The 129,231-nt window shown below is 39.5% G+C and overlaps 8 protein-coding genes, 1 long non-coding RNA gene and 1 pseudogene across 24 annotated transcripts; 6 read left to right on the top strand and 4 right to left on the bottom strand.

Annotated features, from left to right (window-relative positions):
- The first annotated feature begins 24,933 nt into the window (after positions 1-24,933).
- On the top strand, positions 24,934-25,212 carry LOC116204336 (pectinesterase inhibitor 10-like). Its single transcript, XM_031536424.1, has one exon. It carries the CDS (start codon positions 24,934-24,936, stop codon positions 25,210-25,212), a length of 279 nt encoding a protein of 92 aa, XP_031392284.1.
- Positions 25,213-33,390: 8,178 nt separating this feature from the next.
- On the bottom strand, positions 33,391-36,026 carry LOC116204802. Its single transcript, XR_004156405.1, has 2 exons — positions 34,760-36,026; positions 33,391-33,957 (listed from the first exon to the last, which is right to left on the bottom strand). It is a non-coding gene; the product is annotated as an uncharacterized LOC116204802 (long non-coding RNA).
- A 13,051-nt stretch (positions 36,027-49,077) lies between these two features.
- Positions 49,078-52,485, top strand: LOC116204334 (the record flags this gene model as incomplete). Its single annotated transcript, XM_031536423.1, has 1 exon — positions 49,078-52,485. A coding segment is annotated over one exon (3,408 nt), but the record flags the coding sequence as incomplete, so codon positions are not given.
- A 7,937-nt stretch (positions 52,486-60,422) lies between these two features.
- On the top strand, positions 60,423-64,474 carry LOC116205461. The gene is made up of 4 exons (XM_031538078.1): positions 60,423-60,726; positions 60,808-61,023; positions 61,132-61,692; positions 63,836-64,474. Exons 1-4 carry the CDS (start codon positions 60,474-60,476, stop codon positions 64,192-64,194), a joined length of 1,389 nt encoding a protein of 462 aa, XP_031393938.1. The 5' UTR covers positions 60,423-60,473; the 3' UTR covers positions 64,195-64,474.
- A 5,854-nt stretch (positions 64,475-70,328) lies between these two features.
- Positions 70,329-71,062, top strand: LOC116202403. The gene has a single exon (XM_031533947.1). It carries the CDS (start codon positions 70,453-70,455, stop codon positions 70,876-70,878), a length of 426 nt encoding a protein of 141 aa, XP_031389807.1. The 5' UTR covers positions 70,329-70,452; the 3' UTR covers positions 70,879-71,062.
- A 13,571-nt stretch (positions 71,063-84,633) lies between these two features.
- LOC116205921 lies at positions 84,634-85,533 on the bottom strand. Its single transcript, XM_031538621.1, has one exon. It carries the CDS (start codon positions 85,401-85,403, stop codon positions 84,945-84,947), a length of 459 nt encoding a protein of 152 aa, XP_031394481.1. The 5' UTR covers positions 85,404-85,533; the 3' UTR covers positions 84,634-84,944.
- A 1,420-nt stretch (positions 85,534-86,953) lies between these two features.
- Positions 86,954-97,278, top strand: LOC116205022 (pentatricopeptide repeat-containing protein At3g20730-like). 14 transcript variants are annotated; one of them, XM_031537449.1, is made up of 10 exons: positions 86,954-87,615; positions 87,732-89,121; positions 89,243-89,342; positions 89,501-89,585; positions 89,753-89,841; positions 89,995-90,124; positions 90,267-90,359; positions 94,319-94,425; positions 94,551-96,522; positions 96,807-97,278. In XM_031537449.1, exons 1-2 carry the CDS (start codon positions 87,012-87,014, stop codon positions 88,823-88,825), a joined length of 1,698 nt encoding a protein of 565 aa, XP_031393309.1. In that variant the 5' UTR covers positions 86,954-87,011; the 3' UTR covers positions 88,826-89,121; positions 89,243-89,342; positions 89,501-89,585; positions 89,753-89,841; positions 89,995-90,124; positions 90,267-90,359; positions 94,319-94,425; positions 94,551-96,522; positions 96,807-97,278. The 14 variants fall into 14 exon arrangements, with proteins under 14 accessions (XP_031393309.1, XP_031393303.1, XP_031393306.1 ...); XM_031537443.1 differs by having other exon boundaries at positions 89,742-89,841; XM_031537446.1 differs by having other exon boundaries at positions 89,742-89,849.
- LOC116204333 (potassium channel KAT3-like) lies at positions 91,925-95,709 on the bottom strand. The gene is made up of 11 exons (XM_031536422.1): positions 95,534-95,709; positions 95,224-95,439; positions 94,958-95,110; positions 94,791-94,848; positions 94,369-94,686; positions 93,823-94,062; positions 93,549-93,647; positions 93,430-93,462; positions 93,121-93,306; positions 92,302-93,034; positions 91,925-92,107 (listed from the first exon to the last, which is right to left on the bottom strand). The coding sequence occupies exons 1-11, from the start codon at positions 95,707-95,709 to the stop codon at positions 91,965-91,967; spliced, it is 2,355 nt and encodes a 784-aa protein (XP_031392282.1). The 3' UTR covers positions 91,925-91,964.
- Positions 97,279-113,258: 15,980 nt separating the features above from the next.
- Positions 113,259-116,835, top strand: LOC116206351 (annotated as a pseudogene).
- Positions 116,836-117,616: 781 nt separating this feature from the next.
- On the bottom strand, positions 117,617-122,453 carry LOC116202387 (potassium channel KAT3-like). 3 transcript variants are annotated; one of them, XM_031533929.1, is made up of 11 exons: positions 121,726-122,453; positions 121,410-121,625; positions 121,140-121,292; positions 120,978-121,035; positions 120,556-120,873; positions 120,059-120,298; positions 119,784-119,882; positions 119,665-119,697; positions 119,350-119,535; positions 118,531-119,263; positions 117,617-118,336 (listed from the first exon to the last, which is right to left on the bottom strand). In XM_031533929.1, the coding sequence occupies exons 1-11, from the start codon at positions 121,893-121,895 to the stop codon at positions 118,194-118,196; spliced, it is 2,349 nt and encodes a 782-aa protein (XP_031389789.1). In that variant the 5' UTR covers positions 121,896-122,453; the 3' UTR covers positions 117,617-118,193. The 3 variants fall into 3 exon arrangements, with proteins under 3 accessions (XP_031389789.1, XP_031389788.1, XP_031389790.1); XM_031533928.1 differs by having other exon boundaries at positions 121,720-122,450; XM_031533930.1 differs by lacking the exon at positions 121,726-122,453 and having other exon boundaries at positions 121,140-121,240; positions 121,410-121,538.
- Positions 122,454-129,231: the final 6,778 nt, after the last annotated feature.

Genomic DNA, 129,231 nt, shown 5'->3' with positions numbered 1-129,231 from the left:
AAAGCGAAAGTTTTATTTGACATATCGATCGTGGTGGTTAAATCTACCAGTGAATATGTGTACATGCATGCACCTACTCAAGGGAACTATGTAAATCGAATACATTTAAGTGCAAAAATCATATGTGATACACATGAAAATAATCTCATTCTTTGGTAAAATTATGTTATATATAGTAGATAATAATAATTATTGACATAAAAAATTAATGATAGTATGTGGACACGGACCATGGGAAATAGTTAAGCGATGCCTGGACAAGGGACATTTATCATTATCAAAAAGATTATTGAAACAAAAAGAATATAAAATTCATATTTTATACCTCGGTATTAAATGATTATATATTTTTCACACATTTTGTAATTTGAATTTTAAATGAAGAGCAAAATAATTTAGCTATTAATTTATCCTTTGACATCATAATTGACAATGAAGAAAGTTTCAAAGAACAATAGGGATAGATCTCAACAAATATAAGATGATAGAAGGTTTAGAACAAAATGCAAGTGCTTCATGTGATGAGGAAGAATTCAATACATGTAAGGCTGAAAATTCACAAATTAGAGGAAGGCGGGAGCCATAAAATTGGAGCAAATTTAGCATGACAAATAGAAAAGAGGAAGAATCAAAAGGAAATTGAGAAATATTGCACGTTGTTTAAAATAAATGCACGCTTGTATTTTTCTTTAATACTTTAAAAGTCATTATGAATTTTTATATTACAAATGGATGTAATAAATAACATTGAAAATATAATTGATAATGTGTCCAAAAGTAAATTGGAATTTATCTAGATATATCAAAGGGTGTTATAACAAAAATTAATTATAAGAAATTAAAGTAAAGAGACATGTTTTTATATAAATAATGCATATCCCTACCATAACCAACATGTTACGGGTTCGATACTCAATGAGACTAACTATGCCCTTTTATTAGTTATTAGAATTTTTATTTCATTACACTAGACTCATATACCTTCCTTACAATAAAAAAATGCACATCTTTTAATCACTTTTAACTAGTTTGCCACGACAAATAAAGTAAACGATGATTGTATCCAACTAGTTTGCCACAATCTTCTATAAAGATTTTCTTTAATGGGTTTACAAATAATATATTATTTCTGAAGGAACAAATTTTTTAAAAAAGGTACTTGTGAATGGCTACCGATGTGTGAATATGGTCGTCCACTCCTACTATCTGGTTATGATATTCTTCTTTCTTAATTATATTCGTTTTCATGAGTACCAATATTACACAAAAAAATTCCAAAAACAAATCATAGAAAATATGCCCTCAAACTGGAGAAATTTTTATACTTTATTAATGGGTTTTCTCATATGCGTTGACTATTATCTTTGAGCTATGTATTTGCTCCTATGAAGTGATCATCGTCTTCCATTACGGAGACCCATAATTAATCATGAGGTATTATCGTTGTCCAAGAAGCGGAAGTTTGTCGGGATAAATAATACATAAGATGCACAAAAAAATTTGACATAGAATATCTTCAGTTATATATGTATTATCTACAAGACTCATACAGCACATGCTACAAAAATTTGTGATTTTTCGTTACAAAAGGACTTGCGGGGGTCAGAATATTTTTGCATATATACAGTGCAAGCTTAATAGTACTCCATTTTTCATTAATAAGCTCGCTTGAGGGTTTTCCGAGGGAAATTTCTGAGAGAACCCGTTCCCTTGGAAATCGGCCTTCAGAAATACGCAAATATGTTTGGGAGAAACACATTCTGGGTAGTAAGTTAAGAATTTCTTGGTATTCATCTTAATCTTTTTGGTTGAATTGTTATTCATCCTAATTAATTTATGATCCTTGGAACATATATCAGTTTCATAATTCAATTGGACAGGTAGCAAATACATATATGTCGTAGTCCACTTTGCATGATGTTTTATAATGTGTGAAGGTCTCGAGGAGGACTTTGATATATCTAATCTATTTATGTCTGAGAAAAGTGGGACAGAAATTGTTAACTTAAACGTGTGATGGGTTTTCTTTTTGATCGAAGTGATAATAATTAACTTCTTAAAGGGGCATCGTCATGCTAAAAAAAAGCTAGGTTAAATAAATTGAACAGAATCAATATATAATGAACGCAAACAAGAGTAGCACAAGAAATGGCCAGCAATAGAGGAACGCAAATGAGAGCTCAAGAACTTTTTTTTTTCCCCGATAAGTGCGAAATTGTATTACCAAAACTGCATATGTACAAAGTTCGGGTTCAAATCCATATTTACATTAACCGATAAGAATTCGGATATTCTTTATTACTGAATAAAAATTAAGTGTAATCATACGGAATCTCCTCTATCGCCTCTTTTATGATCTCATGTTTTACTAGTCGAACATATCTATCTGGTTTCTATAGTAGTATTTGGTTTCCTACACATCTATATCTCTTTTCTCTGTCTTATTTTTTTCGGTGTGTACTCAGGTATCTGAAAACTCAATTAGGACCCGACTAATCTAGTCGAGCTGGGTCGGCCGACTGAAGAATAAAGGTTTCTCAGCATGAATATTTTCCATTTACAAAACTAGAATCATAGACCTTACTTAAGGGGAATAATTGTTTAACCACTTGAACCAGCTTATGTTGGTCTTTTTTAGTGTCAACTTAGTATCCGGAAGCCCAATTGGACTCCGACTAATCCAGTCGTGTCGGATCGGCCCACTATGGAGTAAAACTCTCATATCGTGGGTTTCCTCCATTCACAAGACTTGAACTCAAGATATTATTTAAGGAAAACAATCACCAAACCGTTTGAACCAACTCACATTGGAGTTGGTCTTTTCTTTGTCTTATTCCTTTCTAGGACAGTGGTTCCTTTCCTTGTCCCGACAAAAATTAATTAAATGATTATATAATTACTTATTTTTTCATGGAGAACGTTATCGTTCTTAAAACATCACAATTATTTCATCCTACCAATATGAGTTGAGTTATACGGTTCAACACTTGTTCCCCTTAAACTAAGTTTCGAGTTCGAGTTTTGTGAATAGAGAAAATTCATATTGAGAAAGTTTTATCCCCTTTGACCTTTCGAGTACCAAAATACATACCCAAGAAAAATTATTTCATCCTCACTGTATGGAGAGTACTCCACTTTTTATACTTTCACATGTCTTTTTATATAAAATTTTTAGCCTTTTTTTTGTTTCTATATATTTTTCAATAACGACCGATATTTGAGTTTCGCTCGACTATTTATCATGAACCTTGTGATCACCTTGCCAACAATGGGACAGATAAGTTCAGCCACACATGACGTGCAAGTGCTCATATAAGGAGTATTATCATGCATGTTTTTCATCAATGCCTTTGAAGATTTTTCCTATACTATTAATTGTTTTTTTTTTAAGTATTCTCTCTCCCTTTCATAATATAGAGGAGAAAATACTCACGCTACAAGCGGGACAATAAAAATGAAACCAAAATTATAGTGTTTTGACTAATAAATTACAATTAATTTATAAAACATATAAAATAGGTCCATCCTATGGTGGTGGAGAGTGGGTGAGTTTCTCCTATTCACAAAATAATTCAAATGTTTTTTTTTAATTTCTTCATTATGTTATACAAAACCTACTTGAATTGATGACTAATTTAAGTAGACTCCTTTTATTTATGTCTTTAGAAATGTCTTAATTTTTTGGTGAAATGTAAGGGTGCAATACTAGTGTATGATTGAGACTAATTCTCGTGATAGTGATTTGGTCATGACTATTAGATACTTTTAATGAGTTTCAAACCCCACCAAAAATCACCACTTCAAATTATTGGGGCCATCTAAAACCCATTATATTACGATAATACTATTCTATTTAGAAATATTGAAAATTCATTTTAAAAGTAGTAGGTAAAAATGTTAGCTTAATACAATATGATATATTAATTAGTATAATCTTTTAGAAAATGTGGAATATAATTAACCAAGCAAACAGAGGTTATAGTTTCTATATTTAAGTAAAACAATAATGATTTCTTTTTTACCCACGTATCGTGCCGGTGTACCCTAGTTATATTTCAAGAGAATAGAAGTGGTGCACCCTATTATTTGTAAATAATTGAAAAGCTCCATAAAAAATAATTGGCAATTAACAGTGGTTTAGTTAGCCTATCAGCAGTGCAATATAAGTCAACTAATCACATGACAACAGTGCAAGTACATGGCTCAAAGCTCCTCTCCATAAAACTAGAAATATATACCCATTTCCCCATAACTGACAACTTGACTCTATTATGTTCTTGATTTCATGGTTATAATAATACTGTTTATAAATATATAGAATGTAATTGCTTTAGTTTATTTTAGTGTAAGTATGTAACCTGTTAATCTGTTTGGAACTACCACCCCTGATCGCAGAAATAAATAATTTTGTGCAAGCTATTGAATTTCTTTTCCCTCCTTTTTTTTTTAATTTGCATCACTTGTTATAAAAAAAACCTAATTAATGGAACTTACTAATCCAAATTCAGGTTGGATAACCCATTTAAAGGTCAAACTTTCCCAATCATGAATTTATTCCATTACAAAATTGTAAGTTGAATTTTTGTTTAAGAAAAAAAGGTGTCGAATCACCCTGTAACCACTCCAATGGAAGGTGTTTTTCTATTAATGGATTGTAATGTTTTGTTATTGTGGCTCTTATTTTGGGGCATGGGTTCTCGGGGCCGGTGCCACAATAAGTTGATCGATTCCTCAAGATTCTTTCACAAAATTTGAGAAAATGTCTATTACAAAACCACGAGTTTCGATATAGTTGATAAATCATATATGTTTTATGTATGTAAATTTTATCTACTGTACGATGTTTATAAAATCCACTGTGAGCACCTCATTCCCATAGTTAAGTCAATGCGCAAACCGAGATGGGTCATATTTTATAAACCGAGATGGGTCATGAGCTCAACGAACAAAAGGAATATGCTATTATGTCAACTGTCGAAGAACAACCATTAATGAGCAACAAAATTTTCAATTATAAATCATTATGTCTGTCTATAATCACTGGCGCCATACATGAATTACTATCTAAAATGAAGTAATATGATCGGCGGATTTGGAATATTCTTCGGTTAACAATAGACCAATATGATTCTACCTTGACACCAACTGACGTGTTGAAGAACAACCATTAATGAGAAACAAAATTTTCAATTATAAATCATTATGTCTGTCTATAATCACTAGCGCCATACATGAATTACTATCTAAAATGAAGTAATATGATAGGGCGGATTTGGAATATTCTTCAGTTAACAATAGGCCGATATGATCCTAACTTGACACTAACTGTCGTGTTGAAGAACAACCATTAATGAACAACAAAATTTTCAATTATAAATCATTATGTCTGTCTATAATCACTAGCGCCATACATGAAATACTATCTAAAATGAAGCAATATGATCGGGGGGATTTGGAATATTCTTCAGTTAACAATAAGCCGATATGATCCTACCTTGACACTAACTGACGTGTCGAAGAACAACCATTAATGAGCAACAAAATTTTCAATTATAAATCATTATGTCTGTCTATAATCACTAGCGCCATACATGAATTACTATCTAAAATGAAGTAATATGATAGGGTGGATTTGGAATATTCTTCAATTAACAATAGGCCGATATGATCCTAAAGGACATGTCGAAGAACAACCATTAATGAGCAACAAGTTTTTCAATTATAAATCATTATGTCCGTCTATAATCACTAGCACCATACATGAATTACTATCTAAAATGAAGTAATATGATCGGGCGGATTTGTAATATTCTTCAGTTAACAATAGGTCGATATGGTCCTACCTTGACACTAACTGACCTGTCGAAGAACAACCAATAATGAGGAACAAAATTTTCAATTATAAATCATTATGTCTGTCTATAATCACTAACGCCATACATGAATTACTATCTAAAATGAAGTAATATGATCGGGCGGATTTGGAATATTCTTCAGTTAACAATAAGCCGATATGATCCTACCTTGACACTAACTGACGTGTCAAAGAACAACCATTAATGAGCAACAAAATTTTCAATTATAAATCATTATGTCTGTCTATAATCACTAGCGCCATACATGAATTACTAGCTAAAATGAAGTAATATGATAGGGCGGACTTGGAATATTCTTTAGTTAACAATAGGCCAATATGACCCTATCTTGACACTAACTGACGTGTCGAAGAACAACCATTAATGAGGAACAAAATTTTCAATTATAAATCATTATGTCTGTCTATAATCACTAGCACCATACATGAATTACTATCTAAAATGAAGTAATATGATAGGGCGGATTTGGAATATTCTTTAGTTAACAATAGGCCGATATGATCCTAAAGGACATGTCAAAGAACAACCAATAATGAGGAACAAAATTTTCAATTATAAATCATTATGTCTGTCTATAATCACTAACGCCATACATGAATTACTATCTAAAATGAAGTAATATGATCGGGTGGATTTGGAATATTCTTATGTTAACAATAGCCGATATGACTCTACCTTGACACTAACTGAAGTTACTTTTGGAATAAGGACGCGGAGAAGAGCCTTTCAGGTTTGCAGGAATTGTAAAAAGAACATTAACAGTTGTTGCGCCTAATATACGATAGTGGAAGACAATATGAACGAAAAACAGAAAGGACACGGGAAATTGATTACCAAGTTTGTCAGAAATTCTGACTACGTCTGTGGACGCTGCTAAGCCAGGTATTCTACTATTTTTGAGTTAAGGTTACAAGAGATATAAGCTGTTACTTATAAAGAACAAACCCTAATTACATCACTAATGGGCTGCTCTCGATCTGGAATCACAGTACTTCAGGCTCCATAACTCAACAACAGTCGCTAGGCATCTCTTTATCTCTCCTTAAAGTAAAAATTTATCTGTCCGTCCAAACATGTCGTTCAGATTCCACGGGAATCACTTATCTCAACATCGCATCGAGATTCGATCCCGAGATAGTTATCAATGCGGAACATGTTCTTTTGATCTTCGGCACTCAAGCCCCTGCTGGATTCAGGTCAAGTAATTTTCAGTTGACAGATCTATATGCCATCTGCAGCTTTATAATGGAGGTTCAAAGATAAAGATGATGAGTTTCATTGAAGCCCCCTTCCCCACTCCCTTCCTTCACTCAAAGCTCGACAGCGAGAGTTCTGTCTGTCGTCCTTCCCCACTTTTCATGACCAGAGCAGAAGCACTGCATTGAACGTGTCGTGGCCCCATGTTTTCCTCAGTTCCCACTTGAATGACAACTGTGTGTTAAACGACAACGACGGGTTGAATGGAATGCATGCATGATGCAAAAGCTTTCTCTAACTGGAAACGTTCACGTTGGTTGGCTGGGACATGCATGCTATCCTGTTGTCATCCCCTTGAATCAGTTCAGTTCGTTTGGTTTCGATTCGAACGATGAATTCCAACAGTACCAGTCCTACGTGTCATCGAGGTTATCATGCGTGTATCGCAACGCACAAAATTGCATCGTAATATGGTATGGCTTCAGCTTAAGTCAACTTTTGCTGACACAAATATGTGCGTCGGCCAAAGTAGTCACTATATGTTGAGAAAAGGCAATTTTATCCCGATAAACATGTGCCAAAAATGCTCTGCAGCTATTGCCGATGCCTGACGAACATGTATTTAAGCATTTGAATGTAATATTATTCCACATTTAATGTTGCTTAACGCAGATTAAGATGTCATTTGCAATGCAGCAATTTGAGACTCAATGGAAGTAACTTGCCCCTGCCCTCATAGTACTAGTTGTAGTACCGACATCATATACATCGAGCATTGGCAAGGTCAACATGATGATCCCTAGGTTCTCCTCCCAGGAAGAACGTTGAAGTCGAAGCTGCAATTAATTTTTGGATCAATTATATGCTCAAGTGCAACTTGTGCTTTCACTTAATGAGAAAGGGATTGGCATGTTGGGGCCAATTGGGCTTTCCCCATTTAATTCAGTTTATACAAGAAATTAATTAAACCATGACGAACGGAAAAAACTAAATAAATAAAAAGCATCCTACAGAAACAAATAATTATAAAGTAAAATTATAAAGAAAAAGTTGCTGTATTGTTATGTCAAATTAATGGCAGTGTCTCGTAGAATTTGCATTCTTGCCTTCTATGACTGAATTAGCTGTATCCACGTAGACACTGTATATTTTTTTTGGTGTAAAATATATTGTATTTTTTTTTCTTTTGGTGAGATGTTATATATCTTTTCAATTATACAAGTCCCACGGATCCAGTAGGGCACTAGAAAAAAAAAAAGGGTATACATGGACCTAAGAAGTCCCACTAGTAAGAAAATCTCTTAACTTCGAGTAAAGGGCAAGCACCATTGTACCAAACCCACGTAGTTAATTCATAGGAACATATATATTTATATTTGTTGGGAGGCCCCTACACACTGCTTTCTTGTGTCAAGTAAAATCAATCTAAAAGGAAATCTGCAAAATCGGTTCTTTCTTGTGGCCAGTTCTTTTCTATGCTTGTTAGATATACACACTTTGCAACTAAAGAAAATAAAAGGCAAGATATATTGAGTTCAGACAAGAATTTACTCGGGGAACCTTTAACCACAAATTCTAGAAATCATATGCGGTCCTTCGACAATCCTTTAACTCTGCGACAAAAGTACACATTTGTAGGAATTGAAGGGTGAGCACGCATAGATATTCTACCTCGTCTACATGAACTCAATTGTAGTCATCTCCACGCTCATCTACAACACGTACACACACTTAAACACGCATAAAAGTTGATCGCTACCATCTTTTCTGCGTACAATTGTTGTCGACATTGGAATAATATCTACTCTTTTTATAATTGGAATAATATCTACTTATGTTCAGATAATTCAGCTCCGAAACTAGTAAGTGTAATGAGTCTTTTTTTTTTTTTCCTTTTCATCGCAAGATAGACGAGGCCCAAACCTAGGCGGAAGCCTAAAGAAAAGAAGCACTAAACGAAGAAAATTTATGAAATACCCAATAATATTACCAAAGAGAAGTTCCATATGTTAGTAGGAGAAAGAGTAAATTCTGATTTAAGGTGTTGATTACGAATCATAATATTGAAAGGATAAAAGTTTGGTACAGTGACATAATATTTTGTTGGGATCAAGAGGTTTTGCATTTGTCCCTCACTGATGAAGTTGGGATCCGAGCTTCAGGTCTTGACGGTCTTCATGATCCGAGCTACACGAACAATCTCTCCACGCTAAACCTGCACAAAGGGAGATTGAGGGTGTTCCTTGATGCTTAAGTAAGCTCAATCTAGGGTTTGTGAGTGAGCCATTTATCGTAAATAACATGCCTGATCATGCTTATACAAGAGGAGGATATTTCCCGAGATACAAGGATTCTACTATATTGTAGAGATATTTACCATATTTACCTCAACTTGATTAAGGAAAATTGGCAATAACCTTTAATTAGGGCAACTTGTCCCACAGATGGGCCCAATTGAGTATTGGGCTTAAAAATTACAGATTTAGCATATGGGCTCGGATCCGGGTTGCTTGGCCTAGAGTCCATCATTTGCCCTTTGTTTGATTCCTGAATTATTCAAGGAGCAAACACTTAGTCGACACGTGGCCTCTGTAGAATGGTTGCTAGGCGAGCGCACGAATTGAAGTGGGGCATGGCTACATGGCATGCTCTCACCCACCGATAAACCCCACATAAAGCACAAGGTTCTTGTCCTTTGTCCATTAGATGCTTCCATCGAATGGCACCTGTCCAGTGACGTCGGCAATTTCTTTATCTTCCCCATTTGCCTTATCCTCATGGGGACTTAGACTTAATTATTATCCTTAGTGTACTTGCACTTTGAATTTCCTACCTTGCTTTGCCCTTCTTGTCCTTCCCAAACCATTTATGTAGATCCAAGCTTTCTCTCTTTAGCATCGATCCCTCTGCGGCTCCACCTTCCTACATTTAGGCATCCAGTCGCCGGCGCAATGATTGAAAGGTCCTCATCATATGCCAAAGGTAAGGGCATTTCTTCATCCCATGCCTTTACTGCAAAAATCTGACTAGAGTGAGTGAGGCTTGTCGCACACGATTAGCTAGTCGCTTTTACTTTTGACTTAGAGTGACTTGCTTAGCAAAGGCTAAGTGACTGAGGTCCTTAGCAAAAGCTAAGCAACTGAGGTCCTTAGCGAAGGCTAAGCAACTTCGATTAGAAATGCAACCTTGCGAAGGCAAGTTGACTTGCTTAGCAATGGCTAAGCAACTGAATTCTTTTACGAAGGCTAAGCGACTTAAATGAAAAGGTGACCTTGTGAAGGCAAGTCGACTTGCTTAGCAAAGGCTAAGCGACTGAAATGAAAAGGCGACCTTGCGAAGGCAAGTTGACTTGCTTAGCAAAGGCTAAGATACTGAAGTCCTTAGCGAAGGCTAAGATACTAAAATGAAAAGGCGACCTTGCGAATGCAAGTTGATTTTCTTAGCGAAGGCTAAGCGACTGAAATGAAAAGGCGACCTTGCGAATGTAAGTTGACTCGCTTAGCAAGGCTAAGCGAGTAAAGCACTTAGCTAAGGTTAAGAGCGCATTCTTGGTAGCGACGACTACTGCTTGTTATAGGGCCTTTGTTAGTGTTGCCCCCTAATGCATGGGGATAAGAACCAACACGAAAAAACAAAACTGATCGATTGAAAATGGAAAAGCTATTCCATCAAATGCAAGAAAATATGAGTTTGTGTAGCCTATTTGGCTCACTTAAATCACAAATTAAATGTCAATAGTCAAACCCATGTGCTAGAAGGGAAACCTAAATTCTAAATGTAAACTTGACCTCGAGCGATTCTTCATCATGAGACCTGGAGCGACCTCTGTGCTTGTGGCTTCTCTCAGGAGATGATGGCTTCAATTCCCAAGTGGGGTTGCTCGGGCTTTTCGACCGCGGTGGGCTAGATGATCGTTTTACAGAATTTCCCTAGAAAAAGTTTTTGAGATGTCCAGCTTAAATTAACCTCTCAATATCTGCTTTGAGGATGTTGTAATCTTATGTATGGTGTCCTCGTGCTCGATGATATTTGCAGCAGTTCTCAGGTTCTTTCCCCAGCTCGCCCCATTTATTTTTAACCTTCGGGTGTCGTGCCAAACCCAATCTTTCGACTTCGTTGAGCACTATCACTCTAGGGACGTTAAGCGGACTATATTTCTCGAACTCCTTTATAGGTCCTTCTTGCTTTTTTAGTTTGAGGGTGCTTGTGTTTGTCATCGGACTTCTCCTTAACCTTACTGAGCTTAGTGAGAGACTCCTCTGCTTGCATGTATTTCTAAGTGATTGCAGTCATCTGTGTGAAGTCTTCGGGGGCAGATGTCAGCAGGGCCTTAATCAAGTCTTCATTACGGAGACCTTTCCAGAAAGCAGATATCATCTCGACTTGCGCCAACCCCTCTATCTAAGTAGCTTCCTTGAGAAAGCGACTATACTAGTCACGAAGGATTTCCTTTTCCTCTTACTCAATGTTAAATATCTCCAACTTACTCTTCCTCACTTTCCTTGTCCCAACGAATCTCTAGAGAAAAAGTTTCTTCAGCTGCTTGAAATTATGTATGCTTCCGGGAGCGAGCGAGTGAAATGAGGTGCTTGCAATCCCTTTTAATGTTGCAGGGAAAAGCAAGCACTTGATCTCATCAGTTGCAATCCTTCCCAAGAGTGAGATGGTGTCATTCCTCACATGTTTCATAGGTTTGGCTTTGTTGTCAAAATGAGTGATATTGGGGACATTAAACTTCCTCGGAATAGATGCCTCCCTTACCGCAGGAGTGAAAGGAGAGTCATTATTCTCGTCCAACGTCGATAATCCTTTACTTTCTCTCGACTGCCTGAAGCGAGCGCATCACTTGTTCTTGCACCATTCTCTCCACATCTTCAGCAGTAATGATGGTCGCTATAGTTGCTCTAGTCGCTTTTCGGTTACCAGTCGCTCCTCGGTTGCTAGTCGCTCCAGTCGCTCCTCAGTTGCTAGTCGCTCCAGTCGCTATCACTTGTAGAGATATTTACCAAATTTGCCTCAACTTGATTAAGGAAAATAGGCGATAAACCTTTAATTAGGGCAACTTGCCCATAGATGGGCCCAATTAATTATCGGGCTTAAGGAATGCATATTTAGCATCTCGGCTTAGATCTGGGTCGTTGGGCCCGGAGTCCATCACTCACCAATTGAACTTCTTGCGCTCTCATATTTCCCTTTTCTCCATCTATCCCTCTTCTATCGATTCTCTTTAATATTACGAGTCTACTTCATAATCCAAAAGGAAAAGTCATAATACTCATTGTCAGATATATGTATATATATATATATATATATGTGTATATATATTTAGCCCATTGTCCGACATGGTTTACCAATTCTTAGCCTATAAATGTGTCGACTCACATTCGTGGGTTTAGACGCTGGAATTAAATATTCAAGCTTAAAAGAGGTGGAAATGACTAATATTGATCAAGAGATTCTAGGTTTTATACCTAATGAGACTATTCGTACATTTTATTAAGTATTGAAATTTATATTTCATTGTATTAGATCCACATGCCTTCTTTGTAACTGGAAAAAAAAAAGTTGATCGAGTTTATCACAAAAGCCAAACATTTTAGATGTAAATGCAAATCATGTGTACTTATTCTTGGCTAATCCATCTCTACATGGTTGCCCATTTTAGACATGGCTTGAATTAGTGTAAATAGCATCAAATGTCACAGTTTTTTTTTTTTGCCTTTTCACCACACGTCATAAAATGAAATAATTTCACCATATATCAATTTTTTATTTTATTTTTTTCATAGTAAGTCATTCCATCAACATTCCGTAAAAAATTGGACGGAATGCTAACGTGGCTCAATTTGGACAAACCTTGCATAGCTGGACGTACAGGTCACTTGAACGGGACCCACATGCCATCACCTTCTTCTATTATCCTATGCCATTCTCCATCATCACGTCACCATCACCATCATCATCACGATCTCTTCTTTCTTCTCTCCATCTTCTTCTTCTTCCCGCTGTCCTTTGGCTCCCCTTACACAGTTTTAGAGAGCACACAAACACACAGTCACAAAGATATTCACGCACATATAAAGACCTTTTCTTCTTCTTCCTCTTTTTCCTACACCATCACCATCTTTCTTTTCTTCCGTTTAAGTCACCAACACCATTGTCTCTTCCTCAACTCCTTCACTCCCTCTTATACCTCCTTTGATGTCGTGAGTGCACCTCTTTAAGCTCTTTCTTTCCCCTTCTCTACCTCCTTCCACCTTCATCAGCTTCATTCATCACTTCCTCTTTGCATCATATATCTCCACCATCATTTCATACCATGACCATCACCCCATGATCATTTTTAGCTCATTCCTCTCAAGCCCATGGCCACTACTCAATCATCATGATCCTTTCATCTTCCTTAGCTCCCTCACTCCCTCTTCCACCTCCTTTGCTGCCATGGCTGCACCCCTTAAGCTCTTTCATTCCCTTTCTCTGCCTTCTTCCACCTTCATTAGCTCTATCCCTTCCTATACCTCATCTCTTCTCTTTTTTTCCTCAATTGTTGCGTGCCCAGCTCCTTCCTTTCCTCCTCCTTACTGAGCTGCTATTGTGTTGTCACTCCTCCTTCCCTATTTGTTGCTGCTCATCCATTGAATTGGTACTGCTTTGCAGTTGCTGCCTTCCCCTGTTTGTTGTCGAGCTGTCGTTCACCTTGGGTTCCTCGAGCTGCCACCGTGGTTGTGTGTTATCTATGGCTATCTAAAGGGAGTCGAGGGAGAGTAGGAGGAGGAAGAAGAAGAAGAAGAAGAAAAAGGAGATAAGAAAGAGGAGATCGTGATGATGATAGTGATGGTAGTGTGAGGATGGAGAATGGCAGATGATGAAAGAAGAGATGATGGAATGTGGGTCTTACTCATGTGACATGTGCGTCCAGCTGTGCAAGGTTTGTCCCAAAATCGAGCCACGTCAATATTCTGTCTAATTTTTGACGGAATATTGACGGAACGACACACGGTGAAAAAGATTAAAAAAAAATTGTGACATCTGATGAAATTATTTCATTTTATGACATGCCGTGAAAAAACAAAAAAAATTGTGACGTATGGTGTTATTTACCCTTTGAATTATTGCTCACATGGCATTAAATTGAGAGAAACGGTAAACAATCATATATATTTCGGTCACAATGAGTCTTATAAATCTAGGTTATGATTATAATGAGAAATAAAAAGATATGAGAAAAGAAAATCTCATGATTGACAAGAAGCAAATTCCAGAAGCTCAGAGTTATAGGTCGATGGTGAGTGATCCTACATTGATAAATTAAACACTATGTTCTCACTCAAATCTTTTTTTCTTTTAGTGTGTGGAAATATGAGATGTCCTTAATTTATCAATTAAAATAATTGTTCCTTTTTCCAGCTCTTTAGCTGGGAAGACGATTCACTCTGAATTTTATTAGTTGTCCTTTCTTGCTGCAAGTTACAAAGAGATGTGTCGAACAAGCTGATCCGGAAGCCTACTACATATGGTGTTTTTTGGTAAAATCTGCTCGAAGAACCTTCGATACTGCATCTGTTATTGCCCCTGGTGCTTCTTATTCAATTGTTTGGCAAGGTTTAACTCCTCCAAAACTTGAGTTCTTTGTGTGGATGGCTTTCCAAAGGAAAATCAACACAAAAGAGGTTTTACTAAAAAAGAAGTTTTACTGAAAAAGGTCTTCTCGCCTTGGATCAGGTTGGTTTCTCCTTTTTTAGTCGCCCTTCTAGAGATGTTAATCATTTATTTCTGTTCTGTGAATTCTCATAGAATATATGGGGTTCGTTGTTGTCTTAGTGGGGGTAGTTCTTGGTGTGTTTCGAGCAATCTCTTGCCTTTCTTTCATCAGTGGTCACTTTTAGTTACAGGGAAGTTTCAAAAGAAATTATGGAATACTTTATTCTTTGCAGTAATTTGCTTAATTTGGTTGACAAGAAATGATTCGATCTTCAGCAGCAATGTGTTATCTAATTGAAGTCATTTTCCTTCGATTATCAACTTGGATGAAGGCCATATGTGAAGACTTTTCGTACTCTGCGGTGGATTTATTTCATTCTTTAGATGTTATTCGTAAATGGACGAATTTGAGAAGATCTAATTAATCTCTTGGGTAGTTCCTCCTTCGGGGAAGCTAAAATGGAACAATGATGGCTCTTCAGTCGAGACGCCGGGACCCTCAGGAATTGGAGATGTACTTCGTGATTCAGCGGGTAACTTTATCTACCTCTTTGCTACTCCATCTGGTATCATAGAGTCCAACCTTGCTAAGTTGCTTGCTTTAAGAAATGCTCTCTAACTAATTGCCTACTATCCAAATTTATTGGTTCCTCTCTAATTATTGAATCTGATTTACTAAATATAATTGGATGGATTAATAAGAGCGTTGGCTTTCCTCAGAAATACAAGGAAATTTTCACGGACATCCATCTCTCAGCTTTACATTTCAGCTCCGTCAGGTATCAATATTATCCTGGAGAGGAATATTTAATCACGAACTGATTTCCTAAATTTGGAATCAGCAGAGCTCAAAAATTTATAGTTTGGATGTAGTTTTCATCTCTTTTCCCTTTTTATTCGGTGTGAACCATGGTATCCAAAAGTTCAATAGATTCTCTACTAATCCAGTCGAGTTGGATCGACTCACTAAGGGGTGAAGCTCTCTCAGCGTAGATTTTCTACATTTACAAGGAGACTAAGAATTATGGAAGACATTGCTTTTACAATATCGGGAATTAAGCATCAAAGGTTACTCCCTTACCAACAAGTGTATCTCTTAGGATTCGAACTAGTGCTCTTTTCCTAGGGTTTAAGGTTGCTTATCACTTCAACCAACAACTTATTAGTCTCTTTTCCCTTTTTTGTTCTATTTATGCTCTTCATATGTTTCTCTATCATCTATTACCTCCTCCGTATGTATCCGCTTGCGAACATTTGACCTCCACGTAGCTCGTGTTCCATTTATTGAAGGAATTCACTTGAGTTATAAAAAAGATATTTATGACTTCTTTTGAGGTGTGGCCCGAAGTCTGTAAGTACAGTTCCAAATGGAAGCGGAACATTGAGATTTTTTTGGCTCAGACATTGAGATATTTGACACTGAAAATGGCAACTCATAGTCTTATCTTCGCAGAGGATTAAGACGTAACACTTAATACATATATATTTTTTTATGAATCAATCAATAAAGCTCTATCAGAGAGTCTCATCACAACCGATAAAGATCAAAAAATCTATTTCATTATATAAAACTCCCATATAATAAAAAAATGACAAGCCCATAATTTCTTCACCCAAAAGAAGAAACCCGCGTGTATATATATATATATATATATATATATATATATATATATATATATATTATAACCGAAAAAATAAAGAAGAAACCCATAGGTTATTAATCATCAACACACACAAAAAAAATAAATAAATAAAGCACACAAAAACATAAATTCAAGTTTTATTTTGGATTAACTCAAATCCCAAAACCACAATAGTGTAGGAAAACCCAGGATATCGACTTAGTTTATGTTCTCATCCTCCACATGCAACTATACTAATACCAAAAGCTCGAACTCGGTGGCTGTACGTACAAATTGTTGTGCCAAGTAGCGATTGCTACCATCGTCCACGTAGCAGCATCTCAGTTTCCATACAAATATCAAAACGAACCCAGAGACAGCGATGCATGGGGGCAGTTGACACGGGCACGATGGAACCCACCTGAGCGGCTCACACATTGCCAGTTCTGGTTGCGCTATTGATACTAATGGCCATCACACATCGTGAGGGGCTCATGGGCACTGTCAGCTCGATCAAATTCTCTCTCTCTCTCTTACTGTGCGTGTGTGTTATCTGTCCGACAGGTTAAGCTTCTACTTCCCGACGAGAAACATGGCATTGATAGGAACCGTACACAACAGCAGCAGCAGCAGCAGAGCAGCATCCTTTCAAACTTTCGAGTTTCAATGTGCTCTGAGCAAAATATAGACACATATACATGGATCATATATTGAGATTGATGCACGCTGAGCTCTCCCCGTGACATCCACTCTAAAGTCGTAGGGTGTCTCGTGAGAGCTTCTGCAACGTGGAAGCTAGACACCCAGTCTTCCCCATTTATAGCAAAAATTTGAGGAATAATTTAATTAAAGAGACTCTTCAGTCTAATATAAAGATGTAAAAATTTAAATAAAAGGATATCGATACTTTAATTTATTAAAATCAAACTTAAAACCTTTTAATTTCTTGATGAGGACACGTGGTAATGTACTACCTTTCCCGTTTCCTTTTTTTATTTTCTTTCTTTTATCACTGAGGTGTATTTTCCGATCCTATGCATGTCTCCGTGTATGTTAATTGGAATTTTTTTTTCCTCTCAAGTACGATCATGTATGTGGATGGCCTCCAAAGCAAACATGAGATAGGTTTATAACCATTAACTGTTAGTTGATCCCAAGGAAAAAAAAAACTTGATTTAATCACTTAGAATGTCTTTGAGAGTTTTTTAGGAGGAGATACCGGTGATAGGAGAATCATCTTCCCTACCTATCTATATTGATCTCTATACATGATATAATTTAGACTCCTCCCATAAAAGTTCATGAGAGCTCTCCATTCGATTAATGAGGAGCTTTCATTCGTAGTCCTCAGTTCTGGACAATCAATCCTTGGCATCCCTATACATTAATATATATAATTAGATTTTTTTCACATTTTCATAATTAATTTTTTGCTGCATTTCCACGACGTATTTATATATTAGATAATTTCAAGGAGATTATTTATTTCAAATTTTTGTTATTATAAAATTCATAAATACTTTAATATCAATATAAAATAAAAACCGTAAAAAAGTTCACACAATGCACGAATTAGATGACTAGTTTTAGAGTATTTAGCAAGAGAGGGAAGAAAAAAAATGGATATGTAACCCAAAAAAGCAAAAGAAAAACAAGAAAATATATTGTAGAAGAGAGTTAATTAGATAGAAAGGAGTGAAAAATTACACATTAGTTTTCTAAAATTATCCAATTCAAAGAACTAAATTTTTCCTTAGGTTCGAGAAGAACTGAAAATTTTCTTATAATGGAGAAAGGGGTATATTATAATATAATTGCTGCAAATTAGAATTTAAAAAATTTGAATTTAATTCTCATCGATAAGATTCTCCTTGAACTACATTAGTCTATTGACGTTGTCTTCTGCTTAGAAGCAGAAGATTCTTTGTGATCTCTCATTTCCCATTTTATGTAAGGAGAAATGAAAAGTCACGGACTTAGAGGGAGAATAGTTCCTTTGCATTTACCTTCATTATGAAGTAATTTACTAATTTGTTTTTCTTTTCCCCTAGTCGATTACGAAGGAGGCGTGTGCAAATTACTTCACAATCAAAGTAAATGCAGAAAGACTATTCTCCCTCCAAATTCCTCCCTCTTCCTCCTATAATGGACAAAATAATTTTTCGCCTCCATCTCCCTCTTCCCAAGACACGTAAGAAACATCGAAAAGGAATTCTTCCTTGGAACTTGGGGACGATGACGAAAGGAGACGTATTCATACATACGTATGCAATTTCATGAAAAACTTTCATGCGACCAAGTGATCAATCAGTCAAATATTACCAATTTTACACGGAATAATAGTGACCGTAAGAGCCTAGTATCTGAAGTTCAAACCCATAATCACCACTGGCAATGATATATACAGTGACTTATGTTGATAATTATGAAGTACGAATTATAATCTCCTCCATGCATTGTTGCCCTTGTATAGCTTCTTCAAAAATATCAATTGCTATTTAGCAATATATATATATTGCTAAAATAATATCATCTCCCTTATTTGATAAATTTTTATACTTAAAATGAGTTGAAAGTGATGGCTCTTTTTAAGGGTCATTAATTTCTAAAAGGCAAAAAAAAAACTCAAGTATTCACTCTTTTCTAAATATAGTCAAAAAATATCTACCGAAAAAAAATGTCAAAAACGAAAATTGTTAGAAATTAAAGTATATACTCTCAAAGTTGTTTTTTTTTATAACCACTTCTAACTTCGTTAATTTTTCCATTAGAAAAATAATTTTTTATTTTAAATAACAAAAAATAATTTTAAAAATGCAAAAATGCAAATTTGAGAAAATTGAAAAGAAAAATAAAAAAAGGAAGATACTTGAAGAGGAACTAGGGGCAGTGGCAGGGCGCTCCTAAGTCTCCTGACAACATCATGCCCTTACTAGCCTAGCCTCTGCTTGCTCTACTTCTGTTATTGTGTATGTTTATCTTTTTATTTTTTTTCTAATGTCATAAATTCTTAATTTTATAAATAATTTAATGGAAAACGGATGAAAACAGGATAAAAAATCGAAAACTTAATGGAATCACGGAAATTTAACGGAAAACACATAGTTGGCAATAAACAAAACCATTTTGAAAGAATGTGCTTTTATTTCTAACAATTTTCAAAAAAGTACAGTATAGACTATTTTCTTTATGAAATTAACCCGTAGTTCCGCATAATCCTTGCTTCGAGTAGCAAATTATCTATTTCCATAATTTCACTTTGATAGCAATCAATTTTGTCACTTTTAAATGTGTTCTTAATTATGCTCTCATAATTTTATATATGACCCATTCGAAAATGTTTCTAAAAACATTTTTCACGTTTTGAAAAAGAAAATAAGTACATAAATAAATGTGCCTGGCAAGATATTCTCAATATTAATTTTTTAAAAAACACATACTAGAAATTGATGCTATGGTTTCTATAAACCATCTATTGTTCAGGGCCATTAAATAAAGCGGGCCTCAATGTCAATTATGAGCGGCACCATCCAAGCTAGCGACAATAAATGGCTGGGGTTAGTCCCTCGCCTATTAAGACCATAAACCCCACCGATATAGATATCACGAGACTGTCGCATCCGCTTTAGCCATATATACATATATATAATGTAAATTCATATATTATTTTTTTCTAAAAGTAATGTGCGTGCGTGTGTGTATATATATATATATATATATATATATATATAGAAAACTGTCTCTTCTAATAGGATTTCGGTTCAAAGGTAGGCGAAAGTGTCTTCTTAAATTAACTCTCAAAATATATCAACAAAATAGAAACGGCAAAGAATATTTATGGGTTATCAATATTCCTCGACTTAATTGCGCCCCGCTGCCCCCCCGGGCTGGGGCAGGCTAGTCTTCCTATGATAGGCGGGCCTTCACCAATATAAATGTCTTATAATCAAACTGGGCCGGGCTTGGGCCAGCTGAATAAAAGGTAATCAAGTCTACCAGTTTGATTGCCACCCGGTAAAAACGGTTGGTAAAGGGCGTACGATAAAAATAAATAAATTGAAGATAACATTTTTTTTCCTTTTCGAGAAAGTAATTGCTCATTGTTTCATTAATCAAATTCACCATCTTCTAGTATAAAAAAAAAAGAGTTTTTTTTTTGGGGTTGTTCAAAGTGGATTAGGCAAAGTGGTTTGATGCATGTTTCGGAAATAAGGTTTCGTATTCAAGATTTTGTGAAGGGAGAAAATCCATGTTTGGAAGAGGTTTATTATTTAGTATGTCGAAGCCACTCAAACTTGGAATAATCGAAGTCAATTATTTGGCGATACTACAGCAGTTGGTACCAAAAAATAATCACTAATGTTATTTCATTCTTGATCATCAGATTTTTTTATTTAAGATCTTAATCGTATACGCGTCTTAAATTCTTTTGGTTTAAAATTAACCCCTCATAGTTTGACTACCTATGTTTTCGGCCTCGTATCTTTTCATCGACTCCCGGTCTCACCCGTGAACAAGCCGAATTCGTTTTCTATTAAATCGAATCAAATTGCAGCGGTTCAAACAAATAAAAAATAATTTAATTACTTTAAAAAAAATAAAGAAACATTGTACATGGTCTTCTATTCCTCTTCTCCAATCAAACAAGAGACGATTAAACCCATCATACATTGTAAATCAAAGAAGCCATTTCTATTCCTCTTCTATTCCTCTTCTCCAATTAAACAAGAGACGATTAAACCCATCGGCTTCTTCGTCTTTTGTTAGGACAGAGGACGCAAAGAAGCCATTTTTATGCCCCTTCTCCCCTCTACTTGTACGGCTAATTTCTCACATTTTTTCTTCTTCTTCTTTTTTTTGGGGTTCTTTTTCCATTACTTTTAAGATTTTCAATTTTTGTGTCATATATATATACATATAGAGATATATATATATATATATATATATATTCCCATGAAACTCATTAAAGTAAATTCTAATCGGAACTGAGCTGAGTATTGCCCGGCTCGATGACTGACACTCAATTTGAACGACTTCTCTGGCAACTACTCAATATCAGATCAAGCAAATTTGAGAGCAACAAAAAGAATTTTAGGGAGTAACAATAACGATAATACTAATGGTGATAATTGGAAAGTGGAGCCACTTGCAATATCGATTTGTCTTCCTAGATCCAAATAACTGGAAAGTTCAATTCAGATGGGCCCTAGGTCGAGCAGGTATCTAGTCGAGAACAAAGTATCTCTAAGGGCACTCACTACTTTTTGAACCTTCGAGAATATTAGAGGGACAACGCAATATATATGTGTGCGCGTACAAGACAATTTCAACTCAAAGCCATAATAGAAAATTGAACCCAACATACGACCTCGAAGATCGTCTTCGAGCTCGAGATCGTCATCGATCGTCTTCTCTTGCTCTTCTCCAATCGAACAAGAGACGATTGAACCCAATAGACAACGTCGAAGACGATCATTACCACCTAGAGATCATCATTGATCGTCTTCGACTTAGAGATTGAATGATGGGGTTCAATTGTCCCTTGTTCAATTGGACAAGAGGAAGAGAAGACAATCTACAATATTTTTTTTTCTAAATTAATTAAATAATTTTTTATTTGATTGAACCGGTGCAATTCGATTCGGTTTAATACAAAACGAATCTGGCTCGTTCACGAACAAGACCGAGAGTCGACAAAAAGATATGTGGCAAAAAAAATGAATAGTCAAATTATAAAGGTTGAATTTTAAACTAAAATAATTTAATACACATGTTCGATCGGAACCTTAAATAAAGAGATCTAAGAACCAAGAATAAAATAACCGTAGCGATTTATTTTGGATACCAACTGCTGTAGCATTACCCGTCTATTATTAGGCTTCTGATTACAAATGGTGCGCATCCAAAACAAATCTCTTGCAATAATATATCTTGCCATGTGTTCCTTACTTTCAATTTCTAATTTCTTCCCCAAATTTTTTTTCCATTTTTTCGTTATCTTTTTAAAGTTGTTATTTTTATACGATTATGATATCTTTCTCTTTTTATACACTACTAAATTACTTTGCTTTTCTTCATCTTTCATCTATAGCCTTCAAAATAATTTCAACGAGATCATACCTTATTTAATTTGTAAAAGAGAAAAGAAGTTAAATTTAACTTTATTTTATTTTATTTTTCCTTAATTAAACAATATAATTATTACTTTTTTTATCTTTTTCTTCAATTTAGTAATACATTCTTTCAAATACTTTTTTCGTATCTATTATTACAATTATTTTTTTAATACTAAATTCCCTCAACTATTCATTACTTTTCCCTCAATTCAACAACACAATCATTACTTTTTTATCTTCTTCTTCAATTTTAATAATAAATTTTTCTCAATTATTTTTATTTTTATCCCGTGAAATCAAAGTAAATTAAATTAAATCAAACTCTATTAGGTTAACAAACACAACATTTATTTTTTTAGATTCATTTTTACTGTTTTATCGACAATATTTTTTGAATAAGGAGCAGAAAAACACTGATTATATTAAGATCAAAGATCAAGAGCAAGGAGCATAGGATGAGAAATTGCTTCAGTTGGTGCATCGGGTAATAAATAACTTAAATTACAAATTCCTCAGTAGAGAATCGTGACTCCCTAAAAATATTCTGAGAGCCTATTGACTTAAACACATCCTGATTGATGTATTAGCTTGCTTTGACCAAGAAATATTTACATTCATTTCAAATCCATATATTGCTGGTAAAACTTGTCCATTAACGATGTAGATATATAGTAGCATAAAAACATAAATCATATATGTATCGGATCTATATAGATCATATTTTTGAGTTGAAAATTATTATGTGACTGATTACTTAAGATCAGTGAACATACTAGATATATTTTTTAATTGTGGCATAATAATTTAGTTAGATCAAAATTGTCATTCTCACTAAATATATTGGCAAAAAAAAATGAAAAAGAAAGGCTACATATTGGCCAAAGAAACTTTTTCGATACGGCACATTTTGCCGCGGGCAACGTTCACACAAGAAAGTGAAATCAGATGGCAAAATCAAATTTATCCTCCTTTTTGCTTAACCTATATTCATCGCTAGAGCTGTAACAGCAAAAGCCTTATATTTACATTTTTTTTTTTTACTGTACTCCAGTCATGTCCATCGAAATCTAGCATCCACCTTACCCCGTGCTGCCCTTCGGCCTGGTCTCCGTCGACTGTCCTCCCACCATGTTGCCCTGCGCTTGTATTTGCCGACGTCCCTACCATCCAAAGACACACACTCGCTGCTGCATCATGCTTTTCGGCCACTCCCAGATGGCACCTATTCCCTTGGTCCTCTCTAAAGCATAAACTGACAAAAGTATGCTCCTTCTCGCTTCCTCTGCTCCTCTCTTCGTCCTCATTTTATTCAATATTCGTGCGCCTTCAAACTGTTAGTGAGAATGGATATTCAGTTAGGCTATGGTCATTCGGCACCCAGTTACCGAAATCGCCGCAAACAGGTACCCCCATTTTCCCTGTGCTTTATTGCTCCTGATGTTACGTGCCATTTCGTCTGCTGTTTGCTACAAAGGGACCTCTTAAGAGGGAAAATGGCATGTTTTCATGAGTCTTTACACATGGAACAGGAAATGGAATGGTTTTTAACTTTATTATGGTCATGCTTTTAAGAAAGGTCAATATGCTATTGAGATTTGATTTACTTCTAGCCATCACACTAAGATTTATAGACATATATGCGATATTCCGATTGAGTTTATATGATGGAATTATAGATCTGATTTGCACTTGACTTGGAAAAGAGTTTCTTTTTTTGATAAGTAAAAGAATGAAAAAGAAACTTATTATATTCATCTATCTACTGGGTGACCTTGTATTTAATTCTTAATATTGATTTCCCATAGATATCCACCATATATATAAGTTTTGTAAAATTTCAAAACCATTGCTGTTACGCCCAAAACGGAAAAAGTTTCAACTGTTTGCATCGTCAACAGAGTACGGATAAATTGATGATTAGTATTTCGTTCAAAATATAGCCCAATAAACCAAAGAGCTAACACAAAAAAAAAACCATGTATATTTTCTTTTCTGGCCATTGTGGCATTGCATTCATTGTTTATAGGGTTGACAATATTTCACACGATACGATAACACGACACGGAGTTAAACGGGTTTGGGTTGGACGTTTTTTATAATAGATCTAAATGGGTCCAACCTATTTAAACACGGTTAATAAGCGTGTCTTACCGGGTTGAACCTGTGTAACCCGATTATACATGATTAAACCTGTTTATTTAGACATGTTTAATCGTGTTACTATAATCGTGTAACCCGTTAATCCGTTTATGTATTTGGATTTATCAAAATATCCTTATGTAACTCTAAGTTCCTAAGTCCCTAACCTAATTTCCTTTCATTTCTTTCACCCAATCAAACACAGTATAACCGCACTTCTACTTCTCTACTACCTTCCCTTAGATCTCATCTGCGATTTGATTTCCTTCTTCTCATCCATCAATGGCGAAATTCTGCTTCTTCGCTCTCATTGTTCTCCTCTATGTGCACATCGCATTGTCCGCAAATCCGCCTCAGATCTCGCCCTCCCTTGCTCCTAAGCTCGCCGCCGACTCCACTCCCACCATCTCCCCTTCGAAGCCTATCGCTTCGCCGGCTCCCGCTCCTGCCAATGCGCCTCACTGCTCGATCTCATCCTCGCCGTCGCTGCCTCCCTGGAATGCGGCTCCCGCCTCTTCCCCATCCACATCCCCCTCCCCTCCATCTCAATCTCCGTGTTAACGTGTAAACATGTTGTGTTAATGTATTCGGGTAAACAAGTTAATCGAATAAACAAGTCGTGTTAATGTGTCCGGGTAACCGGGTTGTTCGGATAAACAAGTCGTGTTAACGTGTTTGGATAACGGTTATAATCGTGTCGTGTATACGTGTACCTATTATAAAACGTTTCGATAAACGGGTTTAAACGTGTCTAAACAGGTTGACATGGATATAAACGTGTCATGTACGGGTTTCCAAAACCTGACCCGTTTAATAATCGTATCGTGTACGAGTTATGACTTCGATGACACGAACCCGTTTAGACACGACACGTATAAATACGACACGACACGAATTGACACCCCTAATTATTTAGTGAACATAGAATAGAATTATTTGAGCGTGAGCCAATATTACCTATTATTCATTTAATCCAAATGTCCTATAATCAATTATAAATATGATTCCTCCTGATTAATTATTGAGTCCACACAAAAAATATCGTATTGCGAGCAATGAAAATTGAAGAAAGAGTTTGTAAAAGCAAAAGAATGCAGAGCCAGATTCTTCAGAAGTGAGCAGATCCTTTATTTTCTTGTGATTATTAGGGAATTTAAAAATCGAGAGGGGGAGTGCATTTCTCATCACCACATCCAATCTGTTTTTTGATTAGCCCGAACTAGATTTGATTTTGGGCTAATCTCATTCATTCTGTATATGTATTGAGAAAAGTAAATAAATTATATAAAGTGAACGTGATGACACGATTGCTTTCCCGTTCTCTTTGTTACTATATCAGGTTTTTCATCTCTTCATTTCTTTATTCTTCCTATATATTTTATATATCACGTGAAGTTGTCAATCGTTATGTTTTTTTTTAGAGAAACACATTGATAACTGGAAGTAGGATTAAAGTTAGGGGTGTGCACCGGTATCGGGTATACCCGGAACCGGTTGGAACCTACCCTAACGGGTAGGGTCCGGATAGCTCGTATTGAAAATAGGGTAGGTTCCAGGTATTAAAATTAGGAACCTGTAAAAATCGGTTCCGGTTCCGGTTCCTGCCTACAGGGTACCCGGAACCGGTTATTTATTAAAAAAAAAAGAGTAAAGAGCCAAGTTACTATATCCTTTAATGAATCAGAACAGACGCACTTTGTTGTGTGAGATTGTATTATTGATGTTCAATTTTGTTGATGGATTGATGAGACATATTATTATTTCATTGTTGTGGATTAATCTAAATTTTGTTGATATTCTATTTGGCGTGATTACTAATTATGTATGTGATATTTTCGATTTTATTTAACGAGAGAAAAAATTTTACAGGTTCCAACAGGGTACCCGGAACCTGTGGTATAATACAGGTTCCGGGTAGGTTCCGGTTCCATGATTCAACAGGGTAGGGTCCGGTTCCAAAATCTTGAAACCTGTCTCTTACAGGGTAGGATCCGGGTATTATGAAAAATACAGGGTACCCGGAACCGATCACCCTTAATTAAAGTGACCAGCCAATCAGTGCTTTAGGCCAAAACACATTGATTTTTTTTTCTTGACAAAAAAAAAAAGTTTTTAGCCCAGCATGATCACTCCCACCCACTTTCTTCATATAGTCGCTCATGATTTGTTCTTCCTCAAAAGTGCGGATTTGAGCTTTGTGGCGATTAGCAAATGTTCTCCTTACACTTATCTGACTCATTCTCCTTTACGGGGCCGTAGAAAGCAAATCATCGTGCCTAATCTTTTATGTGCAAGCCTTTATGATTATTTATGCATGGTCCTACGATCCTATAAATTTCCAATCTGAAATTGTTCTTTATTTAGCCACATTTACGAGGCAGATTCCACGTAGGTTTCCGGGTCCTAAATCATGGAACTGGTATATGTCTAATTCTATCTCTATATCCTATACTTGGAGTAGGTGAAAGTGTTGTGGGTAGAATTCAATTTTGCCATCCTACGCTTCGAGGAAGTGAGACTGGTATATTGTATATTTTATACTAGGATCTTATTTAAACAACGCATTTGATGCAGGCATGAGATATCGAAACAAATGGACGTACTAACGTTTACTCCTCAGGTGTGCTCATTCTTGAGCAATTTATGGAAGGCAAGAGCAAAGAAGTTTTCTTTTTGTTTGGTTTTTGTAGTTATTATTATTTTTGGTGTTCTAATTTACATACCGTCTGGTTCCCTATGGTGCAGAAAGTCTTGCTTGGATGTTAGTTGAGATGATTATATAATATAGGGTAAATTGCACTAGTGGTCCAAAATGTTTTACAAATGTTTCATTATGGTCCAAAAAGTTTTTTTCGCTACATGATGGTACAAAATGTTTCAAAGTTTTTTCATGATGGTACAAACCATCAACTCGAGCTTGAAGCCGTCAAGCCAACGCTGACGTGGCTACTACGTGTCACCTCCTTGCTGACGTGACCGAAAAATTTTAAATAATTCTAAAATTTAAAACTTTTAAAAGTAATTTTAAATTTTAAAAACTTTTAAAAATAATATTAAACTTTTAATTTAAAATTTAAAATAAGTTTTAATAGGAATTTTAAATTTTTATAAAATTATTTAAAATTATTTTTAAAAATAAAAAATTCTTTTTTAAAAATAAAAAAATTATTTTAAAAATTTTTAAGATTTTTAAATTTTAATTTTTTTAAAAATAATTTTTACTCTTTTTTGTATTTTTATTATCTTTTGTATTTAAAAAAAATTAAAATTTTAAAATTTTTTAAATAATAATTTTCAAATTTTCAAAATTTTAAAATATTTTTTTATTTTTTCAAAATTTTACTCTTTTTTGTATTTTTTAATTATTTTTTGTATTTTTTTGGACTTTTTAAAATTGTATTTTTTCTTAAATGACGTGGCGCACTATGATTGGTTTCACACGTAACAAAAGTGACACATAGGACGAGCCACGTCAGCAAAATGTTAACGGCGTTAGGGCCAATTGACGGTTTGTATCATTATGAAACAATTTTGAAATATTTTGTTCCATCATGTAACAAAAAAAACTTTTTGAACCATAATAAAATATTTATAAAATATTTTGGACCACCAGTGCAATTTAGCCTATAATATTTCTATTATGTTTTGTATACTTTTGCCTTTTCTTTACTTTAGAAGTTGTGTTGAAGAAAGATTTCAGAAAAGGATTCCTATGGCAATGCCGTCCATGCCCTTTAAATTATGAGAGTATATCGCCCCGATTCAATTTATATATTGAGGGTAGACTTCTCCAGCAACTGAATGTAGGTGCACTACTTTCTCCAAATTGCTAATCATTAGTTATGTTATATTTCACGAAGGTTATTTCTTACTTTCCCTTGGTGCAAATTGAATTCCTAATAATAATTTGATACTTTACAAATAGGGAAAACAAGTCTATTGCATCTTAAATTGTTGGCCCTTTTTTCTTGCAATAAGAAGAATTGGGGATATTAATTTTATTGTTATTACTCTCTTAATTTTTCTTTTTAAAGAATTTCTAAAATGTCCTTGTCCTTGCTTGTAGTGGACTTGAATTTTTATGTAGGTAACTTTCCTTTATCTGATCAATGTCAATATGTTCATTTCTAATGATGGATTTTTTTTTTTGGGTTTATACCCTGGTATTCTCGACTAATTCAGTCAAGTCGGGTCGTCTGACTCGTTCCATTAAAAGATAAGACTCTGCCAGTGTGAATTTTCTTCATTCATAATACTTGAACTCGAGTACTTATTTAAGAGGAACAACTGTCAAATTGCTTAAACCAATTTACGTTGATAATGCTGAATATAGTTTTGCTTCGTCCTTCGACAACATAAAAAGAAAGGGAAACCATTCATTATGTTTTGATACCCGTTCTGTAGTCCATGCAACACTATCAATCTAGACAATCTGTTTCACTTCGGTTGCAATTTGGTCCCATTCTCATATATCAGTCAGACTGTAAGAGAGGGGAGGGGGGGAAGGGGGATGAAGCTGGGTCGAACACAAGGGGCGGCGATGGTCCCCCTATTCCGGCTACCACCACCATAATCGAGGTCGTGGGCGACGTCAGAGATTACCGGTGACCTCACCTAAGCAGTGGTGACTAGGATCGAGGGCACCGCTGCTCGGGAATCGAGGCTCGACCCCTCTCAAATCGAAGATAGAGACGGGGTATCGAACTTCAATTTTCCGAGTGAGTTGCCCTGATCTCGCCTACCACCGCTCAGGAGAGGTCATCGACGACCTCAATTACGACGGTGGTGGCCGGAATCGAGGGCCACCACTGCCCCTCCCTCAATTCCGATTTTTTTTAATTTTTTAAATTTAATTTTAAAAAAATAAAATAAGATATGGGCAAAAGTGAAAAGAAGTTAAAGTTGTGGATATTTATCTAAATATAATTTCAATCATCTTACTTTTCACCCAACCAAGTACTTTTTACTTAATCAATTAAGTATTTATTCTATTTAGATCCTAAATTTACAGCACTTAAAATTAAGTCCAAACAAACACAAACTCGTTCTGGGATCTCCACTATGTTGTTATATTGCTTTTGATTAAATAATTATTTTCCAATACCACTGGCAATTTCAAAATCTAGCTTAAGATTGATTATTTTCAAAAGAAAAAAAAATTGTGTTGCATATAAAATCAAGCATGTTCTACTAAGAAATGAGGACGCACCTAAGATTCGTTTTTCTATTTACAACCAATATCAATTATATGGTAATTAACTAAACAAAACATTACAAATGCATAGTAAATAAATCATGTATGTATAATGTGCCATACGAAATGTGTAACTTATATTATATTACATGCTTGAATTAATATGAGAATTATATATAATTAATACATGACGTGCAACGCACATGCGGTAACACTAGTTTCTCTAAAAAATGTAAGATTTAGTTGGATTTCATATCGGGCCGAAATCAACAAGATCTAGCTAAAATTCAATTCATTTGGAACTAACAACCTTAATTTATGAATTTTAATCTATTTAAAAATACATTCCAACGATCAAATTGAAATGAACTGAATTGAAAATCATTTATTGGGAGAATTGAGTCCGAATAAGGAATAAAAGAAGATGGCTGAGAGACCAAAAGCGAGAGTGGTTGGTTGAGGCCCTAATTAACGAGGCCGTGTGCCTAATCTTGGGCCAAATTATGAGCCCAGTAAGGTCACCATAGAGCGGAATCTGGCCCAATAACTCGCGATGCCTAGAGAAAGGGGTTCAGATTTTAGAGAGGTGCACTCATTCTTGATTCAAAATCAAGGATCGTAAGTTTAGATTCTCACTAGTCAAATTTCCCTTGTCCCTTTTATAGGCTGATTCGAGGTTAGCTCGATTCGGAACCTCTTCCTGAAACCCGACCACTCTTGACTGCATGAAACTGTGCTGGGAGATAAGGACGATCGAAACTGGATATCTTCCATGACGCCAACATCGTTGCGTATGCAACACCGAGTTTAGTGATTTTACGAACTTTGACAGTTTTCCTGTGGAAGTAGCCCCCTGTTGCTCATTGGGTCCTCTTGAATAAGGAGGGGACATCACGTATTGTTCGGATCTTTGACTAACTCAAGCCTTCTTTTTTCTTTCTGCGGAAGGGGGGATAAAAATTAGATTAGATTAAATATAGTTGGTGGGGGTGTGATGGGGGTGCGCGCGGAATTTCAGCAGTCAGAAGGCTAAAAGTGAAGACATGCTTTATGTGCATTACAAGCTTATATAAATAAATATAAGTAAATATATATCGCACCAACTTTTTTTTTTTAAAACTTAAACGTATATATAAATATACATATACATTTTGCTGAAAGGGTTTAGTCAACGTTTAAGAATCCCAACAAAAACGGATACAAGGAGAAAATGTCTGATTGAAAATTACAAGAGTTGAAATAAACGGTTTATCTGTCGAGCAAATTACAATAGGAAAAAAAATCGGAGAGCTGATACAATTGTAGTTTGCTATTTTGAAACCGTTATCACCTGCCACTATTTGTTAACGGTATTTCATCATGGACCCTTATGATAATCGAGAAGGAGGACATCCTAAACCCACTATAAAATTCTACTCCATAATGAAGCAGGGTAGCTAGGGTGTCCGAGATTGATATTTGAGTGCAAGATCCCACAAACAATCACAGCCATCGAACAAAATCGATCTACCTAATCCTTAACAACCCAATCCCTAAGGCCGCGTTTGAATGTCAGGATAGGATAGGAAATAGAGGGACGAAAAGATAGGATTTTAATCTTAAGGATAACTTTAATCTTAATCTTATATTTGGAGCAAACTAGGATGTCTCAACTGGATATAGCCATACAATGACCGATATGCCCTCAATTTGATTATGCATCATTAAGGATAAAACACACCGAGCAAAAGAAAAAAAATAAAAATAAGGATAATACTTGTGTATGATTTGTCCATGTTTTTATTTTTTTATTTTCTTAAAATATTTTTAGAAAAACTGAAAAAAGAAAAAGGGAAAAATAAAAAGAAAAGAGATGACCGACAAACACGTGTATGATTTGTCCCTAAAACCCAAAATACATGTGTATGATTTGTCCCTATTTTTCTTTTCTTTTTCTTTTAATTTCTCAAAATATTTTTTTGAAAAATTGAAAAAAGAGGGAAAAAAAAGAAAAAAAGAGAGATGGCCGAACCATCGGGATCAGAAGGAGGGAGGTGGGGCTCGAGCCCAGCCACCAAGGCTTCGATTGAGCTCGCTAGCGGTCCCATATACCGCTGATGTGCTCAATGTTAGAGCTGGTAGGCGGAACCAAGCACCAGCTACTATCTCCCAGCAAGCTCTCTATCGCCGGGAGACTCTTGACTATTAGGGCTCTATTTAGACCACCAGCTCTTTGATCGAGCTTGCTGGCGGAACTTGGTGTCGCAAGCGAGCTCAATTGGAGCGCTAGTGGCCAGGCAAAAGCCACACCTCCCTCCCACTAATGGGACTTCCCTCTGACGACAGATTTGGAAAATTGAATCATAGCATTTTTGTCTTTTTACTATAAACACAATTCTAGTTCGGGCCCAACCTACCCCTGCCCCGGCTTTGGGCCTTAAGGAGTAATCTCATTTAATCCTTCCCGATTTCTCATCCTAGATGTCACCAAACACAAGATAAGGATTTAAGAAATCCTATTCGATGTTATTTTCGGTCGTCCAAACACACTATAAGTGATCAAACCAAGGAAGACCAAAGTCTCTATTGTGATAAGATGCATGTAACGCGAGATGACATAATAAAGAAAATAAGATCAGACACTGGATATGCATGGTAAAACCCTTCTCAATGAGAAGGTGAAAACGTCCACGGTGCATAGCAAGAGAATCCACTAGATAGTGAACCAAAGATTACAACCCTCAAATATATGTCTCTTCCCAGCCCACGTTACAAACCTCATATCGAAAAGAGTCTAGCTTGATTTCTCAAACTTTCTCACTCTAATACCCTAGAGTTAAAGAGAAATTTCTCCGAAATAACTCCATAAGGATTCACTATCACTATCCCCGTGATACAAAACTCTCTCAACTAGTCCCCCGAGGGGTTAGGATTTCACAGCAACAAATGCTTATTTTACAAGCCGTATAAGACCCCATTTATAATATCCAAAAGATATATCCTTAAGATATCATAATATCTCCCCAAGGATATTTCCCCTTTTTGAATATATTCTGAGATTACAAGATATCTCGAAATATAGGACATAATATTTCTTCTAATTTCTTCCTCATTTACTAGGTATTCGAAATTGCGGTTTAATGTAAGACATACTCAACAATTCTTTACCTCAACTTGCATTTAGCTAGCATCACAACAACCAATCTTCTCGCTGTTACAACTTTTTCTTTTGTTGGATCTACGAGTCTCCGAGTCTCCACCTTGAACCGTATTCGACTCAGCGCGCTTCAACACATCTATGCGCTTATTGCTCTACTACAACTCCCAAGGGCTCCACCTCATTTGTCATTACTCGTGCCACAGCCGTCGGGGCTTCTCCTCTTAGTGCTCCATCAAGGCCAGACTGCACCAGTAATACCTTCAACTCGTTCTGCACAATCTACTGCCGCTCGATCCGTCAACCTTCTTAACCTCAAATCTCGGAACTAACATCTTCAAGATCTAATTCCAGCACTTGGGCTCTGATACCAATTGTTATAACAAGATGCATGTAACACGAGATGAGATAACAGAGAAAATAAGATCGAACACTGAATATACGTGGTAAAACCCCTTCCAACAAGAAAGAGAAAATGTCCACGACGCAAAGTAAGAGAATTCACTAAATAGTGAACCGGAAATTACTGCCCTGAGAGATAACTCTCATCCCATCTCCCGTTACAAACCTCACACCAAGAAGAGTCTAACTCGATCTTTCAATTCTCTCCAACTTTTTTACTCTAATATCCTAGTATTACATAGAAATTTCCCCGAGAGAACTCCAAGAAGATCCACCCCACTATCCCCATGATACAAGGCTCTTTCAAATGTCCCCTGAGAGGCCGAGGTTTCACAACAATTGAGACTTATTTTACAAGCCGTACAAGACCCTATTTATAATATCTGAAACATATATTCTAAAGATATCATAATATTTCTTCAAAGATATTTATCCTTTTAAACATATTCTGAGGTTACAAAATATCCCGAAATATAGGAAATAATATTTCTCTCGATTTCTTCCTCGTTTACATGGTCTTTGAGATTGTGGCTAATGCAAGACACACCAAACAGTCTCCTTGATCGCTTCAGACCTGTGACCATAGAAGAAGAGCTGAGATCTGCAAAAACCAACAAAAAGGAGCAAAAGCCACAAAAGATCGATTTTTGTATGCGGGAGGTAGAACTATTATTGTCGCGATTAAGTGTCGTGGTGGGTAAGGATACTATCATGGGAAGGAGACGGGGAGGCCGAGATAAGAATCCGTTCCCGGAGGGAATAGGGAAAAAGCCGATCAGTCAGGGAGGTTGGGTCAGAGGAGGTCGTAGCCACTGTGCCATTGTTGCCGCCACCGGTACAGGTTAGTACAATGCAGATCAGGGACGCTGGCCGCCTGTCTGGCCTGATCATGGCCAGTCGGGGTACAAGGTTGCCACCACCATGACTGTCTCACCATTATCCCCATGTGCACCCCACTCACCATCCTAGATCTGAGTGGAAAGGGAGAGGGCGTGACCATCGGAGGGGAAGAGGAGACCACCACCGCACGAACCTTAGCAAAGAAGTAGAAAAGGAAGGGGGGAGGCCCATACGCCCTCTGAGACTCCATCAACACAGTCTCCACCACGGATCGTGGGCGCAGACTTCGAAGATGGCATGGAGGAAATACTCTCAGCCACGAGAACAACCCGATAATGGAGGAGCTTCGGGCCTAACCGGAATAGAGGGAACCACAACGATCTCAGCCCCAAATTCGACCAAAGAGAAGGCGATTTGGTCCCCACAAGTCAGCCGATACGATACCATCGCCATCACTTTCTACTACGCCTCCATACTCTATAGAAGAGGAAAAGGGAGGAGAATAGAAGAGAAGGGAGAGGGAAGAAGGAAATCACCATTGCCAGGAGGGAGAGGACAACCTCAGCTTTCCATTGGTGGCGGTATCGATGCCCGACGCGCTCGGCCCGTGCCAGACGTGCCGGTAAAAAGGTCGGGTCCTAGGGTTTTACTATTGGGGGCTTAGCTTTTGCAAAGAGAGAAGAAAGAGAGGGCCTGAGGTGATAAGGCAGGAGCCTTTTGATACTTTTAGAATATACATATGTGTTTACATATATATATATATATATATATATATACTATTTTAAATACTAGAAAGACGATTGTGCATAATGTGCCTTATAAATAAAAGCATTTTAATTTAATTCAGGAACAAATTATGTATCTACATTTATATATGTAGTTTTGATCATTGTTATCAGAGTTGGATCAAACCGACCGATTCGACCGATCGGACCGAAAATCGACCCTATGTCCGGTCCAGTCTGCTTAAAAACCCAAATTGCAAATTTGAACTGGCAGTCCCATTGAACCAACCGATTTTTGAGCAAAATTCCATTGAACTAGCCTGTTCTATGGGTTTTATGTTGATAATCCTAAATCCCGAATCTGCCCTCATCTTCATCCCCCTCTTCACCTTTCACCATTCACCATTCACCATTCACCATCACCTGCACACATCGCCAGCAGACACAACCGTCACTGCCGACAGCCACCCACCACCATCGTCTACCACTGTTGTCGCTGTTCTTCTCACGCCATCGTCAACGCCCTAATTTTTTCTTGTTCTTCTTTGTCACCTCTTTCCAATCGAGGCACGGAGCTTCGAACGAAAACTCCGAGCTTCGAGATCGAAGTATAGAGGCTTTAACCGAAGCCTTTATTCCTCGAATCAAAGCATAGAGCCTTCATCGAAGGCTTTGTGCTTCGATTTCAAGGCTCAAAGGCTTCAATCGAAGCTTCAAGGCTCAAAGGCCGATTTTGATGCTCGGAGGCTTCAATCTGAGCCTTCGGGAGAAGAGGAGGAAGAAGAATGACGGTGAAGGCCCCTCGCTGCCTCGAATCAAAGCGTAGAGCCTTCATCGAAGGCTTTATGCTTCGATTTCGAGGCTCGGAGGCTTCAATCGAAGCTTCAAGGCTCAGAGGTTGATTTCGAAGCTTAGAGGCTTCAATCTGAGCCTAGGGGAGAAGAGGAGGAAGAAGAATGATGGTGAAGGCTCCTCTCTACCTCGCATCAAAGCGTAGAGCCTTCATCGAAGGCTTTGTGCTTCGATTTCGAGGCTTGGAGGCTTCAATCGAAGCTTCAAGGCTCAGAGGCCGATTTTGAAGCTCAAAGGCTTTAGAGCCTTGGGGAGACTTTGAGGAAGAAGAATGACGATGATTGAGGTGTGCAATTGGGGTGGATATTTTTTAAAATTATTTATTTTATTTTAATTAAACGTGCGGTCTGACCTATCGAACTCCCGGTTGGACCTATAAACCCATAAACTTGTATTCCTTTCGGTTCATCATCCGGTCCGGTTCTGATAACACTGATTTTGATTATGGTTACTTTTTAACTATAGAATTTAAAGTAATTTTTTATTAGAAATTAAATTAATAAAAAGTATAAACACTGATGAAAGTATCATATAATAAAAGAAATTGTGAGTTCTTCTAATTATGCAATCACTTTTCTTTTAATTTTTCTGAAAAATAGGCGATAATATGTGAATTATCTTTATAATAGTAAAGTTAAATTATAAAATATAAATGGATATTTCCGATATCAGAAATTCATTAGAACTAATGACTCTGCTCCCAATCGAAATCCATTGCGTGTAATTGTATGTTAGAAAGAAGGGGGCATGATGCATACGTTAAACTCATTGGCATCAACTTCAAAATTTATGCCTCTGTCATGCCAAAAATGTCCTACTTACGTCCACGTGATGCATACAAATTGATAGTGATAGAATAATGTATTTTTTTGGATCACATACTAAAATATGGGAAACTGTGTTTTTATTGGCCAGGGCGAAATGTTTTTAAATATACATATTTTTTTGGAGAAAATTGTCTATGAGAAATTATCGTTATGAATTACATATATATTTTCTTGGGTTTGGTTGTTTAGTTTGAAATTATGTGTTTCTGTTTATCCTTGAAAATATTAGTGTATTTTTAGTCTGATCTGGATTATTCCTAATGAAAACTAATGAAAAGTTTTTAATTATAAAGTAATTTCAATAAAATCTTGAACAAATCTTTTACGTGATCGATATTATTTTTGCTAAATTATGCTTTTTCCCTTTCTACTAGACTGGATCGGTTGTGTTCATCTATATAATATTAAGTGATCCTTTTTTTCTTTTGTCAATATGCACCATGATATCTAGAAGCTCAATAGGCTTCGACTAATTTAATTCGAGTCAGATCGCCTCCTTAAAAAGTAAAATTTCCCAACATGAATCTATTTATTCACAAGATTTGAATTCAATTTTTTTTTTTTTGCCCATCAATTCTTTCCTACGATCATTTGCCAAGAAAGAATCAATCAAGTCAGTTCAAAGTGTAAAATTACGGTGGTCCGCTACCATGGTACTTTGCGGCCCATCCCGTCATTCATTGCATTTTACTTTTCAAGTGTAATGGCCAAGATATTCTAAGCTTTATATTTATTTAGCAATTGTTTGCTCGTATTTTGCACGGATTAATTAAATAAAATTTATTTTACAAGATCAACTATTGAACAGGTCCAAGTTTAATTTTCTTAGTTTTAAACTTGATTGAATAAATTAGATGTGTATTATTCTTAATTTATAGAATTCATTTCCTATGTAAAGTATATTAATTATAACTATATCTATCAAATTGATTTTATTAATTATAGAGTGACTGTTAACAATATTAAAAAATTACATAGTATAGACTTAACAAAGTTCTTTTAAAAATCTCACCATAAAAATAAAGAAAAACAATGCAAGTAAGTCTCTTTTCTAACGTGTTACTTTTAAATTAAATTTTACATACCATAAAATTTAATTTTGTTTGTAGCATATCCAATTCAAAAAATTTACTATAAAAATAAATTAAATTAATTCAAGCAAAGTTTCTTTTTTAATTTTGACTTGTATAAATTAAATTTAATCTAAACTAGATATATAGATAAATTTTAACCTTTCTAAGCCCATATATGTAAACACCTTGTGAATATATATTGTTGGGTAGGTTGGAGTGAATACTCAATTATTTTCCCTATTTGCAACAAATATATTACATATAGTTATAGTATCTTTTTAGCCCTAAATATTATTTAGACATAAAAAAGTGCATGATATTTTGGTAGAATAAAAAATTGAATAGATAAAAGATTATAGAACCTTTTATAAATTTATTATTATAAATAAATATACATACTTCTTTGCTAACAATGACTAAAAATAGTTAATAAATAGTTTTTAATATATTTGCAGCAAATATATTAAATATAGTTATAGTCTTTTTTTAACTCTAAATATTATTTAGACATAAAAAAAGTGCATGATATTTCGGTAAAATAAAAAATTGAATGGATAAAAGATTATAGAACTTTTTATAAATTCATTGTTATAAATAATTGAAAATATATGTTGAGACAACATGCCTACAACATTAGATGAGATAACAAAGAAAAATAAATTGAACACCGGATATATGTGGCAAAACCCTTAATAAGGAAACATCCACAGAAAGAGCAAGAGAACTTCATTAGATCGATAAACATGAGATTATAGACCTCGAAGATGTCTTTCAATTCTAGCCCCCATCTCGGCAAGAATCTAATTCGATATCCCAATTCTCTCCATCCTCTTACTCTAAACTAAGACTCCAATAAGATAACTCAGAGAATTTCTTAAGAAGATCATGCCATCACCGACCCCGTAACTTCAGACTCTCTCTCATCGGCCCCCAAGAACCGAGGGTTTTGTGGCATCGGAGCACCTTTTACAACATGTACAAGACCCTATTTATAGACTTATAAGAGAATAAATATATCATAATATCTCTCGAAATATCCTAATAGCTCTCTTAGAATATTTCATAGGATATTTTCTTTTATGAGGTTATAGGAAATCTCGAAAATATAGGAAACAAAATTTTTCCCCGATTTCTTTCTCGCTCCGAATCTTCAAGTTTCCGCAATTCGAGCTTAATGCAAGAAATTCTCCAACAAATCTCCACCTTGGCTTGGCACCTCATCCTGTGTAATGGCGCTTGTCAGCACCCAATTTTGGTCCACCGGCTCCAGAGGGGCAAAATCGCCATTTTTACCACTCGTGAGGGAAATATTTCCGATTAATTACTCGAGTATTCACGACTTTTTAGGACATTTTTGGAAATAGCAATTTGCCTAATTTAACACTAATTTTATTTGGGACATTTTCGAACTTCGCGTACATCGACGTCAATTTTCAAAATTCGGGACAAAATTCGAGATTGAAAATAAATTCATCGCACAATATCGATCAGCGAATTTTTCTGAACACGATGGCAATCTCGAATTATTTTTTCGACGTCCGATCAAGAAGATGGAATTTCAATTTATACGCGCGTTAAAAAAAAAAAAAAAAAACAAAAGGGTCAAACGGTCAAAGTCTGACAACTTTGACCGTTGACCAGGCCCCCCTCCCCCCATTTTCCTGTTCTTCTTCTTCATCGTTTCTTCTTCTTCCTGTCTTCTTCTTCTTTCTTTTTCTTTTCTTTTCTTCTTCTTCTTCCTCCTGGCAGGAACGGACCGGTCTCGGGACCTCTGCTGCCGCTGCGCCCGAGCCTGCCTGCCGCGCGCCATCCCCTATGCGCACGCGACTCCTCGAACACGCAAACGCACTCTCTCTCTCTCTCTCTCTCTCTCTCTCTCTCTCTCGGTTTAAAAGAAAAACCCGCAGCTGGAAAAAGGGGCTCACGGAAAAAAGACGGTCGGAGCTCACAGACGAAAAAATCCCGGGAGCTCATCGATTCTCCCGGAAAAATTTCCCCAGCCCACGCTCTCTCTCAGCTCGATAGCATCCGAACGGAACTCCCTCAGCTCACCCGAATCCCCCCACGGCTGAAACTTCCGAAAACTCCAGCTATCACACTGATTCTTCCAGAGCTCGATTTCCGGAATCTCCCTCAGCTCACACGCCCTCGGAAACCCGGAGTTCCTCGAGCTCGTGACCCCGTTAACTCCCTCGACCCCTTTGCTCTCGGTTTCCCGTACACTAACCTGGTCGATTTTATTTTTCGGGTTTCTCCAGAGACGCCGGCTCGGTCCAGCCATCCAGCTCGGCCCAGCAGCAGGCCCGTTCGGCCCGGTCCAGTCCGCCGACGCCCAGCCCAGCACCGACAGCCCAACTCGGCCCAACAACCCAATCGGCCCAGCCCAGATCTCAAGGGCCCAGTCCGGCCCAATCCTCCCTCAGCAGCCCAATTACCCGGCGAATTTTTAATTTTTTTTTTTAATTTTTTTTTCTTATTTTACAGATTCACCCCCAATCTCCCGAATTAGGTAAATCCCCAACTTAGTGGCATGTTTAGGACTCCGCTTCTGAATATTAATGCTTACTTGGATGAATATGATGTGAAATGAATATTATTGGGCTGTACGGGTGATCGGATTTGTCTCAAACTCGATTTTACAAACTTTTCGTTTTGTCTCATTTCAATACAGAGGACGCAATTTTTATTTTTCAGATCTGCCCTGAATTTTAAAATTGTTTCCAGTCAAGTCCCGGTTATTTTAATATCTTCATATCAGTCCTGAACTTTTCGAAAATTTTAAATCAGTCCCTGAACTTTTCGGAATCTCCAGATCAGTCCTGAACTTTTCGGAATTTTTAAAATCAGTCCCTAAACTTCTTGCAATTTTCAAATCAGTTCCTGAATTTTTCGGAATTTTCACATTAGTCCTGAACCTTTCGAATTTTCACATCAGTCCCTGAGCTTTTCGGAGTTTGCAAATCAGTCCCTCAACTTTCGGAATTTTCAAATCAGTCCTGAACATTTTTCAAAGACATCCAGCTCTTTCCTACTTGGATCACCGACCGACAGCGTGTGTGCCATGTTTAAATATTTTATTCTTGTGATTATATGTATACGGCATGACAACGTGTGTGCTTTTGCATGATTTTTCGCTTTCCATGAATCGGTGCCGTTTTATCGATTTCGTTGATATCGTGTTTGCGTGTATGTTTGTATGTGTTTCATGATCATGGCGGCACCGGTCATGTAAATTTGTATGTTCGCCGTGCTTGATGTGGTGGTATGCTCTTGATCTGTGCTTAAAATGCTTTATCGTTTAAATCGAAACCTCACATGAATCGGGTTAATCTTGCAAACTCGACCTAAAATTAATTTTTAAATCCTAAGGCGATCGGGAATTAGGATTCGCATCGGACGGTCCATCAATGATCGGTTCGATGGTCCGAAACCCGAATATTTAGAGCATTTGGCAAATATTAATTAATTTAATCAATGATTTCACTAACGGGGTAATTTGACGTTCACACGATTAATTAATTCACTTGGCCCTAATAATTTTGTACGAATTGGTAATAAACCGGTAACACGCGTTGATAGGTTGCAAACATGCGTTTGTGCCCTCCTCAAAACTTGCAAAGTTTTATAAAACTCGAGACACGTAGTTCGATGTGACATGGATGTCTAGGAAGGACTTGCGCGTCTTGACTCGAGGCCTCACCTGATTTCAGGAAACTCAGGTCGGGACGTGGAAGTTCTTCTTAGATCACTTCCGGATAGATTAACCGATCTTTTGGCTCTTTTAGGGTTCTTGACAACCCTGGAAGGTCCAGGGGATCGGTTAGCGCCGGTCACAGGCCGAGATGGCCCGCACCGCGTAATTTCTCTTTCCCGAAAAACAATTTTTATCTCAAGGGCAAAATCGTCTATTTGCAACCTAGCGACACCCCCCCTAGGGTTAGAATAAGAGAAACATGCGGTATCAGGGTAGGGATGGGCTACCTATCTAGGCGCAGGTTCATCTGCATAGCCCGCCCTATCCGACCGATGAGTTTTTGTTATTCTAGCATAGTCTCGGGTAGTTAGTTCGGGAGGATTGGCTCAAAATATAAATACCGGATTAATTATATACTTGGCTAAGACAAAATGGGCAATAGTGGGATAGGCACTAGATTTTAGGATGTACAGGTGGAATCAATGTTCGGTAATAACCTGTAACAACCGTAGTGTCACAACATAGAACAATTCTAAAAGCAATCCACAAACACAAGATTTGACAATGGACGTCACGTACGTCAAGTCCTTGAAAATAATGCCAAATGCGAAATACCTTCCCGAGGCGATCCTTGATCGTTTCACACCTTGTACCCACTTTGTTTGCTTTAGGGTAGGATTTGTATGACAAGATACCCCGGTTAATAATTGGTTAATTAACGTAAATTCGGCAACAATAAAACCCCATTTTTTGTTTATTTATGTCCGCTTGTTAACATTCTTGCACTTGTTTGCTATGTGGATCGAGCCCGATCCTTCAGGGCACGATTCATAGGGGGTCCAACGCCCCAATCGTAGATCACGGGGTTCAATTCCCCTAACACTGAGCGCGCATCTTAATTTCAATTTCGGTCTTTTCAAACCACACGGTGAGCACGAGTGGAATAATAACCGAATGCAATTCGACCGGGATTCAGTTGTTGTAACTTGTATTTTATTTATTTGAGAGGACAATGTAAGGATTTATATTGTACATTCATTCATGTAAGAATCCCGGTCGGAGAGTGGACGGTCGGAGTGTTCCTTCGAATTTACGGTGTCAAAACGCGTAAGATGAGCGGAACTTAATTAAGTGGTAATTAAATTAAAAATGGTAAGCCTAGACAAGCTAGAGTACCGATAGGGCATGCGAGATATAGGCTCGCATGTAATAGAACCCCCGAATTCGGAACCTTGGGTTTCGTAGACCATATGCCTTAGCAATTAGGTGTACCCTGTACCCCTAGACCCGGGTAACTTGCCGGCCCTCGACCTTCGGGTCGTAAAATGGCAAGTGGCGACTCCTTCTCACGTGCGTCCGTCGCGCGTCCCCGGGAAGGTGGACACTCCCAAGCCGCGTTGCATAGGCGCGCGCATTCCGTGCCCCGACGAGACGAAATTCGGGTGCGCACAGCTTGGCGACTCCACTGGGGACACTTAGAGGGTTCGGGCTCGTTCCCGCTTGTTTGTTTGCTTGTTTATTTACCGCTTTCCGCATTTCCCGCTTATCTACTTAACGCACTTTTATTTCCCGCACATGCATTGCATATCATACTAGCTTCTAGGTACCTATGGGTCGCGTCCCACGACCGGTAATAGGAGCATAGGTTAAATAGGGGTTCCGAGTAAGGGTACGTCGCACGGTTGGACCGTCGATTAGGCCCCTAAAGATCCCCGCTCGATTTCAAGGAATTGACACCCTTGAGTCGGGAGCCCCCATCCTTACGTAGCACGGTCCCTGTAGCACTGAAACCATGCATTCTACAGGAGCTCCATGCCATCCTCCAACCTGGCTTCGACGAACAGTCCGTTGAGTCGGCCTGCATGCCACTTGAGTCTTTTCTATTTCGAGAGCGATGTACATGTACCATGTATCATGAATTAAGCCGTGGGCATTTACATTTTCGCAAGCATGCATCATGTAAATTTTCAAAATTAGGATGTCATTCCCATTGATGAGTCTTAAGTCGATCTTCCTTTCATCTTGGTAAGGGATGGCGCACTCATTCTCCTGTCCGCGCCTCGATAGAGTCACACCGCCACTCGAGGAGATTGCCCGCATATGGACAGCTTTACGCCCGGTCGACCGCCACTATATCGCTGCGTTCGTAGGAGATGTTCCCTTTTTGGCTACCCGACGTGTGGATTGGAATTTCCTCGAGGCCGCCATCGCATTCTGGAACCCAAGTCGTGCCGTCTTCGATATACAGGGTACCGAGCTCACGCCAACCATCGAGGAGTACCGGACACTCATCGGTCGGACTGCAGTTGTCCACGGCATTGTAGAACCCAACTTCCACACCACCCGACCAACCCTAGTCTCACGCCTACTCGGGGTTCCTACGACCCGTTTGAATGCTGAACTCGCATACTCCTGCAGCACGGAGATTGCAATCGAGAAACTCCTCCTTTTTATTGAGTCCCGAGCGCATAGGGTCCAGGGGGATTTTCTTCGAAAGGATTTGTGTCATGCTGTTCTATTGCTAATCTTTGGGACCCTCTTATTCCCTCGCTCGCATAGTCTCATCGATGCGGCCTTGGCCGGTGTTGTCCTCCAAGTGGTCGGAGGGCGCGGTTACGAGGTAGCCCTTGTGGGGGAGACCGTTCGGTCCCTCGACCGTGTTTTGAGAACACGCGACCGAAGAATAAGAGGATCCCCCATCCTCTTACAAATTTGGTTTCAAAGCCACGCAAACCCCTTCGGTCTAGTGCGCCCAGTTATGTATTTTAATGGTTCTGAGTCGATCATTTCTCGATTGTTGTCCCTCGTGCGCGTGGAAGAACGCAAGATTTCCGAGTGGATGAAAATTTTTCGCGAAATACCACCTAGGGGCTTTAAGTGGCGAGCCGCGTGGATGCCACCCGGACCCGCGGCCCTTAGGTGTTCTGATTTTAACGGAGTCCCACTCGTAAGTCATGCGGGGTCCACCACATATTTTCCGGCGCGAGTGATGAGGCAGTTTGGCAGCCTGCAGACAGTCCCCGAGGACACGGCACGGGCTAAATTCGAACACACTTGGCGGGAGGATCAGACATCCGTAGATCGCCAAAGAGACATCGAACGGGTTTTGGACGCGTGGCGAACCGTGGTCATTGAGCGTCCGTATTTCCCCGAGCATCCAACCCTTGAAGAACAGGATTTCCAGGCTACCGAGGAATATGTCCTCCGTTTCTATCGGTGGGGTCCTACAGCACACGAGGATTCCGCCGACTCTCCACGAGCTGAAGATAACGGACCAACGGGAGCGCCTCTCACCCCGAACGTGGCCATCCAAGCAGAGCTTGCTAACCTCAGGGCCGAGAGAGATCACCTTCGTCGGGAAGTCGCAGAGAAAGACGAGCAGCTTGTGGATCAGCGGCAATTACAGAGAGAGCTCGCCCAGGCCCGCGCCGAGCTGCAGAGGCGCGAGCAGAGCTGGTACGAGCGAATGTCGCCTTGGAGAGGTTCAGGAAGAGAGCCCGTGGAGGTCCACGCACCCCTTAGGATAGACGCCTCCACCAGGCCCTCACCTGAATCGGTGCTCTCCACGGCAACAGTCACTCGCACCCTGAGCGCGGTGGAAGAACGACTTAGGGCTTGTTTTTAATTGCATTGTATCTTAGAAACCTTTTGAATCAATGCGAGTGACAACATTAGTTTTCAAATCCATGCATCTCATGCACGTCATCCCCTTATTTATTATTTCACACGTTTTTTTATTTTTAGAACGTAACTCGTTTGCGTAGAAATTTACACACTTGTTAATACAGGTAACCATAACTGGCGCCGCACCGTTATCTCACTCGTCTGCAATCGAAGATGGCACAGAACAATCAGCTTGCTAGCTCCGAGGAGAACACTCCACCGACGCCGGTTTATTATCAACCGTCCATGACTCAAGCACTGCCACCACTAACTCCTGCAGGCGCACCCCCGGTACACTCGGGAGAAATCCCGCCACCAGTCCCAACATCGGAAGCCCAAGCACCGTCCACCTCTACAGAGGGTGCGGCCCGCATCGTCGCACTGGAAGGCGATATCTCCACATTAAGGGGCACGGTCAATCAGATGGCCGCCGACATGGCCGAGCTCATGGCCCTACTCAGAGCTCCAAACCACACCTCCTCGAACTCTACTCCGCCCCGGGGTACGGGCCAACAGTCGACCCAAAACCTTGGGTCCCGCCGACCCATGCTCCGGAAGGTATTGAAGCGCCTGCGATACACGCACCGGCGGGCCTCCCAGCTAACGTCCCTCCGCCATCGGTGACTCTCCCGGCAGCCATTCCTCTTCCACCGTCGAACCCGACTACTCTAGTACCGCCGCCGATGGCCATACCGGTTTACGCGGCTCCTCCGCCAATGGTCTTCCCGGCACAGAGCCCCCACGCTCCTGCTCACACAGCCGAGCCTGTCCCATTCCAAGCTCCACAACCCCACATCAGCTTTTCTTACCCAACTCTACCTCCCCTAAACATTCCCATCCCTGAACCGGGCACGCCAACCCAGGCTGTCCCCATAGCTCCACCGACAAACTTTCTCCCGGAAATGGGGACTGAGCAGGAGCAGAGATTGAAGAAGATGGAAGAGAACATCAAAGCCTTACAATCAGGTGGTCCTCGCCTCGATGCCGGCGATTGCGATTGGAGTCTTTTTCCGGGTATGCGGCTACCCCCGAAGATTAAGGTGCCTGAATTCCAAAGGTACCATGGCACTACCGACCCCCGTCACCATCTCCGTCACTACAGGGGAAAGATGCTGCAGTACTGGGACTACGAAGAGTTCGTCATCCACACGTTCCAGGACAGTTTGGCGGGAGCGGCTCTTGATTGGTACATGTCACTGAAAGCCGCGGATATCCCTACATGGACGGACCTTTCGGGCAAATTCATCGACCAGTACAAGTACTGTGCAGAAACGCCCCCGACCCTGTTGGAGCTCAGTACAATGGAGATGGCCGAGGATCAGGGCTTCGAGGCCTACGCAGTAAAGTGGAGGGCTAGAGCGGCGAAACATGTCCCCCCGATCAGTGAGGCGCAGCAGATCCAATTATTCCACTCTACCCTCAAAGGGGCCTACTACTTGCACCTGTTGGCTCACACGTCTTCGTTCTCCAACCTTATCGACGCCGGGAAGAGGCTTGATATCGGCGTTAAGCTCGGCAAGATAGAAGGACCGGCCGAGAAGAAAGAGGGAGAGTCCTCGAAGAAGGTTGCTACTGGGACACCCTCCGCGGGAAACAGGAGAGGAAAAGACGCGTCCGTCAATGCTGTTAACTCAGGGCGCCAAGTCCCCCAACAGTATTCCATCAATTACACGCCCGCACCACCGACCACTCAGGCGTATGCCCCACCTCCGGTGCATTATCAGCAGCAACTCCCAGCGCAACAAGTATATTATTCCGCCCCGCCGGCCTCCTTTCCGTTGCCGGCCCCGCACAATTACGTCCCTATTCCCCTCCGATCCAACAAAGCAGGCCTCCGGCTTCGAGAACTCCTCAGCCGGTGCAACGGGCTCCGGCCCCGCAGGACCAACAAAGCACTGCGCCGCGGCGCAGACAATTCACACCCCTTCCGGCCCCGCTCTCCCACATATACCGGCAACTCCTCGCAGGCAATAGGATTAAATCGTAGCGCCTAACCCCGATTTCGACCCCACCATTCAGGATCAGAGTCGGCACTGCGAGTACCATCAGGGCGCACCCGGTCACACCACCGACGATTGTTGGAAGCTGCGGGAGAAGATCCAAGCTATGATTGATGGCAAACAACTCACGTTCAACGCCATCAAATCTCCGAACGTGCAAGTTAATCCTCTTCCCGATCACGGGTCAAGCTCGGGACCCAGCATTAACATGATCAGTGTTTGCGCCATAGGGGAGTACGAGACCGGGCAGGAGCCATCCGCCCCGTTCGTAATCGAATATGTGCCTGCGGAAACCGGTATAGGGTACGCGGGGTTTGATGCCACGCCCGCCCCATTCGTGATAGATGTCCCCGCACGAGAGCCATATCAAGATAGCAAGGTTCCGTGGACCTACGAAGGGAGTGTCGGGAACCTCGAGCGTCAATTCAGCGTCATGGGCGTGACGCGCTCGGGACGAGTGTATGAAAACCCGGAGGTCGCGAACAAAGGAAAGGCGCCTGCTGCGACATTAGGGATCGCCCCGGAAGCTACGCCGATCCCACAAAAGAAGGTGACCGAAGAGGAAGCCGAGGCTTTTATGAAGATCATCAAGGCAAGCGAGTATAAGGTTGTTGAACAAATGGGCAAGTCCCGGCCCACATTTCACTACTCGCCCTTCTCTTAAGTTCGGAGCCACATCGTGAAGCGCTCCTGAAGGTCCTGACGGCGGCGCAGGTCCCCAAGGAGACGGCTCCAGATCTCATTGAAGAAACCGTTGGTTCGATATTCTCCAACAATATTTCATTCTCGGATGACGAGCTTCCCTCCGAAGGGTGCGCACACTCGCGGGCGTTGCACATCGTCTGTAAGTGCAATAACTTCGTGGTAGGCCGGGTCATGATCGACAATGGTTCGGCTCTCAATGTATGCCCTGTTTCCACCCTGAAGCAGATGAATGTGGATCTGAATCGTATTCGTCCAAGCAAGACAGCGGTTCGAGCCTTCGATGGCTCGCGGAGAGAGGTGAACGGAGAGATCGACCTTCTGATCGAGGTAGGTCCATGTTCATTCAATGTCACTTTTCAGGTGCTCGACATCCCCAATGCCTTCAGCTTGCTGCTCGGGAGGCCATGGATCCATTTTGCGGGCGCAGTCCCCTCCACCTTGCACCAAAAGCTTAAGTTCATCGTGGAAGAGCGACTCATCACGATCAAAGGTGAGGAGGACTATGCGATTTATAAGGAGACGGCTGTCCCCTACATCAGTATTGGGGACGATCAGAACCTCCCCTTCCATTCGTTCGACACCATCTCCGTCATCCGAGACTACGGAAAGGCCGGTCCGTCCCGCGCCGACCGCATGGTGGGCAAGATCTTGCTGCGCCATAACTACATTCCGGGTTCCGGACTCGGAGCACGTGGGCAAGGGATCAACCGCCCAATCGAGATCGAGGAGTACAAGAACAGGAGGGGACTCGGTTTTCGCCCTTCCTGCCACGAGATTGTTGAAGCCCGTAGAGGCAAGCACCTCCACCGTCTCGCAGCGTACTACGGGAAGATCAACAGGGGCACCCCAGTTCCGCCTCTCTCCCACTTCTTTTCAGGACCACGGCACATCGTCGGAGGTACTCTTGACGGCCCCTCCTCAGATTTAGACGACGCGCTTGTCGATCTGCCAGGCATATACGCCGTCACCGAGGAGACTCCTTCAGGGGTCTACATTCGCCTCGCGCAGGAGAATGAGGAGCTCAACAACTGGACCTCAGTCCCGCGCTACTCGGCTGTAATCGCCGATGTGTAAGGCTATCTTTGTAGACGATGTTTCCCGCGTGTCGGCAAAGTCATAAGCCACACGACGGAAGAGGGGTTTTTGTTATGGCATCAATATTCCCACCTTCAATGAAATCCCTACATGCATTTTTGAATTCTCGTGTCTCCTTCGTTTCCTTCTCTCTTACTCATTCGCAGCACTTTAAATATTTCTAAGATGACTCGTTTAAATTTCCAGGCTCCACTCGAATCCAAATCTTCGACGCGTCGATTCGAACCCATCCGAAGAACTCCTCGAAGAGCCCCAACCCATATACTTCGGGGAAGGGCTCGACGAGGACAGTCGAGTGCCTGAGATAGAGGAGAGTTTGCACCGCCTCGAGAACCGTCAACTCACCTCAGTTGAGCCAACAGAAGAAATCAACATAGGCACTGAAGAGGAGCCTCGCACGCTAAAGATCGGGACGGGCCTCGATCCAACACAACGAGCTCGGATGATCGATTTCCTGAAAGAGTACCAAGAGGTCTTTGCCTGGTCCTACGCCGACATGCCGGGCTTAGATCCGTCGATAGTCAAGCACTCTCTCCCACTCGATACAGAGAATTTCCCGCCCAAACGGCAACACCTACGGCGGCAGCGAGCCGGCCTTCTCCTCCGCATCAAGGAGGAGGTCGTCAAGCAGATAAATGCGGGATTCCTAGAAGTCTGCAATTACTCTGAATGGGTGGCAAACATCGTGCCCGTGGAGAAGAAGGACGGAAGGGTCAGGGTTTGCGTCGACTACCGGGACCTCAACAAGGCTAGTCCTAAAGACAACTTCCCTCTGCCTCACATCGACGTCTTGGTCGACAACACTGCGCGCCACAATCAGTTCTCCTTCATGGATGGCTTTTCGGGGTATAACCAAATCCGGATGGCCGAAGACGACAAGATCAAAACGACTTTCATCACGATGTGGGGCACATTTTGCTACAAGGTCATGCCCTTCGGGCTCAAAAATGCCGGGGCAACTTACCAACGGGCAATGGTTACGCTCTTCCACGACATGATGCATAAGGAGATCGAGGTCTACGTCGACGACATGATCGCAAAGTCCAAGGAGGGAGAGGATCACCTCGTCAATCTGAGGCGTCTCTTCGAACGTCTCAAGAAGTACAAGCTTAGGCTCAACCCGGCCAAGTGCACATTCGGCGCGAAATCCGGAAAACTGCTAGGATTTGTGGTCAGCGAACGAGGCATCGAGGTTGATCCTGACAAGGTGAAAGCGATTAGGGAGTTACCTCCGCCATCAACAGCGCGCGAGGTACGGAGCTTCTTAGGACGACTGAACTACATCGCGCGTTTCATCGCGAACTTATCAGATAAGTGTCAACCCCTCTTCCGGCTGCTTCGTAAAAATGCAGCAATTGAATGGGACGACGACTGTCAGAAGGCCTTTGACGATATTAAGACATACTTAGTTCAGTCGCCGGTGTTAGTCCCGCCCATACCAGGTCGACCTCTCATTCTTTACCTGACAGTGCGCCGGCAATCATTGGGGTGCATGTTGGGGCAAGAAGATGAGTCCACACGCGCAGAACATGCCATCTACTATCTGAGCAAGAAGTTTACTGAAGGGGAATCCAATTACCCGGAGATCGAGAAGATGTGCTGCGCACTGGTGTGGGTCATGCAGAGACTTCGACAGTACACTCTCTATCACACTATCCGCTTGCTGTCAAAAGCGGATCCCCTGAAATATCTACTTGGTAGCCCATCCTCCATGAGGAACATTGCAAAGTGGCGCTGTCAACTGACGGAGTACGACATCGAGTATGTGCCCCGCACATCAGTCAAGGGGCAAGCAATTGCAGACCATTTGGCAGAATTTCCCATCGAGGATGACACGCCGATCAACTCCGACTTTCCAGACGAAGGGATCCTCCGAGTAGATGAGGAGGAGGATGGGACCGTGTGGAAGATGTATTTCGATGGCGCGGTGAATTCCACCGGTTCTGGTATCGGCGCAGTGCTGATATCCCCGGACGGACGTTATTACCCGATTGCAGCAAAAGTTAATTTTCTCTGCACCAATAATGTGGCCGAATACGAGGCATGCATCCTTGGCTTGCAAGCAGCAATTGACTTCAAGGTGAAGGAGCTAGAAGTGTTCGGAGATTCAATGCTCACAATCTTCCAGACGTTAGGGCAATGGAAGACGAAAGACGCAAAGTTAGTACCATACCACGAGTATCTCGAGGAGTTAGCGGAGAACTTCAAGAAAATCTCGTTCACCTACACGCCACGTATCAAGAATCAGTTTGCAGATGCACTCGCGACACTGGCATCAATGGTGAGCATTACAAAAGAAAACCTCATCGAGCCACTTGAGATCGAGATTGCCAAAGGCCCGGCTTACTGCGACACAATCGAGGCGACCGATGAACAGCCATGGTACGAAGACATCAAACATTTTCTGCAAACCGGCCAATACCCGACATTTGCCAACCGTCGGGACCGGAAAACACTTAGGCGACTCGCAACGCATTACTTCCTGAGCGGAGAGACTCTCTACCGCCGTTCCTTCGACGCCACACTACTCCGGTGTGTTGACGAAAACGAGGCACAACGCCTCATGGGAGAGATACATGAAGGGAGCTGTGGACCCCACATGAGCGGTCTCATGCTCACCAAGAAACTCATGCGCCTAGGTTACTTTTGGTCCACCATGGAGGCCGACTGCGCCAAACACGTCAGACACTGCCACTTGTGCCAGGCCTATGCCGATCAGATCAAAGCACCCCCCAATGAGCTACGCCCGATGGCGGCCCCGTGGCCCTTTTCAATGTGGGGCATCGATGTGATCGGCCCTATCAATCCCAAAGCATCCAATGGACACATGTTCATTTTGGTGGCAATTGACTACTTCACCAAATGGATCGAGGCCATAACGCTCGCTTCGGTCACCGCAAATGCCGTGGCACGTTTCCTTAAGCGCGACATCATCGCCCGATATGGAGTCCCCGAGACAATCATCACCGACAATGCCAAGAACCTGAACAACAGGATCATCGATGACCTCTGTGAGCGATTCAAAATACACCATCGCAACTCTACGCCATACCGACCCCAAATGAACGGTGCGGTGGAAGCTGCGAACAAAAACATCAAGAGGATCATCGAGAAAATGACGGTGACCTACAAGGATTGGCACGAGATGCTCCCTTTTGCGCTCTTGGCATATCGAACGTCCATCCGCACTTCAACCGGGGCAACTCCGTATTCCCTAGTCTACGGCATGGAAGCAGTCCTCCCAATCGAAGTGGAGATTCCTTCCATGAGGATCCTCGCCGAGTCCAAGCTCGAAGAAGCAGAATGGGCGAAGCAGCGCTACGAGCAGCTCAATCTCATTGATGAGAAACGGCTAACAGCGCTCTGCCACGGTCAATGCTACCAACAAAGAATGGCTCGAGCGTTCAATGCAAGGGTTCACCACCGCGAATTCCGCCCCGGTGATCTCGTCCTACGAAAGGTCTTGCACATCACACCTGACTCTCGGGGCAAGTTTGCATACAAGTATGATGGACCTTTCGTCGTCAGGGAAGTCTTCTCCGGAGGGGCAATTATCTTAAGCGATATGGACGGGACCGAAAACGCGCTCCCGGTCAATGCCGATGCCCTTAAGAAGTACTACCCTTAATGGCCTCTTTGTCATCCGGCTGTTTCTTTGTGTTCCCGCGAGTTTCAGACCACCCTCCAGGCCCTTATCTTCCTCTGTCTTCCTTTGGGCTCTGTGCCATTTCACCTCACCACATTTTCTATTTATCACGCACGTGTCCTGTCCATTCAATTCTTCTCATCTAAGAATACTTCAGAGAGAAAAATAATAATTTTCCCGCTAGGTCGAAAACCTCCTTGAGGCGGCCTGGGCAAAAGTTAGGGAACGAGAGGCACGACTTAAAATCCCGCAAAGGGGAGTCGTGGCAAAAGGAGAGCACAAGTAAATTCCTTGCTAGGCTGAAAACCCGCAAAGGGCGGTCTAGGCAAAAGTTAGAGGAACCGAGAGGTGCGACCGGACCCGAACGTGGGCGATCGTAGCAAAAGGTGAGCACTCATGTGAGAAAAGTCAAATAAAATACCCCGCTAGGCCGTTACTCATCCTACGACCTAGACAAAAATTAGGGGCAATTGTCGGCTTAGCCACGAAAGAACAGCGGCACTTCGCGTGAAGCTACAGCTAGTAGTGGTTTGGCAGTCCTCGACGCAAGCAAACTCTCTTCGACTCTCCAGGCTCGAGACATGCCTCGAAATGGAGTCGAATCGTCGTATCCTTAATTTGGAGGATCCTAAAGATCCATCCCTTTACCTTTACTCAAAACTCTGCGGGCCATGCCCCACCTTGTAAAAAGCCTTTCTTTTAGTCAAGTACATGTCACATTCGGGGACACGGCCGCCCCTCAAATGGCCACTGTGTCCAAATCCCTGAAGCATCGCTACATAGATTTCCTTTGCACATCGTAATTCCAGCGGTATTGCGTGACTGACAACGACCGTTAGCCGCTATCCCTTGTGTGCAGGTGTGAGCATTCGGATCCTGAAAGGTGTCACTTCCTGACGGACTCATGTCTGCCTTATGCGACAAGACGAAATCCCAATCCGAGCGGATGACCCTCAAGGAGACACACAATGCCCAATCCTGCGACAAGCGACGAACAACGCTTACCACGGCACCGTCATAAGCACAATATGAACTCGAATTCAACGGATCATGGCCTTCGCCCTCCGGCGCCCTGCGTCGTCCCCCAACATTAGTCATTGCTTCTACATTCCATCTTTACTGCTTTTTGGGACTCTTTGTCCCCGGACTCCGTGTCCGCATTTACTGCTTTCCGGACTCCGCGTCCAGGACTCCGTGTCCATCTTTACTGCTTTAGGGACTCCGCGTCCCCGGAATCCGTGTCCGCATTTACTGCTTTAGGGACTCCGCGTCCCCGGACTCCGTGTCCGCATTTACTGCTTTCCGGACTCCGCGTCCAGGACTCCGTGTCCATCTTTACTGCTTTAGGGACTCCGCGTCCCCGGACTCCGTGTCCGCATTTACTGCTTTAGGGACTCCGCGTCCCCGGACTCCGTGTCCGCATTTACTGCTTTCCGGACTCCGCGTCCAGGACTCCGTGTCCATCTTTACTGCTTTAGGGACTCCGCGTCCCCGGACTCCGTGTCCGCATTTACTGCTTTAGGGACTCCGTGTCCGCATTTACTGCTTTCCGGACTCCGCGTCCAGGACTCCGTGTCCATCTTTACTGCTTTAGGGACTCCGCGTCCCCGGACTCCGTGTCCGCATTTACTGCTTTAGGGACTCCGCGTCCCCGGACTCCGTGTCCGCATTTACTGCTTTCCGGACTCCGCGTCCAGGACTCCGTGTCCATCTTTACTGCTTTAGGGACTCCGCGTCCCCGGACTCCGTGTCCGCATTTACTGCTTTAGGGACTCCGCGTCCCCGGACTCCGTGTCCGCATTTACTGCTTTCCGGACTCCGCGTCCAGGACTCCGTGTCCATCTTTACTGCTTTATGGACTCCGCGTCCCCGGAATCCGTGTCCGCATTTACTGCTTTAGGGACTCCGCGTCCCCGGACTCCGTGTCCGCATTTTACTGCTTTCCGGACTCCGCGTCCAGGACTCCGTGTCCATCTTTACTGCTTTAGGGACTCCGTGTCCGCATTTACTGCTTTAGGGGGTATCCGCGTCCCGGACTCCGTGCCCGCATTTACTGCTTTCCGGACTCCGCGTCCAGGACTCTGTGTCCATCTTTACTGCTTTAGGGACTCCGCGTCCCCGGACTCCGTGTCCGCATTTACTGCTTTAGGGACTCCGCGTCCCGGACTCCGTGTCCGCATTTACAGCTTTAGGGACTCCGCGTCCCCGGACTCCGTGTCCGCATTTACTGCTTTAGGGACTCCGCGTCCCCGGACTCCGTGTCCGCATTTACTGCTTTCCGGACTCCGCGTCCAGGACTCCGTGTCCATCTTTACTGCTTTAGGGACTCCGCGTCCTCGGACTCCGTGTCCGCATTTACTGCTTTAGAGACTCCGCGTACCCGGACTCCGTGTCCGCATTTACTGCTTTAGGGATTCCGCGTCCCCGGACTTCGTGTCCGCATTTATTGCTTTTCGAACTTTAGCCCTGCATTTGCTTTTTCAAGTTACAAATTCACACCGTATCATTTCCTTGCCATGAATCCTTTGTCTTTTTCCTCCCACAAACAGGTCCGTCGCATCTGGGAGAATGGCCAGGTGATCGTCAAGACCGAACGGGTGCTTCTCATAATCTTTGGCTGCACCCTCTATCCGAGCACGCAACCAAAGAGGGGCAAGCTGTCAGCACCCAATTTTGGTCCACCGGCTCCAGAGGGGCAAAATCGCCATTTTTACCACTCGTGAGGGAAATATTTCCGATTAATTACTCGAGTATTCACGACTTTTTAGGACATTTTTGGAAATAGCAATTTGCCTAATTTAACACTAATTTTATTTGGGACATTTTCGAACTTCGCGTACATCGACGTCAATTTTCAAAATTCGGGACAAAATTCGAGATTGAAAATAAATTCATCGCACAATATCGATCAGCGAATTTTTCTGAACACGATGGCAATCTCGAATTATTTTTTCGACGTCCGATCAAGAAGATGGAATTTTCAATTTATACGCGCGTTAAAAAAAAAAAAAAAAAAAAAGGTCAAACGGTCAAAGTCTGACAACTTTGACCGTTGACCAGGCCCCCCTCCCCCCATTTTCCTGTTCTTCTTCTTCATCGTTTCTTCTTCTTCCTTCTTCTTCTTTTTTCTTTTTCTTTTCTTTTCTTCTTCTTCTTCTCCTGGCAGGAACGGACCGGTCTCGGGACCTCTGCTGCCGCTGCGCCCGAGCCTGCCTGCCGCGCGCCATCCCCTATGCGCACGCGACTCCTCGAACACGCAAACGCACACACTCTCTCTCTCTCTCTCTCTCTCTCTCTCGGTTTAAAAGAAAAACCCGCAGCTGGAAAAAGGGGCTCACGGAAAAAAGACGGTCGGAGCTCACAGACGAAAAAATCCCGGGAGCTCATCGATTCTCCCGGAAAAATTTCCCCAGCCCACGCTCTCTCTCAGCTCGATAGCATCCGAACGGAACTCCCTCAGCTCACCCGAATCCCCCCACGGCTGAAACTTCCGAAAACTCCAGCTATCACACTGATTCTTCCAGAGCTCGATTTCCGGAATCTCCCTCAGCTCACACGCCCTCGGAAACCCGGAGTTCCTCGAGCTCGTGACCCCGTTAACTCCCTCGACCCCTTTGCTCTCGGTTTCCCGTACACTAACCTGGTCGATTTTATTTTTCGGGTTTCTCCAGAGACGCCGGCTCGGTCCAGCCATCCAGCTCGGCCCAGCAGCAGGCCCGTTCGGCCCGGTCCAGTCCGCCGACGCCCAGCCCAGCACCGACAGCCCAACTCGGCCCAACAACCCAATCGGCCCAGCCCAGATCTCAAGGGCCCAGTCCGGCCCAATCCTCCCTCAGCAGCCCAATTACCCGGCGAATTTTAATTTTTTTTTTAATTTTTTTTTCTTATTTTACAGATTCACCCCCAATCTCCCGAATTAGGTAAATCCCCAACTTAGTGGCATGTTTAGGACTCCGCTTCTGAATATTAATGCTTACTTGGATGAATATGATGTGAAATGAATATTATTGGGCTGTACGGGTGATCGGATTTGTCTCAAACTCGATTTTACAAACTTTTCGTTTTGTCTCATTTCAATACAGAGGACGCAATTTTTATTTTTCAGATCTGCCCTGAATTTTAAAATTGTTTCCAGTCAAGTCCCGGTTATTTTAATATCTTCATATCAGTCCTGAACTTTTCGAAAATTTTAAATCAGTCCCTGAACTTTTCGGAATCTCCAGATCAGTCCTGAACTTTTCGGAATTTTTAAAATCAGTCCCTAAACTTCTTGCAATTTTCAAATCAGTTCCTGAATTTTTCGGAATTTTCACATTAGTCCTGAACCTTTCGAATTTTCACATCAGTCCCTGAGCTTTTCGGAGTTTGCAAATCAGTCCCTCAACTTTCGGAATTTTCAAATCAGTCCTGAACATTTTTCAAAGACATCCAGCTCTTTCCTACTTGGATCACCGACCGACAGCGTGTGTGCCATGTTTAAATATTTTATTCTTGTGATTATATGTATACGGCATGACAACGTGTGTGCTTTTGCATGATTTTTCGCTTTCCATGAATCGGTGCCGTTTTATCGATTTCGTTGATATCGTGTTTGCGTGTATGTTTGTATGTGTTTCATGATCATGGCGGCACCGGTCATGTAAATTTGTATGTTCGTCGTGCTTGATGTGGTGGTATGCTCTTGATCTGTGCTTAAAATGCTTTATCGTTTAAATCGAAACCTCACATGAATCGGGTTAATCTTGCAAACTCGACCTAAAATTAATTTTTAAATCCTAAGGCGATCGGGAATTAGGATTCGCATCGGACGGTCCATCAATGATCGGTTCGATGGTCCGAAACCCGAATATTTAGAGCATTTGGCAAATATTAATTAATTTAATCAATGATTTCACTAACGGGGTAATTTGAAGTTCACACGATTAATTAATTCACTTGGCCCTAATAATTTTGTACGAATTGGTAATAAACCGGTAACACGCGTTGATAGGTTGCAAACATGCGTTTGTGCCCTCCTCAAAACTTGCAAAGTTTTATAAAACTCGAGACACGTAGTTCGATGTGACATGGATGTCTAGGAAGGACTTGCGCGTCTTGACTCGAGGCCTCACCTGATTTCAGGAAACTCAGGTCGGGACGTGGAAGTTCTTCTTAGATCACTTCCGGATAGATTAACCGATCTTTTGGCTCTTTTAGGGTTCTTGACAACCCTGGAAGGTCCAGGGGATCGGTTAGCGCCGGTCACAGGCCGAGATGGCCCGCACCGCGTAATTTCTCTTTCCCGAAAAACAATTTTTATCTCAAGGGCAAAATCGTCTATTTGCAACCTAGCGACACCCCCCTAGGGTTAGAATAAGAGAAACATGCGGTATCAGGGTAGGGATGGGCTACCTATCTAGGCGCAGGTTCATCTGCATAGCCCGCCCTATCCGACCGATGAGTTTTTGTTATTCTAGCATAGTCTCGGGTAGTTAGTTCGGGAGGATTGGCTCAAAATATAAATACCGGATTAATTATATACTTGGCTAAGACAAAATGGGCAATAGTGGGATAGGCACTAGATTTTAGGATGTACAGGTGGAATCAATGTTCGGTAATAACCTGTAACAACCGTAGTGTCACAACATAGAACAATTCTAAAAGCAATCCACAAACACAAGATTTGACAATGGACGTCACGTACGTCAAGTCCTTGAAAATAATGCCAAATGCGAAATACCTTCCCGAGGCGATCCTTGATCGTTTCACACCTTGTACCCACTTTGTTTGCTTTAGGGTAGGATTTGTATGACAAGATACCCCGGTTAATAATTGGTTAATTAATGTAAATTCGGCAACAATAAAACCCCATTTTTTGTTTATTTATGTCCGCTTGTTAACATTCTTGCACTTGTTTGCTATGTGGATCGAGCCCGATCCTTCAGGGCACGATTCATAGGGGGTCCAACGCCCCAATCGTAGATCACGGGGTTCAATTCCCCTAACACTGAGCGCGCATCTTAATTTCAATTTCGGTCTTTTCAAACCACACGGTGAGCACGAGTGGAATAATAACCGAATGCAATTCGACCGGGATTCAGTTGTTGTAACTTGTATTTTATTTATTTGAGAGGACAATGTAAGGATTTATATTGTACATTCATTCATGTAAGAATCCCGGTCGGAGAGTGGACGGTCGGAGTGTTCCTTCGAATTTACGGTGTCAAAACGCGTAAGATGAGTGGAACTTAATTAAGTGGTAATTAAATTAAAAATGGTAAGCCTAGACAAGCTAGAGTACCGATAGGGCATGCGAGATATAGGCTCGCATGTAATAGAACCCCCGAATTCGGAACCTTGGGTTTCGTAGACCATATGCCTTAGCAATTAGGTGTACCCTGTACCCCTAGACCCGGGTAACTTGCTGGCCCTCGACCTTCGGGTCGTAAAATGGCAAGTGGCGACTCCTTCTCACGTGCGTCCGTCGCGCGTCCCCGGGAAGGTGGACACTCCCAAGCCGCGTTGCATAGGCGCGCGCATTCCGTGCCCCGACGAGACGAAATTCGGGTGCGCACAGCGCTGCTCTAGTTAATCGAGGTGTAGGGCGTCCTCAGCTTTCGTGCAGCGCACCCTCTAAAGCTGAACCTATTCTTCAAGTCGAATTCCCGACTTCAGCAATACATGAGATCACAAACTCCGCAAGCCCAAAATGTACGGCAGTCTCATTTGCTCACTTTGCCTGCCTTGTGCACGCGCGCAATTCCGTATAGATTCGGCTTCCATTTAGATCCTCCCTTCTAAATATTCTCTATGCCAGGCTGAGTATCTGGAGCTTTCGCCCAAGCTCCACCTTTTCCGCCGTTGAGCCAATCGAAGCTGTTAGGGCTTCTCCTTCTAGCACTCCTTTCAACTCGATTTTCCATCATCTGTGACCGCTCAATCGATCGACCTTCTCAACCTCAAATCTCACAACTGATATCTTCAGGATCCAATCCGGCTCCTAGCTCTTATATCACTTGTTGTGACAAGATACTTATGACACGAAATGAGATAACAAAAAATAAATAAATTGAACACCTGATATATGTGGTAAAACCCTCAATGGGGAAACATCCACGGACAAATAAGGAGAATCTACTAAATCGATAAACAAGAGATTACAATCTTCAAAGATGTCTCTAAACCCCAACCACATCCCGATAATAGTCTAACCCCGATCTCTAAATTTTCTCCATCCTCTCGCTCTAAACCGAGACTCCAAGAAGATAACTCAGAGAATTTCTCAAGAAGATCACACCATTACCGACCTCGTAAATCTAGACTCTCTCTCACCGGCCCCTAAGGGACCAGGGTTTTGGGACACCAAGGCACCTTTTACAACTCGTACAAGACTCTATATAGACTTACGAGAGAATATATCATAATATCTACGGAGATATCATAATATCTCTCCCAGAATATTTCCTACGATATTTTCTCTTATGAGATTACAAGAAATCCCAAAAATATAAAAATAATATTTTCCCTCGATTTCTTTCTTGCTCCGGGTCTTCGTGTTTTCGCAATCCGGACTTAATGCAATACATTCTCAAACAATATATATATTGCTTTTCGTATAATTCTCGTTCATTGCATAAATTTTTAAAAAAAAAATCGCCCAGATTAAATCATAGCGAATGGTGAAGATTGGTGATAGTTTTTAATGAAGGATTGATTGGCTTGGTCTCGTTACATCGCTGTAAGAAAGGACCATGACCTCCGGGTACGTATTTTCGAACGTAGCCCTGGTGGATCTTCAACATTTTCCTCGTGGTGAGCGGACCTACAACTCCAACACTACACTCGACCCCACCCAATCACTCCCCCAAAAACAGCAACCTCGGCAAATTTCACGGAAGGCGAGGAAACCCATGAAACCGAAGCATAATATTGGTTAAGTTTGTTTTGGGGTGGTGGGGGTGGGATTGAGATTTTGTTTGGGGGTGTAATGTATGGGGAAGGCTACGCTGACGAAGCCATTGATCTTCCAATCGAAGCTCCTCTGCTTCTCTCTGCTTTACCTCTTCACTACTCTCTTCTTAGCCCTCTACACTTCTCTCTCCCCTTCCTCCAAATGCCTCTTCCGATCTTCCCCCTTCGATCCCATCCAGACCCCTCTCTTCTCCTACCCTTCCTCCTACGGCCAGCACAAGTACGCCCTCCCCACCCACCGCGCCTCCTGCTCCTCCCCCGTCTTCTTCTCCGGTACGTCCCGTTTCCGTTACCTTCCTTGTTTCGGCTCGATCAGTGACGTGGATTCTGAACTGTGAGTAATTGGTTCCACAGATTACGCGGCGGTGCTCAAGGAGATTAATGGGCTGTGCCAGAATTCTTCTTCTGCCTCAGCGTCGGGTCTGAGGTATGTGCAGCAGGGGAAGAAAGCGGATAGCTTCGGTGGAAATCTCGGTACCCGGGAGAGGATTTCGTATTTCGATCACGAGAATCGTGAAGGGATCGACGTCCCGTGCGGATTCTTCAAGGAATTCCCGATTAGCGAGAGCGGTCGGTTTTGATCAAATAGTCCTTTCTCGAATCCTTGGTAGATCTTTGTCTCGTGTTTATCTAATGGTTACCAGAAAACTGATAATTCATGTTTTATTTTCGATATAGATAAAATGGCGATGGAGAAATGCGATGGGGTCGTGGTGGTCTCGGCAATATTCAACAACCATGATAAAGTCCGGCAGCCCCGAGGCCTGGGGTCCCAAACCCTGGCCACCACGTGCTTCTTCATGTTCGTGGACAACGTCACCTTAGATGATCTCTACCGCCACAGGCTAATCCAGGCCCAGTCCCAGGAGCTCGGGATCGGGGCGTGGAGGATCGTAAGGGTCTTAAGCGACCGCCTATACGAGAACCCCGCGATGGACGGCGAGATACCAAAGTACCTCGTCCACAGGCTGTTCCCGAGCTCAAAGTTCAGCATCTGGATCGACGCGAAGCTGCAGCTTGTCGTGGACCCACTGCTGCTGATACACGCGCTGCTGGTGTCAGAGGGCGCTGACATGGCAATTTCGAAGCACCCGCTCTTCGTCCACACGATGGAGGAGGCCATGGCCACCGCGAGGTGGAAGAAGTGGCGGGACGTCGAGTCTCTGAGGGACCAGATGGAGACGTACTGCGAGAACGGGCTGCAGCCCTGGTCTCCTAAGAAGCTTCCATATCCCTCAGGTATAAAATTTAACTGCAACTTCATTAATTCCGTACGTTCTCATGTTCCTTATGCAATATCGATCCAGATTATCATATGAAGAATGCATAAAATCATTTAGCTATAAATCCATCGGGATTTCCCACAAAAAACCGAAAATTAAGTAGGAAAATAAAGTTCCGGTTTAACATCAATTCGATGTCCTCTAGAATGGACCAAAGAGGTCTCTTTCATTAATCCTTTTCTTCTCTTTGTCTGAAATGAGCTGGAGTATCTTACAAAAAGAAAATTCGGGCCCATAGCCATGTAACAAAAGAGCAGCTAACACACAATATTCCTGTGATTCTCATTCATCTTTAGTTTGGTTAAACCCTTACTTGCTTTTGAGTAAAGGGTCACAGTGTAGCCGTATACACGCGTTGTCATAAAACCAAGAGATTTTGAACTCGATTCTCATCACTGAGACTTTCCAGCTTCCATATTCTTATAGTCCTCTCTTGTAATCCAAAAAAGGAAAAAATAAAATTAAAAAAGAAAAAACCATCCCTTGCTTTTAGAAATTTTTAGGGTTCTTGATCAGTTCAAGCAAAGTAGTGTAAAATGTGTAATCACTGAGCAGGAAGCATAATTTAGAAGCCTCTTCCAGATGAGATGATTATATTAACTAAGTAAGGCTATGATCAGAAGACAAAAGTCTGAACTAATTTCGTATACCTAACCGGGAATTGTCTTCTCCGGTGAAGGTTCTTCAGAGGAAGGCCCTAGGGTTAGATAGTGGGCACTTAATTAAGTTTTATAAATTGATCACTACAAGGGTTGCCCATGGATTGTGAATATAATTTTGTATTGAATAGTCAACTTCTTTTTTTTTTGGATAAATGAATAGTGAACTATAACGTTGTAGTCATAAATTCTGAATAATTCTATATGAAATAATGGACCATGTGCTCAAATGGGTAGCTTAGGACTCTATCTAAGATGATATTATATGTGAAGTTGTCACAGTTTTGTTTGGTTTCGTATCAATCGCTGCTTGGATTGATTAGGTGGAGATTCTCGGATATATGTGGATGCATGATACTATGCCCTCTTTTTTAAATATGTACATTGAGGTCTATCTGAATAATCTGCTCGTTATAATAATTCAATCGAGGACGAGTAGTCTTCCCGGAATGCAAGTTACTTACTCCAATGCTCGCACAGTATCCGTGCCAATGTACTTGAAATTTGAGTATGTAGACGTGTACTGATTGAACCAAAAGGATATGGGGCAGATATGAAAGATAGAGCACATCATACAGGAAAGATAGCAAAATAAGCCGCACCATAGCTTGTCTGTTATTAGCAACTTGAATTTAAGGATAAGAAAATTACATATGGAATAATTGCTTTGATTAATCATAGTTTCTTTTGATAAGTTTGATTAATCATTGTTGATGAGTACTTTTTGTGTGAGTAAAGTTAAAGGGAACTAGAAAATGATGTTTTATAAATCATTTATTATTATATAAGTATATAATAATATGATGCATGGTCCAGGGTCCTATAGGAGGCGGGAAAGCCGTCCCTGTGGTCCTATAAAGGCCCCTCCCTCACTGAAATTAAGATTTTTTTTTCTCGGTTACGAAACCCATAAATCTAGTATAATAAAATAGAAAATGTAACAACTAATAAATGAGTACAGGTAGTCTCACTGAGTATCGAATATAAAATCTTTTAATTATCATATGAGGGTGTGCGCTATTACGCTGTATTCTTTTAAACACTGAAATTAAGATTGACTGCTCCCACATTTAATCATTTCCTTTTGCCAACATTTGCAGAGATTGGGTAGGTGTCTTCTCTCGAGGAAAATTAACCAGTTTCCTTAAAAGGATCGTCCCTTATGTCTGTATGCTTATATGATTTCTATCACAAAAAAGAATTGATCTAACGACTTACGGGTACAAAAAAATTTGTTTATTAGAGGACTCGGAAAGCTCCCGTTGTTTTCAATCTAGGACTTAAATTTAGTTTGCTAGTCCTATATGGACTGGCAATGCAACAAACACGAAAGTACTTGCCGAACTGCTACAGTTACATTGCCACACTGGTCCATCTCCTCCATTCTAAGTAGCTAATTATTTATCGTTCCTCTGATGTCTTCTGGTGTGGTGGGATCAGATGTACCGGACAGTGCCCTGATCATAAGGAGGCACGGCCTCAGGAGCAACCTCTTCTCTTGCCTGGTGTTCAACGAGCTAGAGGCGTTCAACCCGAGGGACCAGCTGGCCTTCGCCTTCGTGAGGGACTCAATGAGGCCACAGCTGAGGATCAACATGTTCGACGTGGAGGTGTTCGAGCAGATCACGGTGGAGCACCGGCACAACCTAAAACGCGGAAAAGGCGGGCCCACCTCCACCACGAGCAAGAGCGTGAGCAATAAGGTGATGAAAAGAGCAAGCTCACCTAACTCTTGCCTTTATGTTAATGGCAGCCGCTGGGGCAGGTGTGAGAAGTATCTGTTGCAAATGTGGGGCTAGTAGAATTCGATCACAACTGTACAAAAAAATACAAAGAATTCGATGGTTTACATAAAAAAAAAAAAGGAATCAAGAAAATACGTATGTCATTCGATATTCTGCTGAAAGTAATTTCATTTAAGTGTTTGAGAGAGCGTGAATTGTTATTATTAATGATATCATTAGTTTGTAAATCCCGTAGTTGATTTTGTTCCTCGGAACGACATGCTGTCGGGAGAGTTTAGATTGGAAAAAGCTGACAACTCAATCACAGGTTGTCAGAGCACCTTCTTTTGTGTTCTTTTGGAAGCTTCCCCGGAACTCTTTATCCCCCAGTTTTTGCTGTTGTGGGCCTGTGGGCCCCATTAAATACGTGTATGGTGAGAATCTTCTTATGTTAATTGTTGGGTTGTTGTCACAGAAAGTGACAGGATTTCCCCAATTTAGCTAATTGGGCCTGAGCCCAAACAGGAAAAGGGACCCAAAAAGAAAAATCCTCCATCAAGGCCCTTTTTCGAATGTGAAATGAGAATTTCATTGTCTCTATTTGAAATATCCAATCGGTGTATACTTCGTCGATATTAGATATATCACGAGCAAGAATTTCGCGGTGCGTTTGGATTCAGAGTTAAAGTAACTTTGATTTTGATTGTGGAAAATAACAAATGAGTTGGAATTATAAATTTGACTTGGGAAACGTGTATTTTTGTTGTGTAGTGTGTTGAGTTAAAGTTAAAGTTAAAATTTTTGACTTGGAAAATATGTATTTTTGTTGTGTAATGTGTTGAGTTAGAGTTAAAAGTTAAAATCAAAGTGATTTTAACTCCCAAAATAAACAGGCCTTGAACATTATCTTTATTTGAGTTCATTACGGCCTTTTCAGAAATCCGATATATATTTCAGAAGTAAATTACGTAAATGTTACAAACTTTTTTACAAATTTAACACTTTAATACGAAATTAAAAAATTGTAACAATCGAGTACAATTTTTTTTTTAAAATTGTAACAATGTTATGCATTCCGTTAATTTGGAGCTAACGGCGTCAATACTTTTTGACGTGGCTTCCGATGTGGTTGTTAACATGTCAAACATTATTGATACGGCTCCTATGTGGCGCTCAAGTGGCATTTTCATATTAAAATTAAAACTAAAAAATACTAATCATTAAAATAAATAAAATTCAAAATTCAAAATTCAAAATTCAAAATGAAAATAAATAACTAAAATAAAAAAGTTTGACATGTCAACAACCACACTGGAAGACATGTCAGTAATTATTGACGATGTCAGTCCAAATTGACGGAATGCATAATATTGTTACAATTGTATAAAAATTTGTACTCAATTGTTACAATATTTTAATTTTTGTACCAAAGTGTTATGTTTGTAAAAAAGTTTGTGCCATTTAAGTAATCTACCCTATATTTCGGTTCAGTTGCATTTGGTATCAACATATATCTTAAATTCAATTCAATTTTCTTGAAATTGCTAAAAGAAATTCCGAGTCGTTCGGTTGGTTTGGGTCGAAAATCAGATAGGTTGACACCCCCATTGTATGATCTCACATGACTTAGTCCTTCTTAGCTCCTCCATCATCTCAGAGTCCTAGGCCACGCCGAAGTCCAATTCGAAGAGATGCCTTGGTAGCCAAACTTGGTACTCACTCGTTGTTATTAACCAATTCGCATTTTTTTCTATCGAATTACTTTAATGATAAAAAGAATGTAACCATCATATTATACTATATTGATGATGATCTTTGAACAGCAGAATCAAACAACGCTACTCATGATCTTTGGTCGAGAAAAAATGAAGTGTTGACAGCACACGAAACTCTCTGTTATTCCTAAAGATTGCTTGCTTTAATGGACCATCACAAATTCAAATATTTACTGCATATTGTTCGTGAAACGTCACTTTCATGCTCCATGAAATCTGATGCTGATGATCGGACGAACCTCCTTTTCATCTCCACCAACAAATCAAAATTGAATTCTTTGCTTGACAGATCCCATTATCATGTTCAGAAAATCCAGAAAAGAATCTTTCTGAGTTCAGAGTGAGACAGAAGCCGATTGAAAGAAAAATATAAGCAAATTGTTATGCTTCTTCTGAAATTGATAGACACATTTGCCTCAGGCCCACGAGTTGAAACAGAAAGGGGACTTTGTGTAGTAACGTCATCTTCAACTGAAATAAAAAAGTCTTGTATTTGATTCCTCTCAGTGGGACATCACCTGCCCCTATATTCTGCAGTTCGATCTATTATGTGATGATGTTGAATCAAAAAGTTGGACTTTTTGATTCGATTGTGTTATGTCAAACTCTCAGTAATCATTTATAACAATGAACAATGAACTGAAGTAATTTTTATTAGCAATCACTCAAACAAATTTAGTTACTAAAAAGTAATTTTTAATAATTTAAAATATTTCTCAACTATACATATATTTTATCGTCAAATCCTATAACTAGCCGTGACAACCGATGTATAATCAAGTTTTACTTAATAAAGAGTAAAATGTAGTCTCCAAAATTTATAACAATTAAAATAATTAACTTGGATTGCACATCAGTTGCCACAACCCTGTATCTATAGCCCAGGACAACTAAATATTTGTATGATTGGTAAATATTTTCAATTGTTAAAAGATAATTTTTTTTTAGCAATTAAAATTGATTATTTAGTTGCAAATAAACTACTTTATTGCAGTAAATTGATCCAAAGATCAGAGAGGCTGTATCGATACTATGGGGACCACGACATTCTCAAGAATCTCATGACTTCCAATAATGAAAGAGCAGACATTTATTTTAAAAAAATAAGTACGCACAACAATTAATCAATCCCAAATAATAAATTTCATATCCAAATTCATAATCATTTAGATGCAGGCCATGCGTTGCCCAAATGTATAAAAAAAAGTAATGAAATTTAATTTATTCTATGTTTACGGAAATTTTTTATAATTTATATCTAGGGAACGCTTTTTTTTGGAAACTGTTTTTATCTTTATTCATTCGTGATCAATTTTTTATTAGTTTTTGGAAAATATTGAATATTTATTCAAGAATCAAGAAATTGATTTCATTTTTCAATTAGATAATTAATTATAATCATTATGGCCCTATAATCAACAAACGGCTTATGCAGCACTTCCTTGTTACGCCTGTCGAATTTTATATATTGATTATAACTATAGCTAATCATACGCTTGTAGTACTCGGTATCCCTTCGAAGTTCAAAAGCCCTGGACAACTTTGTCGTGTCGAGATCTTCGTTGTTCATCCTCAGGGAGGCTTCTCCCAGACATGGCCTCGGCTTGAAGTCTCCTCTTGAGAATAAGGAAGAACAAAAGATTCTTGCAGTCAATTTTTCTTTTCCTTTCAGTTTCTCTAATATATCTTAGTATGTAGTCGACCATGTCATGCCTACTAAGATGCTTCCGAATTCCAAATGCCAGCAAAGGTTTCGTTCATGTTATTTGGGAGTATGTTTCAGTGCAAACAATTAAGGACTATTCATCTTATGTTTCGGTCGCCAATATTGGAGCAGTTATAATTAAATGACAGGGGTAGGTAATTCACGGTTTAAGTAAGGCAGAGTCCATGGTAAGAACAGTACATTCACAAAAGATTAGTGTTATCTGGTTCCAAATTCGATAGAAATCAGAATCGTAATGAATTTAATTATGTGAGTTTTTGAGATGTCATAATTGTCTAATTTAGAAGATTGATTTTGTTATAATATACGGTGTGATTTATAATTATTTTATTACTCAATAGGTTCATCTCTACTAGGGGTGTGCACGGGTACCGGGTATACCCGGAACCGGTCAGAACTTACCCGTTAGGGTAGGGTCCGAGTAGCTCGTATTGAAAATAGGGTAGGTTCATGATATTAAAATCAGGAACCGGTGAAAATCGGTTCCGGTTCCTATTTCTGCCTACAAGGTACCCGAAACCGGTTATTTATTAAAAAAAAAGAGGAAAAAGTAAAGTTACTATATCTTTTAATGAATCAGAACAAATATATTTTGTTGTGTGGGATCGTATTATGAATGTTTAATTTTGTCAATGGATTGATGAGACATTTTTTTTTTGTTGTGGATTAATCTAAATCTTTGTTGATATTCTATTTGACGTGATTATTGATAATGTATGTGACATTTTCGATTTTATTTAGCTAAATAAAAAAAATTATAGGTTTCAAAAGGGTACTCGGAACCTGTGGTCTAATACAGGTTCCGGGTAGGTTCCGGTTTCAGGATTCAACAGGGTAGGGTCCGGTTCCAAAATTTTGGAACATGTCCTTTACAGGGTAGGGTCCGGGTATCGTGAAAAATATAGGGTACTCGGAACCAATCACCCCTAATCTCTACTAGAAATAACTTCTTTTCGAATGTGCAATGTGTTTAATTTATACTTTTTATAGTGCAACTGAAACATGATACCTGTTAGTTTTTTCTTTCCCTTATTTGTTTGTACCACTTAAATGAGTTGATCGCACGATCTTGAATTAGTCGAAATTAATTGGACTTCCGCATACGATGTGGTATATATTGAAAATTTGTTTGGTGGGGAAAATTGAACTAAAAAGTTGATTTTGTTATCTTTATTTCATGGTCCAAAACTTTTTCTTTTTCAACTTTTACCCCAAACATATAAGTAATTATATCAGTAAAAAAATCTGACTTTTTCTCCTAAATTATAAAATGTTAAAAAAACATTTTTAAGCAAAAAAAAATTATAATTGCAAAAAAAAAAAAGAATGAACGAACAAAGTCAACAAGAGGAGGTTAGGACTCTGCCATCAACCACCATTTAGTGAGGTTATCGATGATCGCAAACATTGTTGGCTATCTCGGGTGAACAATGGTGGCTTAAGTTGGGGCCACCTCGACCTCCACCTTCCCATATCCCTTCTCTCTCTCTCTCTCTCTAGCGTTCAATGCTTTACCAGGGATGACACTGGGAATGATTTGGGACGGCTATTTCTATCATATACCCATTCCTGTAAAGAAAAGTTAATCCTAAATCCTTTCCAAACCTGTTAAGTTTTAAAGGAAAATTTCCAAATCCATCCTACTAATTTAACAAAAACCCACTAGAAATTTATTTTTTGCCTGTTAATAAGTTTGCGAGAAAAGTTTATATGAATTTATCATAATATCTGATTTACAGAAAATAGTTTGATATATAACAAAAAGTATTCAAATACAAAATATAAATTCTAGACAAATAATTATACGAAAGAAAATAAATCACAACACTTATACGTTCATAATATATTTGAAAAAAAATGAATTACGACGCTTATAAGTTCATAATATGTTAAAAAATAATAAATCACAACACTTGCATGTTCATAACACTAAACAAGCATTACAAATACTAGAAGGAACTATAATAAAGGGAGACAAAAGAAAATAATGAATACTATTTTGTAAATATGAGTAATATGAAGGGTAATTTAGTAAATTTACGTTTAACGGGTTTTAGAAGGGTTTTGACCTTAAATCCCTGAACTCTTCCCATAGGTAAAACCCATTAAGTACCTATCAAGGTTTGGGACGGGTGAAACACACGTTTACATAAACCCATTGGCATCCTATGCTTTAGAGAGAAAATGTGATTATTTTACAATAACAAGAACTTGAAGGGCATCCCTGCAAGATTAAGAAGTACCTGGTCGACGGAAAAAGACAAGTAGTTTTGAGTTAATGATTAACAGATTTTTTTGCTTACGAGTTAAAATCAATTTTTTTGGGATATACAAACAAACTGAATTAAATTAAGTGTTGAAAAACTTAATTTAAATACTTAACTTCAATAATCACGCACAGCACCTAGATCAATGAGTACTCAATGTATGAGACACTTTTAAACATATATTGGTACGACATTTATCGAAATAACTTTATACTTTCTACATGCGTATTACACAACAATTATTATACGCCAAGTTTTATGACGTCGATAACATTGGATAATTTTTCCCATGAGCTCAAATTTGAAAATTTTCAAACTCACATAGGTGACCTAACAAGCTTTACCCACAAAAAAATTGATTTCAATCTCCGTGAAAATTCCTTCCATCTAGACCAGATAGAGTGATAAATAAGCTACAAAAAAATATTTTGAAAGAAAAGTTAAGGAAAAAAAAAGACCACTAATCCCAAATTTCCCATAATCAAACCCCTTCAATTTCTTCAAGGGAATCTATAAAAGAGACGCTCACCCAATTCAGTCCTCAGAGCCCTGAGAATCGGAGAAGATGTCGACCCAACTGATAGCGAACAACCGCGACAACGCCGAGGTCTACACTGGCGCCGCCCTCTGCAAGGAGAAGTCGGCGGAGCTGCTCTCCGAGATCAACCTCCCCAAGGGCCTCCTCCCCCTGGCCGACCTGGTCGAGGTGGGTTACAACAGGGCCACCGGCTTCGTGTGGCTCAAGCAGAGCAAGCGGAAGGAGCACCGGTTCCGTGCGATCGGCCGCACGGTGTCGTACGACACGGACGTCACCGCCTTTGTCGAGGACCGCCGGATGAGGCGGCTCACCGGGGTCAAGAGCAAGGAGCTCCTCATCTGGGTCTCCATCTCCGACATCTTCCTCGAGGAAAGGGACCATAGCAAGATCACATTTGCCAACCCAACCGGGCTCTCGCGGTCCTTCCCCGCATCCGCCTTCGAGGCCGAGTAGGCCGACGAGGAAAATTGTAGGGAACTGTTGAATTTAATGTCGCTTTAGCCTTAGTTCTTGCATTTTCTGTTGTTCTTTCGGTCAAAGGTCGTTTCTTGTCTTGTGGATCAGTGGAAATGATTGCGGGCAATTTCTACTGTTACTGGCATGTTTGTTTAATGCAATTGTGGTTCGATTTCATGGCTGGCTGCATTGTTTCGTTTATGATGAACGAATTTGAAGCCGATATGTCGACTTTCGCAGACATTGTGGGACAATGTTCTTGAGTTTCATAGCTTGGTCTTATGATGGGAAATGAAGCTCATTCTTGACCAATTTGGTGCAGCTGGAGCAGTTATAGACGCATCAAGATTGTGAGTTATTGGGAGTGCTAGTCGATTGCTTTTGTGGGTTAAAAACTCTTAATTTATCGCACAGGAAAACCAGAAATTCTGCAGGAGTAGCACATAAATTGTGCCCGAACCAAATGATCTTAGCTGCAGTTATGTTTCGAGATCAATGGGAATGGATGGCTTTCTTTGTTGTGCTGAAAATGGCACTTCTTTCCTGAGGGGTCGATAAGAATGCATGAAATTCTTGATGAACCGTGTTAGCATTACTGCATTAAGAAGCAAGATTACTATTGAACCTAGGATTTGACAGGATCGAACTCGGCTTTGCTTAAAAAGATCGAGCTCGGGATTGAACATGAGCCCTGTCGAGTATTAGCTTTTACACATGAACTCCGGTTGAGAAGAACAATATGGAGAATAGCCATTTAGAGCAGAGTAGTTTGCCGCTATGACCATTGAATGTGGGTAGGACTCGCTGTGATTACGGGGGAATAAAGCAAACTTGATTATGCTTAGTTCACGTTTGGTATGCAACAATGAAATGAAATGCAATGGTATGGGCATTTTAACCTTTCATTTCATATCTTCGTATGGTTGTAAAAGTAGAAACATTCATTCATTTGTTATGATCATTTTCTTCAACTTGATGGAATGAACGTCCCTTAGAAAAGTTAAGGAATGCTCATTCATGCTCATTTCACCGATTCAATAATTTTTATCAAGATGAAATAAATGAATAAACTTCAATCAATAGCAAATACTATTAGTCAAATTACAAACCAATGAATAATTCATCTCAAAATTTCCGCAACTCATTTTTCACCATTAAGATAAAACCACTCTCTCTCCCTCAAGCCAGCTCCTGCCCCTTCTCTCTCACTCACTGTCTTAACAGTTTTGGGCCATGGACTCACCGGTGACCACCGCCCTTTGGTGAGGTCGTACACTGTTTAGCAACCACCCGGTCGAAGGTGGCCTTCATTGGAGAGGCTCCCATTTCCTCGATTGAGGCCCAAATCATTTCCTTTATCTTTTCTCTTTTGCCTTGAGATCTCGATTATGAGGAGGAGTTCTCGCTAGCGGCCAGCACCCCAGTTCGAGGCTGCTAGCTGCCATAGAGGGGGTTGATCACCTTGCAGTTGGCCGTTGTCGAGGCTCCCACTAGTCAGATCTAATGTTTTGTCAGTGCAGAACATATTAATATTGAGGTCCACATATTATATTTGGGAAATTCTATCATGACATTGAGTTGCGATGACATATTTGATATTTTAGTTCAAATATTTAGTACTTTAATTCAAGTGTTTAATACTTTTGTTATTTGTGATAGATTATACAAAATATTAAACACTTTAACCATAATACCAAACACTTTAATTAGAAGTAGAAATAAAAAATATTTGTACTAATCACGATTACTAAAAATATTAAACATTTGAACTGAAATACTAAATACTTGAACTGAAAGTACCAAATGTGTTACGGTAACTCGATGTCATGTTAGAATAACCATTCTCATTATAAAAAAAGTAATATTTAATATTCACATATATGAAATGTGTGATAATGTAAAATGTATATGGCTTCTTGTTTTTTCTTTGAAAAAGTTCAAAAAGAGTAGAAAAAATTCGTTACGAGTGAGCTCTTCTCGAATTCGTCCAAATTCCTTATTTTATTTTATTTTATAGATTTTCAGGAGTTTGACGAGATACAAGAATTGATTGTTTTTATTTTTTTGGGCTAGACTGGTGAAGAACCTAACGTAGAAAATTCAGATGAGGCAAGTGGGTCGTTCAACTGTCTCCCAAAATCCAACAAGGGAGAAGAATTCTCTGGTCAATAAATTCTGATCTTGTCAAGGCCCATATATAATTTCATCCTAACTCAATGTCATGTTAAAATCTCTCATAATGAGAATATCATTTCTTTTAGCTTGATAATGAGGATATTATTATTTCAAGGTCCATGAATATCCACAAACGCTTCATTATACATGGTATTTTGAATTCTAACCTTGCGAACTACTCACTAGACGTATGCATGCCTTATCCATTCGCACTAATCCTTGAGGATACACCGCTTCGACTATTACAATGATGTTAATATCTTTATTTACTTTTACAAAGGATAATTTCTTCCTACTTGAGAAAAAATTTAAAGACGCATATAAATTCAATACATTTTATCAGGTGGGGATGACAACTACTTAATTAGAGTCGCTTTCAGCATGCACCCTATAGTTTGAGGACAGTTAAAATGCACCGTATAGTTTAATTTGTCTTAAAAAAAACTCCCTAGAGATAGTCAGAAACCATCTCAATATGCCCCAAACCACTAATATCGTTGATTTTTGGATGGGAAGAGGTTCGTAAGCTATTCAATGACTCTTAGGGGCACTATTAAACCAAAGATTATAAGAGAATTTTGTAATTGGCATGTATCTATTTTAATATATATATGTGTATATTTTTTTTTATCTCACCTTCACATTTCATTCCTATAACTTTGAGGAAAACCAAAATAGTACGAGTGCGTTTGGATTTAAAGTTGAGTTGAGTTGAGTTTTGGTTTAATTGGTTTGTAATGATTATATTGTTGAATTATGAAAAAAAATGTGAAAAATTAATAAATAATTGAGAGAAGGTAATGATTAAGTGATGATTGTGTTGTTGAATTGTGAAAAAGTAATGAATAGTTGAAATAATTTAATATTAAAAATTAAATTGAATAATTAAAAAAATTTAAAAAATGAAAAAAAGTAATGATTGTGATATTGAATTGAAGATAAGTGAAGTTGAGTTGAGTTAAATAATTTTCAAAAAACAAACACACCCAATGGGTAACTTAACTTAAAAATTTGAAATCACTACAAGACAAAATACTACGCCCATATATATAGTAAAGTATATAAAAGAGTCAAAAGGTTGAGTTGAATTGTTGACTTTTCTTCGTTGCTTCAGGCTATGGTTGCCGCCCATAAATGGGAAGAAAGGGGACAATTCTTCCCACTTTTGTTTATTTATCTCACTCCAAAAATATAAGGATAGATGCATGTGTGTCGATTTCTTATTAAATTGGTAGTAAATACGACATTCATTAACACCAGATCGACCACTACATTTGGGAAATACATTCATGAACAGTACAAATTACTGATTCTTACGTCGATCATCCCATAGTAATTTTGCAATTTGCTCGCGCTGTGTATTCATTTCAGCAATATTATCATTAACTTGTATTACTTCTTCTTCCTTGGGCTCATCCGGCTCTTCGTCTTCCACTTCATAACAATCGCTTCCACACTCATCAAACAACTGATCTAAATGATCCTCGGATCTGATAAAGTTGTGGAGAATAAAGCACGCTAGTGCGATGGACGCTCGCTTAGGCACCGGATAATTGGGTATCAATTTTAATATAGCAAATCTCCCCTTCAATACTCTGAAACATCGCTCTATGATATTCCGAACCTGAGAGTGTCGTTTGTTGAATAGCTCTTTAAGCAACCGTACGTTCTGCTCCTGAAAATGACTTCAATGGGACCTGACATTCTTATATGGTGCCAAATACCCCAAACAATTCTCAAATCCGGATCGACGATATAATATTTATCTGCAACTCCAAAATGTAAATCAGTACCAATAACCGGATTGGGTTATGCTCCACCTATTAAATGAAATAGTCCGACTTTAATTCTCACCAGGTGGTGGTGTCGGAAATCCTAGCAAAGCGGCTGACTCCGTCATTATTCTAGCGTCATGCGTCGATCCCTCCTATCCGGTGACCACATATGTGAACATCATATCATGAGAGCACGTCGCGAGTGCATTCTGTGTTGGTATATTCTTGCACCCTCGATATGGTCCTTGGAGGTCCTCCGGTGGTGCTGCTACGATATGGGTGCCATCCATATCTCCAATACAGCCCTATGAAAAAAACAAATATAATGCATACCTGTACAGTTTAATATTCAAACAAGGAAGCATATTAATTAATACATATAAAATTAAGCAAGTCCAACAGGTGCATGGTACCTGGAAGTAAGGAAACCAGTCTTGGTTAGCCATTATTTCAGGCTGTGGACCTTGAAGTTATTTGGGTCTTATATATCTTCTGGATATGGTGTTCACCGTCTGCAAGACCCTATGAAAATAACGATGTACCGTTTCTGTTGAAGGGCCGAAACTGTTCGCGACAGTTGAATACCGAGTGCTATGGCAAACAATCATAAGGAATATGCCAACTGCCTCTTGGGTATCTACGTGTCTTCCTGGTTGGAAGCCACCTTCCAAGCATAATATATCCCGCAAGTTCCTAAAAACGTATGGTAGTATCCGGAACATGGAATAGCATTGTCGTGGTATCGATAGCATTGTGGCAATGTATTCACGACCGATTATTGTTCGACCTTCAAAACAGTTTCTAGGCACTTGTGCTTCTTGTCGTTGGTAATATTCAACTATGAATGCCGCGTAAAGCTCGGTCTGAAATGGGAAGTCCTCCATGTCGGAATCGGAGTTGTCGATCCATTTCATGTGACTGTGATTCCTCATCCGACGACATATGGTAAATGTTATGAACACCTATACGATTTTCAAGCACAGGATACGCAAACTGTTGTCAAATAGAAATACGATAGTGTAATAGAAACACAAGCAATAAATCAATACTCCACAGATACGATAATCAACAATAGAGCACAGTCAAACGAGAACACACAAATAAAATTCGTGCAGTCAATGTTAACATAAAATTAAAATCCGTGAGAAGACCCTAGACCGATTCATTTCCCTGCTTCCTCGTCCAACCATAGACGCTTTATGATATTAGGCATCATGATGAAACACTCGTGAAGATGAGGGTCCTTGAAAGATTTCATTACCGAGAGCCACTGACGAGCTGTGATGCCCCTCTGTCGTTGCATCTCATTCAGAACCTTTAGGCATGCCTAATTACTAAATGGATCGGTTTAATACAGTCGGTCACTGACTTGCTCCTCTTGGTGTGGGGACTGGAGGGATCTGTCTTCAAACATAAGCTTTTATCGATCATGTCAACGATCTTCTCCATCCTGTCTTTCTTCATCATGTCACCAAAAAAAAAGTCGAAGCGAAAGTTGGTCGACATAGATGTTAGATTTTTATTGTGTTCCTGATTAAAAGTCACGTGAATTGCACGTAGATCTCTTCCCATCAAAATATTAGGCTGGGTTCGAGAGTGCTGTCGCTGATAAAAGTATTGAAATATAATTGATGAAAAATCATAGCTAATCTCATAATAAGTTAAAAAAAGAGCCTATGATATCTCGAACCTCTCATGCCGAGCCTGCTCTTGATAGAGTTGCCTGAGATGTATGATCATATCGTACGCCACTATGTTCTCGTGTTGCTTCTGCAGTTCTGGATCCATGGTGGCTAGCACGAGACATTCCACTTTCACGGTATCTTCTAGATGCTTCCTAGTGAGCATCTTTATAAGCGCGGGTGGCATTGTCAAGTGGTGGCCCAGAACTGCAGAAGCAACACGAGAACATGGTGGCGTACGATATGATCGTACACATAAGGCAGCTCTATCAAAAATAGGCCCGGCATGAGAGGTTCGAGGTATCAAAGGCTCTTTTTCAAGCAAGGTTGACTAATGGTAGTCACGTAACAACCCATGTAACAGTCTTATGGCGAGTCAGTCCAGTACACATTACTTATAATATATATCTGCGGCGTGACTCGATATCTCTACATCCATGACTTGTGAGACTTGGTCATCAATTAACACCCGCACTATTTCTAACCGCATGTATACATTAAGAGTAATGTGCACTAAATTAACCCGCCACGAGGCTGCTACGTAGGTTGTTATGTGACTATCATTAGTCAACCTTGCCTGAAAAAGAGCCTTCGGTACTTCAAACCTCTCATGTTGAGCCTACTCTTGATAGAGCTGCCTAAGATGTACGATCATATCGTATGCCCCCATGTTCTCGTACTCATTTTGTGTATTTTTGTGGTAGTTTTCATGGCGGTAAACACTGCTGGTACACTCTGTTTGTGATCAGTCATTAAGAAGGACAAATTGTTGGGGAATAATTTTCTGAATTGGTACCAGAACTTGAGAATTATTTTCAATTATGAGAATAAGTTATATGTCTTGGAACAACCTTTTCATGAGCTACAATGCCACTTGAGCTGATAGAGATGCTTACAGGAAGCATCAGGAAGATGCCGTGAACGTCGGATGTCTCATGCTAGCCACCATAGATCCAAAACTATAGAAGCAGCACGAGAACATGGGGGTGTACGGTATGATCATACATCTCAGGTAGCTCTATCAAGGTATTGAAGGTTCTTTTTCAGGCAAGATTAATGGTCTGCAATGCTAGGAATCACGCCAAGTTCTGTTACGAACTTCTTGATCCAAACGACCTCTTTTGCGGTGTTAGAGATAGCAATATACTCAACTTTTCTGGTAGAGTCGGCTACTATTTACTATTTGGAACTCTTCCAACTCACAGCACCTCTATTAGGCATAATACATGCCTTGACTGCGAGCTAGAATCATCATTATCAGATTGAAAGCTAGCATCGGTGTAACCTCTTATAATGAGCTCTTTCTCACCTCCATATACCATGAACATCTCCTTAGTCTTTCGTAAGTACTTAAAGATATTCTTTACTACGATCTAGTGTTTTTCACCCGGATCTGATTAGTACCGGCTCGTCATGCTCAAAGCATATGAGACATCAAGTCGAGTGCATAGTATAGCATACATGTTAGATCCAATAACTGATGCTATGAAATGCTACTCATGCGGTCCCTCTCCTCTTCAGTTGAAGGACTCTGAGCCTTTGAAAGGCTTATGCCATGTAACATAGGCAGCGATCCTTTCTTAGAATCATGCATACTAAAGCGCCTAGGCACTTTGTCTATGTATGCAGTCCGACTCAAGCCAAACAATCTTTTGGATCTATCTTTATAGAACCCGATACCTAGCACATAAGTAGCTTCGGCTAAGTCATTCATGGAGAAACATCTTCCCTACCAAGTTTTCACAGACTGTGAGGAAGGAACGTTATTCCCGATTAGAAGTATGTCGTAAACTTACAACACCAGGAAGACCATTGCGCTCCCACTAACCTTCTTGTAGACACATGGTTCATTTTCGTTCTTAATGAAGCCCAACTCTTTAGTTGCATAGTCTATACGAAGATTCCATCTCCTAGAAACTTGCTTCAGTCCATAAATAAACTGGTGGAGCTTACAAACCTTTCCGGCACTCTGCAAATCAATAAAACCCTCAGATTGTATCATATACACATCCTCAAGGAACTTCCCATTCAGGAAAGCCGTTTTGACATCCATATGCTAGATCTCATAATCATAGTAAGTTGCAATCGCAAGTAACATCCATATGGATTTAAGCATAGCCACTAGGGAAAAGATCTCGTTATAGGTAGCACCGTGAACTTATCTAAAACCTTTTGCCAATAAGCGACCCTTAAAGGTAATCACATTATCATCTATGTCAGTCTTCTTCTTAAAGATCCACTGTCAATGGGCTTTACTCCTTCAAGTGGATCAACCAGGGTCTATACCTCGTTGGCATACATGGACTCCATCTCATATCTCATGGCCTCTAGCCATTTCTCGGAGTCCGAGCCTGTCATGGCTTTCGCATAAGTCGTAGGCTCATCATTATCTATGAGCAATACGTCATGATCCCAAGTCATGAGAAATTCATAGCTCTCGGGCTCATGACATATCCTACTGGACGTACGAGGTTCCTGTGCCATTTGTGCATAAGACTGTGCCACAACATCTTGTGGTACTTGTTCTGTAATATCATCCATCGACCGTTCAATGTCATTTTGTGGTAGAACTTGCTCAAGTTCTAATTTCCTCCCACTAGTTCTTTTGAAGAGAAAATCTTTCTCAATGAATACGGTAGTTCGATCAACAAACACTTTGCCCTCGATAGGATTATAGTTCGAGTCTCCTTAGGATACCCCACAAAATAACATTTATTCGATTTAGGGCCAAGCTTATCGGAAGACAATCTCTTCACATATGTTTCATGTGTATTAATAGATTTTCATCGTATATAATTTTCGAATTTTACAATTGGTATCAGAGTTTAGGTTTCTCGATCTCTTGAGCCAGTGGAATATAAACTTATTTTCGACAACTTGTTTTCAGGGATGAAATTCTTAAAAGGTGGAGGATTGTAACGTCCCAGATTTCTCACGTGTATTTACATTTCATTACCTGACATTTTAGTGTATTTTATAATTGGTTAATTTTGTCTTGTTTAAAAGTATTGCTCTTACGTTTTTAAAAATGGGGCCTGCCGTAACCTTCCCTTGAAACTTTGCGGCTCAAATCAAATATATGGATATGTGTTTAATTTAATTATTATAAGTTTCAAAGCTGTACATGTGGGAAGTATGCCTTTTACTCAGTCAACCTCACTTCCACTCATAGTTTTTAGAATCATGATTCGAGTCATACAATCATACGATTCTACGACTCAAGGGAGGCCAATCGATTCCGATTGCACCTGGTGGATCGGAGAAGTATAATCGGACTGGAATCGGGAGTTGAATCGTTCAATTGTGGAATCGTGCGACTCACCCGATTCTACAAAGTGCTGCCACTGCCAGCCCAAACATGGCCCAAGCCTAGCCAAGCAGCCCAAGCCAAGCCCATTTACTCTGTCGGTCTATCAAGCAGCCCAAGCCCAACCGATTTTTTTTTAATTCCCTTCTTCTCGACTTTACCCTTACAGAGAACAGGGGTCGGACTTCAGAGACTCGGATCGAAGAACTGAGCTTTCTTTGGCGTTCTTCTCCGAATCTCCGACGCCTCCTTCTCCGCCCCGCCTCAATCTACAGCTCGAGCTCGCTCCCTATCCCGGTCTCGGTCTCCGCTTCTCCGATTGAAGCCACCTCCTCCGCCTCAATCTCAGCTTGAGCTCGCTCCCCCTCCCGGTCTCCGTCTTCGCTTCTATGATTGAAGCCTTCTCCTCTGCCTCTGCCTCTGCCTCAATCTTAGCTCGAGCTCGGTCTCGGTCAATTTCAAGGTGAGGCTTTGACTCTTTGAGCTCTCTCTGCCCACTGAATCGGAAAATTTTGTTTGGTTGTTGATGCTGGCTCCGAGTGTTACTGTTGCCGCTGAATAGCTTGTGGAATTTGATGGAAGATAAGTGATGGTTACTGAATAGCTTGTTGATTTGTTATTTGTGGTCTTTATTTGAATGAAGAAGGATTGATTTTTTTGCTTAGGAAAGTATGCTACATATATATATATACTATTTTTTTAATTACATGTAGAATCTTACGATTCACGATTCACGATTCACGATTCATGATTCTACGACCCTCGACCGATTCTACCTAGAATCGCGATTTTGACAACCTTGCTTCCACTAATCAATTTCACCGCCAGCTTGTGCTTTTCACTACACCACCTTACTCATTCTCTATTTATAACATTCACTTGTCATCATTTCGAGCAAAACTTAAGGGAGGCTTTGGGAGAGCTTGAGCACGAGAGAAAATTTTGTAAAAATAGAAAATGTTGAGTTTTCGATGTTCGAGGTTCAGTGGAGTTGTCGAGGCGAGTAACTTATTATTAAATTAGCACTTTTATTATCATTATGTCGGTATTTTTAGAACTGCATTTTCAGGGTCAAGTCAATATTTCGGATCATACATGTATTTTTCTATGACCAATTACAATATTCGTGAGTGAGATCGTGAGGTTTTGAGATATGGATTGAGATTGATGGAAATTGGTGAGTTTTGTGCGTCCTGACCCAATTGTAAGCCGAACAGTACGAAAGGACTACCTAGAGCATCGAAGCTGCCAGTGTGGAGCCACTACTGTGGTCAAGAGCTAGAAAGGCACACATGGACGATTTGAGTTCTGGAAGTCTTGATAATATTTTCATGATGTCACTAGACCCGTGCTATGATCCAGCTAATTTAGGTTGTGGTTATTCACTAGGCGTCAAGCTTAACCCCAAAAATATATTCCATCAGTTATTTTACATATTAAAAATGGTGATAGAACTATGGCATTTTATCAGGATTTTTACTCGTTTGGTCGAGATCGTAATTTTATGAATATTCTTTTGTATGTATGGAAGTTCTTCAGTATTTATCAATTGTTTTCGTATAAATTTTCGGATTTTACAATTGGTATTAGAGAGATAACAATTTAAAACTGCTGAAATTTAAATTAATAATTATAATATAATAAGTAGAAGTTATTCTTATAAATACTTCGCACAATTAACTAAATTATAGTTTAAAATAATTCACTAAACACTACTTTTGCTGAGAAAACTAGCAAGAAAAGCACCATCGTGACCTCCACCATACTCCCAAACCAAGTTCAGTGGTATTAGTAGTTGAACATATTAAAATGATTTGACTATTCTAAAATGATAATTTGTAGCGCAGTGGCGCACGTCTTTACATGGTAATAAAGATAAAATGATTTGACTATTCTAAAATTATAACTTGTAGTGCAATGAGGCATGTCTTCGCCTAGTAACTAAAATGTTTCAAGTTCGATACTCGTTGGGAACCATCCGTGCTCCTTTATTAATTATTAGGACTTAACTTTCATTGTACTAAACTCACGAACCTCTATCTAACCCAAAAAAATTGTAACTTGTATTCTGACACCTTCATCAATCTACTGGGTGTATATTAATAGTAACCCACTTAATTATGCTTGTTTTGATTCCACAATTTTTTTTTGCGGATTAACGTTGATTCCACAATTGTTTCTTTCATTACAATATTCATGATTGGAATCTGCTATCAAATTTCTTTGTTTTATTCAGTACATTCCGTCTGTTTGATCATTATCATTCGATTTAATTTTAGCTAGTAGCTAGTGAAATATTTCAGCTTAAAATTAGCCAGTGAGACATAATCCAAAAAATCATTTTCTTATAAGAACTAATATAATATTTTGATTGCATTTACTGAAATACGGAATCAAAGGGACCTTATGCTCAACACATTGGCCAGATGACCGGCTTGCCCTTAATTTCATGAGATGCATAAATTTGAAATGACCACCTTATAAAATACTGTGGAAATTTCGTTATTTTATTTTATTTTATTTTTTACATTTTACATTTTACGTCTCTCATTCAACCCATTGTCCAACTTAATCGATTTCTTCTCCAACTCAAACAATACGCAATTCCAATATCCTCTATATGAGCTCCACCAAGTGTATGTAGTATTTCAAAGTTCCACACGGGCATAATCATCTAAACCAAAACAAGAAGAACGATTGTATTATTAATATGAGAATATATAAGTACAATCATCAACTCGCTAGATTATATGGAGCCAGAAAATAATTATATTCCATTGAGCAATGGATCCCACGCATGGATTTATGCGGAAATAGTACGTGTATTGATTGATACGAGAGCCATTCCCAATTTCATGAGTTGGAGTGAACGCCACGGAAATCTCAAGAAATTCTAAATTCCTATAGACGATGCAAATTCACATGCTCTTATTCCCAATTTTTTCGGCTCATCCTAAGGAATAAAAGCCCCATTTATGTTGACTTCGGAAAGGGGAAATAATAAATCACATAAAATTAAATATGGTTTTTATTTAAGTCAACACTAACAAACATTTCGGCTACTTTTCTTGCTATGGGCAGCCCCATTCTTCATTACAAAATGAAATTGATACTTAGAATAAAAATGGGCGAATGCACTAACCTTTTTCGATTACAATAAGGAGGTGTCTGGGTCTAGTATAATGAAATAGAATGCATGAACCTAAACCTTTGATCAAGTATTATATTATCTGAGAAAATGAAAAAACATTTAACTACCAGCTGAGAGTTTTAAAACAGTGAATTATCCTGCATTTTCATATCGCGTCTCAACTTCTATATATTATAATTGATAATTAATTGTAAGATTTAATAAGAAATTAATTTTCAAAAGAAGTTAATGGGAGCATTCAGTATATATATATATATATATATATATATATATATATATCTAATTAGCTTCATGATTTATGAGGAGGTTCAACGAATTTGAGAGGAAGTAAATGAGTATGAAAAGTTCTACTAGTGAAAATTAATTTATAATTTCTCGATCTCAAATCATATACGAGTTTCACTATACTAACTCCCTCTTTTTCTTTTTTTCTTTTTTTCAATATTTTGTTTTTTAAAATTTCGTAACACCCTCTATTGTGGATGTACCACTATGTAAACTACAGCTCTCGGATAAAGCTACTAATGTTTAATGAGTGTAAGGTCAGAGTGTACATCATTTCATCCAATTATTATTCATAGGCACAGAGATAAAAGACATAATCAAGAATATGTGAAATGCAAGAGAAAATATTTAATAAATTAGTTTAAGTGGTTTGATACTTGTTTCTCTCAAATAAGGTTTCGAGTTCGAGTTTTGTGAATGGAAAAAATCAATGATTAAGAGAGATTTATCATTTACTAGATTGAACCCACTCGAATTTGTATTTATCGGGACTTATAAGACTTCTTAATACCAAGTGGTATAGATCGATAAAAAGACCTTCGGAAGAAAATTAAGAGTATGGCAGCTGTCAAAAAATAATTTATTTTTATAAGTTTTTATAACTTTTTGCAGTCATTGCATGGAATTCAAGATCATTTGATTCCCGTGCATATATTCAATATGATCGTTTAATGTTTTTACTGCATGAGGGGTCTCTGACTCTGATGGTCCTATGAAGACGTACATATTTGTAATGGATATTCCTAGAAATTAAACTAGTGGGAGCATATACACTTCGATTTTATTGGTGCTGGGATCGAACGAACCTGCAACTGAAGAGAATATTAATAACTCCCTGTCGCTTTCGTGCAATGAAATTGATCACGTTCATGATTTTAGCTACTGGGGGATTTTTTTTTACTTTTTTTTAAATAAATATATTTGAATTTCAGTGCGTGTGCTCTTAATTTATAAGTTGGCGGACATAATTAATGAAAAAGGGACCAAATGACATACACCTATATGAGAAATGGTTGCATTGTATCGCGATTCGCATTCCATTTTCCGTCATTTTATTCTGCTATTTATATTTAAACATTCGAGACGAATTAAAAAGCTTCATTAGAAAAATCTCTAAGTGAAAAAGAAATTATTTTTTATTTGGGACAAGTAAGTTCTAAGTGAAAAAGAAATAAATTTTTTTTTGGACAAGCAAGGAATTAAATTAATCTTGCTGTTCTTGTGGAACTACAATTCACACACAGAGATTTCGATTAGCTTCAAATTAATGCTTTATTTCCCTATCGAAAAAGAAAAAATAATGACCATGGGAAAAGGCAAAAAAAAGCATGCATCATTTCATTATTATTTATAAAAGGAAATCAGCTGATAATGCAGTATATATGTTTGAAGACACTCTTTAGTCTCGTGTCATACAACCGTATCACAAAATAAAGATGCAACCATAGAGTTGAAAACTTAATCTCATCATATCGATGTGGATCGTTTCGACTTCCCTGCAAGGCAATCTTCTTGCCATTACAAGGAATTCATCCAAGTCGATCTTAAGTTCTATGTGTGAAGCAAAACCGAAACAAAGTATAACCTCTTTTTGTAGCCACCCTTGCTAGTCATAGACGACTGAATCTTGATCGATGTTCGGTGGTGTAAATGCTATACGTTGAGCATCGACAAGGACTTACTTTTCTCTATGGTGCAGCAGAACTGTGCGATTTTCCGGATGAGAGGGAGCAGAGAGCCGCGACGGAGTCGGGAATCCCGTTGTGGCAAGAGGAGGAACCCGAAGGGGGGACGGGTCCCTTGGGAAGCATAACCGCGAAAGGGCCAGCCTTCATCCTGTCACGGTCGTCGTCATGTGATCTCTTCTTCCTCTTTGCTCTCTTTGATCTCTTGTTCTTCAAGAACGGAGGCGGAGGAGGGCTCTTCTTGACGTGGAAGACTTGTTCTTGCCGGAGCCGGCGATGCCGATCAACGTGCAACAAGGACCTAGACGGTGAAGCAACGCTAGCGGGCTGAGTGAGGGCTTCGTCGGCATTGGAGGTAATTGAACAAGAAGAGGAAGACAAGAGAAAGGTGGAGATGTAGAGTGTGAGGAAGATGAGGAGAGAGGGGAATGGATTGCTCTTCAAGATTTGATGGAGACCCATCGTGTGGTATGAGATTGATGATGATGAGGAGAATCAGAGGATGAAGATTTTCTGGGGTTTTGGAATTTTAATGACTAGGGTTTTGTTGTACACTGCGTGGTTCTTTTGAGAGAGAGAGAGAGAGAAGACAAAATCAATGGCATATTGAATTTTTCTGACGGGTTGAGATCTATTTATTCCGAGCTCATATTTAAATTCGAGGAGCATAGACATCTTCGAAGCTTAGATTAGAACCAGAAAATGGAGACTTACGTACGATCTTCGCGAAAGGGAATATTCACAAGATACAACTTACTGAATGGTTCTACTGATGTTTTCTCATGCCACTTGTCGAGATAAAACTGTCGACGAAATTCCCTTTGTATTTTGATTAATCTAATGATCTAATTAAATTAGTTTTAAGTAAAATTATTCAAAACTATACGTGTATGTGACATGGTTTTTGTTGCAAATGAGGCCATGCGTCTGCAAGAAGATGGAGGAAAAACAATAAAGGGACACGAGAAGTTTCACGAGAGAATTTCGAATATATAGTCTTAATCTTAAATTAAGAACAATGCCGCTATAACAAACCCCTTTTCTCCTCTATATGTACCATACTTAAAAAGTAATTGATCATTGCACAAAATCAGGTTAATTTTTTCTAATTGTGATTAACTTATTTGAATGCATGCACGGTACAAAATATTTCCAAGGTGATTGTATCCTAAACATTGTCTTATGGATCAGGGCCACCCCGACTATTTCGCTCTAACGATTTTCAAGATACGGTAACCGCGAAAAGAGATTGAATTAGAAGTAAGTTCTTTTCCCCTCAGGAGATTGAATTAACTCGGTCAATGTACGATGATATGGGCAAATTCCAATTTCGGGCCTTGTTTTAAGGCCTTGAGACATGGCACCGTCCCAAATGGCCCGGGTGTCCACTCCTTCCTCGACCCCATAAATTCTTCTTTAATTTACAATAATAGTGAACTCGCAATTAAAATATACATAATTTTGAATTCAACTTTTTGCTAACAAATTAATCTCAAGGTAGAGTTGTATACAAGATTTATGCTCAATGTTATACCGTTTTGAGGTTAGTGTTATTTAAGCACGAGATGTCGTGTAATTGGCAAACGATAATCTCGTAAATGAATCTTATCTGCACTACAAAATTCCAAATTCCATTAAAAGCACACCTAGTGATCACGGCCAAGTCAACTCAAGTGAAGTTTAGTTTTTAACCAGTAGAATGAAGCCACAACACAATTTTTTTTTTTGTGTAACTACTGTTGGATTTTATTTATTTATTTGAAACACATGTACTCGAAAGTCCTTATAGAATATATATATATATATATGTATATATTGTGACTTGGCTTGTCTTTGTTTGGGGTCTCGGAACGGAACCGAGTCCTTACTGAACTTTCCTATTACAAGTTTCAAGTAGTGGTGCAAAATTCAAAGTGTAGGGCAGTAAAAGGATAAAATTACAATTTAGGGTGCAAAATAGACCCAAAGTAATCTTAAGGGTTCAAAATGAAATATTTTGTGCCCCAATTTCTTCCCCTTCCCGCCTTCTTCCTTCAAGCTGGAGGTTTTGGGCAGGGGTCGATATGAGTTATGGATGCAACAATGTACACGAAAATTCTGAAGCTCTGCGCCACCAGGGAGGCTTCAAACTACGGCCTTCTCGTCCATGGCCGTATCGTGACAAATGGGCTTGCTTCCAATCTCAACTTGCACACGCCGCTGATTCTATTTTACTCAAAGCTTATGAATATGGAAATGGCCCACAAAGTGTTCGACGTAATGCGCGAAAGAAATAATGTTGTGTCTTGGACAGCCATCATTTCGGGTTATTGCCAGAAGGGGTGCTATGAGAATGCTATACTGATGTTCAGGGACATGCACAGGGCTGGTGTAAGGGCCAACCAGTTCACGTATGGGAGCACCCTACGAGCGTGTACGGGCTTGAGGGGCTTGATTGCAGGAATGCAAGTCCAAGCGGGTATAGAGAAAGGGAGGTTTGTGGACAACTTGTTCGTGCAGAGTGCACTGATCGATTTCCACTCGAAGTGCGGCGGGGAGATGGCCGGTGCGCGGCGGATATTTGAGATAATGTCAAGAAGGGACCTTGTCACGTGGAATACTCTGATTGGAGGGTACGCCATTCAGGGGTTCTCGGAGGACTCTCTTCATCTGTTTCAGCTAATGATGAGAGAAGGTATCACTCTCACTGATTGGGTACTTTGATACACATACATTCATATATACATATATAGTAAGTTGGTATTATGATCATTTTGAAGTGTCTGACATTCTACGTTCACATTGCATTAGGCATGTGTCCTGATTGCTTTACTCTTGGAAATGTCTTGAGAGCTTGTGCTGGAGGTGGTTGTCTCATGCAGATCATGCAGATGCATAGCTTAATTATCCGAACAGGTTTTGTTTCGTATGTGGACTTGATCGGATCGATAATTGATGCTTATGCAAAATGCGGGGCCGTTCATACTGCTCATCGCATATACAAGCACATGGAAAGAAAGGATGTAATATCATGTACTGCACTTATCACTGCATATGCACGCAAGGGTAACTATTGCAGTGATGTTCTGGACCTCTTCGAAGAGCTGAATCAGATGCAAGTAGGAATGGATCCTGTTATGTTATGCTCGATGCTTCATGTATGTGCAAACTTAGCATTCCTGAGCTTGGGGAGACAAATCCACAGCCTAGTGTTGAAATATCAATCAGATTGCGATGTCACACTTGGCAATGCTTTGGTTGATATGTATGCTAAATGTGGAGAAATTGGAAATGCTAATCGTGCCTTCAATGAAATGAGGATGAAGAACATCGTATCATGGACATCACTGATTGCTGGGTATGCAAGGCATGGGTTTGGACACGCCGCAATTGAGCTTTATAAGAAGATGGAACATGAAGGGGTGGAGCCGAACGACATCACGTTTTTGTGTCTTCTCTTTGCGTGTAGCCACACTGGGTTGACCAGTGAAGGGTGGGAATGCTTTGGCAGCATGATAGCCAAGTATAAAATCACTCCTAGAGTTGAGCATCTGTCTTGTATGGTTGATCTCTGTGCACGGTGTGGTAAACTAGAAGAAGCTCTTGGGTTGATACATGATTTAGGTATAAAGCCCAATCCCTCACTTTTGGGTGCTATCCTCGGGGCAAGTCGCAATTATGGTTCTATACCTCTTGGAGAAACCGCTGCCATGAAACTCATTGATATGGATCCAGAGAATTCTGCACACTACATTGTTCTAGCTAGTCTGTATGCTCAAGCTGGCGCATGGGAAAATGTTTGGGCCACGTGGAAGATGATGGAAGAAAGGGGTCTAAAGAAGGGTCCAGGATATAGTCTCTTGCAATATGAGATGCAGGAAATTAAACATCTGCAGCCTGAGTAATTGACGTCAGTCTATATCAATCAGGGAAAATGAGGATTGTCGGGGTTTGTTGTGTATAGATTTTGATATGGTGTTTGTTGATGCTTTGAAAGGGGAAAGGAAACATATGGCCTTTTTCTTTATGATGAGTTGATCAAGGATGCCTTCTTGAGGATGAACAGGTTTCCTAAACCAGCAGCTGTACAAGAAGTATAAGGAGAAGCGGGTCTCGGTCCAGATCATTAGCGTCGTCTTCTCCTTTTCCTGCAATCTCCTTCAGCTCGTTCACTTAGAGATCATTCCTCTCCTCTCCCAAAGTAATCCCCTTCCCCTCTTTCCTTATGTTTCCAGAAAAATTTATTTTGTTCTTTCTTTATGAGGAGTTGGAGAGGCTACAAGCTCTTTCACTAATAGGAGATCCTGCTATGGTTTTGTCAGGCGAGATGGTTGAACTGGAAGGTAGACCTCTTCTGTTTGATACTGCTACTAGTGTTCATGTTGCCTTACTGTTACCGTTAGTTGATGCTGCACAGCAGTGGTAAAGTTGCTCTCCTTTTAATTCATGATAATCCCATTCTTTTTTTTTTTCCCCCGGATTCCTCTAGTCTATTGCGGGATTATTCAGTATATGAGCGGATTTTATTATCCATCCCCTGCGAAGCTGATCTAACAATAACATCCCAATGGCAATCTCAGATATAAGGAATAAAAAATGCTTCAGTTGGAGCCGTCCTGTTCTTGCTGGCATTTTCTTAATGCCTTCTCACCTCTTCCAATAAAGGTTAGGTTTTTGTTGTTTCTGTCATCTCCCACTGTTTATTGCATTTACTCTACATTTTTCCTTTTTGTAAGTTTCTTGTTTGTCCGTTTTCTATGTGTATGTGTTTTTTCTTTTCACTCATAAATATGCTCATTGGGCTTCTTCGCAATACCTTAGCTGTTTAACAGAGTTGGAGTTATTGGGGTCGCAGTCATGGCTATATGTCCGTGTTTGGAGCTGGGAAGTTGCCTTATAGTCACTTATCTCTTTTCATCAAGTAATGAGGTTTATGATGTCCTTTGTAGCTATCACAATGTCTTTTCATCAGTTAATGAGGTTTATGATGTCCTTTGTAGCTATGACAAACTACATGTTAATGCAAAGGAATGTTTACTGATACCTTGCCCTGCTACTCATCTTTTTTGTGTAGAGAGATTGAAGATGCAGAGATCAAGGCCTTAGAAAGACAATTCATGCAATCAACTGAAATCTGTATAACAAAGAAAAAGAAAATCATCCTTTGCTAGACGGAAATGGAGCGAATTCAAGGATCGAAAGAGGTTAGTAATGCTGCTAATTACTTATTATTATTATTATTATTATTATTCCCTCTAACTGTATTTGTTTCCTAAGTGTTTATTTATGGATTATGCTTTTGTTGCGTCAAAGGTGTTCCGTCATGCTGTTTTTCTTTCTTTGAAGATATATGAAAAAACATGGGATTAGAGGTTCAAGCTTTAGAAGAGCTCTTGGAGCTGCTGTTTTTGGAAAGTCACGAGTTTCGCCAGGCTAAAGGTACTTTCTTAGGAGAGTGATATTTAAAAAAATAATTTACCATGTTACTGCTGCATAGCGTCAATTATTCTGTGTCACTTGCTTATATATCTTCTGATCTTATAGATCATATTCAATCAGTTAAGTTGATATATTTTGAATGGAATGAATGCGCCCGATATGTGACACTGTAAAATGGAGGAGAATGGAATGGTTACTCCATTTTAAGAGGATGTGATAGCTTCCTAGTAAACTTTTCTCCGTGGAAATTCCACCTCTCTGCTTTATAAATCTGCAAGGTCAGTCCTCTTGTTGCACTCTGTGCATAAACGGATAATGATCTGCTGCGCAAACCAATTGGTCCACACCATTCATATGGTGAGAGAAGTAATAGAAGATGTAAAGCAGAGGAAAATATGTAATGGTCGAAGCCCGCACTTTGCAGCAGGACTTTTTGTCTAAGCGTGGGACTTTCCGATAGAAGTATGTGAGTAAACTGAGGGAGAAAATGAACGATTTGCATGAATGTGCATTTCAAAATGTGTGGGCTGTTTTATGTAAGTTTTCTTTCTTTATTTATTTATTTTTTGGCTGAGTAGCTGTTTATGTAAGTTTAGGGAAATATAACATTTAAGTAGATAAGTTCCAAAAAGCTGTGGTGTTTTGTGGTTGAGATATATGATATGTAACTTTAGTAATATGTGTGACTAAGTTAATGTTATGACATGGCTGTTCTTAGGAAAGGAAAGTAAGAAGCGCGTTTCTTCTAAATAATGAGAGGTAGCTGCTGATTAAAAGTGAACTGATCTTGATTGATCTAATCCTCTTTCCTGCATTTCTTGTTGGAAATTTCAAACCAGCTTTTCTGAAGCTACTTAATCGAAGCATACTGGAAGACATGCTTCAAACTTGTTGCTTAGATGGACTGAAGATGGAGTGATTTATGTTTATTCTCATATTTGAACTGTGAAGATTGGAAAGTACTTTGGATTATACTAGCAGAAAGCACTAATGATGTGTGTTGAGAAGTAATGGTGGAGTGACTGGAGTCTGACTGATGGATTGATCAGTGATCAGAAGAAGACAGCTCGATAATGTAGAACAGATTAAGTATTTCTCACACGTACAAATTAAGTTTCCCATCGCTTTCTTTCGTTTCTTTTCTTTACCTAAGGGGCTTACCTCAGTGTAAGCAATTCTTTTATTAAATTCAGAGATGCATAGTGTTTGTTCTCCTGCTCAGTTTGTGGAATATATGTTAACGAGGCCCAATTGCAATATCTCCCTTTGACTTCAATGTAACATTGTCATCATCCGCCATTTCATGCAGATTAGTTAGTCCTCTTCTCTCTTCTTCGCGTTGATACAGAATAGGTACTTTACCGAGAGGAGAATTGCAGAAAAGGTCTTTACTTTTCCTAATCGAACACCTTTGGGAACGTTAACTGCAAGCATGTCCTGGGAGTGCCCAAAGATTTGCCCCAGCAGTATCGACTTGTCCATCCCCTATATTATTTTGGGGTTTCTCCTAGACACTTCCCTCATATCCAGTATGAGGAGACATTTACTGAAGAAGCTATCTGTTATTGATCTTTCTCATTTATAGTACTGTCTATTGATAAGTTGTCAAGTCACTTTGTAATCCATCTTTTCATGCATGTTCTGAAGAAGAAACAAATGGTCACCTTCGCGGATGACACTTATGTCATCTATTTCTGCATTCTCTGCATTAACTACTTTTGCAGGGTGGTTGCCTCCAAACTTTTCACCTGCAGTTTGACAAGGCTTTGGGATGACAAATTGAATAATAAAAATGAGGAATCTAATACGTATACTTGCTTATAAATTCAAATATTTTGAGGTTTCAGACAATATCCGAAATTAAAGATGACGAAAAGGTAACCATTACTAATCTCAGCTTTCAGGCTTATCAAAGACTTGTTCCATATCATATGAAACTTACCGGCAACTCTGAGTAGTTCTTCGATGGAATCAGGCAGGATTATTAACTTTCCAAGTTGTCTTGTTGATGTTTTACCAGTTGGAACCTGCATGTGGATAGTAACTCTTTTCTTGGTAGATTCCTGAACTGAGTAAGATTTGTGCTGGCTTGTCTCGGAGACTGATGCTTTGCTGGGATGATATTTAAAATACCCAGTGCCCCCATGGTTTTCTGCTTTGTTTTGGTCATCATGCATGCTGGTACCGACTATTTCTGGACCACTTAAGTCGATTCTATGCTCCTTTCCTATCTTTCTCTGTTCGTAGCTATCTAAGAGGTCATACATGCTTTTGCTCCCTTGGTGTTCTGCTAGAGCTTTTGGAGTCCAACCTCGAGCATCCAATTTATGCATATTTGCTCCTCCTTCCAGAAGAATCTTGACCATTTCTATGTGTCCCTTGCAAACAGCATCATGTAGACCTGTTTGGCCATCATCACTTGTTGAGTTTATATCTACCATGGATGTGGCATAATGGCCGTAGTTTGTTACGTGATCATTTTGCACTTCCTGGGACTTTGAGAAGTTCCTGTCCCTTGCTTGTGGCATTGTTTGGTCATCTCCTACTGCATAACTTTGACTTGTGGAGTTTTCATGACTTCTTTGAGTTGGTCCTTCGTCAAGCCACTCATTGAGCACAAATCTTGGATTAAAATGCTGGTATGGAACATTTACGCATTCTGGCCCTTCCAGTTTCTGTAGATGAACAGCAGATTACATAAGATTTTGATGCTTCTAGCAAAAAATGGGTCATGTTTTAACTGTCTAAGAATAACTTTTACCATGAAGAAGTTCTTCACTATAATGGGACCATCTTCCTTGTTTGACCGTATGGTGTTAATAAGCGAAGTTCTGTTGAGCCTTAGTATCTGGGATATCTCTCTGGTTCGGACAGTATATGGCTGTGGCCTCTGACACAGAACTCCAATTTCACCAAAAAGGTCTCCTGAAGTTGCCTTGACAATAACCTGCAAGAGTTTACATACTTCTGAACTTAGAAGATTGATACATTAGATGCCTATCTGCATAGGCACAGTTTAAGGAAGCAAAAAAAGACAGAGAGGAAAATGAGGTAGCTTTTGCATTCTTACCGGATCATGCCCGTTATGTTTAGATATTACATCCTGAAAAGTTTATTTTAGATCAAGACACAGTCAGATTTCAAATTATATGGATGCAAGGGATGCTAAACAGAGAATTAGATCCTCACCGCTGTCCCTGAGACCAGTAAATAGATATCTGTTGGGGCCTCGTTCTGCAATAGTATATCCTGCTTTGGTGGGAAATATTCTGCCTCCATTTCTGGAACCTAGGATAAAGAAAGAGCACCTTAAGTGCAGTCAATTTGTAATTTTTTTCCGTCATGAGATACATAATCTTGCATATAGTAATGATACAGTATATTGGCATATTATCTGTTAAGATGTTGTTGGAACACGTGTCAAAAGTCAAAAGATTGCCACGATCGGGTATTCAAGCATTACCAATTGGAATAGGAAGTCATGAGAAACCCCTTGGAATAGGTAGGCTTTCTGAACAATGGGCAAGAATAAACAGTGCGATATGCTTGCACGGATGGCTTTTGGGAGGCCATTTGAGGTCTCTTGCTGCTTCAGTCCTTCAGTTTTGAATTTAAGACAAAGGTGCGATAGCATCTGATCCTGTATATGAGGGGGCAGCTGGTTCCTTGCTGCAAACTCTGAAGCAGCCCTGACCGTATCCCTCTGTGACAACAGATTTGCCTTATGTTAGCATGAAGACAGAGAAATTCACTCTTTGCTAATCAGAACAAGGTAGTCTCATGAAAATTTTGCTTAATCCAAATAACTATGATGAACCTATCTGTAGTAACTTTATCTTTTATTGGGCTACTTGAATACCCTAGATTTTCGTATTATCATGTAGGTTTCTGTTAAACGATGGCTTTATTGTGCTAAACTTGGAACTAAATCTTCTATTTACCAAGCTCTACGATGGCAGGTTGCATTTTTAACATAAAATTGGAAAGAATGATTGGAAGAGGGCCATACAAAGTTTCTGGTGCGGCTTGTCCAGTGGACCACAAGGTTCGTCATATTCCCAATGAGGTAAGATGTGAGCCCTAGGTTGAAAAGCATGTAGAAGATGTCAAATAGCATCTCCCTTGGGTTTTCTGCGTGCAAGTCCCCGTAACCGGTTGTTGTTAATGTTGTGATGGACCAATACATTGCAGTGACATATCTGTCCCAGAGAGAGTCCTCTTTGAAGTTTGGGTTTACTGCACCAATCCATGTTTTCCGCGGATCAGGGTATCGATCGGCGATTAAGTAGTTAAAGCATCCAGCACAGTGGACTGCAAACAGGGTTACCTGAAATCAACCAGAGATGGAAGGAGCACAGATTTAAAATTGCAAAATGATATTTGTCAATGGAGGTGGGAAAGGAATTCAATGGAGGTCTTTCAGTTGCTTACGGATATCAACTTTGTGCACCTTGTCCAAAAATAGTTGAACCGTATGTCCTTCTCTAGTCTGAAGGTGAAGGGAAGCAAGTGGATGAGTAAGCATTGAGACCCTCCAACAGTAACTGTTTTGAAATCTGAGGAAAACCCAAAACAAATTTTAGAAATTGATTATGGACCTTGCAAACAGAGCACTGACTCGTCGGAGACGCCACAATCTGAGCATGCTGAGTGCTTTGAACCCAAGGCCACCGTTGTTCATGAATAGAAGACCGATGGACTGAAAGGGTGCAGTTGAACAGACATCAAAAAGAAACCAGGTAGACAGGTACCTGTATGTTAGATGGGATTGTGTGAAGACTTTCTTCTGTTATTGCTTGATAATCGTTAATCGGCGTTATGCACGTGAGTGTATTGAACTTCTCTCAGCTGAAAATTTCAGTACCTGATGGCAATTTTCTTGGGATCATCGACAAGAAGGTAAGTGTGGTTGTCCAAGTACGCCACGAAGAAAGTGAGAACAATGTCAACAGCGAAGAAGGTATTCACAACATGATCCACAACGAAGAGGGCGTCCTTCTTGTATGTTATAAATGCAAATTCGAATGGGCTAATCCATGCCGAGTAAAGGACTAGGACGACAAGTAACATCTCCCAAGCCCTGATGAGGATCATGGAAAGAGATTAGCAAGCATAAGAGATCCGGTTTGTGATGAAACATAATAGCAGGAACAAAACTGTTGTGGGAAAATCACCTATACCGGGGGTTATAGGGAGAAATGATATATTTCCGAAGCTTCGTTGCCTGGTTGATTCTAGCACCGAGAGAAGGAAGAAGATCACTCGAGAAGAAGCTTCCATGGCTGATGCTCTCAGTCTGAAACTCATCGAAGCAGAACCGCTGGAAGAAGTTTCTCATGCAAGAAAACATGTCGTGGACCTCTCTTGGTATGATGAGGGGCTTCAGTAGAGGCTGTCAATTTTTTTCGTGTTTGGTAAGACTCTTGTTCGAGGTTATATATATATAGGGGCTGGTGGGGAAATGGTGGCACGGGAGATAGCTTCTTTTCTAAACCGCCTTTCTCCCTTGCTCAGCCTGTGAAGTATCCCACGAGGATAATCAAGGTTGGTGTATTATGCCAACTAAAGCACAGTGCCTCGTTTAAAGATGGAAAAGAAAGAGAGGATGAACGTGTGGGAGAGGGAATCCAGCATCCTGTTTGTGCAATAGAGGTAAAAGGAGGATGGCTAAACACGGGACAGGACGCTCAGGAAAAGAGTGGACATGCAACTGGAACGAGTACTCAAAGTGGCAGACATGGAAGCTCCTTCCCTCCCTCCCTCCCTCCCTCTCTCAAATGCAGTAATGTTGAAGTGAGAGGGGAGAGAGAATTTACTCTCTCTCTCTCTCTCTATTGGAAGAGGGGATGCAGAGGAGGACAGAGAGTTTAAGGAAGCTGTGATAAGAAATGGAAATGTTGCCTTTTGCTTCAGGGAGTGTTGCAATGGTGGAGGAGGTGGTGATGTTGGTAGTGGTGGGAGTTCCATCATCTTCACCGAAGTGGAGATGTGAGGGGGCCTTTGCAGGGACAAATGTGTTTTGATTTCCATATCAAAATCTAAATATGGACCAGTTAGTTAAAAAAATTGTTTTTGATTCCTTAGGTCGATCCCTTTGTCGTGGGTGCCACACGGACCAATCGCGACGGGACCTCGAGGTGTCGCATGCCTACAAGCTCCCGAGGTGAGTGACTTGTGTTATTTCCCTCTTATATGTGTATCTTCCTAGTAGGAGCCTTCTTAAAGTTGTTTGTTTATGCAATGAAACCATAGCCATAAGTGCTCACTGTTGTCCCAGCCATATATCATACCGCCCACCCTCCCTCTCTTATTCCCAAGCTTTGACCCGTTTCTTCTGTGACCCGAGCCGACCTTTTTTCTGTGCTCATGCTACATGCGGTCTTATCTCAATGAACTTTGGCGCATCTGTTATCTTATATTGGAATCCTTGCTGGGTGGCCGTGACAGGTTATTTTCATAAACGGGCTAGATCTGTTGGGACCGCAACATATTTTACCAGTTTTGGACCAGAGCTTATGTTTCATATCATACTCTGGTCTTCTGGCTGACCAGTTATCTTATATTGGAATCCTTGCTGGGTGGCCGTGACAGGGTTATTTTCATAAACGGGCTAGATCTGTTGGGACCGCAACATATTTTACCAGTTTTGGACCAGAGCTTATGTTTCATATCATACTCGGGTCTTCTGGCTGACCTTACCGTGCTCAGATTGACTGTTGATGGCTTAGCGGCACCAATCCATGACAGATTTTGGCTGTAAAAAAGATCCGAATGGAGAATGATTGTCTTGCGGATTCCTCCAATTGAAGTTGGGAATTTTATTTGACTGAATTGAGGGGTAAAAGGTTCAGATATATATATGTGTGAACTCAAAAAGAGCAGCACAAGCTCCTTTGAATCAATTCCCTCTAGATTCCTACATGCAGTGAGAATATATCAAAATTGCGTGCAGCCTTTCTGTTCCATTTGTATTTGACCAGTTGTAGGCCGAGCAGACGAGTCAACTCGAACTCGGGGTGTTCTAGCCGAGTCTGCTGAGAGTTGGAATTCCCCGTCGAGAAATTATGTGCAACATCACTAGTTTAACTATTCCATCAGTTTAAGCTTTTGAGTGGTTACAGACTCATTCCAAGAGTACTGAAAGAGGAATCAACATTCGAAGTGCGTGAGTGGCGAAGTTTGTCGGTCTCAGTTGTCAAGAGCAAATGTTCAAGGGCACGTATTATGTGACGGGGAGTTTGAAAGGCTGCACATTGTCTATATGGGTGGATATTGAGAATGGATTTCCAGTCCGAAAAATAAAAAGGAAAACCTAAAAGAAATATAAAAAGGATAAAGATTCTACCCAGCTTATCCCACTTATTTAAAAATGTTGTGGGCTTGTTTGGTCGTGGCCCGCATGAATGATCTTGTGAGCAGCTTATAGGCGTATGATTTATCAAAACAAACCGCGAAGCTTCACGCAAGAGCTGCGCAGCCAAACGGGTCAGAGGTCGAATCTGGAGGGTTCCTTCCTCCTCAGTCTCCCCACCTTCCTCTCCTCTCCTCTATATTATGTGTGGATGGCCCCCCAGAAGTCTCACGATTACACTCCGCATTTTATGCCAAAAAGATGGGGAAAAGGGCAATCTATAAAAAGTATGATCCCTCAAATATAATATTCGATCTGCAAAAAGGGGTCAGGAATTTGGAGATAAGCATATATACATATAATGATATAATTAAGGAAAAGTCAATGCTGGTTTTCAATCTTTATATACATTTTCAATCACATTCATTACGTCACACAATTTGTCCGCTTTAGTTTTATTTCGTCGGCCCCCAGCAAGCCCTCCATTGCCTCCTCTCTTTCCCTTCTCTTCTTCTATCTGCTGCTCTTTTTTTTTTAAAAAAAATATTTAATTAATTTTCTATTTTTTGAAAATTAATCCAATATCTGTAAATTTTTTGTAGGAAAAAAGTTGACGGTAAAACTGATTAAATGAACAAAATAAGTAGCAATAAGAATAAAATATTGAACGGAAGGAACAATCCCCAAGGGTAAGCGCAAGTAGTTTAGATATATGTACGATTTGTGAGTAGTTTATTGTTAGGAAAAATTCACAGGCCTATTTCGAGCTCGAGTCTATTTGCAACTTAAAAGTTTAAATTAATAAATTACTAGATCATTGTCTCTTATAAACCAATATATTTTCTCTCAACTTTTCCATGTGAAATTACCTCCAACACCCGCGCTCACCATTCTCCATATAAGAATGAAACCGCCCCAACAATTCACCCCCTTCTCGACTATGTGGAAGACTTCATCGTAATCCCCATGATACGACGGCAAGCAATGGACACAACTAATTTCGAGCAGGGCTTCCACTTTCGGACTCGGATACCAATTGTTAGGCTCTTCACTAGCCACGAGTTCCACACTCGGGCCTTGGTGTGGTGTGGGTTTCCATGCATATGTGTGTGTGCTCTTCAGGATTATTACATTGGGCTCTGATACCATTTGTTGGGAAAAATCCACAGGCTTATTTCGGACTCGAGTCCATCCGTAATTCAAAAGTTTAAGCTAATAAATTGATAGACCATTGTCTTTTATAAACCTATATATTTTTCCCAACAAGTGGTATCAGAGCCCAATGTAACGATCTTGGGGAAGTGCACACGCATATGCGTTGAAACCCACACCACACCAAGCCCGAGTATGGAACTTGTAACTAGTGAAAGTCCTAACAATTGGTATCCGAGTCCGGAAGTAAAAGCTCGACTCGAAGTTAGTTGTGTCCAGTGTGTTGCTTGCCGTTGTATCACGAGGATTACGACGAAATCCTCCACATAGTCGAGAAGGGGGAGAATTGTTAGGGCGGTTTCTCTCCTATATGGAAAATGGTGAGAGCGGCTGTTGGAGATAATCTCACATGAAAAAGTTGAAAGGAAATCCATAGGCTTATAAAAGGCAATGGTCTTGCAACCATTGACTTAAGCTTTTGAGTTATGGATAGACCCAAATCCGAAGAAGATCTGTGAATTTTTCCTAACATTTATGAAGTTGTAGGTTCGAATCCCCTTGCGCACGTAGCCTTTAGTGCGGCACCCACATATGTGCTTGCACATGGGCTGACGCATGTGCTTGTACATGAGCTTATATGAATCCATAGGTTTGTGGGGTGTTTAAGGATCCGAGAAGAATAAGTTTATCGTTATAAAAAAAATAATTAAAAAATTGAACTGAAGAAAAAGGTAAATAAAAATGTAAAGTAAGATAGATTATTGACCGAATGTAATTTAAATTTTTTTGAAAATTTTTGACGATATGGAGAAAAGAAAAAAGGGGAGGGGGGGATTGGGGGGGTTGCATTTGCATCATTGCATGTGATATGGCGGGGAAAGGAACACTCCGTCCAAAAAGTAGTCGTTTATTTTTGTGTGTGGAAGGGTCGTTTGGATGGGGGCCGGTCGGAAGCTTTGTTCGATCAGAGGCGGCCCCATCCGTATCCTCCTTGATGTTTACCATTCATTCATTAGTTTTGGCCAGTTTTCTTCCAACCTCCCACCCGCTTTGCTGGAAAAAGAAGAAATATCAAGGAAGAAGTCACGAGGTACGGACTAGATTTTACATTCAGTGCGGTGATTTCAAATGCACTCGAAGCATTTTGTTTTCTGAACAAGCAGACGGTTGAGGATTAATGTTTAGGTAATAGATTAAGGATAAATTGTGAAGTTCCAAATCAAAGGAGAAAATTAATTGCCGGATAAATCATGAATTTGTCCTCCTGTTCTTTGATATCATTTAATAAATAATGGGTCCGCTTTTGTATTCGGTTTCACTTTAATTATAAGATTGATGATTGATAATTTTCTTCTGCTAAACATACTTTTAAAGCGATTACTCATTTACAACTTGAGCAAATATCTTGATTTCCCCCCTTACAAGTATTCAATATGGGAAACCATAAGGGAAGTTGCACTTCAGGTGTGCAAGTTTTACTGCAGTGTAAAGGTTTGAAATTCATTCTCCACCAAAAAGAAAAAAAAGTTTGAAATTCATTATAAATATCTCGTGTATAGAACTAAGTCGCATCAGAATGAGGGCTAATTTCATTCAATATATAGGTTGAGCACACCTTATAATTATTAGGGGACAAGAGCTACTTATAATGTCTACACACACGTATATTCGGAGATGACAAATGGGTTGCCCCCTTAAAATTTTAACATTATAAGAAAAATTATAAATTTTTATTTTATTTTTGATGAAATTACTTATATTCGTCCCAAACTCTACAAAGTTATTTTTTCTTTTGCCCTTTGAAGACTCACCCCCTCTCGACCACTATCCCGGATCCATCCATGCATATATCTGCTTTGAGCACAATGTACAAATATATTTCTTTGTTCCTTTTTTTTTTGGGTGGAAAATGTATAGATGACATATAACGGCTTGTATAGTTGGAAAGTAAGCCCTTTACGCATTCATTGAGAGAGAGTAGGTGTGTGATAATTGGTAGGCAAGCCCTCCTCATGAACCCCGTGAGAGGTTGGTGATCGTCTCCCCATTCTTCTCCTCTATATCTTTAACTTATATTTCTTGATCTTCCAAGTGCTTAAACATATTTTTAGCTCTGATATTTGGAAGTTCAATTAATCTTGATTAATTTAGTTCAAGTCGGATCGATTCATTAATGAGTAAAACTCTCTCAACATATATATTTGGCAGATATTGAATCTACTAGTTTACTTTTTTTTTTTTGGTGAACGATTCTTTTACATTTAATTGCTTCATAAATAATGTGTTCCATATTAGACACTGACAACTCATGCGTGCATTTGAAACATATTGGTAAGCTGCTCCGTGAACTTTGATCGATGATAGTACGAGGTTAAAAAGGTCGCACGGGCATGTGCAGCGATTTTACCGAACCAGTCCGGGTACCAAGGGCAAATGGCATGCAAATAGGATGCATAGAACGAGCTATGATCAATATGCTCACATTGCATTCGATTTGCAAGGGTATGGCGCGGTTCTATGTGAATTTCAATCGAGACTCGAAGAAGAAAAGATCGAAAAGGAGAAGTTGAATGGATCTATTTCTATGGTAGAGAAGAAGTTTGTAGGGGACAGTAGTGGTCCCTGTAAACAACAAAACCCAACAATATGTGTGGAAACTACTCCCAACTTTGTTGCAGACAGTGAATGTGGTCCTTCGAAGGACTGGCTTCCTCTCTGAAATTTTGGGCATGGGCACAATATCTCTTCGCTTCGATTCCATTCTAGGTGCCCGATGTAGTGACGGATCGAGATTCATTTTCGTCTCCTGTGCTCGAGGTTCTTTTTGGCTATTTCCAATCATATCAAAGGGGAAATCATCGGACTCGTAGTTTGTCATATCATAATTCTGAACAGTTCCTAAAAATTTCTAAGAAAGTTTGTATATGATTATGATTTGCCAATCTCTTTAGGCATGCGTGATATAAATATGTAACCTTAATACACGGAGTTCAGGCATTGACAGTTGACATGCATAGATGGTATAAATGTTTCATGGGGAAGGACGGAGGGGGCTAGAGAGCAGTCACCCCCAGCCCCCTCCCCCAACTAATGTATGTATTATTGTTCAATTTTTAATGAAATTCCTTAATTTCACCTTCTTAATTTGGAGAAATTATTATCCTATACGTCCCTCAAAAGCTCACCCTGCAAATTCACATCCTATGTCCATCCCTGTTCATGCGACTCCAATTATGATAGTACAATCAAGCTTGACACAAAAACTAGGGAAGAGACATGATGATAAGTATTGTCGCGCACATAGTGATTTCAGTGAGTTATGAATTCATGTATTGTAGGTTAAGTCCATCGATTAAAAACTCATTCTGCCACTAAATCGTGATTGCCCTCCATTTGTTTTTACTTGAAGCCATCTTAATAAACGTCTCTTAGCTGTAGAGAGAATATGGATGACACAAAACTAATTGCTTCTCATGCCAAAGAATCAACATAGTCAAAAGGAAAGGAAGAAAAAATGCCAAAGAATAAACACTCCACTTCTATTCATAAGTGCCTCAAGTTTATTCGGACATCACTTATCTCTATATATAAGGAATAAAACTGGAAGTTGCGTTATCATCACCATTTCTGCTTATTAAAAAGAGAATAAAAATTCCCACAAAAAGAAAGAGAATAAAAGTATGTGGTAAGGGGTTCCTCTACACATACATGCATATATTATAATATATTTTCTTCAGTCATAACGGACACCCATGATCTAATATAAAAATAATAAAAACTAAATAAACGGACAAAAGAAATCTCATCAACGATTATCGAATCTAAAATCATGATTCCGAGTCGGCAACTTATGTCACCGTATTAAGCCTCATCCTCTCATATCTATATTTATATATAATGTGTTATATATAATATTAGATAAGGAAGAATTTCTCGGGTCCAGGAGCTATTATGTTGAACTTAATTGTCTTCGTCTCCTTGATGAGGACAATTCTGTCTACGTCTTCAAGGAAAATATATTTATATCAGTTTTGACTTAATTGAGGAAAAAAAGATATAATAGTTCCGATTCTATACCAATAGCAATTGTATGCACTTATACATTTATTGCGAAAAAATGATAGTTAGAAAAGTAATACGTTGTCCGGTTGAGAAATCAGAGACTCTACAAATTCCCCGTGTACGATACCATGAGACATGAGATTTGATTGCATTTAATCTACAACTTTAGGAAATGCATCTTTGATCAGATAGTGGAAGAATCAAATTTTTCCACGATATAAGAGCAATAGTTATTTGGGTTAAGCACAGTTGACGACAACCATCCTTTAATCTTCTTATAAACCCTAGATATCATATATATCTTCATTTTCAATTTAGCTATACATGCCTTTCTTGTCGTTTTCCAGGTTATATTCCTCACATTTTCCACATGCAGATTTAATCTAGGATATTACGAGAAATGTTCAAATTTTTTGGTTGTGAAGACTATTCATCATTCAGAATGAAACCTCTATAGACCGTAACGAATGATTTTAACTTTTATGTAATATATATCTCTAATACTTTTGATATTATATATATATATATATGTGTAAATTGTTTTTGTTTTTCTCGATACGTGCCCTGGTATTAAGAAGTCTAATGAATCATGATTAATCAAATTCGAGACAGGTCAACCCATATTAGGGGATAAAACTCTTCCAATTAATGATTTTTTTCATTCACAAGATGTAAACATGAGGCTTTATTTAAAAGAAATAAGTGTTGAACCGCTTGAACTAACTTTTTATTGGTTATATATATATATAATATTATTTGTAATTTCTTTTTATGGAATTTTCTTTTTCAGTAACAAAGGTCATGGGCCTATTTAAAGAAACAAAAAATTTTAATAACTAATAACATGACATCGGTAATCCTACCAAATATCGAATCTGAAACATCTTGATTACCGGACGAGATTGTGTATTACTGCGCTACATTCTCTTTTGATTTTTTTTTAAAAAATTGTGGAATTTATTATATGTATAGTTTGAGAAAGAGAGAGGCAACAAAAGCTCAAGTTCTTCCTCTAAGACATTAAGACTAGAGTGGAGCTAAATCCAAGTACATGAAAACTGGCCAGTACCAGCAGGCAACACCATACGATATTTGTGGAATTTAAGGTCTAATATGGTCCAAAGCAACTCAGCCCACAAACTGACAATATTCAATTGATGCAAAAAAACCATCTAGAGGATTATATGGAAGCATTGGCAAGCACGCCGTACGGAAGAGGAATAGTTGGAATGTTGATATTGATTGATACTTTCATCTTTTTTTTTCTTTTTCCAATCAGAAGGAAGATAAGTCCACCGGTCTTATTGGAAATGGAAGCATGCAACAAAAGGGATCTCAAACTAATCAAAAGAAAGCTTTTATACATCGACCGAAAAAAACAACTAGCAGATGAAGAAGTTTAAAATTAGAAGAGTTTTATTTTTTAATGAGTTTGACATAAATTAAATTTGAATTAATTTTAAAATTAAAAGAGTTTTATTTTTTAATAAATTTAACATGACTCAAATTTAAATTAATTAAATCTATTAAATTTCTAGATATTATAAAAAAACTATAATCATGACGACAAAAGGACAATGGTTTGAGATAGTACACAAAATATAGTGTTTACATCATTATGTACCATTCCTAGGTCAACTTCGACTATCGACTTCCTTCCCCCTTCCCACAGCCGCCACCCCCACCACCACCACCACCACCACCAAAAAAACCCAAATCCCAAATGAAAACCAGAACCAATTCCATTTTAATTTTGGGTAAATGTCACCTTCCATAATTTATAAAATAATTAACTATACCTATTTTCTTTTAAAATTAATCACACATTACCACTTCTTTCAAAATTACTTTCTCTTTTTTCTTTATAAAAAAGTGGTGATATATGGTTAATTTTTAAAAAGATGAGTGTCACTAGTTATTTTACAAATTATAGAGAATGTCCTCAAAATTTACCCTTTAATTTTTCTTCCTCCTGACATGATTGATAATGAAAGCTGCATAAATCCACTCATACATGTAATACATGGATATAAACACATATATAGTTCTGATAAAATATCGTGAAAATATACATATATGCAAGAGACCCGTATCCTCGTCCAATCTCTGGGGTAGAGATCATAAGAGACGGTGGAGAGTGGTCCAAACCCTAATCCTGCTTCACAGGGAATGGGGAGAGGGTTTTGTTTTCTGGCAAGGACTTCAAATAATTTAGTCTTGTGGTCCTTATATATTATATATGTATAATGTATGTATCTATATATATATATATATTATATTTTATTGAAATGACACGTAGTATCTTATTTTGGAATTAATAGATATATTATGGAAAAATTTTCAAATATAAAACGCAATAAGAAAAGAGAAATAAGACATTAACACGGTTCCTAAACCATAAACTATCTCTAATAATTACATTGCAATTTTTTTTTGTTACAAAAAAGGCTCACGGACGCACATTAAAATAGAAATCATAATATCTAATAAAAAGATATAAATAGCCTCACTGATATCGAGCCTATAACATATTGATTACCATGGGAGAATATATGTTACTACACTGCACTTCCTTTTACAAAGATTCTTTCATGCATCTTCCAGACTTCTTCCCCTGCTCATAATGAATATCGAGTTAAATTTTCTTATCTGATTGATCGTAGTGGTCCATTTTCTTCACTGGTAAAATATCCCAGCATGCGCATGAGTGCCTGTCAAAAGAAAGGAGAACTTCCACAGTAAGGGGCTGGTGTGCATCTACTAGCAGGTCAATAATTTTCTGATATTAACGAACAGGCATCTACACTGTAAAATTTTACTGGATTTATAAGTTATTGAGCATATCTTTAATCTAAAAATTCGAGCTGGTAGGTCACGTGGCAACGTGTGGTCTGACTAATATGAGGTGTACTTTTGACTGCCTTGAAACTGAACTGGGCCATAATAGGGCGCACTTTAGCTGTCATTGATAAAGAGACTTAGCATGGTATGAACTCATATAATTGCAAGCATAAGCATAATCTACTATGATACAGTGTAAAATTTATATTGGGTTATAAGCGATTGGACCCATTTTCAACTCAAAAGCTCCAACTGATAGATTATGGCACTCAATCTCATAAAAATTCATTCAATTTCTCTTAACTTTTCCATGTGAAATTCTAAACTCTTAATATACACAATCGGCTAATTAAGGTTTAAAGTCTAAATTGTTATGAAACTCTTCGGTATTGGCTAGTTCGGTTTGATGACTCAAATGCAAGTATCGGGTATACGTACCCACACATAACAACCGACAGTGCATGTTCCCCGTATAGCACGGATTTATATATATATATATATATATAATATGCACGTATCACTGTAGCATTATCTTTAGATGATTCCAATTGTTTATAGATTCAATCGAATTTTACATGACTAATTTATTGAGCACTGAAGAGAATGTCTGACTCGTGATCAGTTATTGAGGATGAGTATTTAAGGGCATGTGGCATGTGAATGACCACACGTTGTCACATGAGAGTGGATATTAAGAGTTTAGATTTCATATGGAAAAATTAAAATAAAATTCTAATATAAGATATATCACTCTACACACAAACCGCAAGATGATTAGTCGATGGCCGACCAATCGAATCGCTATTCGCCCCCTTTTTTGATTACGATAGATTGTCAACAACCCAAGAGCAACCAAAAAGATAATAAAAACAAAGTTCTTCTTCGTGCCAGTTTGGATATAAATTTATGTGGAATCAACAATTATTGCCCGTTTCTTCCACTAATATTTGCCTCCCCGCAAAGCGCATATGTCTTCTTGATTATCGGAGTCGGCTTGAATTTTATGGCGACCAATGTATATTTAGTAAAAATCTGACAACATCAGAAAGATAGCCAATTATGAGTTCTCCGGAAGATTTTTTATTTTTTCAAGTTTTATGAGTTGATAGCCAAATTTTTTTTTCCAAGTTTTATGATAGATTTTTAGAAATCTAGTGAAAATCTAACAACAGAAAGATAGCCGATCTGTAACACAATATTACGTCATATATCACCCTAAATTTTCTCAATTTTTAGATATTGCAAAGCCACAAATATACTTCTTTAACTAATATCTCATCTCTAACCACATATATTAATGTTGAAATATACCCTCTCTCTATTTTATCGTTCGTTATATGTGAATAGATTAAAATTGTCATCTTTTTTATTTCTCCTCTCCTCTGGGTGTAGCTTGTGAGTTATATGATATCTAAAATCTAAAAATAAATAAAAGATAAAAAAACGAAGCTTCACTTATTAGATGCTTTCACTTTGTTATAATAATAATAATAATAATAATAATAATCTAATGAATGAATATTACTTTATCTTCAACTTTGTGAATTTGAGACAATGAGAGATATGGGAAGAAATGGATTAATGCACCTTTTGTAACTAGTTACTTCAATCGCACGTTGTGCGAGAATGTTTTTCGTAGAATTATATATTTTATTTTCAAACAAGACTTTTGCAAACTGCAATTGGTATATAATTGCATAATTAATTCTTTGACAGCATTAACTTCAAGTTAACAATTAACAAAAAAACATCAAACTCGTCATGCTGAATTTGGTATATGAAATACTTTATTTATATAAAAACGCACCACTTTATTCACTAAAAAGCCACTAATTTATATATTTTATAAATAAATTTAGAAATATTAAATGAATAAAATCATTTGAATAAAAATTACCATAATTAACTAAAAAATTTTAATTAGGAACTTTATTTAAAACATTGCAGCGGCATAGTATACTTTGATCTTTTTTTTAAGGGTAAATTACAAAAAAAAACTCAAGTTTTGTAAAATGTCTCAATTTTGTCATAAATTTTGTTTTGTAACAAAAAAAACCATAAGTTTTCTAAAATGTCTAAAAAATGACCTCCATTATAACTTCCGTCAATTTTTGATGCTGATGGTGGGTCCCTTTAACAGTCCACGTAGGTCACACGTAGGCTAGTGAGTCCCTTTAGCAGTCCACGTAGGTCACACGTAGGCAAAAATTGACGGAAGTTATAACGGAGGTCATTTTTGAGACATTTTAGAAAACTTATGGTTTTTTTGTTACAAAATAAAATTTAGGACAAAATTGAGACATTTTACAAAACTTGGGTTTTTTTTGTAATTTGCCCTTTTTTTAATTGTATATCTTTTATACAATAATACATCACTCTTAAAATTTAAATGTTTCAACTTAAACTGACACAAATTTATCCCATTTATCGTGTAGTTCCTTAATATTTTAAGTAAACTAACACTTTGGTCCCTGAATTTTTAGCAAGACGACACTTGAAGACTTGAAAAACTTTTTCCATCACTTTAGTCCTTCAATTTCTAGTACGTCTAAAGTTGGGTCTGACTATCAATTCCTGTAACGAAAATATGTCTTGGACACTTATGAGGTGCAAAGAACATAAAAAAAATATCAATTTTTTCATAAAGGCTACACAAAAGGACGTCGTTTTTCCTAAAATAAAAAGAGGTATTTACCTAAAATGGCCCATGGTTTGCCCGTTTTATCAAATCTATCATATGTTTTTTTTTTGTCAAATCTATCTCATGATTTACTTTTTGCATCAAATCTATCATAGCGTTATCTTTTCCGTCGACATCTAACGGCCGTACTGACGTGGCGCCTACGTGGCAAGTGTGGCCCACTATCTCTCCACGTGCCACGTCAACATGCCCGTTAGATGTTGACGGAAAAGATAACATCGGAATAGATTTGATGTAAAAAGTAAACCATGGGATAGATTTGACAAAAAAGAGTATATGATATATTTGACAAAACGGACAAACCATGAGTCATTTTAGGTAAAAACCCCAAATAAAAAAGATTTTTTTGAATTTTTTTTACATGAACATCTTGGGAGGAGATCGACAGTGGTCTCCTCAGGGAACCTTAGCTTTGTCTGCCTCCTTCTCTTTCACATTGTTCAACCTCCCTTCTCACTCTCTGTTTCAAAAATAGAGTGAGAGGGACGAGGCAAGTTGGGGCTAGCCACATCCCTAGCCTTTGGCAACCTCGCCTAAAGGTGCAGTGGCTGGCCAAGGAGCCTCTTATCTAGTCTACCTTCCAAGAGAGAAGAGGGAACATACTAGCCTCCAACGACCTAGCATGAGAGAGGGGTGGTTGACCAAGGAGCGCTAAGCCTGAATCACCACCTCTTCTCTCACTCTATTTTCGAAGGGCAGATCGTGTTGGGTGCTCCTAGGCCGACCATCTCCCTCTTGAGCGAGATCGTCGAAGGCACCACGTGATCAACCGAGAGTCTCATAACCTCACCTCTTAGTCAGGTGAGGTCGTCAAAGGCCCTAATGCCTTTAACGACCTTGCCTAAGGAGAGGTGGTCGATGGAAGAGCCCCTAATCGATCTGCCCCCAACCCCTCCTCTCACATTAAAAAAAAAAAAGTGTAAGAGGTGGGGTAAACTGGATGGGGGCCCTCAGTGCCTCCAGCAACCTAGCCTAAAGCGGTCGGCGGTCAATCGAGGGAGCCATCTACCTGTCTCCTCCTGTGTTAAAGTAAAAATAAATGGGAAAGGTTTTTCTTCTTATTTTAGGCAAAACAACGTGGTTTTGGGTTGCCTTTATAAATAAGGGAAAAAGAAAAAAATTGCTATTGTGGTTTGGGATTGGGACAAATCGCACAATGTTTTTTTTTTGGATAATTAGCCCTATGTGGTTTGCTTCGTCAAACATAGGGGGTACGTCGTTAGTTTTTTTTCATTTTTAGTCCTCAATCTTTAACCTTTTAATAATTTTGGTTATAAATCTTTTTCTTTTGTCATTCATATCCTAAACTTTTCATTTTGTTTCATTTTAGTCCAACAAAGAAAATCGAAAAGGAATCGGGGTTGGGGCCACCAATCGGCGACCCCGACCCCGAATCTACCGGAGACTCTGAGTGGAGGTCCCTGGTCAATTCGAGGTCGAGGCCACCAATCGACGACCCCGACCCCTTCACCGGGGTGGCTGGTGCCCACAAAGGACGTCGGCGACCCCAGTGGAGGGGTCGGGGTCTCCAATTGGCTGCCTCAACCACCCTTTCCTTTCAATTTTCTTTGTTGGACTAAAATGAAATAAAATAAAAAGTTTAGGATATGAATGATAAAAGAAAAAGATTTATAACCAAAATGATTAAAATGTTAAAGATTGAGGATTGAAAATGAAAAAAAATTAATGCCATAACTCCTATGTCTAACGGAGCAAACTACATGAGGCCAATTGTCCAAAAAAAAAGAACATGATGCGATTTGTCCCAACCCGATTTGTCCCAACCCTAAATCGTAAGGGAGTTTTTTTTTTAATCTTTTTCCCTATAAACAATGATATATTTTTTTAATTTTTGTTTGGGCCCTGTAGGTGTCACTTCAGTTTTCTATTAAAGGAATTGATGGAGGCATCTATGAGACAGAGCGGAAATTGAATCATCTAAGTGGTGGCAAAAAAATATTCAAGTGGTGTTGACTTGTTACAAGTTTGGAGACCAAAGTGTTAGTTTACTTACATTTTTAATAATGCATTTGCCTTAAAAATATTTATTTATAGTTTTATAAGTAGTGAATCTTTGAGGAACTGATTGGTATGTTCAGTCATTTCTGGTTATATGTATAGACAATGAGGATATAATAAGTAATGAGAAATAAAAACAGTGTTTCTGGTTATATGTATAGACATATACAAAATATATAAAATGTAAGACGAGGGGGAGGGGGAAAAATAGGGAAGATTAGGTGTAAATACTTGAAGTTAAATAATCGGTTAAGAATCAAAAGAAGATGTAGTATAATTGTCAGCACCTCGTTTTGGTCCGTCGGCGTTCAGAGGCTCTTGATAAAGACCTGACTATCTTCCTCATTTATTGAGAAACTCATCTCTGACTATCCCTCGATACGTTCACTGTTTTTGAACTTGGGATATTTCCTTAATTTAACTTCAAATTTTGCATTTTCAGAATTTTTTTTTTCTCCGGGACTTTTTCAGAGTCGCGGGAGGCCCATCCCTGCAACCTTCCCGGTCTGCTCCATCATCATCACGTGCTGGCTCCCTTTCTTCTTCCTAGCGAGGCTCTCTCTCTGCTCTCTCCCTTCCCGGGCAGAAGGCACCAGCAAGATCATCTTCATCAATCACCATCACTTCCCGATCTCTGTCCCGCTCCCTCACTCCCTCTGTCATCATCAACAGCCGCCATCACTTCACCATCACCATTTTCAGCTTTATCATCTTCATCCTCATCCCCTCCTTCCGGGCATTCTCTGAAAACTCCTCACCTCTGCCCCTTGCCTCTGATCAGTCCGTCACCAGAACATCATGATCATCATCTCAGCTTCTGCTCTCTCTTTTTTCTCTCTAGGCAGTGGGTGGAGGCAACCAGAACTTCATGATGCTCCTCTTCTCTGTCTGTCAGGAACGTTCATCATCTCCATGATCCTCCCCTCATGAGCCTCGGCTGCTTCCTCTCTTCACCATCACCTGCAACTCCATGACATCCCCTCCTCACCTTCACAGCTCCATCACCAGCCTTCTCAATCTCTCTCTCTCTCTGTCTCTCTCTCACAGTAGCTCTCTCTATCTATCATCCTATCTGTCACCAGCGAATGCTAATAAGGAAGTGTGTGCCTCGATGTTTACATCCTCGAAGAAATCCGATTTTAAGGAGACACTTAGCTGCAGGTCACTCGCTCTCGGGAGGAACTGAGAGCTGCTGTAGGAATTAATTCCTATTACATTATTAAAATAAATAAGATTTGGTCGTGTTTCTGATGGGTGGGTGCAAGACTCTCTCAAGACTGATCTTCCCTCTAATGGTAATAGAATGGTATTCCAATTCCTATTATCGAATGACTGATGGATTTGTGAGTTTCTTGCTTGCTTGGAAGGGAATTCATGGGTAGTTGTTTGCTGGTTTTTCCATGGCTTCTGAAGAGTTGTTTTGGTGAATAATGCAGCAGTCTATCTAGTCAGTGTTCATGGAGAGTCTCCAGCTCCTAGCAGAGTTTAATGTTTGCAGGAACTAGATAGTTGAGAGAGGTTTTCGTGCTTGTTGGGAGATAATGTTGTGGTCATTTTGCAGCTGAATCAGTTTAGTCTAATGTAGGCAATGCATGCATTTAGTTCTTTAAGGGTGGGTGGGTGATGTTGAATTGATTGATGCGGAAGAGGTTTTATATGTTGGGTATCCCTCCAATTTGGAGGAAGTTGGGCTCAAATTGTATTGGGCTTTTATCGGGTTTTAATAGGCCCAAGAACCCATTTTTGTTAGGGTTAATATTTCAGCAAACTAGCTGAGGAATAAATAGCAGCAGAACAGCTGCAGATCAGTGGGTGTGCGGCAGCAGCGGTAGAAGAGAAGCAGTAGATCAGCAGAAGCAGCAACAAAAGAACAGAGCAAAATCGGATAAACAGGGGCAGCGCGCAGCTGGAGATCAAACCTCGATCGGGACATCAAACGAATTCCGATTGGGACGAAATTTTGACAGCAGCTTCACAACACGTGGGGCTAACTTCTGAACGGTCAGAATTTCTATTCGAGCTCTGTAGGTGCTGTTTCAGCTGATTTTGTGAACCACCCGGTGTGGGTGACGAATTTAGTATTTGAGTGATCCAAGAGAGTGTTTCTCTTGAGTTTGGTGATCCAAGGGTTTACCCTTGATGAAAGACATTGTATAACCTTCATTCATAGTGGATCGTTGATTCGGAGTTGGTCCCGTGGTTTTTCCCCACATCGGAGTTTTCCACGTAAAATTATTGGTGTTCTTTTACTTTACTGCTTGTTGGTTGATTTGATTAGTTCCTATCTCGATTACACTAGAAGGGGAGGAAGATTAATCGCTGCGTTATTGTTTGGTTGAGTACATCCCTTCCCAACATTATATCTGTAGTTTGGTTGCAGCAGAGAATGACCGTTGTTCATGGGATCATCCTCCTTTTTTTCCCCTGCGATGTCCAGCACCATTTGATAGCGGATAAGATATATCATTGTGCGCTCTACTACGATTTTCCTCGGAGGGGCCGCCCATCTCCGGCAACTTCATAGTATTAGGGATGAGATTTGGGTGGAATCAAGCAACCTTGACCTCCATCTACCCAGATCGGATCCAGAAGAAATCCCAAATGCAACCGAATACTGCCTGGGCTTGGTTTTTGGTTGGGATGGGCGGTTTGGCGAGGCCCGGCCCGTGAAATTTTCAGGCAGCCCGGCCCAAAAATGATGGCGGTGGTGGGGGCGTTGAGTTTAAAAAAAGATTGCGAGGGAGCACAAAGAAGGGGAAGGTGAAAGGTCCGGTCTCCCTCCTTGCTCTCTTCTTCGGACTTAGCTCTCTTCTTCCTTCCTTCCTTCCTTCCTTCCATAATCCCCTTCCTCCTCCTCCTCCTCCTCCTCCTCCCTGCAAAATCACTTTCTTCCCACCACTCTTTCGGGAGGAGAGAGAGAGAGAGAGAGAGAGAAAAAGCCCCAAAAAAACCCAATCAATCCATCAATCGATCCAATCACTTATCGCGAAAATCCCTTTAATTTGCCAGAAAATTTGGACCGCTCGAAGGTGCGATTCTTGACGTGGGTCTTTTTTCTCTGTTTGATTTGGGTGGATTGGATTTCGTTCCAGTCGAGAAGTTGCCATGTTCGTTCGTTCGTTCGTTCGCGACATTCGGTTTCTTTCTTCGATTTGTACCTTTAACGTCCTCTTGTCCTCCTTATTCATGTTGTCTTGGTACGAGGATGTTGACGGTGGTTTGTCGGCACCTTATGTTCGTGCTGCAACCATCACCCTAATGTCTTCTTTTGATGTACTCCTCTTGTTCTGAACATGATTAAAAACCTCATTTTTAATTTTTTTTTTCTTTTCAAATATCAAGTCTTGATTCGGTCGATTGTGTAGCATCTGGAGTTACTGGTACTACCATTACCATTTCAAACTCCTGGTTCAATCCTTGTCTGCCTCATTTCAGAAGTTCTTCCTTGTTCTCGTAGTTTAACAGCTTCACTTTGCTTGATATTTCGCAGAGTCAATTTTCCTCGTTTGAAGAGGTTTCTTGCCTTTCTTTTGCTCCGATTCGGTTTTATGCTGCTGAAAGTGCTGCAAGATGTCTGTCTTGTCCGAGAGCGAACTGATTCACATCAGCCAAGTTTGGAATGACAATCTAGAGGATGATTTTGCGTCCTTTCTCGACACGCTTTTATCAGACTCTGATGGAGAAGAGGATCTTGAGAGCAAGAGGTATCTCGATGCGTTTGTTCTTCATATTGGTTTTCGAACTAGTTGTTGAACTATTGACGTAGGTTTGAGAATTTTATTCTGTTGATATGGAACCCTGAGCAACATTTTGTGCAGTTTTATATTTGATTGATGCACTGTACATGTTACTTTATTTGCATTTACAATAATTGCCTGTCAGCATTCTTCAATTAGTAAACTGATGTTCAGGGTAAAGAGGCATAAGGTGGAGGTGTTGGATATTCCTGAGATAACACACGAACCGACAACAGGTAGAAAATATTGACTGGGACTGCATGCTTCCTTTAGGCTTGAGATAAATCTCATTGTTACAAATAATTTAACTGTTTGCTTGGGTTTTGACTTATTAAGGCGCAGGAACTTCGAAGATCGAAGATATTTGTGCACATCCTGGTACATTTGGGAATATGTGCATCCTGTGTGGACAAAGGATAGATGAGGATTCCTCTGTATCATTAGGGTACATACATAAGGTGTGTCTTTGTTTTTGTATGACCATTTTCTTTTCGATAATCTTATCTTGGATTAGCAGTTGATACAACTATGCATGTTTTTCTAGGGTCTACGGCTTGCAAATGAAGAAATTGTCCGATTGCGCAATGCAGATACAAAGAACTTATTGAGTCGAAAAAGGCTGTACCTGATCCTTGATTTGGATCATACACTGCTCAACTCAACATTGCGTTTTCATATGAACTTGGAGGAGGAATATTTAAAAAGCCGAGCAAATTCACTGCAAGGTACTATTTTGTATATGTATCGATTTTGTATTATTTTATTTGTACTATAGCTTTTCAATTGAGGGATCATGTGTGCATTGCATAATTTTGTAATCTGGTATACAAACATGTGCTCTCAGCTAAATTACTACCCTAGTCAAAAGCATGTAAGGCAGCATCATTTTGTATAACTTCTTCACTTTATAGCACAAGTATCTATCTTTCGTACTTCCTATACTGCTTTATTATGATTGAAAGTGCAATGGGCAGATATTGAGAATGGCAGCCTCTTCATGTTGGAGCATATGCGAATGATGACCAAGTTGAGGCCTTATGTCCGCCAATTTCTGAAGGAGGCTAGCCAATTATTTGAAATGTATATATAGACAATGGGTGATAGGCCCTATGCTCGGGAAATGGCGAAACTTCTTGACCCGAGAAATGAATACTTCAATGCTAAAGTTATCTCAAGGGATGATGGTACACAGAAACACCAGAAGGGCCTTGATGTGGTGCTGGGTCAAGAAAGTGCTGTGCTCATCCTAGATGACACAGAAAATGTGAGTATAGTTGAAATCATCAAGTCTGTAAAGTTTGTAATATTTACTAGGTTATTGGGGGCTATATTTGCTCCATCCTACCAAATTATGGATTGATATGGGATAAATGCTTATTGGTATCTTTCTTCGTATCTAGAAATCTCTACATGTCGGTTCTTAGTTGTTCTGCCCTATTCTGTGTGGGGTCTGATGAGTTACTATCTAAATCTTTAGTTCAGATGCATGTGATTTTCATTCCTGTGAAACATGCCTCAAATTTGGTTGATCATCAACTTTAGCAGATGTTAAAATGTTCAGCTCTTAAGATGCATCGTTTTGATATCTGTTCCATAGGCATGGATTAAGCACAAGGACAATGTGATCCTAATGGAGAGATATCATTTCTTCGCCTCAAGTTGTCAACAATTTGGCTTCTCATGCAAATCCCTCTCAGAGTTAAAGAGTGATGAGTGCGAGACTGATGGAGCACTTGCAGTGGTTCTTAGAGTTCTGAAGCGTGTTCACTCCTTGTTTTTTGATGTACGCACTCCTAAGATTTCTATATCATGCATTCATTATTGGTTATTGCTCGAAGACATTCTGGTTTTCTCATATATGGATGTGTGGGGTATGCAGGAGCTTGGGGACAGTCTGCCCAATAGGGATGTGAGGGAGGTAAAATCCTGACGTGGCTGTTTTTCAGATTCTTAATTCTTGTTTTAATGATATTCATTGTCCCAAGAAAGCAAATATGGATAAATACTGATTGTTGGTCAATGAATCGAATTCATCCACTTATCACTCATAATCTCAGGTCCTGAAAACGGTTCGGAAGGAAATTCTTCAAGGGTGTAAGATAGTATTCAGTCGGGTCTTCCCCACCTCTTTTCCTGCCGAAAGTCCCCAGCTCTGGAAGATGGCAGAGCAGCTCGGAGCCACCTGCTCAGTTGACCTCAGTCACTCAGTGACCCATGTGGTGGCTGCAGATCCAAAGACGGAGAAGTCTCGATGGGCAGTGAAGGAAAAGAAATTCCTGGTGCATCCTCGATGGATTGAAGCCGCATACTATCTGTGGAAAAGGCTCCCGGAAGATAACTATTCCGTTAGGATAACCCCCTGTTTGTAGTGTCAGACTACAAGTGTCGATTATTCTGTGTCGCTTGCTTATGCATCTCCCGATTATATAGATCATATTCAATCAGTTAAGTCGATACATTTTGAATGGGATGAATGCGCATGACATGTGACACTGTAAAATGGAGGAGAATGGAATGGTTACTCCACTTTAAGAGGATGTGATAGCTTCCTTGTAAACTTTTCTCCGTGGAAATTCCACCTCTCTGCTTTATAAATCTGCAAGGTCAATTCTATTGTTGCACCCTGTGCATAAACGGATCATGATCTGATGCGCGAACCAATTGGTCCGCACCAGTCATATGCTGCGAAAAGTAATAGAACATGTAAAGCAGAGGAAAATATTTAATGGTCAAAGCCCGCGTTGCTGTAGGACTTTTTGTCTAAGCGTGGGACTTTCTGATAGAAGTATGTGAGTAATCCGAGTGACATCTTCATATGACGCTAAATGAATGTGCATTTCAAAATGTGCGGGCTGTTTTATGTAAGTTATTTATTTACTTATTTATTTATTTGGCTGAGTAGCTGTTTATGTAAGTTTAGGGAAATATAACATTAAGTAGATTAGTTCCGAAAAGCTGTGGTGTTTTGTTGTTCAGATATATGATATGTAAATTTAGTAATATGTGTAACTAAGTTAATGTTATGACATTGCTGCTCTTGGGAAAGGAAAGGAAGAAGCGTGTTTCTTCTAAAGAATGAGAGGTAGCTGCTGATTAAAAGTGAACTGATCTTGATTGATCTAATCCACTTTCCCGCATTTCTAGTTGGAAATTTCGAACCAGCGTTTCTGAAGCTACTTAATCGAAGCATACTGGAAGACATGCTTCAGACTTGTTGCATAGATGGAGTGAAGATGGAGTGATTTACGTTTATTCTCATATTTGAACTGTGAAGATTGGAAAGTACTTTGGATTATACCAGCAGAAAGCACTAATAATGTGTGTTGAGGAGTAATGGTGGAGTGACTGGAGACTGACTGATGGATTGATCAGTGATCAGAAGAAGACAGCTCGATAATGTAGAACCGATTAAGTTTTTCTCGCATGTACAAATTAAATTTCCCGTTGCTTTCTTTTGTTCTTTGCTTTACCTAAGAGGCTTGCCTCAGTGTAAGCAATTCTTCTATTAAATTCAGAGATGGATAATGTTTTTTCTCCTGCTCAGTTTGTGGAATATATGTAACATTGTCATCATCTGCCATTTCATGCAGATTAGTTAGTCCTCTTCTCTCTTCTTCGTGTTGATACAGAATAGGTACTTTACCGAGAGGAGAATTGCAGAAAAGGTCTTTACTTTTCCTAATCGAACACCTTTGGGAACATTAACTGCAAGCATGTCCTGGGAGTGCCGAAAGATTTGCCCCAGCAGTATCGACTTGTCCATCCCCTATATTATTTTCGGGTTTCTCCTAGACATTTTCCTCATGTCCAGTATGAGGAGACAATTACTGAAGAAGCTATCTGTTATTGATCTCTCTCACTTATAGTACAGTTGCAGCCTTGATGGTTAATTCTACCATAGACTTCTAACTATATGCTGCCTCCAATTACAGGCTACTGACATGCATGCATGGTTGTCTATGGATAAGTTGTCAAGTCACTTTGTAATCCATCTTTTCATGCATGTTCTGAAGAAGAAACAAATGGTCACCTTCGCGGATGACGCGTATGTCGTCTATTTCTGCATTCTCTGCATTAACTACTTTTGCAGGGTGGTTGCCTCCAAACTTTTCACCTGCAGTTTGACAAGGCTTTGGGATGACAAATTGAATAATAAAAATGAGGAATCTAATACGTATACTTGCTTATAAATTCAAATATTTTGAGGTTTCAGACAATATCCGAAATTAAAGATGACGAAAAGGTAACCATTACTAATCTCAGCTTTCAGGCTTATCAAAGACTTGTTCCATATCATATGAAACTTACCGGCAACTCTGAGTAGTTCTTCGATGGAATCAGGCAGGATTATTAACTTTCCAAGTTGTCTTGTTGATGTTTTACCAGTTGGAACCTGCATGTGGATAGTAACTCTTTTCTTGGTGGATTCCTGAACTGAGTAAGATTTGTGATGGCTTGTCTCGGAGACTGATGCTTTGCTGGGATGATATTTAAAATACCCAGTGCCCCCATGGTTTTCTGCTTTGTTTTGGTCATCATGCATGCTGGTACCGACTATTTCTGGACCACTTAAGTCGATTCTATGCTCCTTTCCTATCTGTCTCTGTTCGTAGCTATCTAAGAGGTCATACATGCTTTTGCTCCCTTGGTGTTCTGCTAGAGCTTTTGGAGTCCAACCTCGAGCATCCAATTTATGCATATTTGCTCCTCCTTCCAGAAGAATCTTGACCATTTCAATGTGTCCCTTGCAAACAGCATCATGTAGACCTGTTTGGCCATCATCACTTGTTGAGTTTATATCTACCATGGATGTGGCATAATGGCCGTAGTTTGTTACGTGATCATTTTGCACTTCCTGGGACTTTGAGAAGTTCCTGTCCCTTGCTTGTGGCATTGTTTGGTCATCTCCTACTGCATAAATTTGACTTGTGGAGTTTTCATGACTTCTTTGAGTTGGTCCTTCGTCAAGCCACTCATTGAGCACAAATCTTGGATCAGAATGCTGGTATGGAACATTTACGCATTCTGGCCCTTCCAGTTTCTGTAGATGAGCAGCAGATTACATAAGATTCTGATGCTGCTAGCAAAAAATGGGTCATGTTTTAACTGTCTAAGAATAACTTTTACCATGAAGAAGTTCTTCACTATAATGGGACCATCTTCCTTGTTTGACCGTATGGTGTTAATAAGCGAAGTTCTGTTGAGCCTCAGTATCTGGGATATCTCTCTGGTTCGGACAGTATATGGCTGTGGCCTCTGACACATAACTCCAATTTCACCAAAAAGGTCTCCTGAAGTTGCCTTGACAATAACCTGCATGAGTGCATTACATACTTCTGAACTTAGAAGATTGATACATTAGATGCCTATCTTCGTAGGCACAGTTTAAGGAAGAAAAAAAATAAGAGAGAGAGGAAAATGAGGTAGCTTTTGCATTCTTACCTGATCATGCCCGTTATGTTTAGATATTACATCCTGAAAAGTTTATTTTAGATCAAGACACAGTCAGATTTCAAATTATATGGATGCAAGGGATGCTAGACTGAGAATTAGATCCTCACCGCTGTCCCTGAGACCAGTAAATAGATATCTGTTGGGGCCTCGTTCTGCAATAGTATATCCTGCTTTGGTGGGAAATATTCTGCCTCCATTTCTGGAACCTAGGATAAAGAAAGAGCACCTTAAGTGCAGTCAATTTGTAATTTTTTTCCGTCATGAGATACATAATCTTGCATATAGTAATGATACAGTATATTGGCATATTATCTGTTAAGATGTTGTTGGAACACGTGTCAAAAGTCAAAAGATATGCCACGATCGGGTATTCAAGCATTACCAATTGGAATAGGAAGTCATGAGAAACCCCTTGGAATAGGTAGGCTTTCTGAACAATGGGCAAGAACAGATACTGCGATATGCTTGCCCGGATGGCTTTTGGGAGGCCATTTAAGGTCTCTTGCTGCTTCAGTCCTTCAGTTTTGAACTTAAGACAGAGGTGCGATAGCATCTGATCCTGTATACGAGGGGGCAGCTGGTTCCGTACTGCAAACTCCGAAGCAGTCCTGACCGTATCCCTCTGTGACAACATATTTGCCTTATATTAGCATGAACACAGAGAGAAGTTCACTCTTTGCTAATCAAAACAAGGTAGTCTCATGAAAAATTTGCTTAATCCAAATAACTATGATGAACCTATCTGTAGTAACTTTTTCTTTTCTTGGGCTACTTGAAAAGATAAACTTGAAAAAAAAATCTTCTATTTACCAAGTCTCTACGATGGCAGGTTGCATTTTTAACATAAAATTGGAAAGAATGATTGGAAGAGGGCCATACAAAGTTTCTGGTGCGGCTTGTCCAGTGGACCACAAGGTTTGTCATATTCCCAATGAGGTAGGATGTGAGCCCTAGGTTGAAAAACATGTAAAAGATGTCAAATAGCATCTCCCTTGGGTTTTCTGCGTGCAAGTCCCCGTAACCGGTTGTTGTTAATGTTGTGATGGACCAATACATTGCAGTGACATATCTGTTCCAGAGAGAGTCCTCTTTGAAGTTTGGGTTTACTGCACCAATCCATGTTTTCTGCGGGTCAGGGTATCGATCGGCGATTAAGTAGTTAAAGCATCCAGCACAGTGGACTGCAAACAGGGTTACCTGAAATCAACCAGAGATGGAAGGAACAAAGATTTAAAATTGCAAAATGATATTTGTCAATGGAGGTGGGAAAGGAATTCCATGGAGGCCTTTCAGTTGCTTACAGATATCAACTTTGTGCACCTTGTCCAGAAATAGTTGAACCGTATGTCCTTCTCTAGTCTGAAGGGAAGCAAAGTGGATTAGTAAGCATTGAGACCCTCCAACAGTAACTGTTTTGAAATCTGAGGAAAAACCAAAACAAATTTTGGAAATTGATGATGGACCTTGCAAACAGAGCACTGACTCGTCGGAGACGCCACAATCTGAGCATGCTGAGTGCTTTGAACCCAAGGCCACCATTGTTCATGAGTAGAAGACCGATGGACTGAAAGGGTGCAGTTGAACAGACATCAAAAAGAAACCAGGTGGACAGGTACCTGTATGTTAGATGGGATTGTGTGAAGACTTTCTTCTGTTATTGCTTCATAATAGTTAATCGGTGTTATGCACGTGCTTAAGAGTATTGAACTTCTCTCGGCTGAAAATTTCAGTACCTGATGGCAATTTTCTTGGGATCATCGACAAGAAGGTAAGTGTGGCTGTCCAAGTATGCCACGAAGAAAGTGAGAACAATGTCAACAGCGAAGAAGGTATTCACAGCATGATCCACAACGAAGAGGGCGTCCTTCTTGTATGCTATAAATGCAAATTCGAATGGGCTAATCCATGCAGAGTAAAGGACTAGGACGACAAGTAACATCTCCCAAGCCCTGATGAGGATCATGGAAAGAGCTTAGCAAGCATAAAAGATCCGGTTTGTGATGAAACATAATAGCAGGAACAAAACTGTCGTGGGATAATCACCTATACCGGGGGTTATAGGGAGAAATGATATATTTCCGAAGCTTTGTTGCCTGGTTGATTCTAGCGCCGAGAGAGGGAAGAAGATCACTCGAGAAGAAGCTTCCATGGCTGATGCTCTCGGTCTGAAACTCATCGTAGCAGAACCGCTGGAAGAAGTTTCTCGTGCAAGAAAACATGTCGTGAACCTCTCTTAGTATGAAGAGGGGCTTCAGTAGAGGCTGTCAATTTTTTTCGTGTTTGGTAAGACTCTTGTTGGAGGTTATATATATAGGGGCTGGCAGGGAAATGGTGGCACGGGAGACAGCTTCTTTTCTAATCTGCCTTTGCTCAGCCTGTGACATATCCCACGAGGATAATCAAGGTTGGTGTATTATGCCAACTAAAGCACAGTGCCTCGTTTAAAGATGGAAAAGAAAGAGAGGATGAAAACGTGGGAGAGGGAATCCAGCATCCTGTTTGTGCAATAGAGGTAAAAGGACGATGGCCAAACACGGGACAGGATGCTCTGGAAAAGAATGGACATGCGACTGGAACGAGTACTCAAAGTGGCAGACATGGAAGGTCCTTCCCTCCCTCTATTAGAAAGAGGGGATGCAGAGAGGAAAGAGAGTTTAAGGAAGCTGTGATACGAAATGGAAATGTTGCCTTTTGCTTCAGGGAGCGTTGCAATGGTGGAGGAGGAGGTGGTGATGTTGGTAGTGGTGGGAGCCCCATCATCTTCACCCATGTGGAGATGTGAGGGGGGGCCTTTGCAAGGACAAATGTGTTTTGATTTCCATATCAAAATCTAAATACGGACCGGGCAGTTAAAATAATTGTTTTTGATTCCTTAGGTCGATCCCGTTGTCTTGGGCGCCACGTGGACCAAACGCGGCGGGGCCTCGAGGTGTCGCACGCCAACAAGCTCCCGAGGTGAGTGACTTGTGTTGTATCTTCCTAGTAAGAGCCTTCTGAAAGTTGTTAGTTTATGCAATGAAACCAGAGCCATAAGTGCTCAATGGCGTCCCAGCCATATATCAAACCGCCCACCCCTCTCCTCTCCCTCTCTTATTGCCAAGCTTTGACCCGTTTCTTCCATGGCCCGAGCCTACCTTTTTTTTTTTGCGCTCATGCCATATGCGGTCTTATCTCAAAGAACTTTGGCCTATCAGGTTATCTTATATGGGAATCCGTGCTGGGTGGTATTTTCATAAACGGGCTAGATCTGTTGGGACCGCAACATATTTTACCAGTTTTGGACCAAAGCTTATGTTTCATATCAAACTCGGGTCTTCCGGCTGACCTTACCGTGCTCAGATTGACTGTTGATGGCTTATCCGCACCAATCCATGACAGATTTTGGCTGTAAAAAAGATCCGAATGGAGAATGATTGTCTTGCGGATTCCTCCAATTGACGTTGGGAATTTTATTGGACTGACTTGAGGAGTAACAGGTTCAGACATACATATGTGAACTCAAAAGGAGCGGCACAAGCTCCTTTGAATCAATTCCCTCTACATTCCTACATCCAGAGAGTATATCAAAATTGCTTGCAGTCTTTCTGTTCTATTTGTATTTAACCAGTTGTAGGCCAAGCAGACGGGTCAACTCGAACTCGGGCTGTTCTAGTCGAGTCTGTTGAGAGTTGAAATCCCTCGTCGAGACATTATGTACAAAATTACTAGTTTTAACTATTCCATCGGTTTAAACTTTTGAGTGGCTGCAGACTCATTCCAAGAGTACTGAAAGAGGAATCAACATCCGAAGTGCGCGAGTGTCGACATTTGTCGGTCTTAGTGGTTGAGAGCAAATGTTGAAGGGCACGTATTATGTGACGGCGAGTTTGAAAGGCTATACATCGTCTATATGGGAGGATATTGAGAATGGATTTCCTGTCCGAAAAATAAAAAGGAACACCTAAAAGAAATATAAAAAGGATAAAGATTCTACCCAGCTTATCCCACTTAGTTAAAAATGTTGTGGGCTTGTTTGGTCATGGCCCGCATGAATGACCTTGTGAGCAGCTTATAGGTGTATGATTTATCAAAACAAACCGCGAAGCTTCACGCAAGAGCTGCGCAGCCAAACGGGGTCAGAATCATAACCAGTGAATCTGGAGGGTTCCTTCCTCCTCAGTCTCACCACCTTCCTCTCCTCTCCTCTCCTCTCCTCTATATTATGTGTGGATGGCCCTCCAGAAGTTTCACGATTACACTCCGCATTGTATGCCAAAAAGATTGGGAAAAGGGAAAATCCATAAAAAGTATGATCCCTCATATATAATATTCGATCTGCAAAAAGGGGTCAGGAATTTGGAGATAAGCATATATACATATAATAATATAATTAAGGAAAACTCACTTTTGGTTTTCAATCTTCATATACATTTTCAATCCCATTCATTACGTCACACAATTTGTTCGCTTTAGTTTTATTTCACCGGCCCCCAGCAAGGCCTCTATTGCCTCCTCTCTTTCCCTTCTCTTCTTCGATATGCTGCTCTTTTTTTTGGTTATTTAATTATTTTTTGAAAATTAATCCAATATCTGTAAATATTTTCTGAGGGAAAAAGTTGACGGTGAAATTGATTAAATGAACAAAATAAGTAGCAGTAACAATAAAAAATTGAACGGTAGGAACAACGTCTAATGGTTAGCACAAGTGATTAAGACGTGCGTACGCTTTGTGAGTAGCTCACGAGGTTGTAGGCTCGAATCCCCCTTGCGCACGTAACCCTCGGTGAGGCCACCCACACATGTGCTTGCATATAGACTTATTTGGATGCATGAGCGCAGGAAGAATAAATTCATCGTTATCAAAAAAAAAAATTGAAATGAAGAAAAAGGTTTAGTATGAAAGTAAAAAAAGTAAAGTAAGATTATTGACCGAATGTAATTTAAATTTTTTTGAAAAATTTTGACGAAAAAGAGAAAAGAAAAAAGTAGTTTAATTTAATTTAATCTCGCTCAGAGTGGGGGGCCTGAGCGAGATTCTATCAAATGAAGGGACGGGGGAGGTTTGCGTTTGCATGTGATATGGCGGGGAAAGGAACACTCCGTCCAAAAAGTAGTCGTTTATTTTTACGTGTGGAAGGGTCGTTTGGATGGGGCCCGGTCGGAAGCTTTGTTCGATCAAAGACGGCCCCATATCCTCCTTGATGTTTACCATTCATTCATTAGTTTTGGCCAGTTCTCTTCCAACCCCCCCACATGCTTTGCAGGAAAAAGAAGAAATATCGAGGAAGAAGTCACGAGGTACGGACTAGATTTTACATTCGGTGCGATGATTTCAAATGCACTAGAAGCATTTTGTGGTCCGGAAGAGCAGACGGTTGAGGATTAATGTTTAGGTAATAGATTAAGGATAAATTGTGAGGTTCCAAATCAAAGGAGAAAATCAGTTGCAGGATAAATCATGAATTTGTCCTTCTCTTCTTTGATATCATTTAATAAATAATGGGTCCGCTTCTGTATTCGATTTCAATTTAATTATAAGATTGATGATTGACAATTTTCTTCAGTTAAACATACTTTTAAAACGATTACACATTTAACAACTTGAGCAAACATCTTGATTTCCCCCTTACAAGTGCTCAATATGGGAAACCATAACGGAAGTTGCACTTCAAGTGTGATAGTTTTACTGCAGTGTAAAGGTTTGAAATTCATTCTCCACCGAAAAGAAAAAAATTCATTCGAAATATCTCGTGTATAGAACTATGTCGCATAAGAATGAGAGTTAATTTTATTCAATATATAGGTTGAGCACACCTTATAATTATTAGGGGACGAGCTACCTATAATATCTACACAACGTATATTCAGGGATGACCAAGGGGAATGCCCTTTAAAATTTTGATGTTATAGGAAAAATTATAAGCTTTTGTTTTATTTTTAGTGAAATTACTTATATTCGTCCCAAATTCTGCAAAGTTACTTTTCCTTTTGTCCCCTAATGACTCACCCCCCCTCAACCAATATCCCGGATCCATCCCTGCACGTATCTGCTTTGAGCAGAATGTACAAATATATTTCTTTTTTTTTTTGGTGGAAAATGTATAGATGATATCTATGAAAAATTATTATGTGACGGCTTGTATAGTTGGAAAGTAGGCCCCTTACACATTCATTGAGAGAGGGTGGGTGTGTGATAATTGGTAGGCAAGCCCTACTCCTGAACCCCGTGGGAGGTTGGTGATCGTCTTCCCATCCTTCTCCTCTATATCTTTAACTAATATTTCTTGATATTGCATGTGCTTAAACAGATTCTTGCTTTGATATTTGGAAGCTCAATTGATCTGAATTAATTCAGTTCAAGTCGGATTGATTCATTAAGGAATAAAACTTTCTCAACATATATATTTGGCAATGTTGAATCTATTAGTTTACTGTTTTTTTTGTTTGTTTTGGTGAACGATTCTTTTACATTTAATTGCTTCATAAATGATGAGTTCCATATTAGACACTGACAAATCATGCGTGCACTTGAAACATATTGGTAAGCTACTCCGTGAACTTTGATTGACGATAGTACTGGGTTAAAATGGTCGTACGGGCATGTGCATCGATTTTACCAAACCAGCCCGTATACCAAGGGCAGATGGCATGCAAATAGGATGCATCCGTTGGGAATATAAAAAGTTAATCCCACATCAGAAGTATAAAAGAAAATAGAATAATTTATATGGGATTGGGCCTCACAACTTATCAGCTCGAGCTTTTAAATTGAAAGTTGAGTTCAAGCCCGTATAAGCCCAAACGAAAATTTAAGATGGTATCAGAACCCATGGTAATGATCCTGGGGGCGCGTATGCGCAAGAGCTCACACCACGCCGGTGAAGTCTGAGACCGGAAGTAGAAACCCGGCTCGTAGTAGTTGATCCCCCTCGCCCGAGTGTGGAAGAAGTAGCTCACCTCGAATGCAATGTGAGCATATTGATCATAGCTCGATCGATACTCTTAAATTTTACCGGGCTTACATGGGCTTGTACAATCAAGCCTGACACAAAAACTAGGGAAGAGACGTGATGATAACTATTGTCGTGTACATAGTATTTTCATTGAGTTATGAATCCATGTATTGTAGGTTAAAGTCCATCAATCGAAAACTCAATTTGCCACTAAATCATGATTGCCCTCCATTTGTTTTTACTTGAAGCCATCTTAATAAACATCTCTTAGCTGTAGAGAGAATATGGATGACACAACTAATTGCTTCTCATGCCAAAGAATCACCATAGTCAAAAGGAAAGGGGAAAAAAATGCCAAAGTATAGACGCTCCACTTCTATTCATAAGTGCCGCAAGCTAATTTGGACATCACTTATCTTTATATATAAGGAATAAAACTGGAAGTTGCGTGATCATCACCATTTCTGCTTATTAAAAAGAGAATAAAAATTCCCACAAAAAGAAAGAGAATAAAAGTATGTGGTAAGGGGTTCCTCTACACATACATGCATATATTATATTATATTATATTATATTTTCTTCAGTCATAAGAAACACTCATGACCTAATACAAAAATAATAAAAATTAAATAAATGGACAAAAGAAGTCTCATCGACGATTATCGAATCTAAAATCATGATTCCGAGTTGGCAACTTATGTCACTGTATTAAGTCTCATCCTCTTATATCTATGCGACTTATGTCACCGTATTAAGCCTCATCCTCTTATATCTATGTTTATATATAATGTGATATATAATATTAGATAAGGAAGAATTTCTCGGGTCCAGGAGCTATTATGTTGAACTTAATTGTCTTCCTCTCCTTGATGAGGACATTTCTGTCTACGTCTTCAAGGAGAATATATTTATATTAGTTTTGACTTAATTGAGAAAAAAAGATAGTTTCCGATTCTATACCAATATATACTGAAAATTGCATGCACTTATACATTTATTGTGAAAAAATGATGGTTAGAAAAATAATAGGGAAAATGTGAAATTTGGTCCTCGACCTTTAGCTCTTTTTCTATATTAGTCCTAAACCTTTTCTTTGGTTAGATTTCGTTCGCAATCTTTTTCGCATGATATGAGTTCAGTTCTTCCGTCCAAAATTCCGTTCATTTTCCCTGACACGTATATTCGTCAAATGAGAGTGAACGACAAATCACTGCTACTCTAAACCGGTTGTTATAGAACAAATCCGATTTTTTTTTAATCAGATCCGTAAACCGAACTAAGATATTTCCGGTTCTTTTAGGATTCAAGCTATCGCTTCTCTTTCATCGTCTCACGCACCGACATATAGCTGGAATCCTAAAAGAACCGAAAATATCTTTGTTCGGTTTACAGGTCTGATTAAAAAACGAATCGGATTTGCTTTATAACAACCGATTTAGAGTAGTAGTGATCTGTCACGCACGTGGTGCACTCTCATTTGACGACTATACATGTCAGGAAAAATGGACGGAATTTTAGACGGAAAGACTAAACTCATACTGTGCGGAAAGATTGAGAATGAAATCCAGTCAAAGAAAATGTTTAAGACTAAGATAGAAAAATAGATAAAGGTTGAGGATCAAATTTGACCTTTTTCCAAAATAATACGCTGTCCGGTTGAGAAATCAGAGACTCAACAAATTCCCTGTGTACGATACCATGAGACATGAGATTAGATTGCATTTGATCTACAACTTTAGGAAATGCGTCTTTGATCAGATAGTGGAAGAATCAAATTCTTCCACGATATAAGAGCAATAGTAATTTGTGTTAAGCACGGTTGACGACAACCATCCTTTAATCTTCTTATAAACCTTAGATATCATATATATCTTCATTTTCAATTTAGATATACATGTCTTTCTTGTCGTTTTCCAGGTTATATTCCTCACATTTTCCAGGTGCAGATTTAATCTATGATATTACGAGAAATGTTCAATTTTCTGGTTGTGAAGAAGACTATTCGTCAGTTCAGAATGACACCTCTATATACCGCAACGAATGATTTTAATTTTTATGTAATATATATCTCTAGTACTTTTGATATCATATATATATATATATGTAAATTGTTTTTGTTTTTCTCGATACGTACCCTAATATTAAGAAATCTAACGGATCCTGATTAATCAATTTCGAGCCAGGTCTACCAATATTAGGGGATAAAACTTTTCCAATTAAGGATTTTTCCATTCAAAAGATTCAAACATGAACTTTATTTAATAAGAATAAGTGTCAAACCATTTGAACAAACTCTTTGTTGGTTATATATATATATATATATATATAATTATTTGTAGTTTCTTTTATTGGAATTTTCTTTTTCGGTAACAAAGGTCATGGGCCTAGTTAAAGAAATAAAAAGTTTTAATAACTAATAAAATGGTACCGGTGGTCCGACCAAATATCAAACCTTGAACATCTTGATTGTCGAGTGAGAACGTGCGTCACTGCGCTACATCCTCTTTTGATTTTGTTTTCTAAAATTTTGTGGAATTTATTATATGTACAGTTTGAGAAAGAGAGAGGCAACAAAAGCTCAAGTTCTTCCTCTAAGACATTATGATTAGAGTGGAGCTAAATC

The sequence above is a fragment of the Punica granatum genome, chromosome 4 (genome assembly GCF_007655135.1).
Source record: "Punica granatum isolate Tunisia-2019 chromosome 4, ASM765513v2, whole genome shotgun sequence".
Classification (NCBI taxonomy): Eukaryota; Viridiplantae; Streptophyta; class Magnoliopsida; order Myrtales; family Lythraceae; genus Punica; species Punica granatum.
This window is presented reverse-complemented; position numbering and strand designations above follow the sequence as displayed.

What these genes read in the sequence shown, in the direction of transcription:
- LOC116204336 (XM_031536424.1), top strand. Translation starts at nt 24,934, where the DNA reads ATGGCGAAATTCTGCTTCTTCGCTCTCATTGTTCTCCTCTATGTGCAC.
- LOC116205461 (XM_031538078.1), top strand. Translation starts at nt 60,474, where the DNA reads ATGGGGAAGGCTACGCTGACGAAGCCATTGATCTTCCAATCGAAGCTC. An exon ending in CTCCCCCGTCTTCTTCTCCG is followed by an intron (nt 60,727 to 60,807) that starts GTACGTCCCGTT and finishes TTGGTTCCACAG; the next exon opens with ATTACGCGGCGGTGCTCAAG. An exon ending in ATTCCCGATTAGCGAGAGCG is followed by an intron (nt 61,024 to 61,131) that starts GTCGGTTTTGAT and finishes TTTTCGATATAG; the next exon opens with ATAAAATGGCGATGGAGAAA.
- LOC116202403 (XM_031533947.1), top strand. Translation starts at nt 70,453, where the DNA reads ATGTCGACCCAACTGATAGCGAACAACCGCGACAACGCCGAGGTCTAC.
- LOC116205921 (XM_031538621.1), bottom strand. Translation starts at nt 85,403, where the DNA reads ATGGGTCTCCATCAAATCTTGAAGAGCAATCCATTCCCCTCTCTCCTC.
- LOC116205022 (XM_031537453.1), top strand. Translation starts at nt 87,012, where the DNA reads ATGGATGCAACAATGTACACGAAAATTCTGAAGCTCTGCGCCACCAGG. An exon ending in TCAGCTAATGATGAGAGAAG is followed by an intron (nt 87,616 to 87,731) that starts GTATCACTCTCA and finishes ACATTGCATTAG; the next exon opens with GCATGTGTCCTGATTGCTTT.
- LOC116204333 (XM_031536422.1), bottom strand. Translation starts at nt 95,709, where the DNA reads ATGTTTTCTTGCATGAGAAACTTCTTCCAGCGGTTCTGCTTCGATGAG. An exon ending in CCCAAGAAAATTGCCATCAG is followed by an intron (nt 95,111 to 95,223) that starts GTACTGAAATTT and finishes TCTAACATACAG; the next exon opens with GTACCTGTCTACCTGGTTTC. An exon ending in CAAGCCGCACCAGAAACTTT is followed by an intron (nt 94,063 to 94,368) that starts GTATGGCCCTCT and finishes CTGTTGTCACAG; the next exon opens with AGGGATACGGTCAGGGCTGC.
- LOC116202387 (XM_031533928.1), bottom strand. Translation starts at nt 121,895, where the DNA reads ATGTTTTCTTGCACGAGAAACTTCTTCCAGCGGTTCTGCTACGATGAG. An exon ending in CCCTATAACCCCCGGTATAG is followed by an intron (nt 121,626 to 121,719) that starts GTGATTATCCCA and finishes GATCCTCATCAG; the next exon opens with GGCTTGGGAGATGTTACTTG. An exon ending in ATGACTTCCTATTCCAATTG is followed by an intron (nt 119,883 to 120,058) that starts GTAATGCTTGAA and finishes TCTTTATCCTAG; the next exon opens with GTTCCAGAAATGGAGGCAGA.